Below are 124,206 nucleotides of genomic sequence, written 5' to 3'. Positions count from 1 at the left end.
ATGGTTTGGAGTTTTATATCTAGGTATATGATGCACCTCAAATTATTTGCATAGAATGAGTTTTATTTCAACATGGATATTCAGTTGTTGCAGCAACATTTGTTTAAAAATAATTTCCTGCATATCCCCCTGTGGCTCACTGGGTTCAGAGTGGCTGAAGAGGTGCAGGTTCAATCCTTAGCACAGTGAGTTATGGAATCCAGTGTTGCCACAGCTATGGCAGTCGATCCCTGGCCCGGGAACTTCCATATGCTGTGGGTGCAGTCATTTAAAAACCTGATTTTTTTGGAGTTCCCGTCATGGCTCAGTGGAAAAGAATCTGACTAGCATCCATGAGGACGCAGGTTCGATCCCTAGCCTTTCTCAGTAGGTTAAGGATCCAGTGTTGCTGTGAGCTGTGGGAACCCCTAACCTGGGAACCTCCATATGCTGTGGGTGCAGCTGTAAAAAGATAAAAAAATTTTTTCCTTCTCCCATTAGATTGACTTGGCATCTTGGTTGAAAATCATTTGACAGGAGTTCCCGTTGAGGCACAGTGGTTAACGAATCCGACTAGGAACCATGAGGTTGCGGGTTCGATCCCTGGCCTTGCTCAGTGGGTTAAGGATTTGGCGTTGCCGTGAGCTGTGGTATAGGTTGCAGGTGCATCTCGGATCTGGCATTGCTGTGGTGTAGGCTGGAGGCTACAGCTCCGATTAGCCCCCTAGCCTGGGAACCTCCATATGCTGAGGGAGTGGCCCTAGAAAAGGCAAAAAGACAAAAAACAAAAAAAAATCATTTGACAATATGTGTGTGTAATTTCCCCACAGAATACTCCATTCCCCACAATACTTAATTGTTATTGCTTTTAGTATTTTCCAACAATTCTTTGGTTTCATCTGGTATATCTGAAGAACTTTTAGCATTTCTTCAACTGCAGATTTTCAAGAGATGAATTCTCCCAGCTTTTATCGGTCAGATAATATTTTTATTTTCCTTTTTGAGAGATATTTTAGTTGCATATACAATTCTGTTTTAGAGTTCCTGCTTTGGTGCAGTGGGTTAAGGATCTTGCTGCAGCAGTGGCCCAGATTCAGTCTCTGGCCTGGGAACTTCCATATGTCACAGGTGTGGCCCTAAAAAAAAAAAAAAAAGAAGCAGAGGCAGGTGTTCCCTTGTGGCACAGTGGGTTAAGAATCCAACGTCACTGCAGGCTCCTGTTGCTGTTGTGGCACAGATTTGATCTCTGGCCTAGGAATTTCTGTATGCCATGGGTGTGGCCACAATAAATATATAAATATAAGGTAGCTTGCACTTTTGAAAGGCTCAACTTACCCCAAGGAAAAGAGGGATCTGTCTCAACTCCCCTATTATTCATACCCACTTTTGGTCTACTACCTACATGTACTTTTTTAGTTCTAAGAGGTAAGATTGGTAGGTGGGTGCAGGCTTTCTCTGGATTTGAGTCCTTTAGATTCTAATGTCATGCAAGCCTCAACGGAGCTGTGATATTTTTTAAGTTTCAACTTGCTTCTCTTATTTTCTCCTATGGTGGATTTCTCATGGGGAACATGAGCAGCCAGTTATCTCTTCTCTCTGTGAAGGACTTAGCACTTTATGGAGGTTGGTTCACTTAGGTTTCTTTTCTCTCTCTCTCTCTTTTTTTTTTTTTTTTGGCGGGGTGGGGTGGGGAGCACACCTGTGGCATATGGAAGTTCCCAGGCTAGGGGTCAAATTGGAGCTGTGGCCAAAGCCATGGCAACTTGGGATCAAACCTGTGTCCTCATGGCGACTAGTTAGGTTCGTTACCACTGAGCCACAATGGGAACTCCAAGGTTCACCTAGGTGTCTTTGTGTCCTCAGCTTTCTGGTGAGTTAAAAATATTTTTGGGAGTTCCTATCATGGCTCAGCAGTTAATGAACCCAACTAGCATCCATGAGGACAAGGGTTTGATCCCCGGTCTTGCTCAGTTGGCTAAGGATCCAGTGTTGCCATGAGCTGTGGTGTAGGTCACAGACGCTGCTCAGATCCAGCATTGCTGTGGCTCTGGTGCAGGCTAGCAGCTACAGCTCTGATTGGACCTCTAGCTTGGGAAACTCCATATACTGCGAGTGCAGCCCTAAAAAGACAAAAAGAACATAAAAAAATTCTTTTTTAAAATTTTCTAGCTAATCTGGCCTTTGTTTGCTAGACTGGGAAATACATTCTCTTGGGGTTTTCTACATGCAAATGAGAAGTGAATTCCAGAAAAGGAAGTTTTTAAAAAAAATGGTTTCATTTACATACTTTAAAATTTTATAGAATGGTAAGCAATGTCAAGTGAATTACTTTTCTATTATAGGTCTCCTAGACCTCTCTATTCCCTCTACAAATATCATTACCAGTTTCTTGTGATTATTTTTCAAAATTCTATTTACAAAACATGTACACATCTTCCCCCTTATTTTTAATTAATTTATTTATTTTTTTGTCTTTTTGCCTTTTTTTTTTTTTTTTTTTTTAGTGCCGCACCTGTGGCAGCATATGGAGGTTCCCAGGCTAGGGGTCAAATCAGAGCTGTAGCTGCCGGCCTTCACCAGAGCCACAGCAATGCGGGATCTGAGCCTCGTCTGCAACCTACACTACAGCTCATGGCAACGCTGGACCCTTAACCCACTGAGCAAGGCCAGGGATCGAACCTGCAACCTCATGGTTCCTAGTCAGGTTCATTATCCACTGAGCCACGACGGGAACTCTCCTCCCCCTTATTTTTTTAAACACAAATAGAACCATACTATTTGTACATTTTGCTTTTTTTTTTTTTTTTTGGTTGCATCCGTTGGCATGCAGATGTTCCCCCAGGCCAGGACTGGAACCTGAGCCACACAAGTGACAGTGCCAGATCCTTAACTGTTAGGCCACCAGGAACTCCCAAAAGTTTGCTTTTTTCATGTAACCATTTTGCCATCTTGAAGTCTTTTACAGGCTGCATAATATGTCTTAGAGTGGATATACTGTGGTTTATTTAAACAATCCCTGGCGATGGACATTTAGATTTTTTCCGGTATTTTTCCTCACAAATATTGCAGTATATATGCCCACATTTGTGGTTGAGTATACCTGTAGAATCAGGAATGGGCATATTTTTAAAATGCTTCGTGAATGCCCCTGGAGTTTTATATTATTTCAAAGTGTTTCCCAAGGTGATGGCTGGGCTCTCAGCAGTTGTTGGTATGGGTTTGGGGAAGAATGGATACTGCAAAAGAGGCATGAGGTGCTGGAAAGTTGCCTGGCTGGTGATGTCAGAACAATGCTGGCTATAGACCCTATCAGAGTAGGAATGACATATTAAAATATTTAAAATGTAGGAACTCAACTATAATCCCTTTATATGTATATTGGGTATATTAAAAAGTTACAGATGCTTAATTCCTTTCTTGCCTCCTCAGCCCCTTCCATGGGGAAAAAAGTATAAATGCCATTTTGTTTGGAATGTCTTAACCAGCTATATGACTTGAATGATACTGATAAACAAGATTACATCCAAGGAAGTTTTCTAAGGGAAATGAACACTTACGTGTTATACAAGAAACACTCTCTATGTGATTCTGGGATCTTCCTGTTAAGATGTTACATTTTTTTTGAGATTTTTCTAAGTACCTATCTAATTAGCACATTAAGTGTGGCCATTGACATTTGAGAAACCAACGTGCTTTCTCATGAAAACAGCTCTTGCACAGAAAGTGCTCTTTCTTCTAAGATCTTGGGGTTAAAGGACAAATTTTAAAACCTATAATAATGGCTTATACTTATTTAATATCCATAAAAAATGTCACTTACAGGAGTTTCCATCGTGGCTCAGTGGTTAATGAATCTGACTAACATCCATGAGGACGCAGGTTTGATCCCTGGCCTGGTTCAGTGGGTTAAGAATCTAGCGTTGGTGTAGGCCGGCAGCAACAGTTCCGATTGGACCCCTAACCTGGGAATCTCCATATGCCACTAGTGTGGCCCTAAAAAAAAAAAAACCAAAAAAAAAAACCCAAAAAAAAACAAATAACAAAAAAAGAGCAGCACAGCAGGCGAAAGGAACCGTCTGTGAGAGGGATGGAATTATTTAAAAAAAAAAAAAAGTCATTTACTTCTCATAGGACCCCTTCAGGGAGGTTTTATTAATTGAGAAGTACGCTTAGCTTTCCACCAACATCTTCTTCCCTAAGGCTCCCTAGCTCAGTAACTGACTGTACTATTCACTCAGCTGCTTTTAAATTTAGAAACATAGTAGTCTTCCTCTGACATCTATATCTGTTCCCCTCATTCCCCCACATCCAATTCTATACCATAGGAAATTTGTTTTACCTCCTAAAATTCTTGAGAATCCATTCACTTTTTGTCCATTTCTTTTCCCTTCACTCTAGTCCAAGGGAAGTGTTGTATCATCTCTTGTTTGCAGTATCCTTTAGTCACCCATAGATTATCAGTTCCTGTCTCCAATTCATTCGTTACTTCTTAGCCAACACGAACTCATTAAATGTCAATTCTGTGTCACTCCTTGTTCAAAACTCTCTAGTGCCTTCCCAATGCCCTTAGAATAAAACCCCTCACATGGTGTCTCTTGATCTGCACACTAGTCTCTCATACCTCTCCAACTATTGCAACCAACTCTTCCCTTTTCTCTTTCCAGCCAGGCTGGTTTTTCTGTGTGGCAATGTGGCCAAGCTTCTTCCATCCTCAGGGCCTTTGTACAAGCTTTTCCTTTGCCTTAGAATTCTTTCCCTGCCTGCCCACTTACCCCTTCCCCTTTCCCAAGCTAATGCCTTATCTTTTAGGCCTCACTTTATTTCTTTTTTGGCCACCTCGAGGGATATGGAGTTCCCAGTGCAAGGATTAGATTCCATGAAGCTGTGGGGATTGAACCTTCGTCTTGTTACTGCAGAGATGTCACCGATCCCATTGCTGGGACATCGGGAACTCCAGGTCTTATTTTAAACATATCTTACCCAGGGAAACGTCCTTGTCCAGTCAAGTCTAGATTGGATCTTTCTGTTACTCACTTTTACTACTCTGTATTGCTCCTTCAGCATTTACCACAATTCTATGGTTATGTTGTTCTTTTAATTAATTTTTCTCTTATCAGAATAAGTAATACATCCATTTCATGAAAAATTCAAATTGTAAACAGGGTATAAAGTCTCTTCCCTTCCCTTCCCTCTGCTACCCAGTTCTCCTTACAAGTAACTACTTTTAGTATTTTGAATATCCTTTCAGAGATATTTTGAGTATATAAGCAATTATGTACATATTATTCATCTTTATTTCTGCCTTCTCTTTTTAAAAATTAAAAAAAAAAAAATTGGCTGCAGCATGCAGAGGCTTGTGGGATCTCAGTTCCTTGACCAGGTCTTGAACTCTGATGGCAGAGGTGAAGGCACTAAGTCCTAACCACTAGACCACCAGGGAACTCCCTGCCTTCTCTTTTATTTGCACAGATCCCATGTACATTTTTCTGCACTTTGTTTTTATGTGTTAATAATATATCTTGGTGGAGTTCCTGCTGTGGTGCAGTGGGTTAAGAAACTGACTGCAGCAGTTTGGTCACTGTGGAGGTGTATGTTTGATCCCTGGCCTGGCTTAGAGTTAACAGATCTGGCATTGCTGCAGCTGCGGTGTAGGTCATAGCTGTGGCTTGGATTCATCCCCTGGCCCAGGAATTTCCATAAGCTACAGGTGGGGCATATATATATATATATATATATATATATAGAGAGAGAGAGAGAGAGAGAGAGAGAGAACGTGTGCACAATTCTACATAAAAATGTAAATAGTTCCTTTTTCATGTATCATGCAGTATGGGCTCATCACACTTTCTTTAACCTCAATTAGTGGGCATTAAGGTTGTTTTCAGACTTTGGTTGTTATAACAATGCTGCATCAAATAACTCTGTATTTAAAGTCCTCTCCCACATTTATACCCATAGAATATATTCCTAGAATTAGTATAATGAAATTAAAGGTTATGTTATGTGCATTTTTAATTTGGGTAGTTATTCCAAACTGCTGTCAATGGAGGCTGTACCAATTTACATCTCCACTAGCTACAGATGAAGAATATATGCATGTTTACTCACAACTTGGTGAAAATTTTTGTTCTCTGCCAATGTAAGAGGTGGAAAGTATCTTTTGGAAACTTTAATTTGCATGTTTTTTCTTCCTTACAAAGTTATATTTTCATATGTTTAAGAGCTATTTGTATTTGTTCTTTAGTGAACTATTTCTTCATAAACTTTGCTTATGTTATTATTCAATGTGTGATTTCCTCGCTATACTCTAAAGTCAGTGCTCCTGGTGTAGAGTTCCAATGTATTTTGTCACAGGGCTTCTGGTACTGAAATGAATGAAGCTCAAAGAAACGCCTGGCTCAAGTCATGCAGTAGTCAAATCCAGACTACTAAGTATTGACTCCAAAGCCCAAGTATTTCCACAATCACTCAGTGCAAAGACTAAGCATTTAATTCACCACACCAGGTCCCAGAAAGGAAATGTACGAAGGCTGAAATGTGTTGCAAAGTGAAGACTGTAGCAAAACAGGTGAACAAATGCCTATATACAGTAGCAGCAGTTTTCAGATTTTACCGCCATGCAGGAACCCAGGCACGTTGTGGCATCTTTATTCATTGAGGCTAGATTTTTGGGTTTCTTATGAAATCTTCTAATTCTTAAATATTTGCAGTCAAAACAAGGCTGCGTTTAAATACAGCCCACCAGCTGCTAATTTGCAAACCCTAGCGTAAACAAAAGTGGGAGGCCGACGGGGCAGATAATACCGTAGCCAAGAAACAAGGAATTTTTATCTAAGGCGAAAATGAAGTTCTGGGTCCTAGGGTTTGGGGTTGAGGGCCGGGGCTTCCGGAAGAAGGCTAGAAATAAACGCTGGGTGGCGTTAAAGCAGGGCAGGGCCAGATGGGGCTGGCCACTCCACCCAGTGCTGTGGGGGGGTTTCGCAAGCAGCGTCCACACGATGGCGTGGGGCGGTAAGCGCTGGCCGGGATGAAGGAGACCACTGGCTGCGTATTCCCTCACCGGCTCCTTTAAAGTCAAGTGGACTGCAGCAAAGTGCCCAGCTCTTGCCTCTTTTCTGGAATCCTGGGCCTCCCAGGCAAAGCCTTCCGCTCGGCGATCTACTTCTTACCCTGCTTCCAGGTCCCTCCCTACTCCCCCAGTCCTATGATTTCCGTTTGCCTGGTTGTCTGGGAAACCGCCGACTTCCGGCCTCGCATTGTGGGGGCGGAGCTAAGATGGCTGAGGAGAGACTCGCTACGGTGAGCGCTAAGTTTCTGTTTAGTATTCCGGCCGCCAGACAGGGTGGGGAAGGGGTAGGTCTGCCGGGGCCGGGCGGAGCGGCTCCGGAGCTGAACGGCCAGGCAGGCTGGTGGGCAGGCAGTGTCCCACGCCGCTGCTGCTGGGGAAATGTGGAGCTGAGGCGGGAGCGGTTAGTCTCCTGGGAACTGCTCGGCCAGGGGACAGGCTGAGTTCTCTGCAGTTCTGGGCCTGTGCTAGGGCTAGAGCCCCTCTTGAGGTGCTCTGGCCGGAAAGGGGAGATTTTCATCAGAAACGGCTCTTTTCCTAGCCTCATACTTTCTGTCTCATGAGGTTTGGAAAGGAAGCACTACACACTGTGCAAAACAGTTTCTGTTAATCCCCTGGATTAGACATTGACGGAAACGAATCCTGGAAGCTTTCTGCGTCACTACCTTCTGCCGGTGGGGCGGGACAGTTTTCTCAAGTTTAGGAAAAGACTGTTTTGGGATTCAGCTGGTCTGAATTAGGTGTTGTTGATTAAACCCCACGTACTGCTAATACAAAATAGCTCAGGTTAATTCAGGATGGCCCAGTAATAGTTACTTTTGAGGCGTAAATTCATAATTAGATCTAACTTCTGTAACGTTCCAAGTGTGAAACTGTCCACTTTTTTTTTTTTTTTTTCCTTTTTAGAGCTGAACCCATGGAGTACGGAAGTTCCCAGGCTAGGTGTCCAAGAGGAGCTTCATCCACAGCAACACCAGATCTAAGCCACCTCCCCAACCTATGCTGCACCTTGTGGCAAACTGAATTCTTAACCCACTGAGTGAGGCCAGGGATCTAACCCACATCGTCATGGATGCTAGTTGGTTTTGTAATCATCCGAGCCACAATGGGTATTCCAAAATCAAATTATTGTAGTGTAATCAGAAAACTCAGAATACAGACTGGGAGACCTAAAGCAAAGATTTTTGTTAATTAAAAAAAAAATGAAAAGCATTATTAGTTCTTCTAGATTTTAGACATTGAAAACATAATAAAATCCTTGACCTACATAAATGTTAGGTATAACGGTAATATGACATTGCTGGAAACATACCTTATTCTCTAGTTCTCATTGCTGGTACAGGTTGGTGTTGATGAACAGAATATGAATGTGATGGCAGAATTTTCCTGTACTTTTGAGTCTCTGATAGCATATTAAAGAGAATGACTTTCTTGTTTTGATATAACTTTAGGACTTCAGTCAAAAGTTAACTATTTTCAGTATTATCAAGCTTATTGTTCACAGTGTTAGTGTATGGTAATCTTATCTTGCAGGTTATCACTGCATGGAAACTTTTTTTCTTTAAATGATTTTTATTTTTTCTGTTATCGCTGGTGTACAGTGTTCTGTCAATTTTCTGCTGTACAGCAAAGTGACCCAGTCACACATACATATATATACTTTCTTTTTCTCACTTTATCCTCCATCATGCCCCATAAGTGACTAGATACAGTTCCCAGTGCTGTACAGCACGATCTCATACTGCATGGAAATGTGAACTTCTGTTTTTTGGAAGTGATAGGGCATCTTGTAATAGAACTAAAAGACTTAGTAGTGCCACTCCTAGACTATATCCCATTGAAATAAAAGCAAAACATAAGCACCTGGTCCATGGTACTCCTTATAGTACCGTTAATAGTGGCAAAAAGCTGGAAACAAATGCCCATTAGTAGAGAAATGGATGATTCCTGGTATATCTATACTGAGGAATATTAGCAACCATTAAAAAGAATGTTAGAAGTATGTATATTGATGTGGAAGGACTTCCATGGTGTGTATTTAAGTAAAAGTTGTGGAGTGGGGTATTAAAAAACAAAACTCAACTGAATACATTTTATTTTATTTTATTTATTTTTTGTCTTTTATCTTTTGTTTTTTTTTAGGGCTGCACCTGTGGCATATGGAAGTTCCCAGGCTAGGGGTCCAATCAGAGTTGTAGCTGCTGGCCTACGCTAGAGCCACAGCAACGCCAGATCCAAGCTATGTCTGCGACCTACACTATGGCTCACGGCAATACTGGATCCTTAACCCGCTGATTGAGGCCAGGGATCAAACCCACAACCTCATGGTTCCTAGTCAGATGCATTTCTGCTGTACCACCTCAGGGATTCCCCTCAACTGAGTACATTTTAAAGATCATATTGGCTTTATTCAGTGATTCGTGAATCAGCATCTAATCTAGCAGACAGAAAAGCGCTTTGAGGAACTGTACAAAATAAAAGACTTTTATAAGCAGAAGGGAGCAGGAACAAGGAAGTTATAGACAAAAAAATGGGTTGGTTATTGCAGGGTCACTTTCCTTTAGGTGATGGCAGAAGTATGTCAGGCAGATTACATAACTATTGCTGATCAGGTGATTCCTGATTGACTGGTTTAAGATTCCATTTCTGGGAAAATTAAAACTGTAATTAAGTCTTCGTTTGGTGACATGGGATTTAGCATACCTGACTCCATGTTGCCTTGTGATTTTTTAACAGGGGTATGTTGTGTTATCTTAATTTTGTGACAAAAGGAAAAACACGTGGATCTGTAGATACAGATATATTAGATGTGGAGGAGAGAAGACTAAAAAACTGAAAACTCACAGAGTTTTGAACAGAGCCATAAGTAAACTTCTAAGAATTCTGCACTAAAGGCCTTGAGGCTAGGAGGCATCCCAGCAAAATGGAGTAAAACTAATCCCGCGTGGGTCACACAGAAATTCTGATATGCTACCCAAACTACTCAGGGTTATTACCTGTTCCTTTGGAAAACTGGGGGCTGATATTTAGGTTTTATTTAAGCATATATAATAAATGGTTTAGAGATTTTTTTTTTAAATCAAATAGCTATGGTTTCCATGCTCTATACTTATAACATTTTTTACTCCATAATTCCTATTTTTGATGTATTTGTAAGGATACCCATCTTTTTTCCTGTAAATTAAAAGATTAATTCTTTCAGAACAGAAAGCAAAAATTACTGTTGCACTAGTTGATTTGGCTCAAGTATAGTGCCAAGCATATATCAAGTGTTACATGAATATTTGTTAGATGAATGAATAATCACAGAATTACTTAAAAATGAAGAAAGAACCAAGAAAAGTAGATAAGTTATTCTACATACATATATATATATATCTCCATCCCAGTTATAAGATTAAATGGGCTAATAGAATCTTTTGTATCTCAGAATTCCTAGAAGATCTTTTGAGAAAAAGACTCATCAAAAAAATTATAATTTATTTCTACTTTGTGCAGAAAGAGGCATTGCTGACTCATGAAATTGCTTTTTGACCTTTTTAGATTCATTACTTAATGTGTTCTCCAAAAGTAAAAAAAAAATCCCAGCTGGGAGTTCCCGTTGTGGCTCAGTGGAAACGAGTCTGACTAGCATCCATGAGAATGCAGATTCCATCCCAGGCCTCACTCAGTGGGTTAAGGATACGGCATTGCCCTGAGCTGTGGTGTAGGTTGCAGATGTGGCTTAGATCCGGAGTAGCTTTGGCCGTGGTGTAGGCCAGCTGCTACAGCTCTGATCTGACTCCTAGCCTGGGAATCTCCACATGCTGTGGGTGCAGCCCTAAAAAGATCCCTCCCCCCGCCCCCCCCAAAAAAATCCCAGTTGGATCAAAAAATAGTTGGGTTCTTTAGCCTCATAAAAACAGCTTTGTTGAGGTAGAATATACACATCATGGCATTTACCAGTTTGATCAGCTATAATAAATTTATATAGTTGCACGACTGTCCCCACAATCTACTTAGGTCCATCACTCCAGAAATTTCCCTTGTGTCCATTTACAGCCAGTCTCTACTCATAACCCCAGTCCATGGCTGATCTGCTTTTCTTTTTGCCTTTTCTATAGTTTCATATAGTAGAATCATTTAGCATGTGCTTTGAGGTTCATTCATATTGTTTTATGTACTTTTTATTTCTAAGTGGTATTCTACTGTATGAATATAGACATTTATTCACAAATTGATGGACATTTGGATTGTTCCTGTTTTTGGTTATTATGAATAATGTTACTCTGTTTATTAGTATATGGATCCTTGCATGCATGTGTCTTCATTTCTCTAGAAGTGTAATTGCTGGGTTATATGATAAGTTTATTTTATTTATATATTTATTTATTTAATTTTTAAATTTTCGTTGTCTTTTTAGGACCACACCTGCAGCATATGGAGGTTCCCAGGCTAGGGGTCTAATTGGAGCTGTAGCTGCTGGCCTTCACCACAGCCACAGCAACGCCAGACCTGAGCCACGTCTGCAACCTACACCACAGCTCATGGCAACACCAGATCCTTGACCCACTGAGTGAGGGCAGGGATTGAACCCTCAGCCTGCTGATTCCTAGTCGGATTCATTTCCACTGCGCCGTGATGGGCATTCCTGATAAGTTTATTTAAAAAAACAAAAAAACAAACCCCGAAACTTAGGAGTTCTCTTGTGATGCAGCGAGTTAAGGATCTGGCATTGTCACTGCAGTGGCTTAGGTTACTGCTGTGGCGTGGGTTCATTCCTTGGCCTGGGAACTTCTGCATGCTGTGGATGTGGCTGAAAAAAAACACCCCAAAATGAAAGACCTACTAACCTGTTTTCTAAAGTGGCTATACTATACCATTTTACATTCCCATGAGCACTGTGTGGGGAATTCAGTTTTTACACATCCATGTCAACACTTGGTACTATCAAGTTTGATTTTAGCCATTCTAATGAATTTGTATTAGCAGTTATGGTGTTTTAATTTGTGTTTCCCTAATGAATAATGATACTAATATCTTTTTATGTGCTTATCCATCCTTATCTCTTTGGTGAAGTGTTTCTATAAATCTTTTGCCCATTTTAAAATGGATTATTTATTAGGTTTTCTGTATTTGTTAAATCAAGATAAATAAAAGGATACAGACTGCATCTGTGGCATATGGAAGTCCCCAGGCTGGGGTTGAATCGGAGCTGTAGCCCCAGTTTACACCACAGCCACAGCAATGCTGCATCTGAGCCATGTCTGCCACCTCCCCCAACAGCTCACAGCAGTGCTGGACCCTTAACCCACTGAATGGTGCCAGGGATCCAGCCCGCATCCTCATGGATCCTAGTTTGGTTCGTTAGCACTGAGCCATAATGGGAACTCCTTGAAATATTTTTTAAAGGTTTTAAAATCTGCCTTTTCCATTTTAGTCTTCAATCTATTGTCTGTTTTCCTGATGAAGCTTTTTTTCTTGAAGTCTGTTTTGTCTAAATGTTAATATTTCTACTTTTTCTTTTTTGCTTCTAATTTCCTGGTATATCTTTTCCCGTCCTTTTACTTTGTTTTCCTTTGCCCTTATGTTTTAGACTTTTTTTTTTATACAACTAGCATATATCTGGATATTTAAAAAAATCCATTCTGATAATCTGTCTTTTTTATTTTTATCTTATTATACTTTTTTGCTTCCTAGGGCCGCACCTGCAGCATATGGAAGTTCCCAGGTTGGGGTTGAATCGGAGCCATAGCTGTCAGCCTACACCATAGCCAGAGCAACATGGGATCTGAGAGGCTTCTGCGACCTATACCACAGCTCATGGCAACCCACTGAGTAAAGCCAGGGATCGAACCCCAATCCTCATGGATACTAGTCGGATTCGTTTCTGCTGTACCACAGTGGGAACTCCTGATAATCTGTCTTTTAACTAGAGAATTTCATTTATTTCTTCTTATTTTCTTTAATCTTCCTTAAATGAGCAGCCAGATTTAAAAAATAATACGTATTTAACCTAAAGTTCAGACTTAAACCTTAATAATACAGGGATCATGGAATGATTTATTACCATTTACCTTCTGCCAATTCATGCCGTTATTCATTTTTATTGTTTTTGTGTTTCTCAATTCAACATTACAAATTATATTTCTTGTTTGTTTTATTCAGTAAGTAAATACTTATAGTATACTTCCATATTTTACCAATTCTTTGTTCTATTCCTCCCTTCTGGGGTAATTTTCCTTTTTCCTAATATATATCCATTAAAAGTTTATTTCTTAATGTGTGTCCATTAAAAGTTTATTTATTTAAAAATGTCTCAAATTTTATTTTTCTGAAAGCCTTTTAAAATTTGCCACTGTTCTTGAAAATTAGTTTTAACTGGTGTGAGAGTTCAGATAGAGGTTGGTAAACTGCTTTTTTTTTTTTTTGTCTTTTTGCCATTTCTTGGGCCACTCTAGCGGCATATGGAGGTTCCCAGGCTAGGGGTTGAATCGGAGCTGTAGCCACCGGCCTACACCACAGCCACAGCAACGCAGGATCCGAGCCACGTCTGCGACCTACACCACAGCTCACAGCAACGCCGGATCGTTAACCCACTGAGCAAGGGCAGGGATCGAACCCGAAACCTCATGGTTCCCAGTCGGATTTGTTAACCACTGCTCCACGACGGGAACTCCAGTAAACTGCTTTTTAATGGACCACTGGTAAATATTTTGAGTTTCATGGGCCGTATATTATCTGTCACAAGTAAAACAGCTATCCATTTGCAGGGCAAAAGCAGCCATAGATAATAGTGTGACTGTGTTCTGCTAAAATTTTGGTTGTAGATACTGAAGTTTGAATTTTATATAATTTTCATGTGTTAGAAAATATTTAAAAAATTTAACCATTAAAAATATAAAAATCATTCTTAGCTTATGGGCCATATAGACATAGACTGGATTTGACTTGCGAGCCATAGTTTAATGATCTTCTGTCTAGATTAACATTGATTTTACTCAGTACTCTTGGGGATAATTGTAACGTCGTATGGTATTATTTTCCACTTCCAGTGAGAAGTCAGCTGTCAATCTAATTGTCCTTTCTTTGCAGGTGATCTGGTGATAGAGTTTTTTTTCTTTGGTTGTTTTTAAGAACTTATTGTTCCTGATGCAGGTTCCTATGATATATCTACGTGTGGATTTATTTTCATTTAATCTGGTTAGAATTGTTTTAGCATCCAGAATCTAAAGATTAATGTCTCTTATTGCTTCTGGGCAATTTCAGTCATTATTTTTGCTTATAGCATACTTTATCATATATAACATGGAAGGTTGATATAAGAAAAGTTCATTTGGGAGTTCCCTGGTGGCCTAGGAGTTGAGGACCTGGCATTGTCACTGCTGTAGCTTGGGTCACTGCTGTGGCATGGCTTTAATTCTTGGCCTGGGAACTTGTGCATGCTATGGGTGTGGCCATGAGGTTTTGGGTTCGATCCCTTGCTTGCTCAGTGGGTTAAGGATCTGGCATTGCCGTGAGTTGTGGTGTAGGTCACAGACATGACTCGGATCTGGCATTGCTGTGGCTCTGGTGTAGGCCAGCAGCAACAGCTCTGATTAGACCCCTAGCCTGGGAACCTCCATATGCAGTGGGTGCAGCCCTAGAAAAGACAAAAAAAAAAGAACCTAGCACGTTTATTTGTGTACATTTTATCATGCATTATAATTCTACAAACTAAACGTTATAATTTATATATTATAAATATGCATTATGCATTATTAGTAGTTTGGAAAGCAAAAGTACGACATGATATTTTTTTTGGTCTTTTTGCTATTTCTTGGGCCGCTCCTGCGGCATATGGAGATTCCCAGGCTAGGGGTCGAATCGGAGCTGTAGCTGCTGACCTACGCCACAACCACAGCTACACGGGATCCGAGCCGTGTCTGCAACCTACACCACAGCTCACAGCAACACTGGATCCTTTAACCCACTGAGCAAGGCCAGGGATCGAACCCGCAACCTCATGGTTCCTACTTGGATTCGTTAACCACTGCACCACGACGGGAACTCCTTGTTTTTTAAACCACTACGGGAACTCCTTGTTTTTTAAACCGTATTCAAAATAATTCTTTGTACCTGTATGCACTTAATAGATTACTTGCATGATTGGAGAGTTATTGATGATTGTTATTTGAATACTTCTTTAAGTTAGCAAGATTTATGGTGGTACTTTAACATAGACTTCTTGCATTTCAGAGAACTCAATTTCTTGCATCTGCTGAATCTCAAAAACCTCAGCTGAAAAAAGGTCTGTATGTAATTTTATTGAATGTGATATTTGCATAAATTTGTCTGTCTTATTAATTCTTCTATATATACTGGAGCTTTTAAAACTGTAATTTTTGGGGAGTTCCCATCGTGGTGCAGTGGTTGGCGAATCCTACTAGGAACCATGAGGTTGCAGGTTTGATCCCTGGCCTTGCTCAGTGGGTTAACAATCCGGTGTTGCTGTGAGCTGTGGTGTAGGTCACAGACGTGGCTTGGATCCCGCGTTGCTGTGGCTCTGGCGTAGGCCGGTGGCTACAGCTCCGATTTGACCCCTAGCCTGGGAACCTCCAAATGCCGCTAGTTTGGCTCTAGAAAGGGCAAAAAGACCAAAAAAAAAAAAAATTGTCTATAGATAAATATCTCACTAAAAATGTACATATAAAAAGATTAGGAAGAAATATGGTAAAACAATAACCATGATTATCTGTAAGTGCCGTGAACATGGGAGATTTTAATTTGTTGCTTTGTTTCTTTGTTTTCAAAACTTCTGTAGTATTTATGTATTTTTCTAAGTTTAAATATTTAGATTTTTACCTTATTTTTAAGCTGCTTAAATGTTTTAAATACACAAGGCATATATGAATCTATTCTTATTGTGAAAAGTTTCAACAACTTCAGGAAAGCTAAAATACTCCTTAAGTCACCATCCAGTCTAAACTATCACTGTTACCAGTTAGTGTGCTTCATTTAGACTTTTATACCATGTGTATACATGTATATGTGTATAGCAATAGAAATAGTTGACTATTGTGTGAGTGTTTCACATAAATGGTGATGTTACTGAGTCCAGACTTGTTCTGTTCATTGCACAACAGGCTAGTAAATCGGGAGATGAGGTACTGGGACAAGGGATAAGACTTTATTTGGAAAAACACGAGTCCCAGAAGATGGTAGACTAAAGTCCTAGAGAACCCTCTTACCCAAGTCAGAATTCAGGCATCTTGGTGTTCTCTTATGGTCCACAGGATTAAGGCTTGGTGTTGTCATTGCTGTGGCTTGGGTTCCTGCTGTGGTATGGATTTCATCTCTGCCCCCAGAACTTTCACATACTGCTGGTTCAGAGAAAAAAAAAAAGAAAGAAAATTCAGGCCTCTTTTTTATTAAAAGAGGAAGGGATGTGGTTGGTTGTTGCAAACTTCTTGATGTTAGAATCCTTCGTTCTTGTAGCTGTCTGTATAGGTCAGGCCAAAAAAGACAAAAGTTACTGTCCATTCTGCAACTTTTTTGAGGGGCCACATCTATGGGCACATGGAAATTCCTGAGACTGGGGTCACATCTGTGCCATAGACGTGACCTGAGCCATAGCAGTGATAACACCAGATCCTTCACCTTCTAGGCCATATTTTATAACTTTTAATCTGTGTATGAATGGAAGAGTATACTCTTAAAAGTCAGCACCTTGGGAATGGGCTATCCTGTATATTTCGGGCTATAGGCAACATTCTTAACTAAAAGCAAAAGTAGTAGAATACAAAGGTTAAAGTAAAAGAAACAGATCCAATGTGGAGTCAGATTTACTCTCTGCTATTACAGTAACATATATTTAGCTAGTTGGTATTTCTTGCAGGGCTTTCCATGAATGTTCCATGGTATGGATATATTACAGTTTCTTTTCCTTTTGATAGCGTGTAAATTGTTCCTAATTTTTCACCATTGTTTGCTGTAATAGTCTTATACATGAGTCCTTGTACATTGTTGTGGGAAAATGCACACTTTAAATTTTAATAATTCTACCATGTTAGCACTGAGAACTGTGTCTGGTCACTTGTGATGGAACATGATAATGTGAGAAAAAGGAATGTATACATGTATGTGTGACTGGGTCACCTTGCTGTGCAGTAGAATATTGACAGAGCACTGTAAATCAGCTATAATGTAAAAAATAAAAATCATTATAAAAAACAGTTCTACCATGTTACTCTCCAGAGTGGCTGTTTATATTTTTCTGTTAATATGGAGTATTCACAGCATTTCTGTCTGTATTATTTTTTATGATGTTTACAATAAAGAAATCTAGACTACTGAATTTTATGGAGGAAATGTTCAGTGTTTTTAGACCTTGTTTTAGCTGAGTTGCTTTCAACAATAAGTAGCAGAAAATCCAACTCAAATTGGCTTAAACAATAAGGAAATTTATTGAATTAGGTAAGAGTCCAGAATTAGAGTGGGCTCCAGGGTTGGTCAAGCAGTTCATGGATACATGAGGGCCCAAGTTCTTTTTGCTTTTTCACTCTTTTGCCCAGTGCCTGCCTTTTCCTGAGTTACAGCTGCCAATGGCATTCAGGCTCCCCCGAATTTTTTTTTTAGGGCCGCACCTGCGGCATATGGAAGTTCCCAGGCTAGGGGTCGAATCGGAGCTGTAGCCACCGGCCTATGCCACAGCAACAGCAACACAGGATCCCAGCTGCATCTGTAGTCTACACCACAGCTCATGGCAATGCTGGACCCTTAACCCACTGAGCAAGGCCAGGGATCGAACCCACAACCTTATGGTTCCTAGTTGGATTTGTTTCCACTGTGCCACGATGGGAACTCCCAGGATCCATTTCTTTCTTCTTCTTTTTTTTTTTTTTTTGCTTCTTAGAGCTGAACCATTGGCATATGGAGATTCCCAGCCTAGGGGTTGAATTGGAGCTATAGCTGCCAGCCTGCACCACACCCATAGCAACGCAGATCTGAGCCACATCTTCGACCCACACCACAGCTCGCAGCAACGCCAGATCCTTAACCCACTGAGTGAGGCCAGAGATCGAACCCACAACTTCATGGTTCCTAGTCAGGTTTGTTTCTCCTGTGCCACAATGGGAATTCCCTCAGGTTCGATTTTTCCAAGGCCAGAAATATGGTCTAGCTTCCCAGATTTCTCTTTTAATAATAAGAAAGGTTTTATTTCCCTGGAATCTCCTAAGAATACCTTTTTATTGGGCTAAATTGATAAGCCTGCCAGTCATGGACAAGGGAGACAGTATTACCATTGATCAGTTTGATTTAATCAACTGATAAAAAAGTGAATTTTGAGAAGTTAAGGATAGTTATTATTGGTTGCAGAGCACAGTTAGTCATATAAGTAAGTGATATAAGTATTGGAAGGATACAGGTGTAAATGAGGATGCATAGGAAACGGTCAGACAATGCTCTCTCCCTCGCAGTGTTGTTTTAGAAATCAGTAGTCACTGTAGCTCGATTCTGTTTCCATCACCATATGCTCCATCTCTGTTTTATTTCTTTGTATTTATTCAGACTCTGCTTGTTGTGCTGCTACTGATTATTTCTCTTTTAATTCTCTCTGCCTTTTATGATAAAAATATTTTTGTTATTTAAGTAAATATTGGAATCACACATTTTATGTTGTACAGGTATATCACCTGTTTGAGAACAGGATATCAGAAAATAGTTTGTTTTGTATAAAACTTTGTTTACTATTACTCATGATTTCTTGAGCTTCCAGTTAAGATAATGTAGTAAGTTCATGTTTTGGTCACTCCTGCTCCAGATATATGAAACAATGATGGATGAAATGTTAGTAGAAAAGATAAAGACAAAGCCAGCCTGAAGGAAAATTGTTTTTAAGAAAAAAAGATGAGGAGTTCTCTTTGTGGCGCAATGGTTAACGAATCCAACTAGGAACCATGAGGTTGCGGGTTCGGTCCCTGCCCTTGCTCAGTGGGTTAAGGATCCGGCGTTGCCGTGAGCTGTGGTGTAGGTTGCAGACGCAGCTCGGATCCCAAGTTGCTGTGGCTCTGGCGTAGGCCCCTAGCCTGGGAACCTCCATATGCTGTGGGAGCGGCCCAAGAAATGGCAAAAAAAGACAAAAAAAAATTAAAAAAAAGATGATAGAAAAGGAAAGGCTAATGGTTTTTATTTTAAAATATAAGTATGATTTTCTGATGAAAAATTGATATAAGCTTTATTTAGAAAATATAGGGAAGTAAAAAGAAAGCAGGACAAATATTAGCCTTAAGTATTAATGAACTTTAATTGACAAATTAAAATTCAATGTAGTAGTTTTAACAAAGAGCTTCCACATTTCACTGTGGAATCCTTTGATGTCTTTTAAACTTCTAGTTCAGATTTGCTTAGCCTTGGCACTACTGACATTTTGGACAAGATAATTGTTTGTTATGGGAACTGTCCTGTGTATTGTAGGATGTTAACAGCATCCTTCACCTCTACCTGGTAGATGTCAGTAGCACTCACCTATGACAACCAGAAACGTCTCATATATCGCCACATGTCCCCTAGGTACAGAATTGTTCCAGGTTGAGAACCACTGCTCTGGTGAAATAGTATGATACTTGAAAGTAGAAGGTAGGAAGTTGGTGAGTTGAACATGAGTAATTCAAACAAAAGTTGGATTAGCAGGACGACTTTATTTGAAAAAGCAGCAGTCATGGCATTTTGACTGAAGTTCTGAGTCTGGATTTGGCAGTTGTCCCCCACCTCGTCACCTTCCCTCCTTTTCTGAGAGACCCACATCCTAGCTTGACTCTGGGCTTGAGGGTAGTGAGCATCAACTCTGGAAGGGATAAACAACTTTCTATTTGGGATTTTTGTCCAAATATATTAGGATTTTTCAAAAACAAGCAACTTATTTGGAATTGTTTATAAAAAACTACTTGATAGTTCTGAGAAAATAATACCCTTCGTGGGGCTACTTAAGTCCTCTTCATTTTTCCCCATGATGTGACCTCAGATGACTTTCTTCTTGCTTTTAGTTGAGGACCTTATCTGTCATTGAGAATAATTAATTGATTTACTTTAGGGGTATTTCTGTCCTTAAAGGAGTCTTCATTGAAGACCTTACTTATTTTGGGGTGGCTATATAGCCCAGGAGGAGTGTTAGTTATCTACAACCTGAGACAGTATATTTATTATGTGAGACACTTGATCTCAGCTTGTGCTTTGATTTGAGGGTTATTTATTTATTTATTTTTTTCGTTTTTGGCCACCCCTAGGCATATGGAGTTCCCAAGCCAAAGATCAGATTTATACCACAGCTGTTCTGGACCTTTTTTTTTTTTAAATGATTTGTATTTTTTCCATCATAGGCAATGCTGGATCCTTAACCCACTGTGCCAAGCTGGGGATCAAACCTGTGTCCTAGCGCTCCAGAGACACTTCATTGCATCAAGTGGACACTTCAGGGTATTTTTTATTTTATTTTATTTATTTTTGTCTTTTTAGAGCTGCACCCACGGCATATGGAGGTTCCCAGGCTAGGATCTGAGCCACATCTGTAACCTACACCATAGCTCATGGCAACGCTGTATCCTTAACCCACTGAGCAAGGCCGGAGATCAAACTTGGGTCTTCATGGATGCTAGTCAGATTCATTTCAACTGAGCCATGACGGTAACTCCAGGGTATTTTTGTTTGTTTGTTTGTTTTTTGTCATGTTAGGGCCACACTCTTGGCATATGGAGGTTCCCAGGCTAGGGTCTAATCGGGGCTGTAACTGCCGGCCTATGCCACAGCAACGCCAGATCCAAGCCACGTCTATGACCTATACCACAGCTCATGGCAATGCCGGATCCTTAACCCACTGAGCGAGGCCAAGGATTGAACCCGAAACCTCATGGTTCCTAGTCAGATTCGTTTCTGCTGAACCACAATGGGAACTCTGAAAGGTATTTTTAAAAAAATTCTGGAAAAATAGGAGTTCCTGCTGTGGCACAGTGGGTTAATGATCCAGCTTGTATCTGTGGAGGTGCCAGTTTGATCCCTGGCCTGGTACAGTGGGTTAGGGATCTGGTGTTGCCGCAGCTGTGGCATAGGTCCCAGCCATGGCTCTGATCTGATCCCTGGTCTGGGAGCTCCATATGCTGTGGGATGGCTAAAAAGAAAAAAAAAAGTGCAATTCAGTGGCATTAATTACATTCACTGTGTTGTGCAACCATCACCATCAACTATTTCCAAAACTTTTTCAGTACCCCTAGCAGAACTTCTGTACCCATTAAATAATAACTCCCCATTTCTCCTTCCCTCTAAGCTCTGGTAACCTCTAGTCTATTTTCTGTCTCTATGAATTCGCCCATTCTAGATATTACATATAGGCAGAATCATACAGAATCATATAATATTTATCCTTCTGTGTCTGACTTATTTCACCTAGCATGTTTTCAAGGTTTATCTGTGTTGTAGCATGTTGGACAGAATTTCATTTTTTTTAAGCATCAATATTCCATTGTATGTGGAGATCCCCATTTTGACTCAGTGGTAATGAACCCAACTAGTATCCATGAGAATGTGGGTTCCATCCTTGGCCTTACTCAGTGGGTTAAGGATCTGGGGTTGCTGTGAGCTGTGGTGTAGGTTGCAGACTCTGATTGGATCTGACGTTGCTGTGGCTGTAATGTAGTCCAGCAGCTGTAGCTCTGATGTGACTCCTAGGCTGGCAACTTCCATATGCCGTGGGTGCAGGCCTAAAAAGCAAAAAAAAAAAAAAAAAAAAAAGAGCAAAAAAAAAATATCCCATTGTATGTGTATATCACGATTTGTTCTACTTGTTGATGGACATTTGGGTTGGGTCCAAAGTATGTTTTTGTATCTGAGGTAATTCTTAAAGAATTTAAAGGTTCTAGAGATTGGGAATGTTACGGATATTCTGGAAATATGTCATTTACTATATATAATAACTTATTCTTCAAACTAATAACTAATAACAAATAATATACATTTGATTCTAATGATGGGTATATATGTATGTGTGTGTGTGTGTGTGTATGTATATATATATTTGACGTCATTAATATTTTTTCCTTTCCCTGTATTTTAATTCCTGTGTATGGAATTGCCACCATGAAGTATATGTTTTTTGGGATACATGTATATATATACCTAGGAGCAGGATTATGGGCTCACCAGGAAGGATATAGGTTCAGTAGACAAAAGCAAACATTTTGCAAATATGTTTAATATAATCCCCTTTGTTTACATGTTATATGTATATTTACCCATGTGCATATATATGCATAGAAATTCCTGAGAAAATACTCAAGAAACTATTAACTCTAGGGAGGAGAAGGAATGGAGAGGGTCTTTCACTTCATACACTCTGTGCTCTTTCAGTTTTGTTTTACTGTATATGTTTTACTTTACTTAACAAATAATTTATTATAGTCGATGTACCATGTTCTATTTTTACTGTATAGAAAAGTGACCCAGTTATACATATGTATACATTCTTTTTCCCCCATAGCAGTGTGGGATCTGAGCTGCATCTGCGACCTACACTGTGGCTCATGGCAACAATGCTGGATCCCCAACTCACTGAGCGAGGCCAGGGATCGAACTGACATCCTTGTGTATATTAGTTGGATTTGTTTCCGCTGTGCCACAGCGGGAACTCCCCAAACACTTAAAGTTTGAAATTGGGAAATCCTTTATAATTTGTGCAGAAACTTGGTGTAGTTTAATGAGTAATTTCGAAGTCTTGCCTCTTCCATTAATTAGATGTAGAATGTGGGCAAATCACTTTTAATCTCTGGAGTCTTAATTTCCCTCAGCTGTAATGTTGGAATAGTCCCTGAATTGCATGATTCTCTAGCCTCATAGGAACATTCAGTGGAATAATAGGGAAGAAAACACTTTGATATAGATAGATATCAAGGAATATATAGATATGTATCAAATCAAAGTTTTGATTTGAGGAAGATAAACTAATCTAGGACATGTAGTAAAACCATAATTGATCATGTGACTTTTTCCTTTCTTCCTCACCCCATTTTAAGCTCATGAGAAGCAAACAAGTTGGATAGCTAGCAAGTTGTTATTTTTTTAAACAGCCATCTTAGGGAATTCCCTTGTGGCATAGTGAGGTAAGGATCTGGCGTGGTCACTGTAGGGGTTTGAGTTGCTGCTATGGCAAGGGTTTGATCCAGGCCTGGGAACTTGTTGTGGGTGCGGCCAAAGAAATAAAAGCAGTCATTGAGCATGTGTCCTTGGGTGACTGCTGATTCAGTCCAGTTTCTTCTTCTTCCATCATCATGTTCCTGAGAAGAGTTGATGTTTTTGCTGATTGCGGGCCTGTTTGCCCTGAGATCCATTCCTCACCTTTCCCTTCTCTTCTGAGTATTGTGAGCAGCTGACCCTTATGGGCTTCTCTGCTTCCCAGGTTCTGTTTTAGCAGTTTCTGGCTGGATTAGCAAATGGGAGCAAGAAGTAGTCAGGGCTTTCCCCTTTTTCTCACTACATATGGAAGTTGGAGGAGTTGGGTAATTTCTGGAAGCATCTCTTCTATTGTTTTTGCCAGTCAGGCCATCTTGTTTTCAGCTTCTTCCAGCTAACTTCAGCCTTGGATACTGGTAGCAATACATTCCCTCCCTTTTGCCCTCAGACTAGAGATGATAGTGATTTCTTATTCCCATGCTAACCTCTGATTTGCATCACTGTTCCCTGTTGGGCTTCTCATTTCTTGGTTTGAAATGAGAATTGAAGTTCACTGAATTGAAGTCCCTGTTTTATTTTATTATTCTTTTTAATGATTTTTATTTTTTTCCATTATGGTTGATTTACAGTGTTCTGTCAATTTTTACTGTACAGCATAGTGATCCAGTCACATATACATAAATATACATTCTTTTTCTCACATTATCCTCCACCATGCTCCATCACAAGTGACTAGTTACAGTTCCCAGTGCTATACAGCAGGATCTCATTGCTTATCCACTCCAAATGCAATGATTTGCATCTGTTAACCCCAGATTCCTAGTCCATCCCACTCCTTCACCTCCCTCTGGGCAACCACAAATCTGTTGTCCAAGTTCATGAGTCTCTTTTCTGTGGAAAGGTTCATTTGTGACACACTCCAGATATGTGATATCATATGGTATTTGTCTTTCTATTTCTGACTTACTTCACTTAGTATGAGAGTCGCTAGTATGAGAGTCTCTAGTTCTATCTGTGTTGCTGCAACTGGCATTATTTTGTTCTTTTTTATGGCTGAGTAGTATTTCATTGTGTATATATATCACATCTTCTCAATCCATTCATCTGTTGATGGACATTAGGTTGTTTCCATGTCTTGGCTATTGTGAATAGTGCTACTCTGAACACAGATTTTTGAAAGAAAATTTTGTCCAGATGTAGACCCAGGAGTGGGTCATATGGTGGTTCTGAATTTAGTTTTTTGAGGTAACTCCATACTGTTTTCCCTAGTGATTTTACCAATTTGCATTCCCACCAAGAGTGTAGGAGGGTTCCCTTTTCTTCACATCCTTTCTTAGCATTTGTTATTTGTGGACTTATTAATGATGTTTATTCTGACAGGTGTGAGGTAGTACCTCATTGTAGTATTGATTTGCATTTCTCTAATAATTGGTAATGTTGAGCACTTTTTCCTGTGCTTGTTGGTCACATGTATAACTTGTTTAGAGAAATGTCTGTTTAGGTCTTTTGCCCATGTTTTCATTTGGGTTGTTTGTTTTTTTGCTGTTGAGTTGTATACGTTGTTTGTTTATTTTAGAGATTAAGCCCTTGTCAGTTGCATCATTGGAAACTATTTTCTCCCATTCTGTAGGTTGTCTTTTTTTTTTGTTTTTTAATGATTTTCTTTGCTGTGCAAAAGCCTGTCAGTTTCATTAGGTCCCATTGGTTTATTTTTGCTGTTATTCTGTTGCATTAGGAGACTAACCTAAGAAAATGTTTGCAAGGTTGATGTCAGAGAATGTTTTGCCTATATTCTCTTCTAGGAGTTTGATGGTGTCTTGTCTTACATTTAAGTCTGTAAGCCATTTTGAGTTTATTTTTGTGCATGGTTTGAGGGTGTGTTCTAGTTTCATTGATTTACATGCAGCTGTCCAGTTTTCCCAGTTCCACTTGCTGAAGAGACTTTTTCGCCTTTTATATTCTTGCCTCCTTTGTTGAAGATTAAGTGACGATAGTGTCTGGATTTATTTCTGGGTTCTCTATTATGTTCCATTGTTCTGTATGTCTGTTTTGGTACCAGTAACACACTGTCTTGATGACTGTGGCTTTGTAATATTGCCTGAAGTCTAGGAGACTTATGCCGCCTGCTTGGCTTTTATTCCTCAGGATTGCTTTGGCAATTCTGGGTCTTTTATGGTTCCATGTAAATTTTTGATTTTTTTTTTTTGTCTTTTTGCTATTTCTTTGGGCCGTTCCCACGGCACATGGAGGTTCCCAGGCTAGGGGTCCAATCGGAGCTGTAGCCACCGGCCTACACCAGAGCCACAGCAGTGCGGGATCCGAGCTGTGTCTGCAACCTACACCACAGCTCACAGCAACGCTGGATCGTTAACCCACTGAGCAAGGGCAGGGACCGAACCTGCAACCTCATGGTTCCTAGTCGGATTTGTTAACCACTGCGCCACAATGGGAACTCCCCCCTTTTTTTTTTCCATATAAATTTTTGAATTGTTTGTTGTTGTTCTTTGAAAAATGTCATGGGTAGTTTGATAGGGATTGCATTTGTATCTGCAGTCTGTTGATTGAGTCTGTAGATTGTTTTGGGTACCATGGCCATTTTTACCATATTAATTTTTCCAGCCAAGGAGCATGAAATATCTTTCCATTTATTTGCATCCTCTTTAATTTCCTTGATTAATGTTTTATAGTTCTCAGCATATAAGTCTTTCACCTCCTTGGTCAGGTTTATTCCTAGGTATTTAATTTTTGGGGGTGCAATTTTAAAAGGTATTGTATTTTTGTATTTCTTTTCTAATATTTCATTGTTGGTTGGTACACATACATGCAACTGATTTCTGAATATTTATCTTGTATCCTGCTACTTTGCTGGATTTGTTGTTGAGTTCAGGTAGTTTTTTTGTGGGAAGTCCTTTGGGTTTGCTGTATGTAGTATTATGTTATCTGCATGGAGTGACAGTTTTACCTCTTTTTTTCCAATTTGGATACCTTTTATTTCTTTTATTTGTCTGATTTCTGTGGCTAGGAGTTCCAGTACTATGTTGAATAAAAGTGGTGAGAGTAGGAATCCTTGTCTTGTTCCAGATTTTAGCAGGAAGGCTTTCGGCTTTTCTCCATTGAGTACTGTATTTTCTGTGGGATGGTCATAAGTGGCCTTTATTATGTTAAGGTATGTTCCCTCTGTACACACTTTGGTAAGAGTTTTTATCATGAATGCATGTTGGATTTTTCAAATTTTTTTTCTGCATCTCTCAAAATGATCATGTAGTTTTTGACTTTTGTTAATGTGGTGTATGGTGTTGATTGATTTGCGTATGTTGAGCCATCCTTGTGAACCTGGGAGGAATTCAATTGTGGAGTATGATCTTTTTTTAAAATAAATTTTTTTATGTATGTATGTATGTATGTATGTATGTATGTATGTATGTATGTCTGTCTTTTTAGGACCGCATCTGTGGCATATGGAGATTCCCAGGCTAGGGGTTGAATCGGAGCTGCACCTGCCGGCCTACGCCACAGCCACAGTAACTCAGGATCTTTCAGGTCTGCAACCTAAAACCACAGTTCACGGCAATGCTGGATCCTTAACCCACTGAGCGAGGCCAGGGGTCGAACCCGTGTCATCATGGATCCTAGTTGGGTTCTTTAACCACTGAGCCACGACGGGACTCCCTGATCTTTTTTGTATGTTGTTGGATTCAGTTAGCTAAAATTTTGTTGAGAATTTTTGCGTCTATATTCATCAGAGATATTGGCCTATAATTTTCTTTTTTGGTAGTATCTTTGTCTGGTTTTGGTATTAGGGTGATGGTGGCTTCATGGGATGTCTTTGGGAGTGTTCCTTCTTCAACCTTTTGGAAAAGTTTAAGAAGGATGAGTATAAGTTCCTCTTTGTATGTTTGGTAGAATTCACCTGTGAAACCATCTGGTCCTGGACTTTTGTTTGTAGGGAGTGTTTTTATTACATATTCAATTTAATTTCTAGTGATTGGTCTGTTCAGTTGATCTGCTTCTTCTTGATTCAGGTTTTGCAGTCTGCAAGACTCTAGAAAGTTGTCCATTTCTTCTAGGTTGTCAAATTTTTTGGCTTATAATTGTTCATAGTATTCTCTTACATTTTTTTCTATTTCGACAGTATCCGTTGAGATTTCTCTTTTTTTATTTCTTATTTTGTTTATTTGGGTTTTTCCTCTCCTTCTTGGTGAGTCTGGCCAGAGGTTTGTCAATTTTGTTTGCCTTTTTGAAAAACCAGCTCTTGGTTTTATTGATCTTTTTCCTTTTGTTTTTTTGAATCTCTGTTTTATTGGTTTCCTCTCTGATTTTTATGATTTCCTTCCTTCTGCTGACTTTAGGTTTTGTTTGTTCTTCTTTTTCTAATTCTTTTAGGTGAGGGTTAAGTTGTCAATTTAAGATTTTTATTCTTTTTTGAGGAACCCCTGTATTTGCTGTGAACATCCCTCTAAGCACTGCATTTGTGGCATCCCATAGATTTTGAATGATTGTGTTTTCAGTATTATTTGTTTTGAGATATTTTTTCATTTTTTCATTTTTTTTTGATTTCCCCATTGACCCATTGGTTTTTGGGGGTTTTTTAAAAATTTTTTTTTGTCTTTTTGTCTTTTCTAGGGCTGCACCTATGGCATTTGGAGTTTCCCAGGCTAGGGGTTGAATTGGAGCTGTAGCCACCAGCCTACGCCAGAGCCACAGCAACGCAGGATCCGAGCTGTCTCTGCGACCTACACCACAGCTCGTGGCAACACCAGATCCTTAACTCACTGAGAGAGGCCAGGGATTGAACCTGAAACCTCATGGTTCCTAGTCGGATTCATTAACCACTGAGCCACGACAGGAACTCCAGATCCATTAGTTTTTGAATAGCGCATTTTTTAGTCTCCATTTAGTCAGTATTTTCTCATTTCTTTTCTTGTGGTTGATTTCTAGTTTCATGCCATTGTGGTCAGAGAAGATACCTGTAATAATATCTGTACTCTTAAATTTGTTGAGATTAGTTCTGTGCCCCCAGTATGTGGTCAATCCTTGAGAATGTTCCATGTGCACTTGAAAAGAATGTATATTCTGATTTTTTTGGACGTAATGTCCTGAACATGTCAATTAAGTCTAAATTTTCTGTTGTGTCATTTAAGATCTCTGTTGACTTATTGATTTTCTGTCTAGATAATCTGTCCATGGATGTGAGTGGGGTGTTAAAATCTCTTACTGAGATTCTGTTCCCATCAGTTTCTCCCTTTATGTCTGTTTGTATTTGTTGTTTCTATCTGGGTGCTCCTATATTAAGGACATATATATGGTGGATTGTAATATCCTCCTCTTGAACAGATCCTTTCATCATTGAATAGTGTCATTCTTTGTCTTTCTTTATGGCCTTCACTTTAAAGTCTAATTTTTGTCTAATATGAGTATTGCAACTCCTCTTTTTTTTCCTGTCTTTTCCATTTACGTGTAATATCTTTTCCCATCCCCTCACTTTCAGTTTATATGTGTCCTTTGCCCTAAGGTGAGTCTCTTGTAGGCAGCATATTGTAGACTCTTGCTTTTTAATCCAGTGTGCCCACTCTGTGTCTTTTGATTGGAGCATTCAGTCCATTGACATTTAACATAATTATTGATAAGTATGTATTTATTGCCATATTAAACCTTGTTTTCCAGTTAATTCTGTGTTTCTCCTTTGTTCCTTTCTATTTTTGGTTGATGATTTCCATTTAGTTTATGCTGATGTACTTCTCTTTTTGTTTTTGTGAATGTAGTGTTTGGTTTTGATTTGTGGTTGCCCTGTTTTTTAAGTATGTTAAGCCTTTCCTATATCTGCTTGCTCTAGCTTGATAGTCATATAGACCCAAACATATTATTAAAAAAAAGTCTAGATTTTATTACTTTGCTTCCCAACATTCTGTGATTTTGAAGTCCTTCTTTTACATCATCATGTTTGTCCTTTTGCCTGTTCCTTGTGTTTATTGTCACTTTTACAGTACTTTTTTTTCTTTTATTTTTTAATTTTTAATTTTTATTTATTTATTTATTTTTGTCTTTTAGCCTTTTCTTGAGCCGCTCCTGCAGCATATGGAGGTTCCCAGGCTAGGGGTCGAATTGGAGCTGTAGCCACTGGCCTATGCCAGAGCCACAGCAACACGGGATCCGAGCTGCATCTGCAACCTACACCTCAGCTCACAGCAACGCCCGATCCTTAACCCACTGAGCAAGGCCAGGGATTGAACTCGAAACCTCATGGTTCCTAATCAGATTCATTAACCACTGAGCCATGACGGGAACTCCTTTTTTCCTTTTAGATCTGTTTACTCGCTTGAGTGATTGCTTTCCAGTTGTGATTTCCTCCATCCTATTTCTTCTTACTTCTTTTTTATTTAGAGGAGCCCTTTCAGTATCTCTTTTAGAATGGATTTAGTATTTTTGTTCTCTTTTAGCTTTGTTTATTAGAGAAATTCTTTATTTCTCCTTCTATTTTCAATGATATTCTTTCTGGGTGGAGTATTTTAGGGTACAGATTTTCCCATTTATTTATTTATTTTTATTTAAGGGCCACACCTGTGGCATGTGGAGGTTCCCAGGCTAGGGGTCGAATCGGAGCTATAGCTGCCAGCCTACACCATAGCCACAGCAACGTCAGATCCAAGTTGCCTCTGTGACCTACACCACAGCTTATGGCAATGCTGGATCCTTAACCCACTGAGTGAGGCCAGGGATTGAACCTGGGTCCTCATGGATGCTAGTCAGATTCGTTTTCACTGACCCATGATGGGAACTCAGTTTTTTCCCTTTTAGCACTTTGAGTATGTCTTGCCACTCTCTTCTGACCTGTAGTGTTTCTGTAGAAATTATTTGATAGCCTTATGGGGGTTCCCTTATAATTAATGCTTTCTGTTTGTCTTGTTGCCTTCAGAATCCTCTCTTTATCTTTCACTTTTTTTTTTTTTTGGTCTTTTTGCCATTTCTTGGGCTGCTCCTGCGGCATATGGAGGTTCCCAGGCTAGGGATCTAATTGGAGCTGTCGCTGCCAGCCTACGCCAGAGCCATAGCAATTCGGGTTCCGAGCCGCGTCTGCAACCTACACCACAGCTCATGGCAATGCTGGATCGTTAACCCACCGAGCAAGGGCAGGGACCGAACCCGCAACCTCATGGTTCCTAGTCAGATTCGTTAACCACTGTGCCACGACGGGAACTCCGTATCTTTCACTTTTGCCATTTTTATTATAATAGGTCTTGGTTTGGGCCTGTTTGGCTTCAACTTGTTTGAGGCCCTCTGTGCTTCCTGTATTTGATATCTATTTTCTTTGGATTTGGAAAGTTTTCAGCCATAATTTCTTGAAATACAATTTCAATCCCCTTTTCTTTTTATTTTCCTTCTCGAATTCCTATTATGCCTAGATTGGCCTGCTTTGTGTTATTCCCAGATCTCTTATATTGGCTTCCTATTTTCTTTTGTTTGGTGTTCTGTCTTCTGTCCTGATTGGGTTTTTCCGTTATTCTATCTTCCAAGTGACTAATTCGTTCCTCTGCATCATTCATTCTGCTCTTCAGTGCTGTTAGCTCAGTTCACGTCTCTGCAAATGAATTTTCTAATTTTTCTTGGTTCCTCTTTATATTTTCTAGTTCCTTCGTTTTGTTTTATTTTGGTTTTTTGTTAGGGCCACACTTGTGGCATATGGAAGTTACCATGCTAGGGGTCAGATCAGAGCTACAGCTTCTGATCTACACCACAGCCACAGGCCACAGCAATGCCAGATCCAAGCCACATCTGTTTCCTACACCACAGCTCACACCTTAGCCCACTGAGAGAGGTCATGGATTGAACCCACATCCTCACAGATACTGGGTTCATTAACCACTAAGCGATGATGGGAACTCCTCTAGTTCCTTTCTAAAGTAATCTGCATTACTATTTATATCCACTCTTAATTCCTTCATATTCACCCACTTCATATTGCTTCAGTATTTTCATTATCTCCATTTTGAACTCAGTGTCTATTAGACTGCAGAGGTCTGTTTCATTGTTTGCTGCTTCAGGTGAATTCTCCTGTTCTTTTAACTGGGAATTGTTCCTAAGCTTCTTCATTTTGCTTATATTTTTCTTTTTCTATGAATTTAGGGAAACTAAACTGTAGTTTTTTTTTTTTTTTGGTCTTTTTAGGGCTGCACCCATGGCACATGGAGGTTTCCAGGCTAGGGGGTCTAATAAGAGCTATAGCCGCCGGCCTACACCACAGCCACAGCAATGCCAGATCTGAGCCTCGTCTGTGACCTACACCACAGCTCACGGCAATGCCAGATCCTTAACCCACTGGATGAGGCCAGGGATCGAACCCACAACCTCATGGTTCCCAGTCAGATTTGTTTCTGCTGTGCCACGATGGGAATTCCACCAAACTGTAGTCTTGAAGGGCTATTTCTATGTAAGATTGCCCCTTTGTATTTTGTGGGTGGTTACTGTTTTTTTTGGCATGGGAATTTGGGTATTGGTTGTCTCTTTCTTCGGTATGAGCAGGCTATTATCCCCAGAGTGCTGAGTGTGTTTCTAGCGAGAAGGAGGCAATGGGTAGGACTAGTAGGGAGTGCTTGGTTGCTGTGCTCTTGATAGTAGCAAGGACCTGCAGGAAGGTGGCACAGGTGTAGTTGCAGGGCCCTGGGAAATGGTGATGAGCCTCAGGCAGATTTAGGCCATGCCCAGAGCATTTGGCAGTGGCAGTGGCAGTGGCAGGGTGTGTGAGTTCCCAGGGGAGTGAGAGCAACAACAGGTGGTGTTCATTGGCAGTGCCCTCCTCTGTGGTGTCCTCTGAGGTGATTGGGCCTGCAAGTGGTGCCTGTTCGCGGACCCTTAGTGGTTGCGGGCCATGCCTACCTCTGAAGTTAGAGATAACTGTGGTGGTTTGGCCCTGCCTCCTGTAGACAATGCAAGAAGCACCCTTTCCCACTTAGCCCACGCAGGAGGTGCTGCACAGGCTGCTCCTTGTTGTAGGGTTCTGGGAAGGGAATGTGATCAAGCATGTGTGGGTGCTGCCCAGAGTGTTTGGCAGTGGCAGCAGGGCGGGTGTGTTCCCAGGGGAGTAAGAGCAACAATGGGTGGTGCTCAGTTGGAGTGCCCTCTTTATTTGCTGACCTCTGAGATGACTGTGGCTGCAGATGGAGCCTGTTCATAGACCCCTAGTGGTGGCAGGCCATGCCTTCCTCTGGTTTTTGAGATGACCGCTGTGGTTTGTCCCCACTGCCTGTAGATCATGCAAGAGGCACTGCATCACGTTTAGACCCCCACTGCCCTTACCCCACACAAGAGTTGCTTGGCCATGTGTAGCCTGCACAGGAAGCACCTGATCTCCTGTAGCCTGAGCAATAGTCCTCTTGCCACCCATAGCCTGTGCCAGAGGCGCCCTACCCTCTGAGAGCCTGAGGATGTGCAGGGAGATTGCTATGGCAGTCTGCCCCTCCTCCTCTTGCCCTCTCCAACAATGGTGCCTTGCTTCTTCTGTGGGTCCAGACCTCTTCCTGAGTTCCCTTGGCTGTGGCATTCTGCTCCCCAGCCTGTGGCACACTGCTCCCTAGCCCTTCAGGCTGTCTCCATACAGCCAACCCTAGTCCTCTCCCCAGAACTGACCGCAGGAGCCTGAGTTGCAGCACCCAGCCCTCGCCTGAGCGTCTTAGGCTGTGGTGTTCAGGGCAACATTGCAGATGATCCCTGCCATTCTCATTCTGCTTTCCCCTCCTCATTCCAGCTGCTGCACTTTTCTAGGCAGCTTTGAGGTCCCTCCATCTCTGCTGATCTCTCTGTAGGTTAGTTGGCTTCCTAAGTTGTGAGTTCCTTTTCTCTTTCACAGCTCCCTCTCAGGAATGCTAGTCCTGTGCTGATTCCTTTTCTCTTTTTTTATTTTGTTCTATCCAGTTATGTGGAGGGTTTCTTGCCCTTTTTGGAAGTTTAAGTTCTTCTGCCAGTGTTCAGTACATGTTCTGTGTGAGTTGTTCCACATGTAGAGGTGTTTTTCTGGTGTGTTTGTGGGAGCAGGTGTGCGCGACGTCTTACTCCTCCTCCATCTTGATCCTTGAAGTCCTTATCTTATTTCTTCAAGTGGTTTCATTGTTTCCTTATTAGACTGTCTGATGCAAAGTTCAATTGATAGTAATAAAAATATCTTCCATTTACATTCTTTTCACATTTTGTTATGACTTTTGATGTCTTGGATAACGAGGTAGAAAAATGTTATAATTCTTGTCATAACATGAAGAAATGAACATCTATTGGAGTTCCTGTCATGGCACAGCTGAAACAAGTCTGACTAGGAACCATGAGGCTGCGGGTTTGATCCCTGGCCGCGCTCAGTGGGTTAAGGATCTGGCATTGCTGTGAGGTGTGGTATAGGTCACAAATGTGGCTCAGATCTGGGGTGGCTGTGGCTGTGGCTGGCAGCTGTAGCTCTGATTGGATCCCTAGCCTGGGAACCTCCATATGCCGTGGGTGCTGCCCTAGAAAAGACCAAAAAAAAAAAAAAATTAACATTTATTGTATCATTTTTGGATTTTCTGTAATTGTTCAGTGAAAATTTAAGGGGGGAAAATGAAGGCCCAAAGACATTAAATAACTTGCTCTAAATCCTACAGAAAGCTAGTATTGAGTCAAGATGGTAGAATTGCACATATAAAAATTCTGTGTGCTACATGTCTTCTGGTCCTGGAGGAAATCTTTTACTAAAGAAGTGTTCATTTATAACGAATGTACTTGGAAAAGCCTTAGTCATTTTAGTAAATTTTTCTTTTTTCTTTTTTTAATCTTATTTTTTTTTCATTTTAGTAAATTTTTCAATAAGAAATTAAAGCACAATAATTTTCTGCTCAGCATTCATATATCCAAGATGCTATTCACTAGCACTTACCAGTTTAACTTTACTTAATATAAAGTTTTGATTTTTGGTTCTTTTTATGAGAATTTAGCACCTAGGGCAAATTACAAGGAAGAAAAATTCTTCCGACCTCATGTATATTCAGTTATTGAATTAAGATATGTCTGATGCATCCTTATAGGGGGAAAGAAAGAGATGTCACAAAGGAGTAGAATGGGGACAGGAGAGGAGAAAGGCAAGGGAATATTGTTGCCAGGTTACTAGCTTTCTGCCCCGACTGCCTTGGTGATGGTGGCAGGTCAGGTGGGAGCTGGAAATGTGAATGCGGTATTTTTACAGCTGACTGAAAGACTTCACCTTGTCTTCATCAAAAACGGTGGGAAGGGGAGTTCCCTTTGTGGCTCAGTGGTAATGAATCTGGCTAGTATCCATGAGGATGCGGTTTTGATCCCTGGCCTCAGTGGGATAAGGATCTGACGTGGCTGTGGCATAGGTTGGCAGCTGCAGCTCTGATTAGACCCATAGCCTGGGATCTTCCATATGCTGCGGATGCAGCCCTTAAAAAAAAAAAAAAAATGGTGGGAAGGGCAGTGTCAGAGCTAGGTCTCTTTTACAACCAGCTGAAAGGCTTTAACTTGTCTCCATCTCATCAGCTGGCTTCCTGACCTCCATGGTGATATAGGTTCCTAAATTGTAACATCAGAGATGACCACTTTGCTCTACTGTAAAATAGAGGAGGCTCTACTTTGGATAGGCTCTTACATGCCTATCTTTTTTAGAGGATCTTTCAAATAGGTAATTCTCATAATACTTGTGAAAGCATTTAAGAACCCGTATCCCTGTGATACTGAACCCAAGTTTGCTCTGCTTGCTACATGATAGGCCAGTGAATTCGGAAACTAGTTGTTGGGGCAAGGAATAATGACTTTAATCGGAAAGCTAGCAGACTGAGAAGATGGCAGACCAATGTCTCAATCATTTTCCCTCAGTCAGAATTCAGGCTCCTTTTATTCAGAGAAAGGGGAGGGGGAGGGGCCAGTGGTCACTCACCAGCTCTTAGTTGCTTGGGGGGAAGGCTCACTACCATGCTGACCAGTGGCTGAGCAGGACCACTAAGGATTACTCTCTTACAATTGTTTGTAGGGAGAATGGACTGAGCAATGATTTGGAATACAAGAAATTCAGCTTATACATTTACAGGTAAAATTCTAACTGTAAATTCTGGATTCATAGACCCTAGGTATTTCCATGGTATCCAGAGTTTCCTGATCTTTGTTTTTTTTTGTTTTTGTTTTTGTTTTTTTGTCTTTTTGCCATTTCTTGGGCCACTCCCTCGGCATATGGAGGTTCCCAGGCTAGGGGTCGAATTGGAGCCATAGCTGCTGGCCTATGCCAGAGCCACAGCAACTCGGGATCTGAGCCACATCTGCAACCTACACCACAGCTCATGGATCCTTAACCGACTGAGCAAGGCCAGGGATCGACCCGCAACCTCATGGTTCCTAGTCGGATTCGTTAACCACTGCGCCACGATGGGAACTCCAGAATTTCCTGATCTTTGAAAATGACAGCAACAACAGTTACACTTTTTTAGGGCTTACTGTGTACCAGACAGGTTTTGAACCCCTGTATGTATTGTCATTCAGTACTTATAACTCTGTAAGATATTTTATCCCCTGACCCTCCTATTTAAATGTGAGAAAGATATCGCTAATAAAGATATGTAACATTTTATTACCATCTATCCCTTCTGTTCGCATTCTCCGACCAACCCCCCCAACCTTGCTCTGATTAAAGCTCCCTGAAATAATCAGTTTTGTTCACACTTTATTCTCTTTTTTTGGCCGTACCCATGGCATATGCAAGTTCCCAGACCAGGGATCCTACCCACACTACAGCTGAGACGCCTGCCACAGTGGAGCTTCTGAGTTTTGTGCACTTTTATATCCCCAGTGCCTAGAATAGTGCCAGGCACGTGGTTCTCAGTGAATATTTGTTGAATGAATGCGTCTGTTTTATAGATGAGAAAACTAAAATTTCCAAGATTCCACAGTAAGAGGACAATTAGGAGAAACTGAAATGATTTATTAAAGTCCAATGAACCTAAAGTTCTTTTGGCTTTTTGAAAGATTGCATCATCAGGAGTATGAAATGACTTCTAGGCACTTGGCTTTGGTGGTGCTTTCCCTTCTAATACCTAGTACTCCATTTCATGAGCCTCTGGGCCCTTGAGATACTTACAAGTTGAGTATTTTTTTCCTCTATTCTTCACCAAGAAAACACAAAAAATCACTCCTCTTTTATTATAAGATTTTAATAATCAGCACAACTCAAATTTGCATTTTGTAGATTTTATTTTAGGCCATAGAAGCAATGATAGTGATATTGTAAACTCAAAGGATTCAATAGTGTTCTTCCCTTTTACTTTTTCCTTTTAGAGCGTAGGTAATAGGTAAGCCATATGGTTGAGACTTGGTCCAAGGTTGTATGAGCACACATTCACATCCCTCTTTTTTTTTTCGCTGTGCCTGTGGCATGTGGAAGTTCCCTGGGCCAGGGCTTGAACCTCTGCCACAGCTGCAGCAACACTAGACACTTAACCTGCTGCACCACAAGGGAACTTCCTCACATCCAACTTTAAGCTTGCTGATTTGTAGTCTTCAGGAGGAAATTTTAATTCTGGAAGTGATTAGGCAGAACATGAATGGCTAAGATCTGATCATTGATGGGGCTTGAGAGAAGAGAAGGAAGAATCTCAAATAGGGAGTTCCCATTGTGGGTCAGTGGTAATGAACCTGGTAGTATCCATGAGGACCCTGGTTTGATCCCTGGCCCCGCTCAGTGGGCTAAAGATCCTGCGTTGCCATGAGCTGTGGTATAGGCCAGCAGCAGCAGCTCTGATTCAACCCCTAGCCTGGGAACTTACATATATGCAGCTCTGGCCCTAAAAACAAAAACAAAAACCCAAACCAAACCAAAACAAAAAAGAATCAAATAGGCCCTTGCTGACTAGAAGATGGGTACTCCCGCTCAATGAGTGCGAGTCAGATGTTTAACATTTTACCGTTTTTCTTTCTTCTGGGATGTAAAATCACATCCATAATTTCTGTTATAATTTCTCTTTACAGATTCCATTGCTATTCCCTATTCTTGGGAAAGAGTAAGCATTACTCCTTAATTTTTTTTTAGATTTTTATTTTTTATTATACTTGATTTACAATGTTCTACCAGTTTCTGCTGTACAGCAAAGTGACCCAGTCATACATATATATACTTTCTTTTTCTCATACCATCTTCCATCATGTTCCACCACAACTGACTAGATACAGTTCCCTGTGCTATACAGCAGGACCTCACTGTTTATCAATTCCAAATGCAGTAGTTTGCATCTACTAACCCCAAACTCCCAGTCCATCCCCCTCCCACCCCTCTCCCCCTTGGCAATCACAAGTCTGTTCTCCAAGTCCGTGAGTTTGCTTCTTTTCTGTAGATAGGTTCATTTGTGCCATATATTAGATTCCAGATAAGTGATATTATATGGTATTTGTCTTTCTCTTTGTGACTTAACTTCATTTAGTAAGAGAGTCTCTAGTTCCATCCACGTTGCTACAAATGGCATTATTTTGTTCTTTTTTATGGCCAAGTACTATTCCATTGCGTATATGTACCACATCTTCTTAATCCATTCATCTGTCGATGGACAGCTTAGGCTGTTTCCATGTCTTGGCTATTGTGCATAGTGCTGCAGTGAACACAAGGGTGCGTGTATCTTTTTCCATGAAAGTTTTATCCAGATATAAGCCCAGGAGTGGGATTTCTGGATCTTATGGTAGTTCTGCATTTAGTTTCTGAGGAACCTCCATACTCTTTTCCATAGTGGATGTACCAACTTACATTCCCACCAACAGTGAAGGAGGGTACACTTTTCTCCCCACCTTCTCCAACATTTGCTATTTGTTGAGCTGTTAATTATGACCATTCTGACAGGTATGAGGTGGTTTTGATTTGCATTTCTCTAATAATTAGTGATGTTGAGCAATTTTCATGTGCCTGCTGGCCACGTGTATGTCTTCCTTGGAGAAATGTTTATTTAAGGCTTCTGCCCACTTTTCAATTGGATTGTTTGGTTTTTTTGCTATTGAGTTGTATGAGTCTTCTGTATATTCTGGAGATTAAACCCTTGTCAGTTGCATCATTTGTAATTATTTTCTCCCATGCTGTAGGTTGTCTTTTTATTTTTTTAATGGTTTCCTTTGCTGTGCAAAAGCTTATAAGTTTGATTAGGTCCAACTGGTTTATTTTTGTTCTTATTCAGTTTTTGTGGTTTAAAAAGTCGGTTTCTCAACTGATAACTTGCTTGAGGAGAAAAACTGAATCATTCTTTGCTTCGTCTCCCCATCGCCCACCTCTCTCCCTGGTTTTAGAAGGTGAAAAGATGACTTTCTAAAGGATATTTCAGGAATGTTACTACCAAATATATATATATATATATATATATATATATATATATATATATACACACACATATATATATATATATACACATACACACACAAACACACATAACATAGTATCACATCTGATCAGAGGACCAAAGTAACTAAAGCACATCCTCAGCAGTAGCTCAAATGTGAAACATTGCACTGCTGCCCAAGAATGAGAAGTCAACAGTGATAAAAATATTTGAGCCACTGAAATGATTAAAAAGAAGGCTTCAAAGCAATAAAAAGAAGGCTTCAACTCTGTAATGATTTATCAAAAAAATTAAAAGCTCTAAGGTATACCTCACTAAGTGTTTTTATTTATTAAATCTGCCCTGTCAGTACATGGCTGGCTGTATTTCTTATGCATTTTACTACATGTTTGAGGTATTCCCTGATGTTTGAAAATCTAAAAGAAATGGTAAAGCAGGGGAAAAAGAGGAAAATGAATTGATTTGTAATCATTCTGTTGCAGAACCTTAGGAAATACATCAAAAGTTAACTTAATACTCATATATCCATGTAATAAGAAGGAAAAAAAGCTTACTGTGACACCAAATTAATGTTATCAGAAAACGAAAATCAAGGAGTACCCACTGTGAGCAACAGGATCAGTGGCATCTCTGCAGCACCAGGACGCAGGTTCAATTCCCAGCCGGGCACAATGGTATAGGTCAAAACTGTGGCTAGGATCTGATCCTGGGCCTGGGAACTCCAGATGCTTCAGGGTGGCCAAAAAAGGGGGAAAAAAAAAACAAGACACAAAAATTAAGGAGTGGAGTGGAGAAGGATCAAGATAGAAGAAGAGTAAGACGTGACACTTACCTTCTCCCACAAACACATTAAAAAAAAAACCACCTACATGTATAATGATTCGCACAGAACATCTACTGAATGCTGGCAGAAGAATTTAACCCTCCAAAAAGGGCAAGAAACCCTCCGCACAACTGGATAGAACAAAAGAGAAAAAAGAGAGAGAGAGAGAGAAAAGGAATCAGGAAGGAACTAGCACTCCTGAGAGGGAGCTGTTAAAGAGGAAAGGAACCCACACCCTGGGAAGCCATCTGATAAGGAGATCACCTGAGACGGAGGGACCTCAAAGTCTCAAAGAAAAACACAGCAGCTGGACTGAAGAGAGCAAAGCAGAGTGAGAGTGGCACAGACCATATGCACCACTGCCCCCGGAAACCACAGCCTGAGACACTCAGGCAGGGGCTGGGCACTGAGACTCAGGTTCTGGAGGTCAGTTCCGGGGAAAGGACAAGGGTTGGCTGCGTGGAGGCAGCCTGAGGGGCTACAGAGCAGTGCGCCACAAATAAGGGACCCGGGGAGGAGGTCTAGGCCCGCAGGAAAAGCAAGGCTCCACTGCTGGGAAGGGCAAGAGGGGGAGGGGCAGATTGCCACAGGAATATGGTTCCCTGCACAAACGCAGGCTCTCAGAGGGTAGGGCACCTCTGGCACAAGCTACAGGTGGCAAGGCACCACCTGTGCAGGCTACAGGTGGCTGGGCACCTCTTGTGTGGGCTAAGAGCATTGGGGGACTAAGCATGATGCAGCACCTCATGAGTGGTCTGTAGACCATGGGGGCTTGGGGGGAGCCAGAGCAGTCATCTCAGACACCAGAGATGGGTGTGGTCTGCCACCTAGGGATATGTGAAAAGGCACAACCTGCAGCCCCAGTCACCTAAGAGGTTGGCAAAGAGGAGGGTACTGCAACTTGGCACCACTCGTTGTTGTTCTCACTTCCCTGGGAACAGACACGCCTTGCTGCTGCCATTATCACTGTCAAGGGCCCAGCAATGAGGCACTAGCTGCCCACTGCCTCCATCTTCCTGAAAGCACACACAGCACCCCCAAAATAAAAAGCTCTCACAAAATACTGAGGGGTGCTCATGCATATAAATAGCCCTCCAAGACTACAGTAGTTGTTTTCCCTAAACTCACAGAATAAGAAAAATATAAGCAAAATCAAGAAACTCAGGAGCCATTTCCAGTTAAAAGAACAAGAGAATTCCCCTGAAGGAGCAAACAATGAGACAAACTTCTGCAGTCTAACAGACACCGAGTTCAAAAGGAAACAGTGAAAATACTGAAGGAATTAAGAGCAAACATGAAGGAATTAAAAGTGAATATGAACAGTAATGCGGATTATTTTATGCAGCAAAAAAGTATTAAAAGCATTACTTTATCTAGTAATGCAGTTCTAGAAAGAAACTAGAAAACATAATGAAGAGCCAAGAAGAATTAGAAAATTCATTTGCAGAGACACAAGCTGAGTTAAAAGCACTGAAGAGCAGAATGAATGATGCACAGGAATGAAGTAGTGACTTAGAAGATAAAATAACGGAAATCACCCAATCAGGACAGCAGACAGAAAACCAAATGAAAAAACAGGATATCTACGGGATAATAGAAAGTGGGCCGATCTACACATGCTAGGGATTCCAGAAGGAGAAGAAAAAGAAAGGGGATTGAAAATATATCTGAAAAAATTATGTCTGAGAACTTTCCTAATCTAAAGGAAACAGATACCAAGATACAAGAAGCACAGAGCACCCCAAAGAGGCCCATACCAAGACATATCGTAATACAAATGGCAAAAGTTAAAGAAAGGATTATAAAGGCAGCAAGAGAAAAACAAAGAGTTAAAAACAAAGGGAACACCCATAAGGTTATCAACTGATTTATCTACAGAAACACCATAAGCTAGAAGAGAGTGGCAAGATATACTCAAAGTACTAAAAGGGAAAAAGTGGCAGCCTACCAGCAAGGATATCATTTAAAATAGAAGGAAAAATAGGAGTTCCCATCGTGGCACAGTGGTTAACGAATCCGACTAGGAACCATGAGGTTGCGGGTTCGGTCCCTGCCCTTGCTCAGTGGGTTAATGACCCGGCGTTGCCGTGAGCTGTGGTGTAGGTTGCAGTCGTGGCTCGGATCCCGCGTTGCTGTGGCTCTGGCGTAGGCCAGTGGCTGCAGCTCCGATTAGACCCCTAGCTTGGGAACCTCCATATGCTGCAGGAGCGGCCCAAGAAATAGCAAAAAAATAATAATAATAATAAAATAAAATAAATAAAATAGAAGGAAAAGTAAAGAATTTCTCCAACAAACAAAAACTGAGAGTACTCAAAACTAAATCCATTCTAAAAGAAATGCTGAAAGGCCTCCTCTAAATTAAAAAAGAAGTAAGAAGAAATAGGATGGAGGAAATCACAATTAGAAAGCAATTACTTAAATAAGCAAGTATACAGATATAAAAGGAAAAAAAACCTACTGTAAAAGCAACAATAAACACAAGGAACAGCAAAAGGATACACACGAAGATGTTAAAAAAGAACTTCAAAATTATAAAATGTGGGGAAGAAAAGAAAGAAAATCTAGACTCTTTTTTAGAATGTGTTTGAGCCTATATGACTATCAGGCTAAGGCAAGCAGTTGTAGGAAGGGCTTAATTGAAAAACAGGGCAACCACAAGTCAAAACCACACATTACATTCACAAAAACTAAAAAGAAGATGACACAAGGATGAAATAAAAAGAAATCATCCACCCCACCAAAAAAAGAAAAGAACAAAGGAGAAACACAGAACCAACTGAAAAACAAGGTTTAAAATGGCAGTAAATACATATTCATCAATAATTACCTTAAATGTCAATGGACTGAACGCTCCAATCAAAAGACACAGAGTGGGCAGACTGGATGAAAAAGCAAGAGCCTACAATATGCTGCCTACAAGAGACTCACCTTAGGGCAAAGGACACATATAAACTGAAAGTGAGGGGATGGGAAAATATATTTCATGTGAATGGAAAAGACAGGAAATCATAATACTCGCAATATGAGAATTGCAATAATCATATCAGACAAAACAGACTTTAAAACAAAGGTCATAAAGACAAACAAGGACATTAATGGTAAAAGGATCCATTCAAGAGGAGAGTATTACAATTCACAATATATATGCCCTAATACAGGAGCACCCAGATACATACAACAAATACTAACAGACATAAAAGGAGAAATTAATGGGAATACAATCACAGTAGACAACTTTAAACATCCCACTCACATAAATGGACAGATCCTTTAGACAGAAAATCAATAAGGTAATAGAGATCCTAAATGACACAACAGAAAAGTTAGACTTAATTGACATTTTCAGGACATTACATCCAAAATAATCAGAATATACATTCTTTTCAAGTGCACATGGAACATTCTAAAAGACTGGCCACAATAAGGGGCACAAAACTGACCTCAACAAATTTAGGAGTCTAGAAATTATTATAAGTATCCTCTCTGACCACAATGGCAGGTAACTAGAAATCAACCACAGCAAAAGAAATGAGAAAAAACTGACTACATGGAAACTAAACAACATGCTATTAAAAAATCATTGGGTCAATGGGGAAATTCAAGAACACATCAAGAGAAAGGATAATGAAAACATAACCATTCAAAATCCATGGGATGCCACAAAAGCAGTGCTGAGAGGGAAGTTTAAGCAAGTACAGGCCTTTCTCAGAAAAGAGGAAAAATCTCAAATCAACAATTTAACCTATCACCTAAAAGAATTAGAAAAAGAAGTCAGCAGAAGGAATGAAATCATAAAGATCAGAGAGGAAATCAATAAAACAGAGATTCAAAAAACAATAGAAAAAAAATCAGTAACACCAAGAGCTGGTTCTTTGAAAGGGTAAACAAAATTGACAAATATCTGGCCAGATTCACCAAGAAGAGGAGAGAAAGAACTCAAATAAACAAAATGAGAAACGAAAAAAGGAGAAATCTCAACACATACTGCAGAAATACAAAAAAAAAAAAAAAAGAGAGAGAGAGAGAGATTACTATGAACAACTACATCCCAACAAATTTGACAACCTAGAAGAAATGGACAACTTTCTAGAGACTTAACTGCTCGCCAAAACTGAATCAAGAAGAAATAGACAAGGGAGTTCCCATCGTGGCTCAGCAGAAAGGAATCTGACTATTACCACTGAGGACAGAGGTTCGATCCCTGATCTCATTCAGTGGGTTTAGGATCTGGCTTTGCTGTGAGCTGTGGTATCAATTGCAGACATGGCTTGGATCTGGCATTGCTGTGGCTGTGGCAAAGGCCAGAGGCTACAACTCCAATTTCCCCTAGACTGGAAACCTCCATGTGCCATGGATTCAGCCCTAAAAAAAGAAAGAAAAAAAGAAATAGATTAATTGAACACACCAATCACTAGAAATAAAATTGAGTATGTAATAAAAACACTCCCTACAAACAAAAGTTCAGGACCAGAGGGCTTCAAAGGCGAATTCTTCCAAGCATACAAAGAAGAAATTAATACCCATCCTTCTTAAACTTTTCTAAAAGGTTGAAGAAGGAACATTCCCAAAGACATTCTATGATGCCACCATCACCCTAATACAAAAACCAAAGATAGTACCAAAAAGGAAAATTATAGGCCAACATCTTTGATTAACATAGATGCAAAAATTCTCAGCAAAAGTTTAGCTAACTGAATCCAGCAACACATGAAAGAGATCATACACCAAGAGTGAGTGGGATTTATCCCAACTTCAAAAGGATGGTTCAGGATACACAAATCAATCAACATCATATACTGCATTAAAAAAGCAAAGTCAAAAACCACATGATCATTTCAATATATGCATTGCTGTGAGCTGTGGTGTAGGTCACAGACACGGCTCAGATCCCGTGTTGCTACAGCTCTGATTGGACCCCTAGGCTGGGAACCTCTATATGCCACGAGTGCATACCTAAAAAAAAAAAAAAAATTATATAGAACCATGGAAGATCCCAAATTGCCAAAGCAATCCTGAGGAACAAAAACTGAGCAGGAGGCAGAACTCTCCCAGACTTCAGATACTACTACAAAGCTATAGTAATCAAGACAGTATGGCACTGATACAAAAACAGACATACAGACCAATGCAACAAAGTAGAGAACCCGGAAATAAACCCAGATACCTCTGGTCAATTAACCTTCAACAAAGGAGGCAAGAATATAAAATGGAAAAAAGACAGTCTCTTCAGCAAGTGGTGCTGGAAAAACTGGACAGCTGCATGTAAATCAATGAAACTAGAACACACCCTCAAACCATGCACAAAAATAAACTCAAAATGGCTTTCAGACTTAAATATAACACAAGACACCATAAAATTCCTAGAAGAGAACATAGGCAAAACATTCTGTGACATCAACCATACAGATGTTTTCTTAGGTCAGTCTCCCAAGACAACAGAAATAAAAGCAAAAATAAACCAATGGGACCTAATTAAAACTTACAAGCTCTTGCACAAAAAGCAACACCATAAGAAAAACAAAAAGACAACCTACAGCATGGGAGAAAATAGTTTCAAATGATGCAACTGACAAGGGTTTAATCTCCAGAATATACAAAGGATTTATACACTCAACAGCAAGAAAGCCAACAGCCGAATCGAAAAACGGGCAGAAGACTTGAACAGATATTTCTCTATAGAAGATATACAGATGGCCAACAGGCAACATGAAAAATTGCTCAACATCACTAATTATTAGAGAAATGCAAATCAAAACTACTGTGAGGTACCACCTCATACCTGTCAGAATGGTCATAATTAACAGCTCAACAAATAGCAAATGTTGGAGAAGGTGGGGAGAAAAGTGTACCCTCCTTCACTGTTGGTGGGAATGTAAGTTGGTACATCCACTATGGAAAAGAGTATGGAGGTTCCTCAGAAACTAAATGCAGAACTACCATAAGATCCAGAAATCCCACTCCTGGGCTTATATCTGGATAAAACTTTCATGGAAAAAGATACACGCACCCTTGTGTTCACTGCAGCACTATGCACAATAGCCAAGACATGGAAACAGCCTAAGCTGTCCATCAACAGATGAATGGATTAAGAAGATGTGGTACATATACACAATGGAATAGTACTTGGCCATAAAAAAGAACAAAATAATGCCATTTGTAGCAACGTGGATGGAACTAGAGACTCTCTTACTAAATGAAGTTAAGTCACAAAGAGAAAGACAAATACCATATAATATCACTTATCTGGAATCTAATATATGGCACAAATGAACCTATCTACAGAAAAGAAGCAAACTCACGGACTTGGAGAACAGACTTGTGATTGCCAAGGGGGAGAGGGGTGGGAGGGGGATGGACTGGGAGTTTGGGGTTAGTAGATGCAAACTACTGCATTTGGAATTGATAAACAGTGAGGTCCTGCTGTATAGCACAGGGAACTGTATCTAGTCAGTTGTGGTGGAACATGATGGAAGATGGTATGAGAAAAAGAAAGTATATATATGTATGACTGGGTCACTTTGCTATACAGCAGAAACTGGTAGAACATTGTAAATCAAGTATAATAAAAAATAAAAAACACCCCACTAAAACTGGACAGAAGTATATATATTCAAAGTACATACATTGAATTTGTAGGATAAGTATCTTAGTTTAATGACACGTACGTTTTTGATGCACTGTGTTCTTATGGTCAGCAGCAGGAAGAACTTAACATGATGTTTCAGTATGCTTATGGTTAGTTTAGACACGAGGCTGATGCTCAAGGAGAAAACTTACAATGTCTCTGTTATTTGTTTTGTCAAAATGTACTACCTAGCTCCAGAATTTCCTATTTTGGAGAAGCAGAACTGGCTGATACATCTCCACTATATCCGGAAGGATTATGAAGCATGCAAGGTGAGAGGCTGCAGTGATAGAGAACATGAGAGTTGGTTAGGCACCTAACAGTGTCTGTACCTCGGTTTGTAGCAGTTTATATTTCACTAATAATGTATGAATTCATGTTTCCCTATATTTTGTGTATTAGTTAGTTTTTGTTATGATAATGCTGCCTAACAAACAGCCTCAAAACGTCAGGCCTCCAACAGCAGACACATTATTACTCATGGGCCTTCATACTGGCTATAGATTGGCTGAGTTTGACCATAGGCTGTGGGTCAGGTTCAAGTATGTTACATGTGTCTTCTCATTTTAAGACCAGCCCCAAAGAGCAGCCACTCTCTGGGGCTTGGTCTCATGGAGGAGGTCAGGTATTCAACACAGAGTAAATGTTTTAAGTTTCTGGTGAGGTGAAAATTGTATTTCATTGCATTTTATTTTATAATTCTGTTCCTATTGTGAGCTCGGTCATTTGTATATTTTAAAACCATTTGTATATTTTAAAACCATTTGTATTTTCTTTTCTCTATAAACTGTGTCTTTTTTTTTAGGGCTGCACCCACATCTTTTGGAGGTACCCAGTCTAGGGGTCAAATTGGAGCTGTAGCCGCTGGCCTATACCACAGCCACAGCAACGCAGGATCCAAGCTGCATCTGTGACCTACACCACAGCTCCCGGCAATGCCAGATCCTTAACCCACTTAGTGAGGCCAGGGATGAAACCTGAATCCTCATGGATGCTAGTCAGATTGATTTCCACTGAGCCACAACATTAACTCCTCTAAACTGTATCTTTGTTTACATACTATATAAGTTATACACTTGCTGGTAAAGAATAGTATCAGGCAAAATATATCCTTGGTACTAGCCCTTTTGTTTTTTGGCATTCAGAGCTTCGTAATGCTTTTAAGGTTATGGTTTTTATTTTTATTTTATTTTTGGCCATGCCCATGGGATATGGAGTTTCCCAGGCCAGGGATCAAATCTACACCACAGCAGTAACCCAGGCTGCTGCAGTGACAATGCCAGATTCTTAACCCGCTGTGCCACAAAACCACTCCCAGGGTTGTGGTTTTTAATTTATTCCTGACATTTGTACCAAGGGTAATGCAGTGAACTAGCACTGTTTAGTTCCAGTATGAGTCTTGAAAGGTTTTTTCTTCTCTTATATTATTCTTTTCTTATTTCAATTTTCCTTTATTGACCAGTTTCTCTGTTTTGTTTTTGTTTTTGTTTTGACTCATCGTCCTTTGCTATTTCTTAAGAGTTGGGGCTCTTCCTAGGCTCTGTCCTTGACCCTTTTCTCTGCTCATTCCACATACTTCCTCCTGATCTCCAGACCAATCTCATTCATAGTGAATGTTTCCCAGAACCGTCAAATTCAGTTTTTCTATAGCTGAATTTGCTTCCTTCCAAACCTATTCCTTCTTCTGTTCCCTGTCTCAGGGATAGGTACCATCATTCACCCAGCCATCTGTGTCAGAATCCCCTGACCCACTTTCCCTAATATAACATAGAAATCATCAAGTTCTGAAAGTTCTTCTCTTACTGTCTCATAAAATTGTCTAATTTCCCCCCCTCCACACCTTAGGTAATGCCTATTTTTTAAAATTATTATTATAGTTGATTTACAATGTTCTGTCAATTTCTGCTGCACAACAAAGTGACCCATCCATCATTCTTACTTGAATTATCCACAAGAGTTCTTATATCAACCCTTAATCTTGCCCCCTTTCCATCTATTTTCAACAATATTCCAAAAATAGAGCAAATAGAATCAGGTTATTTCCTGCTCAAAACTTATCAACATTTTCCCCATTGCTCTCAACCTTCTTTAGCATGGCATTCAAAGCCCTTCTCTCTCTGACTTTCTGGGCCACTTCAACCCCTTGCTAACACAGGATTTGATCTGTTTTCCTTTGGAAAGTCTTCCTTGATTCTTCAAGTCAGAATCACTTACTTGTCTTCTGAGCTCTCTAGCTCCCTGGTCTTAGCCCATCATGGTACAAAGATAGAGCCTATATTTTGTTCATCACAGAGCCCATAGCATCTGTAATGGTGCTTGGAAATCTTTTCATATTTTTCTTAGCTTGCCTAGTTAGATTCTAGATAGTAGTTGGCAAACTTTTTCTGTAAAGGGACAGATGATAAATATCTTAGGCTTTGCAGGCCGCAGTCTCTGTCTCACATATTTAACCTTTCTCTCTCTCTTTTTTTATAACCCTTAGAAAATATAAAAACCTGGGGTTCCCATTGTGGCTCAGCAGTAACAGACCCAACTAGTATCCATGAGAATGCAGGTTCGATCTCTGTCCTCACTCAGTGGCTTAAGGATCCAGTGTTGCTGAGAGCTGTGGTATAGGTTGCAGACGTGGCTTGGATCTGGCATTTCTGTGGCTGTGGTGTAGGCCAGCAACTGCAGGTCTGATTCATCCCCCTAGCCTGGGAACTTCCATATGCCTCAGGTGCAGCCCTATAAAGACTAAATAAATAAATAAATAAATAAATAAAATTTCAAAAAAATATAAAAAGCCCTCTTAGCTTGAAGGCTGTACAAAAATAGGGCATGTTGGAGTTCCAGTTGTGGCGCAGCGGAAATGAATCCAACTAGGAACCATGAGGTTGTGGGTTCGATCCCTGGCCTTGCTTGGAGGGTTAAGGATCCGGTGTTGCTAAGAGCTGTGGTTCGGATCTGGTGTTGCTGTGGCTGTGGTGTAGGCCAGCAGCTGTAGCTCCTTTCGACCCCTAGCTTGGGTACCTCCCTATGTCATGAGTGTGGCCCTAACGAGCAAAAAAAGAAAAAAAAAGAAAAAGCTGTGTGGGTTGGATTTGGCCTATGGGCCATACTTTGCTGACTCTTGTTACGGAAGAAATAATCATAATAAGAGTTGAAATTTTAAAGATATCCTAATTAACTGCTTTATTAGTAATTGTTAGTATTGTAGATTTCTTACACATGCTCCTTGTCTGGTCTGCCTTAAAAATACTTGAAGACAATTTAACCACTACTCAACAGTATTGTTTCTTTGTCTTCCAGGCTATTATCAAAGAACAGCTTCAGGAGACTCAGGGGTTATGTGAATATGCTATCTATGTCCAAGGTAGGACATATATCTCTTCTATTCTTGCTAGAGAAATGCATATTCTGAAAAAAGGGCAAACAAGTCATGAAATACTTAAAATGTTGCACAAGTCTCTTATCCAATATTATTGTTTTTTTGTTTTTTTGAAATCAGAACCTAATTCTTGTGCTGGATTTGAACTCAGAAATGACTAATTCTGTTAAAAAATTTGCCACCATCCTTCACACCTTTTCTAGTTTATGGCTAGTGTTTTTCAGAATGGATGTAGTTTCAGATTCAGAAGAGGCTTTTAGAAGGGTTCCTTGCAGTCAAGCTAAAAGAGATGAGGAAATGCTTGAGGATTTTTTGTAAGGTGAATCAGGATGAAGCCTACAAGTATATAGGATAAAACAGAATTAGTGAAATTGATCAGAAATCAAATATGGAACCACTGACTGAAAGTTTACCCTGTAGTACCCAAAGTAAGCACCTTAGATTTTCCAGTAACTGTCTTTGACTCTTTGGTATAAATGAGTGGCTTTGTTTACCACACATTGCATTGACACATCTAGGATGTCATGGCTAAATAATGCTCTTTTATTCCCAGTGTCACAAGTTCCAGTCTTAAGAGTGCCTCACAGTACATAAGCATGTACATTCTTTTGAAAACCTAGGCCTAGGGAAAATGGTTGATTCTGATTGGTTGCTATGCAGAAAACCAAGTCTGAAATGTTACTGCATTCTTTGCCAGCATCTCCTTGTTGGTCTTGAGGTATTGATTGCACTTGCCCCATTTGGTGTACTCTCTGAAAACTATTAAGTGGAAGTCTGAATTATGATAAATAGAGCATGTGATGGGGAGCTATAAGAATGTTCTTATTGTGAATAGTTTGTGGGATAGTTTATAAGGCACCCTATTTTCTTTGTAATGGAAGCTGGGAGTGGAGGAACACGCAGGTTCATGATACCTTATTAGAAAAGATTGCTTATCAATTTTGCTACTTATTTCAATCCATTGGACATCATATCTGATTGTATCAAAGACACAGTTATCCAAAGGATTACTGTGATATGATTTCCTACCTCCCTCTTCTACAATTTTTCTGATACCAGCCTCCATTCTTCCTAGAACATGATTTTATTTTCTGTGTTTTCTATTTCTTGGCAGCATTGATATTTCGCCTGGAAGGAAACATCCAAGAATCCCTAGAACTCTTTCAGACTTGTGCTATTCTCAGCCCTCAGTGTGCTGATAACCTCAAGCAGGTGGCCAGATCTTTGTGAGTATTGGCAGCCTAGACGCCCTAGGGCACTGACAGAGAACAGTGTAAAGTGCATTCTCAGGCTGGGGCTGCTTCTGGCAGCCTGAGGGAGGGTTGCTTAACAGGAATAACAGATTCACTTTTTTTTTCTTTTGTCTATTTAGGGCCGCATCTATGGCATATGGAGATTCCCAGGCTAGGGGTCGAATCAGAGCTACTGCTGCCACCCTACGCCACAGCCACAGCAACTTGGGATCTGAGCCACGTCTGCGACCTACACCACAGCTCACAGCAATGCCAGATCCTTAACTCACTGTTCGAGGCCAGGGATTGAACCTGCATCCTCATGGATACTAGTCGGGTTTGTTAACTACTGAGCCACAACAGGAACTCCCAGATTCATTTTGAAGGGTGTGGATTAATTTTGAAATTTGAGAACATGCAATAAGTAGTATAATAAAGGATCCGAATATTTCAAATATGTATATTTTAGTTTTATGTGAGAACACTGATAGTGTTTCCCATTTAAATGGTGACATTTTGTACCTAAATTACCCTAATTGTATTGGCAACCCATGGAATTTTTCTCATTTACTTTTCCAACACTTGACATAATACTAGATGCACAGTAGGTTTTTAGTGTTTGTTGAGTGAATGCCCTGAGGGTTCTTGGATGCAAGAACCTCCAAAGTCTCTATAAGCTGTTAAGTACTGATAGCTTTAGTACTCTAGAGTAGGAGAGTGTTCCCTGGGGTTCCCATACTTACATTGACATTCAAACCTGCACTGTCTTTGCATGGAGGCTGGTTTTCCTCTGTGTTTCCAGAATTATGATCCAGTAACAAGGAAAGAGACTAATGTTGGGAGAGAAGAGATGCCCCTTTCTCTATCATGGATGATGATAATAAATTGTGGCAGTTCTTGTTTAACATGGTAATTAACTAGGCTCATTTCTTTTATGGTCTACATTTGTAATACGTTGTAGAAAATAAAGTACAAAAAACTTTCACTAAAATTGGGCTAAGGTCTTGGAACAGCTGCCAGTTCTGTCCCTACCAAGAGAGCTTCTGCTGATAGTATATAGTAGCCTCACTGGCTAAACCAGAACAACTAGCTGATAGGGAAGAGGCTTCTAGAATTTTCTGCTGGCTGGGACATGAATCAAATGTGGGACTAGGGGGGTTGGTCTTGTAAAAGCTTGGCATTAACAGTTATGGAAAATGTATTTTGGAATGCCCATTGTGGTACAGTGGAAATGAATCCGACTAGGAACCATGAGGTTGTGGGTTTGATCCCTGGCCTTGCTCAGTGGGTTAAGGATCCGATGTTGCCATGAGCTGTGGTGTAAATGGCAGATGTAGCTCGAATCTGGCGTTACTGTGGCTGTGGTGTAGGCCAGCAGCTATAGCTCTGATTCGACCCCTAGCCTGGGACCCTCCATCACAAGTGTGGCCCTAAAAACCAAAAAAAAAAAGTATATATATGTGTGTGTGTGTGTGTGTGTGTGTGTGTGTGTGTGTATATATATATATATTTCTTCCCCAGATTTCTTTTGGGAAAACATAAAGCTGCTACTGAAGTATATAATGAAGCAGCTAAACTTAACCAGAAAGATTGGGTAAGTAGAAAACTTTGTTCTTTGTTTATTAGTAATATGCTAATGGCTCCATTTATAATATGGCTGTCTTTTGTTATTACTGAATTCTTGCATTCCAAAACTATTTTTATTTTATCCCAACACTTGATGACTTGGCTAGGTATAAGATCAAAAGTCATGTTTCCTTATAACTTAGCTGATATTGCTGCCTAGTTTGTTGGCAGTCAGTGTTGTTGATGAGCAGACTCTTAGCAGTCTGATTCTTCTTGATAACCCTACTTCCTCTGTAGAAACTTTGAGGATTTTCTTTTTGCAGTTCTGAAATGTCAGTAATAGTTGTCTAGATGTGTTTCTTTCTTTTTTTTCCCTCGTTTGTGGATACTCAGTTGGCTCTTTCACTTTGAAGACCCTTGCCTTTCTTTGCATCAGGGAGGTTTTTTGTTTTGTTTTGTTTTGTTTTCTTTTCTTTTTGGCTGCGCCCGCAGCATGCAGAAGTTCCCAGGCCAGGGATCAAACCTGTGCCACAGCAGTGACAATGCCATGTCCTTAACCTGCTGAGGCACTGGGGCACTACAAGGTTTTGTGGTGTGTTTTTTGTTTGTTTGTTTTTTAATTTTTCCTCCTTTTTAGGGCCGCACCCACAGTATATGGAAGTTCCCAGGCCAGAGGTCAAATTGGAGCTGTAGCTGCTGGCCTAGACCACAGCCACAGGAACACTGGATCTGAGCCACATCTGCGACCTGCACCATAGCTCATGGCGATGCCGGATCCTTAACCCACTGATCAAGGCCAGGGATCGAACCTACATCCTCATGGATACTAGTCAGGTTCGTTACTGCTGAGCCACGACAGGAACGCCCTTAATGATAGATTGTTTTCTTTTTTGGCATTTTTGGTCACTGCTTATGGAGCTCCTGGGCCAGGAATCAGAGCCACAGTTTTGACCCAAGCCCCACCTGTGGCAATCCAATCCCCAATGGATCCCTAACCCATTTTGCCAGGCTGGGGATTGAACCTGCGTCCCAGTGACTCTCAAGATGCTGCTGATCCCATTGCACCATAGTAGGAGCTCCTTTGTGGGCTTTTTGGGTAGTTTCTTGATTAATTTTTTCCTTCCCATTGTCCTTTTGTATCAGATTGTGTGTAACTGCAACTAAAATTTTGGCAAAACATTGGCTTAACAAATTAGGAGTTTATTTTTTCTCATGAAACATGAAATCCAAGTTAGTAGTTGCTGACATTGATTCCAAAGCTGTCAGGCTGAGGCTTTTTCTTCATGGTTACAAGATGACCACTACAGCTCTAATAACATTCCATCATCATCCTAGGAAGCAACAAAGAGGAAGCTACAAAGAAAAAGACAACCTTTATCAAGAAAGTACAGCTTTTTCAGAAATCCTCAGCAGGCTTCCACTTAGGCATATTAACTACTCCTTGTGTAAGGAAGGTTGGGAAATAGTTTTAAAGTTGGACACATTGTCACTCTAAACAAAATTAGGGTTTTGTTAGTAAGGTAAACGGAGAGAGTGGATGTTAGGGAGATAACTAGCAGCATTTGCCAGACTGTTTTCTACTCTGTTAGATATGTTCTATACCTGTTCTCCTCGTCTCCTAACTTTCTTCTCATATTTTCTTCTGTATATTCAGAGACATTTCCTCAGTCTTATCTTCCAGATCATTTTTGTTTTTAGCTCTGTTCACATTATGCTATTTAGTCTACCCATTCAGTATTTATTTAGGTAATTATATATATATATATATATATATATATATATTTATTTATTTTGGACACACTTGGGGCACGTGGAAGTTCCTAGGCCAGGGATCGAACCTGTGCCATAGCAGTGATCCGAGTCACTGCAGTAACAATGCCAGATCCCTAACCTACTGTGCCACAGGAGAATTCCTCAGTAATTATATTTTTAATTTCCAAGAACTTTGTCTCTCCTCTTCTTGCAGTAGCCTCTCCATGTCTCTGATCCTGTGAAGTTCTGTTCTGCTTTCCACAATTATCTTTTTTCTCTTTATTCTAGTTCTTCTTTTTCATGCTGTTGGTTTTTTCAAAATATCTGAGGATTCTTGGAAAGACATATCTGAGTGAAGGATTAGATTGATTAGTATAAAGAGCTAGTTCTTATGGCACTATTTTTTGGCTGAGCCCAAGGCGTGTGGAAGTTCCCAGGCCAGAATCAAACCTGCACCACAGTAGTGCACCAGAACTGGAAAGCTGTCAGTAATCAAGGTAGCTTCTCGACATTTCTGCTTGATTCTTTTCTTTCTGTAGGTCAGAGATTGGCAACCTTTTTTTGGTAAAGGGCCAGCTAGTAAATGAAAGCTTTGTGGCTTTAAATAGTCACCATTGCAGCTACTTAACTCTGAAGTTTTAGTGTGAAAGAATCATAACAAGCGATTGTGGCTATGACCCAATACGACTTTATTTACAAAAAAAGGCACAGGATGCATTTGGTCCATGGGCTACAGTTTGCTGACCTTTGCTGCATATTTCTGCGGTTTGGCTCCTAGTGGCCTCCAGATGGTGCTGTTGGTTCCCAAGTCCATATCACCTAGTGAATTCCTATATTCCTAGGAAAGGGACTCTGCAATAGACACATACATATTTATGTATGTATCTTTGTAGGGCTGGAGAATGGGCTGTGGTAGTCTCTTCTAAGAAGGCACAAAGGGTTTATACAGTGGGCAGCTCTTAGAGAAAAAGGTATAGGAATGCACCCCAGGTGCTACATAGACCCAGGAAGATCACCTGTTTATCCTGCTTTTATCTCTTATAATCTGTAAAATAGTCAAGTAAAAAACTAACCCTAGTGCATGTTTTAAAGTTTAAATTTTGCCGAGCAACAATAACCTCTAGATGCCTGTTTTTCACTCTAATAGTTAGTGTGGAATTTACACTTAAGTTGTTTTCCTTTCTTTTGTATGTAGGAGATCTGTCATAACCTGGGAGTTTGCTACATTTATCTGAAACAGTTTGACAAGGTAATGTATAGAGATGTCAGTGGTGGTTGAGCATTTGGCTGGGCATTTCATGGAGGGTACACTGGTTACAGAGGTACCATTGCTTATTTTGTCTTATTCCTACTGCTTGCAGAGATTTTTAGAAGTAAAAAATCGAAAGCACCGTATACATTTATCGCCATTTTTATTCTCATTTCTTTTTTTTTTTTTTGTCTTTTTGCTATTTCTTTGGGCCGCTCCCGCAGCATATGGAGGTTCCCAGGCTAGGGGTCGAATCGGAGCTGTAGCCCCCGGCCTACGCCAGAGCCACAGCACGCGGGATCCGAGCCACGTCTGCGACCTACACCACAGCTCACAGCAACGCCGGATCGTTAACCCACTGAGCAAGGGCAGGGACCAAACCTGCAACCTCATGGTTCCTAGTCGGATTCGTCAACCACTGCGCCACGACGGGAACTCCTATTCTCATTTCTATTCACCCATTTTTTTTTTCTGCTTTTAACAAGAAAATGACAAATTCTAGAAATATTATGAAGGAATGGCAATGCAGTTGCTTTCCTCTTCTTATTTTCCACCCCTCCCCGCCCCCCCATTTAATTTTCCAGAATAGAAACACAAATGTTCAATAAAACTTAAGATATCAAAAAGTGGACCCAGGAGTTCCCGTCGTGGTGTAGTGGAAACAAATCCGACTAGGAACCATGAAGTTGCGGGTTCGCTCAGTGTTGGTTAAGGATCTGGTGTTGCCGTGAGCTGTGGTGTAGGTTGCAAACACAGCTCAGATTCTATGTTGCCGTGGCTGTGGTGTAGGCTGGCAGCTGCAGCTCCGATTGGATCCCTAGCCTGGGAACCTCCATGTGCTGCAGGTGTGGCCATAAAAAGCAAAAAGAAAAAAAAAAAGTTGACCCGTAAGTCTTAAAAGTGTCATTATGAACATGTGAGCAATCTTATGCTCCAGCTGCAACTGAGTTTAGTTTTTAAGGTCATTGGAAATGAATATTTAATTTTAAGTAGATTTGATTTCTGAGAATTTTCAGGGGGTTTTTTTGTTTGTTTTTTTTTAAGGTGATTTTCCATGTGGGATTTTTTTTTTTTTTTTGTCTTTTTAGGGCCAAATCCGCAGCATATTGAGGTTCCCAGGCTAGGGGTCGAATTGGAGCTGTAGCTGCTCTCCTACGCCACAGCCACAGCAATCCTGGATCCTTAACCCACTGAGTGAGGCCAGGAATCAAACCTGTGTCCTCATGAATGCTAGTCAGATTCGTTTCCGCTTTACCACGATGGGAACTCCTCCATGTGGGATTTTATATTTCATTGTGATTAGGCTAGTGCCTAAGGCTCTTGGATCAGATAAAATATTTGAGCTTACATTGGTACTCAAAGGGAAGAATGTGTATTAATTGTGGGATAGACCAGTTTACTGAGAGCTCTAAAAGGTCATGATGAGGGGGTTGGGTAGAATTTCCTCATAAAGCTCCTTCTGAGTGATTGGGAAGTTTTATTCTCCTTTCTCCAATGCTGACAGAATTGAAACTCTGAATTCGTTGATACCCATTTGACAATGTTTAATTTGTATCAGTTTGTAAACTGAGACAACCTAATTAATCTTTCAGGGGCATGAAAATAAAATCTGTACATCAGCAGCTGAGGAGTGAGAATAACTTTTTCTCCTGTGAGATATGTAAAAAAAATTAATGTCTATTATCTATATAAATAAGGAGTTCCCGTCGTGGCACAGTGGTTGACGAATCCGACTAGGAACCATGAGGTTGCAGGTTTGGTCCCTGCCCTTGCTCAGTGGGTTAACGATCCAGCGTTGCAGTGAGCTGTGGTGTAGGTCGCAGACGCGGCTCAGATCCCGCTTTGCTGTGGCTCTGGCGTAGGCCGGGGGCTACAGCTCCGATTCGACCCCTAGCCTGGGAACCTCCATATGCCGCGGGAGCGGCCCAAAGAAATAGCAAAAAGACAATAAAATAAAATTATATATTTAGTGTGTCCATTAGGTTTTTCTGGGCAGATCTAGATCTACAGTATTTTATACTTGTTTGAAAGCTTTTTCTCTTGAGAGGATATTTCAAGCAAGTACATATCTATTCACAGTATTGCTGTGAGCCAAGGGAGAGGTAGGATTGATTTTTGGTCAGGCCTGTACCAAAGAGAAAGAGAATTCTATTTAGATTTTACCGTAAAGCTAACAGGCTAAGCAAACACCATACGAGGCATTTATATAAATACTTGTTGATCAGTGAAGGACTAAATGAAGCCCTTTTCATCAACTACAAGGATGTAGGCTCTTCTAAAGCAAGGAGTTTGCTCTGTTAGTTCCAGTATATGTAGTACCTAGAACAACAGGCACTTGATGAATACATGTTGAGTGAATAAATGAGAATAATTCATTCATTCATTAAAATATTGCTGAGGAAAATGAGGTCCACCTTGGGACGAGGTGTGCCATTGGTCAGTGTGCAGCTGGAGCAGTATTCTCCATGTACCATGAATGAGTCAGGGGTATAAGTACAAGAAACAGAAAACAGTCAGAAAGGTTAATCATCTTGTACAAAACCCCGAAGTGGGAGTTCTCATTGTGGCTCAGTGGGTCAAGCATCGGGCGTTGCTGTGAGTTTTGGTGTAGGTCGCAGACACAGCTCAGATTTGGCGTTGTGTGGCTGTGGTATCAGCTGGCAGCTGCAGCTCTGATTCACCCCCCTAGCCTGGGAACAGCCATATGTTGCAGGTGTGGCCATTAAAACAAAACAAAACAAAATCCTAGAGGCGTACACACCATGTTGCCAGCTATTCTGTAAGCAAGTGCAACTTGAGGATGTTTTGGTTTTTTGGATAGTGGGGTATTTGCTGAAACATGATGTTCCTACATTAGTGCAGTAGGAGTTCTGTCTTTACATTAGCTGTACAATGTCACTGTCCTTCCAAGGTAGTGACTTGGTTCTCTTTACTCTGTCAATCTTGTTAGGCACAGGACCAGTTGCACAATGCCCTACATCTTAACAGGCATGATCTCACTTACATAATGCTGGGCAAGATCCACTTGCTGGAGGGAGACTTGGACAAGGCCATCGAAATCTACAAGAAAGCAGTAGAGTAAGTATATCTGTTTCCTTTAGAGCAACGAGAAACTAAAACAAAAATGGGAGCAGAATGAACTCCCAAGCTTAAGAGGGAACATGTGTGACTGATGACTAGTTGTATGAGTTAGAGTAAATGTTAACTAAGCTAAGGTTTAGGGCTCCCAGTGGCTTCAATAAGGAAGACTTCTGTTTATCATCTATCAGTGTGGTCTAGCTTAGCTGGGCAGCCCTGCTCCACAAGGTCAGTCAGGGAGCCAGGTTTCTTCCATGTTAATCCACCATTCCTTAGGTTGTTGTTTTCTCAGTTGAACTGAATAAGCTGTGTCTGGCCACCTCAGGCCTCCCCAAGCTGGAGCTTTGGCCCCTGTGGTTCTGGTCTCCCCGTAGGTAACCAGCGACCTACCTTGTTCCTTAGAAACAGGAGACATTGTTCCTCGCCTTTTGCCATTTTCACTTTTGAAATTATTGGATGATCCTGTAGTTAGATCATCTCAGCTCAGTGTCGTTTTCATTTTGTGACAAAGACAAAAGTCAGTGAGAAGTTGGAAAGGCAGATATCTTTTTGAGCTAGTGTTTACTCCCCAAAGCCAATGGCTAATTCTTTCCTAGAACTGGTATGTGTCTTCCTTCTTTAGTTTGGTTCCTGCGTATGGCTTTTTGTTAAATGTGGAGAACAGAGCATTAGGGGCCTTGGGATCCTAAATTACACGGGAAATTATATTGGCTGGCATTTTGAGTACAGTGGGAACAGGAAAAAAAAAAAAAATCTCACAAGAGGGAAGTGGCTAAAACTGTGTGTGTTCTAGACTGAGTTGGTTTATGAGGCATCATTCTTTAATTCTATTGGTGTCATCAAGACGGTGACACATAACATTCTGTAGGTTCCTTCTGAGGACTTTGGCACTAAGAAAATTTCCTGAGAAAGGATTCTGGGTTCTAAGTCCCATTTCTTTCTTGCCCAGCAACCCACCCTATAGCCAGGGTTGCGGTGACCTACTTTTGAAGGAAATTTCCAAATCCCTTCAAGGGTTCGCACAGGAAGTGGGAGGCGCAGTAGTGTCTCCGAGGGTGGTGAACAAGGGCAAGTTCCTATGCATGTATCTCGGTGTCGCCCATACATGTCTTGTTTCCCTCTGAGCCTCTGTGTTGATCTGTGTTCCAGGTTCTCTCCAGAAAATACAGAACTTCTTACAACTTTAGGATTACTCTATCTACAGGTGAGAATTCTTTACTCATCCATGCATTGATGTTAAAAGTGCTTTTGGGTTTGTGTGAGTTGTGGTTTTCCTTCATTTTTGGTTTACACAGTTTACTAAAGGTCCTATAAAGCACGTGAACTTTACAGTCCGCATTTGATAGTCTTTGTTAAAGGAATTAATTTTCAGCACTCGAATGAGAAACAAATAAATGTATTTGATCCTAGTGCAAATGTAATTTTTATCCAACCAAGGAAAGAACTTCATACATGAGAAATAACTATGTGGTCAGAGAGGCTGGCATTTTGTTGTGGGAGGAGAAACTGGTGCTACCAGGGCTTTGAGGCATAGGTCATTTCTGTTGTTCCTTCTTCCCAGCCAGGCCCTATAGAATAAAGTCTCCTCTCTCTCCACATTCCTGAGTGGGAGTGGGCTTCTTCTAGCTCCATCACTTTCTTTTATTGGCTCAAGGCCCTGGGACCCAGGGATCTCCCGGCCGCACCCCATTCACTGCCCATTTCTCTGCTCAGCTGATCTTGCCTCCAGATCTACCTCTGTGGTGGCCTTTTTGTCTGCTTCAGTTTTCTCTCAAAGGACCTTAACCCTGGGCCTTCCTGGGCTTTGGCTTGGGACATGGGCCCCATGGAAGATGTAGCTAATCAGTCTGTTTCCTGCCAACAGGCATTAGTGTGTTACAGCACTAGTGTGGCAGAGATGGTTCCTGGCAGGATAGCAACTTTGACCCTATTAGGGGACAGATCAAGATAGGAGGGAAAACACTCACGTGGGAGTCTTGGTTTTCTTTTTGAAAAATCTGGTATCTGTAGCTCTTTGTTTTGTCAGAAGAACTCAAAAAAGCAAGGTGTAGTCTGTGAGAGTGTGGTTGGCCAGTCTTCTTAACTGCTATCTCCCCTGAGGTAATTCTCTGGTTTGCTTTTTTCCAAGCTTGGCATTTACCAGAAGGCATTTGAACATCTTGGAAATGCACTGACTTATGACCCTACCAACTACAAGGTATTGCAGCCTTTACACAGATGGTCCCATTATTCTTAGAGGTGATCTGGCCCTAGAAGGCATTTTTAATACTTGAGAAAGTACCTTTTTCTTAGAAAACTTATAGAATATATATTTTATTTGAAAATATTGTGAAGTATTGGTGCTCTGCTGCTTATCTTCTAAAAGAACACAACTATAACTTAAACAGAAAGCACAACTATAGTGCTGGTAAAGTTGTTTGTGTAACTTAGGAAATTAGTGAAGCCTCTACTACTACTATCAAGAATAAACCTGGTAGAATGACTTCCAGATTCCTGATGAATCTGAGGTTACAGCTCTTGTCCAGATATAACTTTGGGGATGGGAAGATCATCATGTGGATGAGTATCACTGAAGGAGGTGCAGCAAACAGGGGTTTGCTAAGGGTACAGACTCAGTCTTGCTTGGAAGTCATTAGCCTGATGCAGCACCACACCTTGACCCCCCCCTCCTTAGAGACATGAAAAGCTGGACTGACGAAGCCTCAAGCTGACTCACCCTCTGTCCAGGGGCCAAAGACAGGTGCATCTGAGTTGTGTGGAGCACTTGGTGTAAGAAGGAGGGGCTACAGGGAACGGATTAAAGGCAGCTTTTACTTAAAGGGCCCCGATACTCTGAAGAGAGAGCTACAGTGTGGGGTGTCAGATCTCCTCATAAGCATTTGTCCCAGTAGCTTGGATATGAGGTTATATAGGTCTCTGGAAGCTTTTCAGTCCCACCAATGCTGAGTATCCAGACTCAGGAAGGCTGTTACTGTGATGGTCTTTTGGCAATGACTGAATTACCAATTTTCCACATCCCATGTTTTCAGGCTATCTTGGCGGCAGGCAGCATGATGCAGACCCATGGGGACTTTGAGGTTGCCCTCACCAAATACAGAGTTGTAGCTTGTGCTGTTCCAGAAAGTCCTCCCCTCTGGAATAACATCGGAATGTGTTTCTTTGGCAAGAAGAAATACGTGGCAGTGAGTGTCTCATTTTCCTGGTTTGTGTTGAGAGTTACTGGGCCTGCTGCGCTTGCCCCCACCAATCACCGAGTGCCCCCTCTCTCCTCCAGGCTATCAGCTGCCTGAAACGAGCCAACTACTTGGCACCCTTCGATTGGAAGATTCTGTATAATTTGGGCCTCGTACACTTGACTATGCAGCAGTATGCCTCAGCTTTCCATTTCCTCAGTGCAGCCATCAACTTCCAGCCAAAGATGGGGGAGCTGTACATGCTCTTGGCTGGTAAGAAAAATTTATATGGAGAACCCTCTGCAGTCTGTAGCGAGGGAAAAATGAATTAGAATCATAGGAGGCTGGTGGTTAAATGTCCCATAGAAGCCATCCCCTTGCAGACCCCTTAGGAGTTGGATTACTACCCTAGAGCTTGGAGAAACGTGAAAGAAAAAGATGACACAGTGCCTTTTTGCTTCTAACGTGAGGGAATTTCACTCAGAGATCAATAGGTTAAATCAGGTTCATCTCTAGTTCTTTTTTTTTGTCTTTTTAGGTCTCCACCCGTGGCATATGGAGGTTCCCAGGCTAGGGATCTAATCAGAGCTACAGCTGCTGGCCTACACCACAGCCACAGCAACTCCAGATCCTTAACCCACTGAGCAAGGCCAGGGAATGAACCCACAACCTCAGGGGTCCTAGTCAGATTCATTTCCACTGTGCCACAATGGGAACTCCCTCTAGCTCATCTTTTAACAGTGGTTTTCCCTTGGCTTGACAATTCATTCATATATACACACACACACACACAGGGAGAGAGAGAGAGAGCGTGAGTGAGAGGGAGGGAGAGACTAACCTCCAGTTATTATCAAGTATTAAGATCTTGGGCTCTAGGTAGTATCCTGCCTCAACTACTTACTAGCCTCTCATCATAGGGTTAATGAGAGGACTACATGATTAAATAATCAGTGAATGGTAACTGTTGGTTTTATTGTTATTATATAATCTATTATTAATGTTTTGTTGTAAAAGTGCTGACTAAATATTCTTTCTGGGGGATATTTCTTATTATACTAAACTTACTAAATGTATACCTAAAAGCAGTTTCCATGTTCTCATTGACAGTAGTCTGCAGGTGGGTTTCTTGGTTGTCTCTGGTGGTGGGGGGTGGGGGGCTTCTGATTTATAACATAAGTTGCAGTAGCAAATAGAGTGGTGGTCATTTGAGGGCTGCCTGAATACACAGGTAGCCCAGTTGTCGGGGGAGGTAGGAGATGGCTGTATTGTAGGGCATAAGGAGCACTTCTGACTTCTTGAAGTAGAGATGGTCCTCACACTGGGTTTTGAAGGAGAAGCTGGAATTCAGTAGCACAGAATGGCCGAGGAGCCCAAGTGAAGGCATCAGCCCTACACCTGCGGGTACCCAGCAGCTAGTGGGCAGCAGTGATGCAGAACGCAGTGGGGATGAGTCAGGAAAGGAGTCTGGGGTCAGTGTGGAGGAGGGCCTGAGTAGAGCACAGGGGCTGCAGACTTGATCTGAGAGGCTTTGTTTTCCCAAGTGTATTCCTAGCTCTCGTGTGTCTGGTAGAAGTAGATGTGTGGATGTTGGGGAGGTGGAGTGGGCAGGGCTTCCAGAGCAGCTGTTTTTGTTTTTATAGATCAGGCTTTGCAGAAAATATTGATAAAAGAAGGGAGAGTGTTCTGTTGCTAAAGAGAAGCTTAAAGATCATGGTAGTGGGTGGTGGAGAACAGTGAGGATTCTTGAGTAGAAAAGTGATGCTTCAGGTTTGTCTGGAAGTCAGTGAGATACCTGGCAGCACTGTGGCAAGTAGATGGAGGTGGGGGGGATGGTGCGCGTGGGGAACAAAATGGGAAGCTCGACATGACCAAACAAGGGCAGTGTCACCAAAGAAGCTATAAAAAATGGGATTCTTGGAACTTGGCACCTAATTAACTATGGAGGGGGCTGTTGAAGATGACACCAGGAATCCAAGCTGAATGGCTGTGCCAGGGGCTGAGAGGGCACAGGAGGGGTTGCGTGTGAGGGCTGAACGAACTGCAGTCTTGAGGCACTGCCTATTTCCTATGCCAGACTCTTCACCCACAGCACTCACTTTCTTTGTTGCAGTGGCTCTGACCAACCTGGAGGATCCAGAGAATGCCAAGAGAGCCTATGCAGAAGCAGTGCGCCTGGATAAGTAAGCTGCCCCATCGGGAATGTGTTGGGAGGGCTGGACTCTGCAGATCCACAAGGTGGCGCCATGGCCTGTGGGTTGCCCGGGTCAGCTGCCTGCTCTCCACGCCTTTGTACACAGCAGGCTTAAGGGTGGAAGGACGGTTCCTGAGCAGGCAGTGGCTCAACAGGACCTAACACCTTCTCTGAGAAAATGATTCCAGCCTTAAGTAGTAAGGAGGCCAGGGAAAGTGAGAGCTGGCAGTGGGCTTGCTGGAATAGCCTGTGGGACCCTCAGCTCAGTTTCAAATAAACTTGACTCTCCTGCAATTTATTCCAGTGGCATCTCTTAGGCAGCAAGGAAACCCTTTTGGTCTCTCCTGGGGACTGAGATGTCAGACTAAGTCCCAGTACTTACTTTGCTGGTGGGGCAGTTAATTCCTGGATTCTTTTTCACAGGTCCACACAACATGTGTGTTCCCCACCTTGCTGTGGAATGGAGCTATCTCCACTTAGCCAGTTTTGTTGTTTGTAATGAGACGAAGCTTTAAATGCCATCTGTCACAGAGCCCCAGCTCCATACTATCTGTCCGTTTGCACAGGTGTAACCCTTTAGTAAACCTCAACTATGCTGTGCTGCTGTACAACCAGGGCGAGAAGAGGGGTGCCCTGGCCCAGTATCAGGAGATGGAGAAGAAAGTCAACCTACTCAAGGACAGTAGCTCTTTGGAGTTTGATCCGGAGGTATGTCTTGTCTTAGCTCCTTGAAGTCGGAAGTAATCTGTCTGGAGACTTTTGAATCAAGCCCAAATAACCCAAAGATAAGGATTTGTAGGCTCATGCCTGATTTGGCTCTGATATTCCTAGTGGCATGAATTCTTCAGTTAAGAACACCTTGAGCAGTGGGTTCAGGAGCCGGCAATGGTACTGCAGCAGTGCTGTAGTGGTGGAGGTTTGATCCCTGGCCTGCTGCAGGTGTGGCCAAAAAAAAGAGGAAAAAGAACAGTTTGTGAGAAAAAACTTTACTGAAATAATTAATGAGAGGAAATTTAAGAGTTATCTGTCATTGTAATACAGTGCATTTGAGTTGAGGTCTGTGTCTTTTTGTAGCTTCTTCCCACTTCTCCTCAGATAGGACAGGCAAGAATTTAGCCCAGTAATGTGCCAAACTTGGATTGTTCGGTTTTGAGAGCCTTTAAGGAGTCCCTTCCCATCCACTCAGGGCAGTATGTTCTCTGTTGCTTGAAAATGATTTCTTTGTAATAAGTACTTCCTCCCTCAAATGCTAAATAGTACGGCAGACACCATGTCAGCTAACCCCCGCTGGCCTGAGGAAGCCTCGGCTGAGGCGTGTCATACTCGTGATTCTCTTCTTCCTTCCCATGTGGGCCTAAGATGGTGGAGATGGCCCAGAAGCTGGGAGCTGCTCTCCAGGCTGGCGAGGCACTGGTATGGACTAAACCAGTTAAAGATCCCAAGTCAAAGCACCGGACTCCTTCTACCAGCAAAACCACCAGTGTCCAGCAGCCTCTGGGCTCTAATCAGGCCCTAGGACAGGCAATGTCTTCAGCAGCCACATACAGGAAGCTCCCCTCAGGTAGGAAGCTACACTTATGAAGACCTCTGAGTACAACCCCCAGGTGCCTGCAGAGAGATTAACTTTGAGTGAGGCACGTGCTTTTCAGACTCAGAACACATCCTACGTCGTGCTGCCTAGAAGGGGGAAAAAGCCTGAGGGTGGCCAAATTGTCACTTGTTTCCCTAAGGCAGTTGGCATAAGAGGTAACAGCTATTGGCAGGCTTAGTTGGCTGGTCCATACACTGGGTCTTTACAATATTCAAGCTTAGAAATAACTGTACCTTTCATTACGTGGTCTTGCTTTGATTCTCACTGCCTGATCATAAGTCAGCATGGTGCAGGTAACCATGATATGGTCATTGAAGGCAAACTACTTGTTTTATTTAGTCATGGTCTTCCTTCAGAGCTGCAAAGCCACACCACAGCCCCATGAGCCCCAGAAAGGAACTTAACAGTGAGAATAATGATTTCTTCTGGAACCAGAGAACTGACAATTGACGCTTTTTGCTTTGTTCCTAGGTGCCGGAGGAGCACCCCAGCCCACAAAGCCACCATCTCTTCCTCTGGAGCCAGAGCCCACTGTGGAAGCACAGCCAACTGGAGCGTCAGCACAAATAAGAGAAAAACAGGTGTAGGATGACCCCAGAGTTGGGAGTTTCTTTAGCGAGGATGTACCAGGTTAGGTAGGGAAGGTCAGTGACACAGGCAGCGAGGAGGCCAGCATGTTCCCCGGGCACCACGAATTAGAACCCAGAACGTGTTATGACAACCATGAGGAGCCTGCACAGCCCCCACTGCTCCGTCAGCCAGGAAGGGGAGAGAAGAAAGCCCAGACAGGTTTTTTTAAGAATTGAGAACAAGGCTTATGGCTCTGTGTATGTAGTTCCCAGAGCCAGCCTAGGCACGGGATATTGTTTGCTTTGAAAAGGATTTAATTTCCTGGCTGAGAGGAAAGTGTGAGACAGACCTCTGCTCAGTAGTCCTGTCGTGACGAAGCCTTGGCTTAGCTGAGGTGACCCTAGGGCTGTAGGGTATACCAGCCACCCAGGCAAATACAAATCTTGGATTAATAATTCGGCTCCAATAGTCTAAATTTAAAAGAAAAAAATGATGAAAAAAAGCTCTTTCGATTAAAGTCCAGCCTATTGAGTGTCCCAGCTGCATTCACTCAAGGAATCCAAAACAATATCCCTATGTCTCGTTCTTGAGCAGGTTCACAAGTGCAGAGCCAGATCATGTCAGTATGATGAGAAGTAGAGACCAAGGGCTGATTGGGTGTCAGCACCAAAGATTAAAAAAAAAACCCCAAAACTTCTTAACTGAGTTATTTTTATTTAAGACAATCTGTGATACCACTGACCAGATGCTACCAGTACATTATATATCCTTTTCAGAATAAAGATCATGTTGTCATCCCCTTGGGGAAAGTTGTTATTCAGGTATAAACATAAGGAATCACAATAAAAGCTTTTTGAAAGAACCTATGACCACAGCCTTCCCTTACCTACTTCCAAGCCTAGTTTGAAACTGGAGGAGGAACCTCAAGGCCAACTTCCCACTTGGTGTGGGCACAGCCCCTGCTGCAGCCCTGAGGGATGGGAGGCCAGCAGCTTGCTGGAAGCTAGTTGCCATTTTGCACATAAAATGCCCTTTAATCACCATAACTCGAAAGGGGAGGACTAACCTACTGCCATACCAAACTGTGTTTGGAGTTCTTTATATTATGACTGGGTCTGTTTTGACACTGAAGCAGCAGCTAACTGGGCAGAAAACTCTTGAGGTCTCATATCTCAGAAATAAAGAGCAAGGTGTCAGAAGCAAGGTACTCTTGCCCATGCAGCTGGTATGTGGCAGAAGTGGAGCAACTGAGAAAGCTCACTTCCATATCAGTGTGGAGTCTACTGTGCCTGTGACTGAAAAGGCCTTGGCGAGAGAGGAGCAGAGGAGGGAGGTGGGAGAGAGATTTAGAGGTAAAATCGACAGAACCTGGGGACTGACTGGATGTGGCCGATAAGAACGGACCATTGGATGGGAACCTGTTGCTGGGAAAGGAACATAAGTGAGAGAAGAGGAACCCTGGGGGACTGGGGTCTAGTTGTAGACAGGTTTATCTTTGAGACATCCAAATGAGGCTATGCATTAGATGTGTAAATAGCTGGATTTAGAGATTCAGGAGTAATTTGGATCTGGGTGATAGCTGAAACCATAGATTTAAAAGTAGTCACCCAAGGAAAGCTAGGAAGAAGACAGGGAGCAAACCCAGAAAACCAGTATTTAATGGAAGAAGCAGGTAACAGGAGAGAAGAACCAGGAAGGCTGTGTTAGGGAAGGCCAAGGAGGAAAAGGCTTAGGAGGGCAGTGGTCAGTCCCATGGAACCCTGACAGCACAGGTACTATAACCCCCATTTTATAAAGGAAAAAAGCTGAGGTTGCAAGAAGCAAAATGAATTTTCCCAGATAAGTGGAAGGACCAGAGTTTGAACTTACGTCTGGATGCACAGCTCCTGCTTTTCACCACTAACTGACCGTGATGTACCCTTGATGAAGTAGTTGTCAAGAGACCCCAAGGCTTGAAGCCTGAAGAAGGAGAGCTTGGACTCTCTTACTTCAAGGTGGAGCGGGAGAGGTTTTAGAGGGTGAAACTAAACTCATTAGCCTACTCTGAGAAAATTTTAGCATTTGGAAAGAGAAGGGTAAAAAAAAGTCTTTTCAAGTGAAACTTGGGGGGAAACTGAGGAAATGCAAAGCAGGACAGTTTTTCCACCTTCCTCGGGCAAGAACATAATGGTTCCTTGCATCCCAGGGACAGCAGTCAAGAAGCAATGCTTTCCAAATTAATTTGCTTAGATTTTCTAAAAAATACATACAATATGAGGCTTGTGGATTTGCAGTTTCTCATTCACTCTCGTGAGAAAGGAGATCTAATTTCATATGGGATTTGCTCATGTCATCACAATTTTTAACAGAATTAGAAAAATAAGGCCAAGTCCATAAATCACAGATAGAGACATGGTTTTAGACGGCTTGAATTAGAGGCAAGAAAGTGGAAGTATGAACTAGCAAAGGGCAAAGTGCCCTTCTTACTGAATAATATTAGTACAAGACAAAAATTTTGGAGTGTTTGATTACAGTGACTTTGTTCTTAAGGAAAAATCACTATTGTCTGATAATGGAGGGTAGCTCATGATGGGCCTGTCCTCCCAGACAACAAATACAAACCCATGGGTAAATAAAAAATACTATTTTGCTTTAGTTTAAAAAAAATACATATAACTTCAAAATTAAAACGTATGTACACACACACATATATAGGACAAATGGGTATTGGAAGTTTATGGTTGAAAGGTTTTCATATTTTACATGATGTGGTATGAAACTACCCCTAAATAGTTTGTGAAAAGTTAAGAATATATATTGTAATCCCTAGAACAACCATTAAAAAAATGAAAAGCATAGCTAAAAAGAGAAACTAAAATGAAATTCTAAAAAATATTCACTTAGCGCCCACTTCTCCTAAAAAGGGTGCAGAAAAGGAAGAATGGGAACAAGAAACCCAGAGGGAACAAAGAAAATAAATAGCGAAATGATAAATGTAAACCCAGTCATGACAGTAATTACATTAAAATGTAATTAGATTTCAAAATGTAACTGGACTAAACATTTCAATTAAAAAGTGCAGAAAGGATAAGAAATTAAAGCTAGTGATCTGCCATTGAAAGTAAAAGGATGGAGAAAGATACTATGCAGACTACAGCCAAGAGCCATCTGGAGTACTGTGTTAATGTCAGACAAAGCAGACTTTGAAGCAAGGGGCATTTCATAATGATAAAAAGCCAATTCAGTAGGAAAAAAAATCATAAATATGTGTGCACCTAACATTACAATACATCAGGTAAAAATGGATAGAAGTAAATCTACAATCGTAGTTGGATGTTAGCACTCTTTCTTTCAGCAATTGATATGAGACAAAAAGTGTGAAAAAAGGACTTTTCAGCCACCTTGACCTAGTTGACATTTATGGAAACAACAAGCAGTAACTGCAGAGAATGCATTCTTTGCAAAGGCACATAGTACAGTTATCAAGACAGACCATTTACTGTACCATAAAATAAGTCTCAAGAGTCAACAGATTGAAATTAACAGCATGTATTCTCTGAACACAAATGATACTAGAAATTAATAATAAGATATATTTGGAAATTAAACACTTGTAATGACTCATAAACAAGAAATGAAAGGAGAAATTTTGAATAATGAAAACAAATCAAAATTTATAGGATTCAGCTAAGAGCTGTGCTTACAAGGAGACTTATAGCTGTAAATGCTGCCATTACAATGGATGAAAGGTAAAAATCAGTAAAAAAAAGGTTTCTACCTTAAGCTAAAAAAAAGAGCAAAGTAAGCCCAAAGGAAGTATAGATAAACATTAAAGAAAAAAATCTAAAAAGCCAAAATTCCTATGCAAATAAAACCACAGAAATTGACAAATCCTAAGGAAACTGATGAAGGGAAAGAGAGGGGACAAATTGCCAATACCAGTAAAGAATGAGGGGTCCTACAGACATGAAAAAAACAATGTTATGAACAATTCTATGACAACAGAATTGACAAGCTGGATGCAGCAAAAATCTTTGAGAACTGTAACATACCACAACTGAGGCAAGATTAAAGGTAAAACCTTAATAAGTCCTATCAAATTGAATCTGGAAGTCAAAAACTACTCCTTAAAGCAAACTCTTGGCTCGGATGATTTAACCAGTGACTTCTACTAAATCCAATCCTACAAAAATTTTTAGAAAACAGGAGCAAGAACTTCCCAAGTTGTTTGAGGACAGCATAACCCTGATGTCAAAACTGGACAATCACATTAGAAAACAAAACTACAGACCACTATTCTGCATGAACACAGGTACAGAAGTCCTTAGCAATGTATTGGCAAATCAAATCCAGCAGTATACGTAAAAGGTACTATGTACCATGACCAGACTGGGGTTATCCCAGGAACTTGGTTTAATATTTGAACATCTTAAGTGCTTCCATGTATTAACAAAAGAGAAAAGCCATGTGATTTTAGTAGATACAGAAAAAGTAGATTTTAAAAAGTCACCATAAAAATCCTCAGTGAACTAGGAATACAGGAGAACACCCATTGGGGAAAAAAATGCAATGCCTATCAATTTAGTGGTAAAATATTGAATACTTTGTCCCTAAGACCAGGATAAGGATGGCCACTCTTGCCACTTTTATTCAGCATTATACTATAGGTTCTAGCCAGTGCAATAAAGGCAAGAAATAGAAAGTCATAAATATTAGAAAGCAAGAAATAAAACTTTTTTTTTTGTCTTTTTTGTTGTTGTTGTTATTGTTGTTGTTGTTGTTGTTGCTATTTCTTGGGCCGCTCCCTCGGCATATGGAGGTTCCCAGGCTAGGAGTAGAATCGGAGCTGTAGCCACCGGCCTACGCCAGAGCCACAGCAACTCGGGATCCGAGCCGCGTCTGCAACCTACACCACAGCTCACGGCAACGCCGGATCGTTAACCCACTGAGCAAGGGCGGGGACTGAACCCTCAACCTCATGGTTTCTAGTCGGGTTCGTTAACCACTGCGCCACGACGGGAACTCCCTTGAAATAAAACTCTTAACAGAGGACATAGTTTTATGTAAAAGATCATAATCCTAAAAATTAAGTAAATAAATAAAGCTATCACAACTGATAAGTAGATCTGGCAAGGTCACTAGATAAGAAGTGTACAAAAACCAATTATATTTTTATATATCAGCAAGGAACAGTTTGAAATGAAATTTTTAAATAGTTTTTAATTTTGAAAAAATTAAAATTTAAAATAATACACTCAAATGTTACTGACACTAAATATTTAGGAATAAATTGAATGAAATACATGTGTGGCCTCTACTCTGAAAACTGCAAAGCATTGCTAAGAAAAAGACCCAAATAGGTATGCTGTGTTTATGCACTGGAAAAGTAAGTATTAAGATAAAAATTCTTCTGAAATTGATCTACAGATTTCCTATCATAATCCTAGCAGGTTTGGGGGTAGAAATTGACAGGCTGGTTCTAAAGTGCAAAGGCCTAGAACATCCAAGGCCATCTTGAAAAGAAGGAAGTTGGAGGACCTCACTTCAAGGCTTAATTACCCTAACAGGAATTATGTGGGACTGACACAGGGATAGAACGATAACAGGACAGAGTCCATGAACAGATCTCCACTTACACACTTTGTCACTTATCTGATAAGGACATCAAAGCAATGCAGTGGAATAAGGAAAGTCTTTTCAACAAAAGGTGCTGGAACAACCAGACAGCTGTGTGGAAAAACGGAACCAGACCCTCACCTAACACCAGATGCAAAAAGTAACTTAAAATGGATTACAGACCTAAATGTAATACCGAAAATTATAAAGTTCCTAGAAGAAAGTAGGAGACTATATACATGACACAGGAATAGTCCAACATTTCTTAGAACATAGAACCATTATGCCATAAAACGAATTATCTACAGATTGAGAATTTGTTCTAGAAGAAAATACTCTCAAATTATACCCAGAAAATGTTAAAAACTACAACTCAATAATAAACTAATAAACAACATACACAAACCGCCCAAGTGAAAAACACCCCAAATTTGGACACCTCACAAAGACACATGAATGGCCAATAAGCACGTGGAAAAGTGCTCATTGTTCATCATCAGGGAAATGCAAAATAAGGCCACAGTGAAATACTATGTTCTCATCAAAATGGCTAAAATTAAATACGACTCCAAATGCTGGTGAGAATGAAAAGCAACCAGAACTGTCATGTCATTGATCACAGAGTGTGAAATGGTCCATCCACTTTGGAGAAAGGTCTGTCACCTATCCCATGATATATATGCATTCCAGCAATTCTAGTCCTGCGGATATTTACCCAAGAGAAATGAAAATACCCACGCAAAGACTTGTTAACAGCAGTATCTGTAAAAGCTGTAAGTGCAAACACTGGTGACAGTGAGATACTCTAAGGAGCCACAAGCTACATGCAACAACACTATCTCAGAAACATCAGGATGAATGAAAGGAGCTTTATACAAAAGGTCTAAATACAGTATGGTTCCATTTCTATGAAGTTCCAGGCAGAACTCATTTATGCTGACAAAAATTATAATGGGTGCTTTCGGGGTTGGGATTGAGGGTGGGGCTGAGGATAACTTGGAAGCGGCCTGAGGGAACCGAGATGATGGAAACATTCTGCATCTAACAGGCATTTGGGTTAGTCAGAGGTACATGCGTTTCTCAAAACTTACCAAATGGACTTAAAATTTGTGCAGTTATGCTGCTTGGAAATTTTTACCTGAGAAAAGACCAAAAAATAAAATGTTAAATTATCATTGTGGTAGCTTTTCATTGATTTTCAATAGGTCTAAAGAGACCCAAGAAATTGCCTGTTCAGTTTAGGGGTAGTAACCGACAGTTACTAAACTTTGAAATATGTGCCACAAACTGTTGCTGAGCATTTTACTTGGCATTTCTCTTTAATCAAGAATCTGGAAGTTCCCCTTGTGGCTCAGTGGGTTATGAACCCGACTAGTATCCATGAGGATATGGGTTCGATCCCTGGCCTCGCTCAGTGGGTTAAACATCCAGTGTTACGTTGATCTGGGTTGGGTGTGGTCCTAAAAAGCAAAAAAACCAACAAAAACCAAACCAAAACAAAAAACCTTATGGGGGTAAAGACCATTACTAGCCCATTTCACAGGTGAGGAAAAACGAGGCTAAGGAGGGTAACTTGTGCAATATGATAATATAATACTTGCTATTTCAAACCCTGGATGGAGGCGTTCCCATTGTGGCTTAGCGGAAACAAGTCTGACTAGCACCCATGAGTTACACAGGTTCAATCCCTGACCTCACTCAGTGGGTTAAGGATCCAGCGCTGCTGCGGCTGTGGTGTAGGCCAGCGGCTACAGCTCTGATTCGGCCCCTAGCCTGGGAACCTCCATATGCGGTGGATGCAGCTCTAAAAAGCCAAACAAATCAAACCCTGGATGGAATTTGGACTCCTCCCACTGATGAATGACCTCTGGCCCACTCAAACTTGACAGAGTCAGAGAATAACATGCAAACAATCTGCACCTTAAAGATTACTGATTTTTGGCTGAATTCTCATCTCTTGACAGTTGTGTGGTGTGCTGCAGCTTTTCCCTGTGTGTTAAATCAGTTTTGGGAAATGCAAGAGTGCGTGTTAGAACATTTTTAGGAAAGGTCATTTTTCACCAGGTATTTTTCATCATTCCTACTCCAGGGGATTTTCAGGTTTTTCTTGTGTCAAATCATACATGGAAATCTTTGTAAAATATAGTTCAGAGCAAAGGGGCTTGAAGCCCTACCTAGTCAGTTTATCCTGTCCTTCCAACTCACTTTCTGCATGATCTGTCCTAGGCCATGCAGCCCACTGAATCTTACTTCCAGAGCTTAGCCTCCTTCTCTGAAAGGTGGGACGGTCACAGAGGGATTCGGATACATTCATTCCACATACACACATTCAAAGATATAATACTTACTATCCCTATAATGTATGATGCACTTTGGTACTTTTTTGTAACCACCAAGTTGATCTAGTGATGATTAATAGTTCAAGACTCACCTTTTGAAAAACCACTGCTTTTTGAGGTACGTGGTGCCCACATCTGAACTGGCTTTCCTTGACATCAGTGAAAATCGGAGACGTTGCTGAGCAGGACTGACTGTAAGAAAAGGGTCATGTGGAGAATACTGCTTCTCAGGTTCACACAAATGATGAGCTATTGTATTTTTTTTTTTTTTTTTGGAAAATAGAAATCCCTTCTCACTTAAGCCTTTCTAATCAAAATAAGCTAGGAGTTCCCACTGTGATGCAGTGGATAACCGTCTCTGTGGTGGTGCGAGTTTGATCCCTGGCCCTGTGCAGTGGGTTAAGTATCCAGCATTGCTGCAGATGTGGTGTAGGTTGCAGCAACAGCTCGGTTTCAGTCCCTAGCCTGGGAACGTCTATATGCCACAGGTGTGGCCAAAACAGAAAAAAAATAAGCTAGGAGGTTGGTGTGTAATTACTTTTAATTGAGCCTGGAGACAGACTGATGAGGTAGCAGTCAGAGATTGCCTTAATAAGCTACCTGCTTTGAATTTCAAGCTGCATAATTCTCTAGGCTTCAGCTATCTTTGAAGGAGTAATGAAGCCTTTCCTTCGCACCCAAAGTAGGGGGGAAAGTCACAAACGAAGAACTGGAGGTAGCGTTGATATTCCAGAAGCTGCTGCTGTGAACCCAGCGTCAATGAGATTACCCCTGACCCAAGGGGACCTGCCACCAGCTGCCACATTGTCTAGACTGCTCTTTGGATAAACTGGCAAAGTTTCAAACTACTGGTTCACATTGGCTTGGCTACTTGATACTAGTTATTTCTGTCACTTTAAACCACAGAGGATAGAACTATAGCGCAGCTTCTGTGCAAGAGGCCGCCTGACTCAGTGATGGGGAAGACAAGATAAACACTTCAAGAGCTAGAGGAACATGTTAAGTCACAAGTCAAGATCAAAATGATTTACATTTTGGAGTTCCTGCTGTGGCACAGCAGGTTAAGGATCCAGCGTTGTCTCTGTGGTAGCACAAGTTTGATTCCTGGCCTGGTCCAGTGGGTTAAGGATCTGGCTTTGCTGCAGCTCAGATTTGACTCTGGGCCTGGGGGGCTTCCATACACTGCAGGTGCAGCTGGGGGTGGGAGGGGGAGGTTTATACTTTATCTGGCTCCAGAGTCATGGTAGAAATAAATCACAAACAAACTTTGGCCTCCTGAAATGTAAATTTTTAATATATTTAAAAGCACACGAAGTCTCCTTGATTTATAAAAAAAATAAATACGTAACATGACACATTTATTCATGATCCTGGGGCTCTTATGAGCTCAAACTCTTTAATGGATGTGATGTGTTAATTAAAACATACATGATCTGTTACACACACAGAGACATATTCCAGTTATAAAAGTAAATTCCTTCAAGGGTCAGAATGAGCACAGATCAGTCTTCTATTTCAGAGAGCACGTCCAGAGCTGGGCAGCGAGGTTGGGCCAGTGGCTCTGACCAGCCGGCCTACAGTTATGGAGCCAGGGCAGAAAGGTGCAGGCCGCCAGGCCTCTAAACTGCAGTGACTGGCTCCAGCCTCTGCCGTATTGCTGAAGCACAGGAGGGCCTGTTTTGTTCTCACTTGAGGTCCTGTCCTACGTTTGACAGCAGAAGACTGAGAAGGTGTGCTCGTTAAATATTTCCATTATAACACTGAATGGGAATTGTGATCCTGCCGTGGGCGCGGAGCTGAGAACAGAGAACCCACGCCGGGCTCTACCAGCCCCGCCAGGGGAGCGGTGTGTGAGCGAGCGCCTCTCAGGTGGGTTGGGAGGAAGGGAAGAGCTTTCTCCAGCAGACATGCTCGCGAGCACAAAGACGGAGGCCCGAAAATACCTGAAGAGGGGATCTGGGAATCAAGTTTTTAGCCCTGTATGCACAACATACAAAACAAAAACAAAAATCCAGTCTTGTTAGTAGATAAATTTTGATTAAAAACCTGAAACGTTTTTGTGTAATCGTCAGCAGGCTGGAATGTATCTGGCACAGTTGAATCTGCTGTTGTTTCTTTGGCTGTCTTTCAGGTGGATCCAGAAACCATTTTGACACCCCCTGTGATTTTCTAAACCACTTCACTCCTGTTGTTCTTGGGTGGCTAGTTCTCCTGCAGAAAAAGGACCCATGACGACCTTCCTAGTGGTGAGGGTGCACTTCTGAGTAGAAGAGGCCTTCGGCTGAAATGGCGTCCCCGAGGCCCACGGTTCGCACGGGGTCTTTACACACCAGCACTGGCGAGAAGTGGAAGGACACCCCCTCCCTGTGCCACTCGACCACGGGCTCGTTCGGGTTTAACACGATCCTGGAGCCAGCCTCCGAACGGGAGGTCACGAACTCGAGGGGCGCCCTCAGAGACACTCGATGGGTGTCTATGGTTGCTGTCGCGCAGGCCTGTGTCCCCGCCACGCGGGCTCCTGCAGCCACGGCCGCCAGCTGGTTGGCCCAGTGTCCGTCCACGGTGGCCAGGATGTGGTAGGCCAGTGTGTGGAAATGGATCCTGGTGAGGTCTGAGGCTCTGCTCTCGCTCCTCCCATGTTCCTTCAAGATCCAAAAGAGGATGTCGCTGACCATGCCCACGTCAGGCACACCGGTCCAGGCAGAGAGGGAAGAGTGCGGTCCAGAAGCCGACTGGCTGAGAAATAACAGCTCCTGTTCATTCAGCCCAAGGGAAGTCACGGCGGGAAAGACCTGCTAACAAAACCAGAATGGGGGTCTCTTTGTGATGGACATCCAGCTCCTAGGCTGTCCTAGGACACAGCCAATGGCTAAAGGCAGGGAAGGAAGGCAGGGTGGCGTATTTCTTCCTTAAGACTCCCTGCCCCTGGAGTCGGGGGTGGGGGACACACTGTGTATTTCTTTCCAGGGTGCCCGGCTTTTGCCTCCACACACACAGCAGAGCCTCCCACCACTGATGGGCCCTGATTCTCAGTTCCTGAGTGTCAGCGGGTGTTACACCAGCGCAGTGGAGAAGCCCACAGCCAAGGCTGCAAGGGTTTTGTGCAGACACAAAGGAAAAGGAAAGGGTTGGGAAGACTGTATTCCACAGTAACACTGTATGGAAAAGGGCACCGAACAGGAGCTGTGGTTTTCTAACTTGAGGGGAACCACCAGGTCCACTGCACTCTCTTACTCAGCATGTCCTTCCTTAGAGCTGGGGACATGCAAAGGACCTGCACCCCTGTGGTGCCGTGGGTTAGGATCTGGTGTTGTCACTGCAATGGCTTGGGTCGCTTCTGTGGGGCAGGTTTGATCCCTGGCCCAGGAACTTCTGCAGGCCACGGGTGAGGCCTCAGTCAAGGGCCTGCCCCTTTGCTGAAGTAACAGCACTCTGTTCACTGCACGTTCTTTACCGGGCTCTGAGCTAAGGGCTCTGGTTCATTCACTGCTTACTGTAGATGCTCCGCAGCTAAGGGCTGTCTCCATCTTACAGATAAAGGGACCGAGGCCTGGCAAGGTTGGGTCCCAACAGTTACACAGAAAATGAAAGAAAAATGGCTTTTTAAGAAAGTGGGAAAAAAAAGAAGACCTCAGAAAAACTGTGCAAATAAGAACACCAGGAGTGAAGCCCAGTGTAAACTCTGGACTTTGCATGATGGTGACATGTCAGTGCAGCTTCAGTGACTGACACACGTCCCATTCTGGGACAGGGGATGTTGGCAGGAAGGCTGTGGGTGTGGATAAGTGTGGGCTACATGGCAGCTCACATTCTGCTCACTTTTGCTGTGAGTCTAAAACTGCCCTAAAAAGGCTGTTAAAAAAAAATTCTGAAATATCACTTTTTACCTGTCAGGTCGGTAAGAAAGCATGTTTTAAATCACATTCCAGAGGCAAGGACATGAGGAAACAAGAACTTGTAAAGAATTCTAGCGGAAGTAAATGGGTCAAGTTATCATGGACGGTAAGTTTGCAAACTTAGAAGGGCTTTTTGTGCCGCAGTCTAGCAACTCTCCTTCCGAGAATTTATTATACATGTAGACCTGCTCCGGGGCCAGATAAACTCATGAACAAAGTTACTTGCTGCAGTGCCGTACGGGATGACGAAGGGCAGTGTGCCGATCACCAGCAAGAAGGCACTGCTTAAAGAAACTGGAGGCACCACATGCTTCTTCTAACCTCGTGGCAGCGAAGACTGAGGACGTGCTCCATGTGATGACGGAGAAGAGCCCTCCAAGATACATCCAGTGGGAAAAAGCAAAGTGTACAACAGTGTATTCAGTATGCTATGCTATCTTTTTGGGTAAAAAGGGATGAAAAAATAAGGCTATATTCTCATATTTGCTTATATGTGTACAGTAAACCTGGAGGAATCAGATGAAACTAACTAGTAACAGTGGCAGGAGGGAGACTTCACTTTTTAATACGTTTTGGGTTTTGAACCATATGAACATACTACCTACGAAAGAGGTAAAGTAACAATAAAATGGAAGGTTAAGTAATCCTGCCTAGGGTGGCAAAGCTGGTATTCCAACCCTGGTTGCTGAAGTCTGTGCTCTTAAGCATCATACTCCAGGGTTTATCTGATTATCGCTGCTGCCGCAGGCTCACCACCTCAGGCCTGACGGTGGGGAAGGGAGCTTCCCCCAAATTTCCTTTCTCTGAGTTTCCTGAAGTTCAGTAGAGAACATCCAAGCTGGGCTTTCAATTTTCTTCTTGAAATCTACCACAGAAGGCATTCACTTCCAGCTTCCCCATTCCAGGAGAAACGGGCCCCACACACCCATGAGTGACTGGGCTTTGCTTCTAACCAACAGGAGCTGCTCTTCCAGAACAGTTCTGGCTCCTGGCTTGGATCTCAGGACCCAGGTGTGAGTGACTCAACACCCACGCTGCAGTGAGGTTACCTGATGCACGATGCTGCCCATGAGCTCTCTGTTGGTCATGCTGGCCAGCTCCAGGTGCACTGGGATGCCGGTGGGGATGTCGGAAATGGAGGCCACGACCTGCAGAGACAAGAGGAGAGCGCCACTGCCGTCAGAACCACAAGGCAAGCAGCCAAGGGGTAAGGGGCAGGTCCGCAGAGGCAGTGCGTCCTCCTTGTCCTCCTCGTGCAAGCTCCCTGCCACGTGGGTGGTCCCGGCCTCTGCAGAGGAGGGAGGCTTTTGCCAGCAGGGAATCCTAGGCTCTGCAGAGGGGCTGTGGTTAAGGACTCAGCACGAGGAGCCGCCCCTCCACAGTCACACCCCTTCCTGGGGACCTGAACCAGACGGCTGGCTCCAACGGCCACGTGACTCTGCAGCACGGCCCGATGTGAATGAGATGATATGGAAAACACAAAAGGACACAAACTATAAACACTGCAGCTCGCAGCCACGTTCAGTTTAGCACAGGAAGCAGAGGCTCAGGCAAGAAGAGGTTCTGACCTGTCTGACTCAAGCTGCTGCCTGTGCCTCAAAGAGCACCGCGAGGTGCCTCGCTGGAGTGGGAGGCAGGCTTTGCAGCCCGCTTCTGCGACGCGTCCCCAGAGGCTGGGCTGAGGGCAAGGCAGCACAAGCTGCAGGGGCTGAGAGGCGGGAGTCTGAAGGAGAAACTAGCTGCGGTCCGTGAAATGCCGTAACGGTGCTATTACCTCCAAGAGTCTCTTCCTCTGGAACTCCTTGCTTTGTCCCTCCATCATGTGCAATCCCGAGAGGACCACCAGGTCTGGCTGAAACTCCTCCAGGCTAGACACAAACACCTCCAGCATATTCATGGCCCCGTTGGAGAGGTCGTGGGAGAAGATGAATCGGTTGGCGTGGGGAGCTTTTAACTGGCCCCACTCCTCCCCTAGAAAAGCCCAGTCAACACAATGGGAAGAAAAGGAAGAGGCTTTAAGTCTCCTACTGTGTGGGGGTTGGCGGGGACCTGGTAGGCTGGCTTCTGGCTGAGTGGGCCCGGCTGCCTGGGCCTGAGGGAGGCGTGGCGCTGCGGCCAGAATGGTGGTCAGAAGGACACCAACCCCCCCCCCAAACCGTGACCCCAAACACAGAAACATGGGGTGGGGGTGCTATACGCCTTTGTCAGGGGCTGGAAAGTGGCTTTCCTTGAGCTCTGGGAAAGCTCTCCTGTCCCCTGAGCTCTCAAACACAGAACGCCTGTGTCCCTGCCAGTCACAGAGCGTCATTTCCAAGTAGTAGTACTTGGCATGTGCCACGCACGTCCCTGAACGCAGCAACATGCGGCCTGCCCCAAAGGATGCGCCCCCTTGCAGTAGTGCCCTGAGCACCTGTCATTTAGTTTGCACCTGCAGAGGCTGGAATTCCAAGAGTCAGGCTGACCACACCAGTGGTTTCTGGGCACTTGTTCCGGAAGCTAAGAGTATGTGGCTGCTCTAGGCTCCTCTGTGCAAGCTGCTCTGGAGCAAAGACTAAGACCAAGTCCAAGCGTTCACCTTCCCTGAACGGCGCAGTGAGGTTACCTGATGCACGATGCTGCCCATGCTCAACCTGGGGTGTGCTCACACCACTCTGAGGAGCCACAGACTTTGCTTTACATGCTTTGCTGATTCATCATTTTGCTTTTCCTTCTCTCTTCTATTTGGAGCCAGTATTCAAAGCTATACTATTACTTGACTTTCAAATCACTGCTCTTCAAAGGGTACACGGTATGTCTGTGACTCCCCTAGCCCTGTCGCAGTCCCCTGCATGGGGTGCCCACTCAGCTAATCTGATCCAAGCAGAGGGAGGCCTTGGGCGGGGCCCTGGGTGGGGGTTGGGCACCTCTCAGCTCTCAGAATCTGGGGGTTGGGAGAGGGATCCTAGTTTCTGTGGTGCAGCCAGGTGGGGAGCCGCCAAGCCTTGAGAGGAGCTCGATGCTGCTAAGGGTGGGCGGGGGGGGGGGGGGAGGCACTGGGGGTGGACAGGCCCCTCCCAGCTCACTCTGTGGATCTCACATTCTTCTCCTTAAAGACTTGAAAATCCTGACACTCAGTCAGCCTAAGGGCTGCCTAGGCTATGCTGCTGCTGAGGGCAAGTCCCTAGAGGCCATGTCCCCTGAGCCCTGGGAGGAGTAGGCACCCCAGCATGGCTGGGGTGCTGCCAGAGACTGAGAGGCAGGATTTGTCATCTAGGTTTACACAGCTTTCCCTCCACGGAAAGGATCTGTCCCATTTATAAAATTAAAGTCTGTATGATGCTGAAACCTAGTTTTTCATCAGTTTCTATCACATTCACTTTTTTTTGGCTTTTTTTTTTTACATCTGCGGCACATGGAAATTGCCAGGCTGGGGGTCAAATTGGAGCTGCAGCTGCCAGCCTACACCACAGCCACAGCAATGCCAGATCCTTAACCCAATGATCGGGGCCAGGGATTGAACACAGGTCCTCAAGGATACTAGTTGGGTTCGTTTCCACTGAGCCACAATGAGAACTTCTCACTGGCTATTCTTTAGAAGTTTTTCTCCAAGGCAGACAAACCCCAGCAGAGGATTTCCTCAGGCTGCAGGCTGACCTGCCCACTGCGGTCAGTGCCCTGCTTCTGGCTTCCTCCTGGGCCTCTGTGAATAGAAACCCGCCTCCGTGGGGAACATGTGCTCATGTGTGAGGGAGGGGGGCTTACTCCAGAGCAGGTGTCAAGGCTGGGAAAACCCATCCATCCTTTGCTTTGAGTTCAGCTTCACTGAATCTATTCCTCTGAAAAAACACTATAAGTGGCTCACTTGTATAAAAATCTATCAAAGCAGGAAAGAAGACATCATCACCTATTTACTAAAACCTGATGCAATGGATATTATTTGTCAAACACCACAGTCCTTTCTTAGCTCCTGGCCCATGTGTTATTATTTTTCCGAAGAAAATACCCAATGGCATCCGCAGGGCTGCCTGCAGCATTCCAACTCTGCTTCATCTCTGAACGCGGGCACGGACTCCCCGGGAAGACTTTCCCAGCTCTGCCGCCCCCAAGCAGGCTCAATTACAGGGCCTCCTTCCCTGGGCCGCTGCTGGGCCCTATGACAGGGCTTGGCACATCATCTTACAATTATTTGTTCAAGAGTCCATCTCCTGCAGTGAACTGTGGGCTGAGGGCAGGGCCCGTGTCTTCTTCTATCATCTTTCTACTGCCTCACACTGTGCCTGGCATAGAGCCACGTGATCAAATCAGCGAAAGAATAAGGGAGGAAGAGAACAGAAATGACTGATGATTCAAATGCCCATGATGCAGGAAATGTGGGTATGGATTCTAAAGCAACGCTTCCCCAACTGACAAGACTCTGCACAATGGGAAAAACACGACATGGGTATTCGCCACAGGACAAGACCTGGAACTGACACTAGGAGGGAAGCTGCTAAGAAGCACTGCCTCACTTAACCGAGGAGAGAAGAGCCACAGGGCATTCAAAACAAATTAGCTTCCTCAGAAAAAAAAGTGAGAGAGGCAAAGACAAGGAGGGACATGGAGACGGATGGAGCATTTCCACAGTTTCCACAGGATGAGGGACTGATGGAGTGGCCAGAGAAACGGCATGACTGAAACACGGACAGGGTGAGCCCATAATAACAGTCAACATCCTTCTTTTCTCACAAAGCTCTGGGTTTATTTAAGCGATTCCTTCTCTCAGTTTATGATCTTGCCCTTCAGCCAGTAAATCAGCAAAACCTATGCAGTGACTCACTGGATCTCCAGCCCAAAGCCTGAAAATACGCTTCTCCGGGGAAGTCTGGTAGGAGAGGAGGAAAAAAAGTTGACAAATCCCTCTGGGAATTTATTCATCTAGGTTAGAGAGAAGCTGGGGATGGATTTAATTTAAGAGAGCTGGCCTAAGCTGCTGCCACCTGGCTAGGTTTCCTCCAGGGGCCGATGAAAATGTAATTTCACATGAAGTTGAGTCGAAGGCCACTGCTTTGTACTAAGAAAATAAGGCGCAGAAAAAAGCAACTGAAGTGGGAAGCTTGTAACCCCAAGGATGGAGATAATCTTTCAAGATAAGCTGTGTTGTCTTCTTAGCCACATGGATGGCACAGCCGTCAAATACAACAGCAAAGTCTTGGTGAAGAACCTAGTATCTTCACTCTGTAGTCACCAGGAAGGCCCCAAGTTCACGCAGTCAGCACCGTCATCGTGGCCGTGAGATGAATCTGGAGCTGGCAGCAGCAGCGGGAGAACCTCAACAGCACACCTTCCACTATTCTAGACCCTTCCAATCCACAGACTTGCTCAGGCCTCTCATTTAAGCAGCTCACTGTGTTTATACACACTGACCCCTTAATCTTTACCACCATCTTCGGGCAGTAAGAATTATCACTCTGATTTCCCACGAAAACTGAGAGAAACTCAAAAATTACGCATCCTTAAACTCATGAGGACTAGACAAAGTCTAACCTTTTGTCTCTAATTTTCAGACCCTGCCCTTCCTAACTTCCTCATTCTAGCAAGCACCCCAAAGAGGACCATGAATGAAACAATTCCTTTTTCGCACATGGAGGAAGGCATAATTTTTCAGATGCACTATGTTGCATCACGTTACACTCAAGTCAATTACTCTAGTAGGTGAGGTTCTCCTAATCTTCTGACTTGGAAGCAGTTCACTGACATGTATTATGTATTAAGTAAGTCCTGCATTAAGGTACCAATTAGTCTGTTTAGATGCTTGAGTCTTTTAACTTGAATTAATAATGTGTTGACTTAGGAGTTCCCGTCATGGCTCAGTGGCTTAAGGATCTGGCGTTGCCGTGAGCTGTGGTGTAGGTCGAAGACGCGGCTCAGACCCCATGTTGCTGTGGTTGTGGTGTAGGCCAGCAGCTGTAGCTCTGATTGGACCCCTAGCCTGGGAACCTCCATATGCCACAGGTGCAGCCCTAAAAGACAAAAAAACAAAAACAAAAACAAAAACTAATGATGTGTTGAATGAGAAATTCAGGAGTCAGTGCTGAGCAGGGGAAAGATACAACAGCAAATATACAGAATCAAATACACAGAACTGAAGTATGTTCAGGTATTTAGGATTCTCTCGGAAATCCAATCTGCAGTCAGTATAACAAATAAATGGGGTGGATTTATTTGGGAAAAAATATAAGCGTTGTTAAATATAAAACACTTCCACTTCCACACCCCAGGGAAAATGCAATGCTTCAAAGGAAGTCTCCCAGAGGCCTGGAATCAGTCCCAAGCAGCTTGGAACAGTTGGCCAGAAAAGCCCAGGGCAGAAGCCAGCACAGAGCTCAACAGATGTTACCTGCCTTTCTCTTCTCTTAGCAGTAAAGACAAACCTGATATGTGTGTTTTAACACATTCTCACTTTTATTCAAGACGCCTGCTTTCCTCTAGCCTGGTTTCTCTTGGGTTCAGATCAATTACGTTTGCAGCCCTGGGCATCTTCTTCAATGTCATAACATTGTGTATCACTCTCCCTTGAGACAATGGCCAGTATCAGCTCAGTAGAACCAGAGGCCAGGACACCTTTGGGAAGGCAAGAGCAGGATCCTGACACGTTACAAAGACGAATTTCTAGCATCATCACACCCCCATCTGACAACACCTTGACCAGTCTTCCGCCATTACTTACTCATTTGCTTCTTACCTGCTTGATACTCTAAAATGAGGTGGAACTCATCCATTTCCTGCAATGACTCTGGTGGAACAAATACATTGTCATCAAGAAGTTCATGCAGCTTTGGACCAACTGGGCCACAAAGAAGAACCTGGAGACAAGCAAGACGAAGTCCATCAGGAGGTCTGTTGTCCCTCTTCTCATGGAATCTGTGCAGCAAGGTACACCAGGCACTTTCATTCATTTCAACCAATGAATAAAAAAGTATGGATATGACGTACCCAGAAATGAGAGAAAGGCTGACAAAAGGCCCCAGCACACATGGTACACAGGCACCTAGGCTGCTGCCCGAATGCCACACACCATTAGGGACTGAATGTTTGTGCTCAGCATGTTCCTATGTTGAAGCCTTATTGCCAATGTAATGTCAGGGCTTTCCAGAAGCAAGTGAGGGCATATGAGTGGGTTCCTAATCTAATAGGATTGGTGGCCTTATTAGAAAAGGGGGAGAGGGAGAGGGAGGGCAGGGGAGAGAGACAGCATGAGCACGAGCTCTCTTTCTCCACTCCATCCATTAAAGAAAGTCCACGTGAAGACACACAAGTAGGCGGCTGTCTGCAAGCCAGGAAGAGAGCTTCATCATAAATCAAACCCTGCTGGACCTGTGAGCTTGGCTTCCCAGACTCTAGAACTGTGAGAAAATACATTTCTGTTGTTTAATAAGCCGGTCTAAGGCATCTGGTTATCAGGGCAGCCTGAGCCGACTAAGACACACTGTACCTCACTTTCTTTTTTTACCGACTCACTTCCCATGTAGGCAAACAGATAGGGGATCCTGTCTGTTCAGAGTTGCCAGATGAAAACAATTGTTTGAATTTTACACAGTATTAAAAAGAGCCTCAGAATCACAGTACTCTAATCAACCTGGTGACCTGATCTGTGGGATCAGACTCCCTGCTCTCCTTAGCTGCTATGTGGACAGGGCAGCCTTCCAAATATGAGAAGCAGAGAGCACCTCGATTCAGAAAGTCTGGGACATACACCATAGTTTACGGTGACTCCAGATCTTTAACCCACTAAGTGAGGCCAGGGATCAAACCCAAAACTTCATGGTTCCTAGTTGGGTTGTTTCTGCTACACCATGATGGGAACTCTCAATTTTTTTTCTTTTCTCTAATTCTTGGTGAGAACTTCAGCCTCCAAGATGAGATAACTAAGACCAGACTTACTCTCCTGCCTGACAATAATAACAAAAAACATATATATGAAACAATGGTTTTCAAAACATTTGGATACTGGGCAACAAAGGACAGTGATCCTTAACAAACACAAAAAAACTGAGTAAGCCCTGCAAATCCCTCCACAAATTAGCCTAAAACAGTTTCCAGGTACACAAAATCTGCAAAAATTAATCACCAGCAGATTTATAAGAAATATTAAAGGATATCCTTTAGGCAGATGGAAATATTGATCTAAACAAAGGAATGAAGAATGCCAACAATGGTAACTCTGCATAAGTACTTTTTCCAATGTCTTTAAAAGACTACTAACTATTTGAAGAAAAATATTGACAGCACAGTGTGAGATTTATAACCCATCTAGAAGTAAGTTTATGGCAATAACAGTATAAAGACTAAAGGGGAGAAATGGAAGAACACTACTGTAAAGTTCTTACATTCTATCTAGTAGTTTAACAGTATCACTTGAAAGCAGACTGTGATAAGCTAAAAACATGTATTAGAAACCCTAGAGCAACCACTAAAGAAAACAAGTAGCAAGGTGTCAGACTTAAACCTGACATAGCAACAATCGGATTAAATGTAAAGGGTCTAAATGCCCCCAATTAAAAGACCAAGAATGTCAAATTGTATTAAAAAGCAAGCCCCAACTCTATGTTGCCCACAAACAATTTTATTTTATTTTTGCTTTTTAGGGCCTTTCCTATCGCATGTGGAAGTTTCCAGGCTCAGGGTCGAACTGGAGATACAGCTGCTGGCCTACGCCACAGCCACAGTAACGTGGGATCTGAGATGCATCTGCAACCTACACCACAGCTCATGGCAACGCCAGATCCTTAACCCACTGAGTGAGGCCAGGGGTCAAACCCGAATCCTCATTGTTTCTAGTTGGGTTCATTAACCACTAAGCCACAGAGGGAATGCCAACAATTTTAAATATAAAGACACAAATGGGTTAAAAGCAGAAGGATGGAAAAAAATATATATCAAAATAACACTAATTAAAAGAAAGTTGAGGAGTTCCTGTCATGGTTCAGGGGTTAATGAACCTGACTAGTATCCATGAGGAGGCAGGTTCGGTCCCTGGCCTCACTCAGTGGGTTAAGCATCTGGCGTTGCCGTGGGCTATGGTGTAGGCCAGCAGCTACAGCTCTGATTTGACCCCTAGCCTGGGAACCTCCTATGCCACAGGTGTGGCCCTAAAAAGATTAAAAAAAAAGAGAGAGAGAGAGAGAGAGAGTTGAAATGGCCATTTTAATCAAAACGGATAACACAGCAAATAATATTACGAAATTATTTTCTTTTTTTTTTTCTTTTTGCTATTTCTTGGGCCGCTCCCACGGCATATGGAGGTTCCCAGGCTAGGGGTTGAATCGGAGCTGTAGCCACCGGCCTACGCCAGAGCCACAGCAACGCGGGATGCGAGCCTCGTCTGCAACCTACACCACAGCTCATGGCAACGCCGGATCGTTAACCCACTGAGCAAGGCCAGGGACCGAACCCGCAACCTCATGGTTCCTAGTCGGATTCGTTAACCACTGCGCCACGACGGGAACTCCCTGAAATTATTTTCTTTATCCCTGGTATGATAAAAGGATTGAGTCACCAGTGGTATGTAACAATCCTACCTATACAGATATGCATCTAATAACAGAGCTTAAAAATACATGAAACAAAAAGTTACAGAACTGCAAGGGAAACAGACAAGTCCATAATTACAGTTGAAGGTGTCAATATTACTCTCGATAGTTGATAAATCAAGTAGACTGAAAATGAGTAAGAATACAGAAGATTTGAACAACATTGACCAAATTGGCTTGACATTTATAAAAGTCTACCCTAAACAACAAAATCATACATACTTTTCAAGTATACACTGAACTTCACCAAAATGGACCATATTCTAGACAATAAAAAAGTCTTAATACAACAGGAATCTGAGAAGCATATTGGACCACAATGGAATTACTGTAGACATCAATAACAGATAACAGAAAGATATCTGGAAACCCTTTGAATTTTTAGAAACCAAGTTACTTTTAAGTAATCCAAAGATGGGCTATTAAATAGCTCATCTTAAGGAATCAAAGGGGGAGGCAGGATCAACACGGTGAAGGAGTAAGACATGGTGCTCACATTTTCCCACAAACACATAAAAAAAATTTCCATGTAGAACGATTCACACAGAACATCTACTGAACGCTGGCAAAAGACCTTAAACCTTCGAAAAGGGCATGTTAACTCTCCACACAACTAGGTAGAACAAAAGGAAGAATGAGAGAGAGAGAGCGAGAGAGAGGGAGAAAAGGAATCAGGACAGAACTAGCACTCCTGAGAGGGAGCTGTGAAAAAGGAAAGGAACCCACATTGTGGGAAGCCACCTAACTGATGGGGAGATCAGCCGAGATGGAGGAACCTCAAAGCCTTGGAGAAAAGCACAGCAGCTGGACTGAGGAGGGCAAAGCTGAGGGAGCACCACACAAACCATCAGTACCACTTCCTGGGACATCATGGACTGAGACACTCAGAAGGGGGCTGGATGCTAAGACTCAGGTTCTGAGGGTCACTTCTTGGGAGAGGACTAGGGTTGGCTGTGTGGACACAGCCTGAGGGGTTAGGGAGCTCTGTGCTACAGGCTGGGGAATGGAACACCACAGCCAAGGGAACCTGGGAAGAAGTCTGGGCCTGCAGAAGAGCAAGGCGCCATTGCTGGGGAAGCAAGAGGAGGAGGGCCGGTCTGCCATAGGGAATATCTTTCTCTGCACACCCGCAGAGTCGCAGAAAGTGGGGTGTTTCTGGGGGAGGCTATGGGCAACGGTGCGACTCTTCCATGGGCTATAGGTGAATAGGCACTTTTTGTGAAGAGTAAGGGCAGTGAGGTACTTTCTGTGCAGGTTAAGCATGATGCAGTGCCTCTTGCATAATTTACAGGTGGCAAGGGCAAAACACAGCAGTTATCTCAGACTCGAGGTGGGTGTGGCCCACCACTATGAGGGATCCACGAATAGGCATCACCTGTGGCCCCAGTCACCTCAGAGATCAGCAAAGAGGAGGGCACTGTAACTGAGCACCATCTGTTGTTGCTCCCACTCCCCTGGGAATGCACATGCCTTGCTGCTGCCATTACCAAGTGCCCTGGGTGCCACTTACACCTGCCTGAAGTTCACTGCCACTTCCCAGGGCCCTGCAACTAGGGGTGGCCTGCACCACGTACCCATGGGTCCTTGCCACTGTCAGGGGCCCAGCAACCAGGCACTGGCAAATAGCCCTGCCCATTGCCTCCATCTCCCTATCAAGGGGATAAAGCCTGCACACATTGCAGAGAGAGCAAGCATTCAAACCAAACCAAAGCAGCCCTCGCACCAAAAATAAATAGTAAGCCCTCACAAAATACCCAGGGGTGCTCTTGCGTATAAACAGCTCTTCACAACAACAGTAGTTGTTTTCCCTAAATTCACAGAATAAGAAAATATAAGCAAAATGACAAAGCTCAGGAACCATCCCCAGTTAAAAGAACAGGAGAATTCACCTGAAGGAGCAACAAAGAGACAGACCTCTGCAGTCCAGCAGACACCAAGTTCAAAGGGGAGACAGCAAAAATACTGAAGGAATGAAGAGCAAATATGAAGGAATTTAGAGTGGATATGAACAGTAATACAGATTACTTTAGAAAGGAGCTAGAAAATATAAGGAGGAGCCAAGAAAAATAAAAAATTTCATTTGCAGAGACACAAGCTGAGTTAAAGGCACTGCAGAGCAGAATGAATAACAATTCATTAGGAACGATTAGGGACTTGGAAGACAGAATAATGGAAATCACCCAATCGGGACAGCAGACAGAAAACCAAATGAAAAAACAGGAAAGCAGTATAAGATCTATGGGATTATACAAAGTGGGCCAATATACACACAATAGGGATTCCAGAAGAAGAAGAAGAAAAAAAAAAGGGGGGGATTGAAAATATACTTGTAGTAATTACATCTGAAAACTTTCCTAATCAAAAGGAAACAGATATCAAGATACAGGAAGCACAGAGGGCCCCAAACGAGTTGAACCCAAACAGACCCACACCAAGAAGTATTATTAAAAAAAAAAAAAAAGGTAAAAGTTAAAGAGAGGATTCTAAAGGCAGCAAGAGAAAAACTAAGTGTTAAAAAAAGGGGCAACCCCCATAAGGCTATCAGCTGATTTCTCTACAGAAACACTACAGGCCAGAATAGAGTGGCAAGATATAATCAAAGTGCCAAAAGGGAAAAACTGGAAGTCTAGAATACTCTACCCAGCAAGGATATCATTTAAAATAGGAGAAATAAAGAATTTCTCCAATGAACAAAAACCAAAAGAGTACAGCAATAGTAAACCAATTCTAAAAGAAACATGGAGGAATGAAATAGGATGGAAGAAATCACAATTCAAAGCAATCACTTGAATAAGCCAGTGTACAGATCTAAAAGAGAAAAAAAAACATATTGTAAAAGCAAAAATAAACACAAGGAAAAGCAAAGACAAACATGAAGAACGTTAAAAAATGACATCAAAATCATAGAATGTTGGGAAGGAAAGTAAGAAAATCTAGTCTTTTTTTTTTTTTTTGTCTTTTTGCCTTTTCTTGAGCCGCTCCCGCGGCATGTGGAGGTTCCCAGGCTAGGGGTCGAACCAGAGCTGTAGCCACTGGCCTACACCAGAGCCACAGCAACACGAAATCCAAGCCACATCTGCAACCTACACCACAGCTCACAGCAACACCGGATCCTTAATCCACTGAGCAAGGCCAGGGATCGAACCCGCAACCTCATGGATCCTAGTCAGATTTGCTAACCACTGTGCCACGATGGGAACTCCATCATTTTTTTTTTTTTTTTGGTAGAATGTGTTTGAGCCTATATGACTATCAGGCTAAAGCAAACAGGAAGCTGTTAACATACTTGAAAAACAGGGCAACCACAAATCAAAGCCAAACATTACTTTCACAAACACTAAAAGAAGAGGACACAAGCATAAAATAAAAGGAAATCATCCAACCAGAAAAAGAAAGGAACGAAGGAGAAACATAGAATCAACTGGAAAACAAGGTTTAAAATGGCAATAAATACATATTTATCAATAATTACCTTAAGAGTCAATGGACTGAATGCTCCAATCAAAAGAAACAGAGTGGTAGACTGGATAAAAAAACAAGAGCTATACAATATGTTGCCTACAAGAGAACCACCTTAGGGCAAAGGACACATAAAAATTGAAAGTGAGGGGATGGAAAAAGATATTTCATGCCGATGGAAAAGACAGGAAAGTAGGAGCTGCAATACTCATATCAGACAAAATAAACTCTTAAAACAAAGGCTATAAAGAAAGACAAATAAGGACACTATTTAATGATAAAAGGATCCATTCAAGAAGAGGATATTACAATTGACAATATATATGCCCCAATACAGGAGCACCCAGATACATACAACGAATACTAACAGACATAAAAGGAGAAACTGATGGGAATACAATCATAATAGAGGACTTTAACACCCCACTCACATCAATGGACAGATCCTTTAGACAGAAATCAACAAGGTAACAGAGATCCTAAATGACACAATAGAAAAGTAAGACTTAACTGACAATTTCAGGATATTACATCCAAAAAAATCAGAATATACATTCTTTTCAAGTGCACATGGAACATTCTCAAGAATTGACCACATACTGGGGCACAAAACTAACCTCAACAACTTTAAGAGTATAGAAATGATATTTCAAGTATCTTCTCTGACCACAATGCATGAAATCAAGAATCAACCACAGGAAAAAAAAAATGAGAAAACCTGACCACATGGAGACTAAACAATATGCTACTCAAAAGCCAATGGGTCAGTGAGGAACTCAAAAGGGCAATTAGGAGTTCCCGTCATGGTGCAGTAGAAATGAATCTGACTAGGAACCATGAGGTTGCAGGTTCAATCTCTGGCCTTGCTCAGTGGATTAAGGATCCGGTGTTGCCATGAGCTGTGGTGTAGGTTGCACACATGGCTTGGATACCGTGTTGCTGTGGCTCTGGTGTAGGCTGGCGGCTACAGCTCTGATTTGACCCCTAGCCTGGGAACCTCCATATGTTGTGGGTTCAGCCCTAAGAAAGCAAAAAAAAAAAAAAAAAAATTATAGGCCAATATCTTTGATGAATATAGACACAAAAGTTTAGCCACCAAATCCAACAACATATAAAAAAGATCATGCACTACAACCAAGTGGGATTCATCCTGAATTCACAAGAATGGTTCAACACATGCAAATCAATCAACATCATATACCACATTAACAAAAGCAAAGTTAAAAACCTCATCTCAATAGATGCAGAAAAAATACTTGACAAAATCCAACATCCATTCATGATAAAAACTCTTACCAAAATGTGTATAGAGGGAACATATCTTAACATAATAAAAGCCATTTATGACAAACCCACTGCAAATATAATACTCAATGGAGAAAAGCTGAAAGCCTTTGGGCTAAAATCTGGAACAAGGCAAGGACGCCCATTCTCACCACTTTTATTCAACATAGTACTGGAAGTCCTAGCCACAGCAATCAGACAAACAAAAGAAATGGAAGGCATCCAAATTGGAAGAGAAGAGGTAAAACTGTCACTCTATGCAAATAACATGATACTATATATAGAAAACCCTAAGGACTCCATACAAAAACTACTCCAAACTTATCAATGAATTCAGCAAAGTAGCAGGATATAAGATTAATATTCAGAAATCAGCTGCATTTCTGTATACTAAAAACAAAATATCAGAAAAGGAATATAAAAATACAATATCTTTTAAAATCCCACCCCCCAAAATTAAATACCTAGGAATAAACCTGACCAAGGAGGTGAAATACTTATACGCTAAGAACTACAAAACACTAATCAAGGACATTTAAGAAGATTCAAAGAAATGGAAAGATATTCCATGTTCCTGGATTAGAAGAAGAATTAGTATGGTTAAAATGGCCATACTACCCAGAGGAATCTACAGAGTTAATGTTACTCCTATCAAATTATCCATTACATTTTCCCCAGAACTAGAACAAACAATCCAAAAATTTATATGGAACCATAAAAAATCCAGAATACCAAAGCAAACCTGAGGAACAAAAACCAAGCAAGAGGCAGAACTCTCCCAGACTTCAGACAGTATTACAATGCTACAGTCATCAAGATACTGTGGTACTGATACCAAAACAGACATACAGACCAGTGGAACAGAGTAGAGAACCCATAAATAAACCCAGACACCTACGGTCAATCAATCTTCAACAAAGGAGGCAAGAATACAAAATGGGGAAAAGATAGTCTCTTCAGCAAGAGGTGCTGGGAAAAATGGACAGCTACATGTAAATCAAAGAAACTAGAACATACCCTCATACCCTGCACCAAAATAAACTCAAATGGATTAATGACTTAAACATTAGACAAGATACCATAAAACTCCTAGAAGAGAACAGGCAAAAGATTCTCTGACATCAATCGCACAAATGTTTTCTTGGATCAGTTTCCCAAGGCAATAGAAATAAAAACAAAAATAAACCAATGGGACCTAATCAAACTGACAAGCTTTTGCACAGCAAAGGAAACCATAAAGAAACCAAAAAGACAAACTACGGCATGGGAGAAAATAGTTTCAAACAATGCAACGGAGAGGGCATAATCTTCAAAACATACCAACAACACATACAACTCAATATCACCCCCCCCCAAACAAACAAACAAAAATATGAAAAATGGGTAGAAGACCTGAATAGACACTTCTCCAAAGAAGCTACTACAGATGGCCAACAGGCACATGAAACAAAGGCTCAACATCACCAATTCTTAAGAGAAATGCAAATCAAAACTACAAGGTACCACCTCACACTGGTCAGAATGGCCATCATTAACAAGTCAACAAATAACAAATGCTGGAGGAGGTGTGGAGAAAAGCTTACCCTCCTTCACTGTTCGTGGGAATGTAAATTGGTACAACCACTATGGAAAACAGTATGGAGATACCTCAGAAAACTAAATATAGAACCACCATATGATCCAGCAATCCCACTCCTAGGCATGCATACAGACAAAACTTTCATTTGAAAAGTTATATGCACCCCTATGTTCACTGCAGCACTATTCACAACTATAAATGGGTCACTTTGTTGTACAGCAGAAATTGACAGAACATTGTAAATCAACTATTACCAAAAAAAAAAAAAAGAAAAAAGAAGAAAGAAAAAATAAAGAAATCAAAGGAAAAACAGAATTTGAACTGAATGAAAATAAGAATACAAATCTCAAAATCTGTGGGATACACCTAGAAGTACTGAAAGGGAAATTTATAGCACTAAATACTATTTACCAGAAAACAAAAGTCTGGAGCTACCTCCTTAAGAAGCTAGAAAAAGAAGAGAAAGTTAAATTCAAAGCAAACAGAAACCAAGGAAATAGAAAAGAGAAAAACATAGCAGTTCCCGTCATGGCTCAGTGGAAACAAATCTGACTTAGCATCCATGAGGACTCGGGCTCGATTCCTGGCCTCGCTCAGTGGTTTAAAGGATCTGGCATTGCTGTGAGTTGCGGTGTAGGCTGCAGACTCGGATGTGATTCCCCCACTGCTATGGCTGTGGTATAGGCTGGCAGCTGTAGCTCTAATTCAACCCTGACCCTGTGAACTTTCATATGCCATGGGTGAGGCCCTAAAAAGCAAAAAAAAAAAAAAAAGAGAAAAATATAGAAAAAAAAATCACTGCAATTGAAAGCTCATTATTTATTGAAAAAATCAGTAAAACTGATAAACCTATAGCCAAACTGATAAAGGAAAAGAAAAAAGACATAAATTGCCAGTATCAGCAAAGACAAAGTGGACATCACTACAGATTCTATAGACCTTAAGGGATAAGGGAACAAACATTATGACTAACTTTATGCCAATAAATTCAACAACTTAGGTGAAATGGACAAATTCTTTGAAGATAAAACCAACAAAGCTCACTCAAGAAATAGAACATCTGAATTGCTCTACAACTATTAACTCAAAGTTGTTAAAAACATTCACACATCTAGCCTTCAGGCCCAGAGGGCTTCACTGGTGAACTCTATAAACATGTAGGAAGGTGTGATACCAATTCTACACAAACTTTTTTTTAAACTGAAATACTCCTTCAATAAGGTCAGTATTACCCTGATACTAAAATCAGACAGACATACAAGAAATGACAAATACAGATCAATATCTCTCAGAGAAATTGATGTAAAAAATTTTAAGCAAAATTTCAGTTAATTTAATCCGATATATAAAACAGGTAATATATCAGAAGCAAGCGAGGTTTATCCCAAGGGTACAAGGTTGGTTTAACATTTGAGAATCAGGAGTTCCCGTCGTGGCGCAGTGGTTAACGAATCCGACTAGGAACCATGAGGTTGCGGGTTCGGTCCCTGCCCTTGCTCAGTGGGTTAACGATCCAGCGTTGCCGTGAGCTGTGGTGTAGGTTGCAGACGCGGCTCGGATCCCGCGTTGCTGTGGCTCTGGCGTAGGCCGGTGGCTACAGCTCTGATTCAACCCCTAGCCTGGGAACCTCCATATGCCGAGGGAGCGGCCCAAGAAATAGCAACAGCAACAACAACAAAAAAGACAAAAAAAAGAGAAAAGACAAAAAAAAAATTTGAGAATCAATGCAGTTACCATATACCAAACTAAAAAACAAAAACCACATAATCATCTCAATAGACACATAAACAGTATTTTGACAAGATCCAACATCATCTACTAATTCTTGCTAAATTGCAAAATATATTTCATAAAGGCACTGCTTTTTTTTTTTTTTGTCTTTTTGCCATTTCTTGGGCCACTCCCTCGGCACACGGAGGTTCCCAGGCTAGGGGTCAAATTGGAGCTGTAGCTGCCGGCCCTCGCCACAGCCACAGCAATGCCAGATCTGAGGTGCATCTGCAACCTACACCACAGCTCACGGCAACGCTGGGTCCTTAACCCACTGAGAGATGCCAGGGATTGAACCCGCAACCTCATGGTTCCTAGTCAGATTCGTTAACTACTGAGCCACAACAGGAACTCTCTGAAAACTTTAATTCTTATTAATATGTGAATGGTCACACTTTAATATGCTCTCCACATCTAAGCACATCTCTCCCTTGGTGTACAGTGTGGCCCCATATGAATTTTCCCCTCTTGAACTGTTGATCATTTAGCTGTATTTCTGGACCCATCTCTGGGGCTTTCGGTTCTGTGCCCTGCCCCTATTTCTAGTTTCAGTCTGCTTGCCCCAAACTAGAGGCCTATCTGTGGTTCCCTTTCTCTATGGTTAGTAGCCACATCTACTCTGCACTTCCCACGTTCATTTACTCTGGAATCAACTTTGTTAAACCTATCTTTTTTGTCCTTATTTATGGTCTAGCACCAAGTGATTCCACTTTAGTAGGCTTTAGATAGATGTTTCTCTTCTTCCAGCGGCTCTGATCCAAACCGCAATCATTTTACAGCAGGACAACAGCAATAACCTCCTTGCTGGATTTTCCCCTCATACATATCCCACTGGGAGCAAAAGAACTTCTTAGATGTTATTTTGAACATAACAAAATAACAGGTATTATTTTGAACTCAGATGTGATTAAGAACCATTGTCTTAAACGGTGATTTAAGACTTGAAGACTTGTCTCTACTGACCCTCATCGAGATACCTTTGTATTTTAATGCTCTGGATCCAGGTTCACAGAACAGTGACTAAGTTTTCTCTTATCACTATATAATCCCCAGCCGCAGGCAATGACTCCTTAGCCCACAGGTTCTTAACCATTATGTGATAAGATACTCAAGCACGTGGACTCTGGGGTCCTAGGTTAGAACTGTTCAGAGTTCCTGTCATGGCTCAGTGGTAACAAACCTGACTAGTGTCCATGAGGATATAGGTTTGATCCCTGGCCTTGCTCAGTGAGTTAAGGATCCAGCATTGACTGAGCTGTGGTGTAGGTCACAGGTGCAGCTCGGACCCCGTGTGGCTGTGGCTGTGGCTGGTGGCTGCAGTTCCGATTCAACCCCTAGCCCGGAAACTTCCATATACTATGGATATGGCCCTAGAAAGACAAAAAAAAAAAAATTGTTCTATTTCTTATTAGCTGTGACCCTCTCCATGCCTCAAACTTCATGGGGAAAGTAAAACAGGACCAACTACCACGTAGCCTTCTGTGCTGCTGCAGGGATTAAATGAGGTAATCTTCGCAAAGCACTAGCAACATCAGGCATAGAGTAAGCCCTCAGAAAGCATCAGCTACTCCTCTCTCCCACCATTACAATATTCCTAACAAGAGCCCAAGGGGCTGGCACATAGTAGGTTGTATTCCTAATAAGAGCCCAAGGGGCTGGCACATAGTAGGTAGTAAGTAGAATCAAGGAACAGATACTCATTCTTGCTCCTAAAATTACTGAAACACTAGTCAAGGGCGCAGGTTTTAATCTGGGAATTTGACCTACCTTTAAATCTGAGTTGGCTGCAAATTTCTGTCCAATTAAAGCTGCATTTCCTCCTACATAGTGCTGCAAGACAATTCAAGGTTATTAGTTAGTATTTTAGTAACTATGTTACCAAAGCTTAATAATGTTTTAGCTTATTGAATTAATTTACAATTTTCTTTTTTCCAAAAATAATTCGAGGAGACTTTACGACAGGGACACACAGATGAGGCTGATAAATACATTACCCCCAACAGGTCAGTAGACAATGAGTTATAGGGAAAGATGAAAAAAACCAAGTTGCTACCCTTGAAAATAAGTAAAATTGCCTTAACTGTAGATCAAATCTGGCCTTGAGCTCTCAGGCAGCCAGAACAGATAAAGGAAACAAAAGGAAATATGACAAGTATGGACAGACCTTATCTTCTGCAAGACAAGATAATCTTTCTAAAATGAGTATATGACTACATCACTTTTCTCCTGAAAATCATTCAATAGATACTATAATGAACTAAAATCCCACTCTTCTTTTAATTTTTAAATAGAAGGAGTTTCTGTTGTGGCTCAGTGGTAACAAACCCGACTAGTATCCCTTCGCTCCCTGGCCTCACTCAGTGGGTTAATGATCCATGAGCTGTGGTGTAGGTCACAGATGTGGCTCAGATCCCATGTTACTGTGGCTGTGGTGTAGGATGGCAGCTACAGTTTTGATTCAACCCCTACCCTGTCAACTTCCATATGCTGCAAGTGGAGCCCCAAAAAGCAAAAAAAAAAAAATTTTTTTAAAATCGAAGTATAGTTGATAAATAACATTATATAAATTACAGGTGTACAACATAGTAATTCACAATTTTTAGAGGTTATAGCCCATTTATAGTTATAATATTTTGTATAATTCCCACGTTATACGATATATCCCTATAGCTTGCTTTATACCTAACAGTTTGTACCTCCTAATTCCCCTACCCCTGTATTGCTCTTCCCCCCTTCCCTCACTCCACTGGTAACCACTATTCGGTTCTCTGTAACTGTGAGTCTGCTTCTTTTTTGTTATATTCAGTAGTTTGTTGTATTTTTTTTAAGATTCCACATATAAGTGTGGAATCTTAAATCCAGTATTTTTCTCTGACTTATTTCACTTAGCATAATGCCCTCCTAGTCCATCCATGTTGCTGCAAATGGAAAATTTTCAAATTTTTTTTCATTTTTAAAAAACGTATTTATTAAATTTTCAATTTTTTTAAATGGCTGAGTAAAATTCCATTGTGTGTACACACACACACACACACACACACACACACACACACACACACACTTTCTTTACCTATTCAGCTATGGATAAGATTGCTTTCATATCTTGGCACTGTAAACAGTGCTGCTAGGAACACTGGGGTGCATGTACCCTTTTGAATTAGTTTTAAAATCCAACTCTTAACTGAGGCACACAGGCCTTTCTTATCTGTCCCTTGCTTTCTTTTCTACCTCCAACTCTGGCCCTCCCTTCCCCACCAGCCTATAGCTCTCCAACTCTGCCATCCTCTGGCTCCATGCCTTTGGCACTGCTGCTTCTTTTGACTAGGATGTCTCCCCTTTCTCACTCATTGGTAAGTCCCTGCTCGCTTCTCACACATCAGCAGCTGTGTCACCTCTCCTGCAACACACCCTGTCTCCCTTTTCCTAGGGCCACCTTCCCACCTCAACCCACCTCCCAGAGAGGATTACAGATCCTTTGCTACTCACCACCCCTATACTCAGAACAAACCCACGACAGCCTGGTCTGCCTGAGCTAGTGTCACCTGGGGGGATGACGTCTAGCTCCTTCAGGGCAGGAACTACCTTCTTAGAAGTGCTCAGTAAATGTTTGCTGCTGAATTTTGAGCAAGGAAGAAACACACTGATGCATCAGGAAATATAAAAGCTTTCCTGGGAGTAAGTTCTAAAAGCACTGGGCTCTAATAGAGGACAAGGTTTTCTTCTAAACATCTCATCCCTCAAGTGAGGACCTAGAGCAGGAGAACAGACAATTCAAGGCTAGCATTCCTTGTTGCTAAGGATGGATTCACGTGCTTTGGAAACTTGAAAAGTGACAAATAAGGCTGATGCTCTATGATGACAGGTGAGAAACGTCAGCAGCAGCAGCAGACTTGCCTGGACGGAACACAACCATCTTATCTCCCTCGTCCTCAGCCCCAGACAGACACGCAGACTAAATAATTCAATCTCAGATGCTAGACATCACTTTCAGCCCAACCAGGGTTTGTGCTGACCAATTGCTGGATTCAGGTGGTACAGTAATGACTTTCTATAGATAAATTTAAAACTTTCTGTGATATACAGGCTGAAATTTGGCCTTCTAATACATCAACCTTAATTTTTTATTTAACTTTGATGGCTAGAAAAATTTACTAAAAATTTTGGGGGAAACATTAAGATTCTATGAAATGGATTATAGAGTTTTCATATAACTGTTATTATTAACTGCTGTGTATCAGTCAATCTGTCTTATAATTTAAGGCAGTTTGACAAGGCACCAAATGAAGTGGAAGATAAATACCACATTTTAAGTTTTACAATATTAAGAAATAATGTGGGTGATGTAAAAGTTACGTTAAATTTCTGCAGGAAAAAAACTGTTTACATTATGGAACAAAAAGCAGGATCAAGGCAGAAGAGAAGAGAAAGCAAACTGATGGTTTAAATACCACAATCATAAAGACTTTTAAGCAGCAGACTTGTCATCATGTTAGAACTACCAATATTCTTTTATAAAAGATCAGAATCTTACTGCTGAGCTCAGCTGTCAAAGTGATTGTAAGTGAAATTTTTTTTTTTTTTTTTGTCTTTTTGCTATTTCTTTGGGCCGTTCCCACGGCACATGGAGGTTCCCAGGCTAGGGGTCAAATCGGAGCTGTAGCCCCCGGCCTACGCCAGAGCCACAGCAACTCGGGATCCAAGCCGCGTCTGCAACCTACACCACAGCTCACGGCAACGCCGGATCGTTAACCCACTGAGCAAGGGCAGGGACCGAACCCGCAACCTCATGGTTCCTAGTCGGATTCGTTAACCACTGCGCCACGACGGGAACTCCTTTTTTTTTTGTCTTTTTGCCTTTTCTAGGGCCGCTTCCTGCAACATATGGAGGTTCCCAGGCTAGGGGTCCAATCAGAGCTATAGCCGCCGACCTATGCCAGAGCCACAGCAACGCGGGATCCGAGCCGCGTCTGCAACCTACACCACAGCTCACGGCAACGCTGGGTCCTTAACCCACTGAGCAAGGTCAGGGATCGAACCTGCAACCTCATGGTTCCTAGTCGGATTCGTTAACCACTGAGCCACGACAAGAACTCCTGTAAGTGAAATTTTAACAGCCTGCTGTCTCCTCTAGAAACTCAGCTGGGTAATGCCTGTGCCCATTTTTAATGTTCAAACGGGCAACTTCAAAGGGAAAAAGAAAAAATTTTAAAGCTTAATAGTTATCACAATAAACGGTCACAAAGAATGGTCTGTTGAAGGTACCTTGAGCTTACTCAGAGAGAAGCATACCTAAACTGGGGTGACTGGAACCAGAGCCTTGGTACCAGCAGAGGCCCCTTGTGCCCATCTGCCTCTTCAGGGAGTCCAGACGAATTTGGCTGAGCCCCTTCCAGTTCTCAGATCTCCAGTATTGATCAATGACACTGAGTTTTATTTGGTGGATGTGTAACAGGCGGAAGATACTGGTTGGGGGTTGGGGTGCTGGTTGAAAGATACCTGGGAATAACCCCTCAGTGGAGATGCTGGGGGTAGGGAGGACTCAATTGAAAGATGCTGGGGGTTTGCTCAGTTGAAAGAGATTGAATGGTCTGGATTGAGTTAGGTAAGAGGCTTATATGACACTTTTCCTCAAGGCAGTTGCCTTAAGAGAGTTTGTCAGGATAGAGTGAAAGAATTACATCAGAGTGTTTGCCTTGAAGAAAAGGCACAAAGACTCCTCCCAGGTGGCTACAGCTTTCTCAGGTGACTGAGAAATTTATGGGAGTGGTGGAAGCCAAGTCCTCACACCGTCTAGTGGGCCCATAGGGAAACCCACTCATTAACTGAAAGCCAGCTCAACCGGGGACTTGAATGAGAACTGGCCATTTGGCGATCTGAGCACCTGTGTCCTAGAGGCCACTGGGAGAACCTGAGACACCTAAGAGGGGGTTGAAGCAACTCTGGGTAAAAATCTAGAGAAGTTAAGGTCTCAGGCAGCACACTGGCCCACCACACAATGTCATCAGTAAACTTTATCCCTGACAAATTCAACTTTAAAATGGGAAACAGAGTCTCTCAAATAGAGAAATGAGGGGTGTCAGGAAGCCAGCTTCCAACTAATACCTCAGCCAGGTTTATGTATGAACAAAACTTTAACTTGCAAGTATCTACTAAATTGGGTATTAAAGGAAATGTTCTGCCCTAAAAATAGCCAAAATGGGCTCTTTTATTGCATGTGCAGTTGTTAGAAAAAGACTGCTTAGGAAAAAAAAAAAATCTTTCCAGAATTCTGACTCTGAGGGAACAAGTCCTATGGGACAACTTGCTTCCTCTCCCTGTGCCTTGAGGCCAGAGCTCTCAGGAACACTTATCTAGACCATCTCTAATTCCTCAGACTGAAAAAAAAGGGGGATGGGGGAAGAAGTCTCTTTAAAACTTATTCAACTGTAATTTATACACTAGTGAGTTTTATATTGTGATATCTGACTCAAGACTAAGCTTAGAAAATGAATCTATGAGATCTCTGGTTGTGTCTGCCTATGTGTGTGCACTATATGTCTTAATCTTTGGATGGTATTATCACAATTAACTTGTAAATAAGCTCTACTTAATTGGCTTAAAGGAAATAAGTGCCTAAATAAATTCTCAAAAATACAGAAGTTAACTAGCCAGAATTAATTTTAGGTTTATGTGAACTAGGAAATATCTAGCATCAAACTAATGTCGGTATTAAAGTTTGTTGATACAATTAATATAGACAGATCTTTAGAGTCGTCAACATTAAGCACAATATCTTTATTGAACCTAGGTTTAATAGGAATTAAATACGATCTTATCACTATTGCAAAATTGCCAGCAAGAAAGATAACTTGGTATGATGAAATTTTTATAAGTAAATTAAATGCAAGTGAGATAAGAGCTTTTTTTTTCCCTTTCTTTTAAGGGCTGCACCTGAGGCATATGGAAGTTCCTAGGCTAGGGATTGAATGGAAGCTACAGCTGCTGGCCTACACCACAGCCACAGCAACATAGCATCCAAGCCACGTCTCATGGCACAGCTACATGGCAAAGCCAGATCCTTAGTGAGGCCAGGGATCAGACCCGCAGACTCCCAGATACTAGTCGGGTTCTTAACCTGCTGAGCCACAACTAGAACTCCCAAGATAGGAGCTTTTGGATGAACTCTTTAGGAATAATTGTTTTAGGAATATCTACTTAATAACGAGCTCTCCAGATATTGGTAACATGAAAATTTAGAGTTGTGCTAAATTTAAATTAAGTTACATGATGGAAGTTTATTCCCAAATAAAATAAGATACTGAGACATCAATTACTAAAGAGAGAAACCAAAGGTATTTAGGTATGTTTGGTGCTACCCTGAGATGCTCTCTGTAAGAAAACACATTTTTAGAAATTACTGGTACTTATGTTTACCAATCTACAGACTGCTTATATTAGAAGACTGTCCATAGTTACTTAAAGAAAGTTGGATTTGTGTTTTCAGTAAAGAAGGTATAAGGAATGGAATTGCATTTTATTAAGGGAAAAGAAAGTATGTCCCTCTTATAGCATTGTTTTGGATGGAAAAATAGGGACAGAAAGTGATGGAAGGTTTGTGGGAAGTGAACACTGAGAAAAGAGTTTTGTGCATGGTCAGGACTGACTTAAGTTTAGGATAAATTAAATTAAGTTAATTTTAAAAGTAAGCTGGTGCAAAACTTGAATTTGGCTTTTTTCTCTTAGAAGAAAACAAGGTTTTCTCGAAACGCTACTTCCGATAACAGATTATGTGAAGTCCTTTGCCTTTAAGTGATCTGTATTTGCTTTTGAGATCTCTTTGGTAACTTTGATTAAGGGAAAAGTACCACCCACAGTGACCTATGATTCTACATAACCAAGTATTTTTTAAACTCTGATATTTTTGATGGACTTTCTATCAAATTCTAATTAAAGTTCTTTGACTTGATAACTCTGGATGCCCCTGAGGCATCTCAGAGGGAAAAAGCAAGGTTAAATTAACTAGGATTATTTGGTATGTTAAAATACATGGAGAACATTATCAAAATGAGTGATAAGCCTCCTCAGATTATACAGATGAATAAATGATATTAATATAGACATTCTAGGGATTATATAGTTTCTGAAATGTGGATATGTCCTGGTATTATAATTGCAGTTATCATCTTAAAATGCTGTATGTCACAGCAGTAACAAGGTTTCTTTGTCAACTGCATTGTAATCTGATTTTATTTTTTTATTTTTTTGTCTTTCATCTTTTTAGGGCCGCCCCTGTAGCATATGTAGGTTCCCAGGCTAGGGGTCTAATCTGAGCTGTAGCTGCCAGCCTACACCACAGCCACGCCAGATCCGAGCCACGTCTGCAACCTACACCACAGCTCACAGCAACACTGGGTCCTTAACCCACTGAGCAAGGCCAGGGATCGAACCTGCAACCTCATGGTTCCTAGTCAGATTCGTTTCTGCTGCACCACGATGGGAACTCCGTAATCTGATTTTAAACATGCCTTCTTAAGTCTTTTGTCGTTACAGACAGTTAATGGTTTTACTCTGATGCCTTTGCAAAAACTGTTTCTCCATCAAGAGCTATAGAAAGGATTTTTTTCCCATTTATTCTTTTTTTCTTTATTTTTAAGGTGGCACCTGTGACATATGGAAGTTCCTACGCTAGGGGTCGAATCAGAGCTGCAGCTGCTGGCCTATGCCACAAACAGCCACAGCAATGCACGATCCAAGCTGCATTTTCAACCTATCATCACACCTCACAGCAACGCCAGATCCTTAACCCACTGAGTGAGGCCAGGGATCGAACCCCCATCCTCAGAGACACCATATTGAGTTCTTAACCTGCTGAGCCACAATGGGAACTCCTAAAAAGGACTTTTTGAAAAATACAAGTTTCTGACTTTCAGACCAGCTGGGTAAGAAATTAATTCTAACAGGAAATCGGATAGCTTCATAAACTGTTAACAAAATGGATTAGTTACACTGGACTGAGAGAACGGATGAGTATGATTATAATTTTTTTGGTTTCTATCATAACTAGTATTGGTTTTTTAATCTGTGTTTTCCAGGTATAAAGCTAATTATGACTCATAGCAATTTGGTAAATTATACTTTTGTAAACAGAACGGAAACATTTCTTTTTTCTTTCTACCCGGTCCCTCCAGAGACTGGAAACTCAGGTTCCCAGCAGTAGATAAATTAGGAAGGCCACTTCGCATGTGGATTACAGGAATCTCAAGGTATTTTGGAGATTTTGAAAAGGGAGGAATTCACCTTAATCTGTAAAGCAAAATCTCTGCCAAGCCCTTGGAATGACTTTCCTAGCCCTGAGAGGCCTTTAAAACTCAGTCTGAGATTCCTTATAAAAGTTCTAGCAAAGCACCCCCCCACCCTTTTTTTAAAGAAAGCCTATATGATCAATTGTGTTTATATAAATCATCAGGTCAAGTTTGTTGAGATGAGACTTTGTTTGCAAACAAATTAGTCTTAGTTTGGCTATATTCAATAAAAATGAGAGTAATTGTAGAGAGAAAGAGATGTTTCAATGGACATCTGTTAATCTCATTCTGTTAACTGAGGTCTGTATTCACTAAGATTCACTTCCCAGATAGTTCTCAGCTATTATGTTATACTGCTGCAAAGTTTAACTGAGCTTCTAAAAGGACATTCTAAGCTTATTTCTAAAGCTTATCACAGTCATCTATTTTTGGATGAAGATCAGATGCACCAGGACCTGCAACCAGGCGACTATGCATACTGGAAAAGACAGCATTTAAAGGACTACTGCCAAGCTGGATGGATAGGCCCTTGCTCAGTACAATTAGCTAGTTCATGAGCAGCAAAACTAAAGGGAATCGACTCTTGGATTCACAGAAAAGGTCCCCCCCCCGGGAGGTGGGGGTCTACAGGGAGGACTATAAAATCGTCTTAAAACAATGCTCACATGGAGAAGATGATGACATCAGCAGACAGCTGGCTCAAGATGCAGGACCTGACTCTATGATGACTTATAGTGCTTTCATGACTTCTGAGACTTTTTTTTTTTTGTCTTTTTGCTATTTCTTTGGGCCGCTCCTGCGGCATGTGGAGGTTCCCAGGCTAGGGATCGAATCGGAGCTGTAGCCACTGGCCTACGCCAGAGCCACAGCAACGTGGGATCTGAGCCGCGTCTGCAACCTACACTATAGCTCAAGGCAACGCCAGATCCTTAACCCACTGAGCAAGGGCAGGGACCAAACCCGAAACCTCATGGTTCCTAGTCGGATTTGTTAACCACTGCGCCACGATGGGAACTCCCACTTCTGCGACTTTTGCATACAAATCAAACGTTTTTTTGAATCAGAGGCATGATCCTATGCTAATTTAAAAAACTAATCCAACTGTTGGGTTTGTCGTCAACTACCTGTATTTAGTAGAAATACCTTGGTAGATTTCTCCCTTTCAAGGGTCTGACTGGATAGGACTCAGGAAATTATTTTATTACTAGGTGGGATTTTTCCCACTTGACCAATTAATAATACCTGCTCTGACCGTGACCATAAATAAGAATTTTCTTTTGGGGTCGTTCCAACTCAGTCTGAACAATGAGTTAAGTCTCAGTCGAAACTGTAACCTGTTTATTAGAAAAGGAACCCCCCACGAGTGTGGGATGGATTTATGTGGTTAATATCAGGCTATGGTCATTTTTTTTTTTTTTTGGTCTATTTGCTATTTCTTTGGGGCCGCTCCCACGGCATATGGAGGTTCCCAGGCTAGGGGTCGAATCGGAGCTGTAGCCACCGGCCTACACCAGAGCCACAGCAACACGGGATCCGAGCCGCGTCTGCAACCTACACCACAGCTCATGGCAACGCCGGATCGTTAACCCACTGAGCAAGGGCAGGGACCGAACCCGCAACCTCATGGTTCCTAGTCGGATTCGTTAACCACTGCGCCACGACGGGAACTCCAGGCTATGGTCATTTAAGTTTATAAACGCTCCCCTGCATTGGGAACAATTAAATCATACTAGGGATGACCAGTCTAGTAACATCAGGAAATCAGACCGGGTGCCTTATGAACAATGCCTATATATTACTACCCTTAGAGACAGTGGCTGGTATGGAACAGACTGGGTCAGATAACCAGAGATTCACTGGGTCACACCGTAATGGAACTCAGAGGATTTGTGGTACTAATTTATGGCTTTGGCTTCCCTTGGACTCAAGGCCATATACGTTAACAACTTAAAGATGACCCCAGCCAATCTACCATTGGTATGAGCCCGGTGGGTCAAGAGATTTGTATTCCACTGGTGTGACCATTTAGCAGCTATTTTTCTGCCTTCAGGAGGATTGGAGAGTGTAATCAGCCACAGCAAAGCCTTAACAAAATTCACTCAACAGATTTTAAATGACAGTATCCAGGTTATTAGCCAAGTGAACTCTGAGGTCTCTAGGCTGCTTTAAGTGACCCACTCCCTAGTCTTGACAACATCTTTAAAAACTGGTTTGGCATAGGACGCTCTTGGCTTAAATATTTACTTATAACTCTATTAATGGTATTAGCTATATTGTTTGTATTTTGCCTGTTTTAGGATATTATTGTTTCGTATACTATCAAATCTATGACTGAGCCTACAACAAAAATAATGATGACTAGGCGACTTGAAGCAGTTCATCAATATACAGTTCTTTACCAGATCAATGATTGTAACAGCGTAACTTTAGATATGGGAAGATGCAACAAGAGGGAGTATTTTCCTGGACCATAACAGACTAATAAAAACAAGTGGTCCAGTTAATACGGCCAGTCCAGTAATAGCACATTGAGAGGCCTATCAATGAAATCTTTGCCAGACGTGGGAATGAGCATTCCTAACACTGTGGGATGAAATGGTTTTAAAATGCTTCCCAAAACTATGGTCGAATTTATGGCCATGGGGGAGCCCTGTGAACTGGAGATCGGAACTTGTCATCTGCCTCTACATGGATTGAATGATGAGCCACTGCAGCTGCTGACCCTCAACAGCCCCTTCAAGGAGCTCAGGGTGGAGATCAGGAGGCAGGCACTCTGTGCTCTGGGAAAACTGGCAGAACAGGTCTTCAGACAGATATTTTCAGAAGACTTGATGAGCCCAATTCTTGCATCTCCTCATATCTAGAAAAGCACTAAACTCTTTCATGCACTAAAATACTCATTGTGACTAGTAGTAACCTTCTTGAGACTAGCAGCAAACTTCTGTAAAAATGTGTGCTTGGTTGCATGTGTCTCCCCTTTCACCTTTATCCCACATATATTGACATTTTCCTCCTACTGCTCTGGAGCGGTATTTCAGAGCTATCTAAAATGCTGCCTCCTGGGCTGTAGTTCTCATTTTGCCCCAAATAAAACCGATCTCTCAACTTTTAGGTTATCTCGTCTTTTAGGTTGTGCATGTTTTTTATGTTGACACCATACAAACAAGGTGTCTTTCCCCACCCTATCGTAATTTACCACTAGTGAACAGACCTGGGCTCCCGGGAACTCGGATGCAATCTGGGCGATGTCATGGAAACTCTCCTTATCACTGAAGAAGCGTTCAGCAGCTGCTCCCTTCCCCATGAAGTGAATGAAAGCTTCTTCCAGATCATTCCTTGAATGCAGCTCGGTGTGATCTTTCCCAGTCCCCGGATTCAAGCCAAGTGCCTGCAAGAGCTTCACTCCTGACAGCACTACATCCACACACGCATTGACTCTGGAAGGAAGGAAGAGACAGTGTGAAAGAAACAGGAGCACTGGGGCAGCTACTTGGCATTTAACAACAACAGGGAAAGGTTTCAGAGGCCTCCTGTGTTCAAAGAGAAAAACAGATGAAATGGATCTGAAACCTGAACTGGAAAGTAAATAGCATATGGCAGGAGGATTACTTTATCTGGGTGTATGTCTAAGGATCAGAATACAAGACTGTGCAACAGTTTGGCAAATTTTTATGCTAGTGACAAAGAAAGAAGAGAGGTGCTTATTAGCATTTCAGAATGAAGCCATCCTGGTAACACAAACATAGCACTTCTGAGAAAACACTGGCAGTGCCAAACTGTCAGGATTTATTCTGGCTGTGTTTCTTGGGCAAGTCACTTTTCTTTCACTTTGTCTCAGTTTCCTCATCTATAAAATGGTATTAACAGGAGTATTTAACTCATAGAGCTGCTGTGAAAACAAAACAAGTTAACACGTGCTTATTAGGAACACTGCTTGCTCTAGAGATAGCAAAATAAAATTTTGGCCAAGGGCCATCTTCCCTCCGAAGACACATAACAATAGTGGTAAATTACACTAACCCTTAAATGTCTAAAAACTCCCAGCTGAAACTCTTAGAGCTGAGTAAGCCCTTAAAGACTTGGATGCACCTGCAGCCTTGTAACAACTCATCACTTGGCAGGTATTCACTGGATGGATCCATGAACTGCAAAGGCTGGTAAGAGGCTGGTGGGTGCTACACACTAAGGCTGTCTGGCATGGCCTTTCCCACATGCACATGGACAAGTTCTGGCTTACATTTTCAGTGTTTCTTTGCTAAAAGCCATCCCTTAGGGGAGAAGTTCTGAATACTTTGGGTAGCTAGATGAGGTCTTCCTGCCTCCCCATGGGCACCTTTATTCCTGCCTCTGCCTATTGGGGATGTCATCCTTGCCAGTGGGGCTGGATGACCAACTGAAACAGCTTCTGGTGACAGGGTGGCTGGGCTTCCAGGTTAATTCCGAGCAGCTGTGAAACCAGAAAGTAGATTCATCAATAGAGAAGGCACAATGGATTGGATTTAAGAATATAATATTATAGCTATGATGCTTCCCTTCTAGTCTCCTTAAAAAAAATCTTTTTTTTTTTTGTCTTTTGTCTTTTGTCCTTTTTTAGGGCTGCACCCATGGCATATGGAGGTTCCCAGGCTAGGGGTCTAACTGGAGCTGGAGCTGCCGGCCTACACCACAGCCACAGCAATACCAGATCTAAGATCCATCGGCAACCTACACCACAGCTCACGGCAATGCTGGATCCTTAACTCACTGAGCAAGACCAGGGATCGAACCCAGAACCTCATCGTTCCTAGTCGGATTTGTTTCTGCTGCGCCACAACAGAACTCCTTAAAAAAATCTCTTGATCACCAAATCATTAATGGTGGTGAACTCCAAAATGAGGACTGAGACTGGGGTAAGGGAGAGGAATTTTATTTTCATTAGATGTATTTCTAACTTTCACAAGTATGCATTACTTTTAGCTTAACAAATAACAGTGTTTAAAAGGTTCTCATGTGGGCTAGATGTTACGTACATCATTCAAGGAAGGTATACAAGGGTAAGGAAGAGACATTCCTCCTTGTAACCCAAACTGACTGCATTCTCACCATAAGGATTCTTTTATTAATTCCCAAGGTTTTGAATAGGTTTTTGCCTACCACGCAACATTTAAATACTGCAATGTCCTTATTCTTTTTTTTTTTTTCTCTTTTTAGGGCTGCACCTGTGGAGGTTCCCAGGCTAGGGGTCAAATCAGAGCCTCAGCTGCTGGCCTACACCACAGCCACAGCAATCAAGGATCTGAGCCTCATCTGCAACCTACACCACAATTCACAGCAACGCCGGATTCTTTAACCCACTGAGTGAGGCCAGGGATCGAACCTGCAACCTCATGGTTCCTAGTCGGATTTATTTCTGCTGAGCCACGACGGGAACTCTGTATTCTTTTAAAAATCGAACACACAGGAGTTTCCACCGTGGCTCAGCAGGTTAAGGACCTGATGTTTTCTCTCTGAGGGTGCAGGTTCGATCTCTGGCCTCACTCAGTGGGTTACGGGTCCCACATTGCTGTGGCTGTGGTGTAGGCTGGCAGCTGTGGCTCCTATTGTTTTTGGCCTGGGAACTTCCATATGCTGCAGGTGAAGCTCTATAAAACAAACCAAAAAAAAAAAAACCCAAAAAAACCCCATGTATAATTACTCTAGTCAACTGGAAAAGCATAATCTAAGAGGGAGTATGACTTTCAGCATACAAAACCCATAGACGTGCAGGTAGCGGGTGCTCAACAATGTTTCAAACACATTCCTTTCACAGTCTTACATGATAAGGAAGCAAACATATCTTGTAAACAGGTCTCAATTCAACCTCGCGCAGACTGCCCTTTTTTCTTCTGGATGCAACACTGGATGTCTGAAGGGTAGAATCCTAACAGGAATCTGGGGATCTCTGGCTCTCAGACTCCAGCAGGCTCCTGAGGTTCATACAGTGAGAGTTTGGACTCTCAATATTGAGGGACACTATTCCCACCAAGCAGCGCTAACTAGAAAATGTATCCAAACGGATTTGGGTCCTGAGTGTGGACAACAGATACTTAGATACTGAGGGATACACCTACGTTTGGAAATAATGGCTTCAAAAATGACTTCAATAAACACATCACCTCTGTATCTAGTTGTGCTGAGATCTTAAAAAGAGTCTGGTTCTTTAAAGATGAGACTGGAGGAAGTTGAACTTGCAAAACTTACAAGACATTGCTGAAAGGAACAATATTTTGCAGCATATTTTGCAACACACCACAAATCCCAACAGAACTAATTTTGAGTTAAAACAATGTAACTACCATAGGAACATTTTGCATCCCTAACCTAATCATGTCATGAATATTAAAGGAAAAAAATTTTATTTGATAGCGTTTTATAATAAAAAAGATCACTGAACATCTACCATGTGCCAGATACCAAAGTTCTTTTACGTGTGCTTTTTGGTTATATTTTATAATACTTCAACCAGAACAAGAATCTTTCTCTGCACTTACCTCAATTCAACAGCATATTTAAATGTAAACAAACACACTACCTAAGGTGTTTTATTATCAGGGAAAATAAAGGGAAGGAGGACATAAATGAACCAGAAGACAAAATTATGCTCATTTGACACTTAGGCAGAATTTTCGCAGTTCAGTAAGAAGTGGATACAACATTACAATGTGAGTTTTGAGAAATCACAGACACAGATGAAACAACTGGAAAATAAAGCAAGGCAACAAATGCTGAATGCCCAAACAAGTGGCTATGCTAGCAGAGAGGGCTCTGGGAGCTGGGGCTACAAGGCAGATTATTGAAGACTTGTCAGAGGTGGGTTGGGGACAGGGGACAGTCTCCCCTTCTAGATCATAAATTCCACAAAGGCAAGGATGGTGGTTGTTATCACCTCTCTTCTGTTTCATCATCTGTAAAACATTTCCTAAAGTTCTTTCTAGGTTTCATACTGTACCTGAGGCATGGTGAGAGCTAATCACAATCACTCTAAGATACAGAACCATAGAGAAAAATCCAAGAGGGCTGGAGCAGCAGTCTTAGGTGGTACCCTGGACAGTGCTCTGAACAGAGAAAGAAGGCAGGCATTTTCAGAGAGACCACAGCACTCTGCAAAACGTTTAAGGTAGGGAAGCAGTCATCACCGCTTTCTGCTGAGAAAAGTGAGGCGAGGGGTTAACTAACATTCCAAAGGTCATGACTGGAGGAGCCTAATTTCAAAAATATCAGATTTATCTGATACTGAAAGCCACACAGGGAGTGCACACAAGCAAAGATGTGGACGAAGGGATTAACATTGTGTCTGGACCCAACAGGAATGCTGATCCAGTTAGAAGAGACGCTGAACAGGGGAGAAGAACAAGGCAGGTATCAAAGATCAGAGTGAAGCCAGGTATGGGGGAACGAACACTAGGATGAGGGGTTCATCATTCACCCAGTAAGCCTTAGGACCAGAGTCTGATTCTGAGGCAGGGGAGGCAGTACACGTTTTAGAAAGATGTGGCAGTGGGCTGGCCACTGACCATCCTCCTGAAACCTCTCCTACCCTTTATTTCTCTGGTCCTTTCCCACCAGCCCCTTACCTCCCAAATTCCACCTTTGCCATTTACCTTTCCTTATTGTTCACCTCCTAAGGGATGCTGTCCAGTCTCTGGCTTCAATCCAAGGGCTGCCAACCCTGCTCAATGTGCTTCTTAACACCAGCCTCTTGGTATCAGCAGCTGATGGCTCAGCTTCCACTAAAATCCCACAGGAATGGACATTTCCCCTCCTCTGAAACCAAACTGATTACCTTCCACCACAAACGTGTTCCTTTTTCTTAATCTTTCTTCATGGCAACAGCGTGACAGGAACATGGAGCCAGCAATAGGTTCAAGCTGCACCTCTGACACTTGACAGCTGTGTTATCTTGGGTAAATCAATATTTTGAAGCTCCAGTTTACTGTCTGTGAAAACTGGATGACAATATCTGTACCTGCCTACATAAGGTTGTTACAAACCACTTTATTATTTGTTTTAATGGCTGCACCTGCAGCATATGGAAGTTCTCAGGCCACGGGCTGAATTGGAGCTGTAGCCACTGGCCTACGCTACAGCCACACTGGATCTGAGCCACATCTGTGACCAAGCTGCAGCTTGTGGCAGTGTTGGATCTTTAACCCACTGAGAGAGGCTAGAGATCAAACCGGCATCCTCAGAGAGACAACACTGGGTCCTTAACCTGCTGTGCCACAAAAGGAACTCCAACCTGTCATTTTTAAATGCCTCTATTTACTACATCCAACCTGTTATCAAATCTCACCTGTTTAGCACCATTGCCAAAAAAGAAAAATATCTACAGCCTCTTTAAAAAAAAAAAAAAATGCATTGGCGTATAGTTGATTACAACACTGCATTAGTTTCAGGTTTACAGCAAAGCAAAGCAGTTATACATATATCCTCTATGGCCTCTTTAGTCAAGACTTTCCTCTTTGTGAATCACATTCAATTATGTGTTTTGAGGGAGTGTGTGAAAGACAGGGTGACTATACGAATTTTCCTGAAAGGTCAAACTATACCACGCCCGTCTCCACCCTACCCCCCACCCCCAAATGATATTCTGGTAGAAGTACCGCACCCACCTATTCCTTGCACATTTCCTTTTGGGTAATGAGATGTTGGTAACAACACATGTCTGTTACCCACAAAAATAATGAGAAGCAGTCAAACAGGTTAAAACCAGTGCTCAAATTTCACATTCCGCCAGTTACTCTCTGCGAAGAACTTAACATTATCTACCTGCTTATAAACCTTTACGGCTTTCCCATCACCTACTCTGACACAAAAGGCTCCTTTCAGCACCAGTTCTTTCCATCTGTCATGTGGCCAACCTGCTATTCCCAAACAAGCCATATACTTTTTCACATCTGGTTCTCTCCGCCCAGGTGGGCTTATTTCCCCATAGTTTTGTGGGGAAATTCTATTTCTACTCCAGGGCCTGTCCCACGCAAGTCACTGTGGCAGAATGTACTTTCCAAGATGGCCACAAGATGTCCCATCCCACATGTTCTTTGTATAATGTGATGCTGCCATTCCTCCCAATCAGGTTCTACATCCCTTCCCCTTAAAATCATTTGTACCTGAGATTGTGGTAGAAGAGACACCATGTGTGTTTAAGTTTAGCTCATAAAAGGTATTAATGTTTCTGCTTGGTCTTCCTGGGGGCATTCTTTTTCCAAACCCTGTCATCGATCTGTAGGAAAGCTAAACAGCTACATAGAGAAACCAGGTGTAGGTGTTCAGGTGAAACCACAGCTGAGGTTGAAACTGACAACCACAATCAACCCTTAAGATGATTCCAGTCCCGGCCATCATCTGCTTGAGAATGCACAAAACCCCAAGTGAGAACTGCTCAGCTGAGCCCAACTGAACCTCCGAATCATGAAAATAAAATGACCGTTGTTTTAGGTTACTAGGTTTTGGGGCGATTTGTGACACAGCAATAGCAAATGGAATGTCACCTTCTCAGATGGAGCTTTTCCTGAAAACTCATCTTGGGAAGAATTAGTCATTCTTCTTTGGGACACAGGCTACCTGGCTTCTACCACTAGTTCAGCAAAGCACTTTTTTTTAATTGTTATGGACAGCACTGTGCCCATCCCCATTGAAGCCCGACCCACAAATGCGACAGTGTTTGCAGATAGGGACTATTTATGGAGGTAATTAAGGTTAAATGAGGCCATTATCCAATATGACTAGCGTCCATTTAAGAAGAGGAAGAGGCATCAGAAGTGCTCACCAACAGAGGAAAGGCAAGCACGTGGTGAGAAGACAGCCATCTGCAAGTCTGGAAGAGAGAACCTGCTCTTGACTACCTGCTTCTAGAACTGTGAGAAAATAAATGCCTGTTGTTTAAACCATGCAGTCTGGGGTGTCCTGTTGTGGTAGCCTGAGTAGACTAAGAATGAATATATTTGTTTCCAACAAATGAGGCTGGGACCTCCCTTCATCCATCCCTGTATCCTGAGAACCTAGCACAAACCTGACACACACCATGTAGCTGACGATTATTTGTCGAAGGAATGCGCACAAAGCCATTCAATTAAGGAAATTAAGGATCAATTAAGAGCAATTAAGCTGATAAGGTTGTAGATCAAAGAGCCTGAACTTGAAAGAAGAGGTAAAAGATATTATCTGATGAAATAGCAAATGTGCTGATATAAAAAAAAATACTAGCTAACATTTGGTGTCTGCTCTTTAAAGCAGACACATGCTAGATAACATGAATTATTTCATTTAATTTTCAGGATAGCCTGCACTATCCTTCCTGGCCCCAATACTCATAGGAACTAGTAGAGTCTGGGTAGAAGGCTTGCTCTTTGATTGGTGCTTTTGAGGTGATGGCAAGATAGTCAACTCAGACTGAGACAAGAAATTAGTGTAAAGGGAAAAATTACTTACATGCAGGAGGGGAATACAAAGAAAGGAGGCACTGTGATTTGGAAGAACCCTAAATATGCAATGTCACTGAAGTCAGGGGAAAAGAGTTTCAAGAAGGGCGTGCTTAACGCGTGGAAGGCTGCAGAGAGTCCACACTGAAGACTAAAAAAGGCAGCTGAATATGAGAAGCAACAAGTCAGCCGTAAGCTTTGAGAGAGAAGTTTCAGCAGAATAGTGTTCTCCAGACTCCGGCATCAAAGGACTACGCCATTACGGAGGGGGAAGCAAGACAGCTAAAGGCAGCGACCACTCCTTTAAGTAGTTCAGCAGCAAGGGGAAGAACGCTGCCAGAGTAGTAAAATGAAGCATCTCTGACTGCAAAAGAGCGGTCGCCAGAGGAGCAGGTATTGGAATAAAAGAGGCTCGAACTTTAAGCAGTCAGGCTGAGCGGGATTTGCAAGAGTCGATTAGGCTGGTCCTACAGAGACAAGAAGGGCGCAGAGCCAGCCTAGAGGAAAAAGCAGTCTGTTGAGTCCCTGCAGCGGTGACGAATGGGGCTAGTCCCAAAAGTCCAACGCTTCTCGCCAAGGAGGCAGCGTGGACACTAGCGCCGAGGGGCCTCCAGCTGACCTCTGGGAACCTGTTTCTGCGCCGGCTCTACTTTCCAGCTCCCAAGCCGCCTGACGTCTGCCAAGGAGGCCCTCGGAGGCCAGGAGCGCCCGCGCCTCCTGGAGAGGCCCACAGAGGCAGACCTCGCAGGCACTCACCCCACGGCCACACGGCGCCAGCTCCGGGCCGGCCGCACGATGAGCGCGTCCCAGGCGGCTGCCAACCGGCCCTCAGGGGAGCCAGGTCCCAGGGGCGAGGGTACAGGCCCCAGCTGCAACGAGTTCCACAGCGAGCGCAGCGCCGACCCTGGCAGTTGCGGCTCCAGCAGAAAGACACAGCCCACCGCCAGCGCGAAGAAGCCGGCATACACTGAGCCGCGCCACAGCGCCATGGGAACGGAGGCGCTGGAGCAGCGATGTTAAGCTCCCTTCCCGGCCCGCGCCTCTTCCGGGCTCTGCGTGCGCCGACGTCAACACGCGCGTCACGTCACGCCGGCGCGCCGAAGTCCTTTGGAGGGGCGGGGTGAGGGCGGGGGGATGGGCGTGGCAGAGGAGCGGAGAACTGTCTTTCTCGGTCCAAATCCTGGCACATGGGGGCGCTGTTCGGCGGCTCTGGGGGAGGTTGGACAAAGGCAGCAGTGCAGGTCTGAGCGCTGTACCCCTTTCCAGAACTCCTCCAGTACCCCCAAAATAGAGGAACAAGGATACGTTTGTTTTCCCAGTAAGATGAAACAGATGGATTTTTTAAAATTACTCAAATGAATTTATCGCATCTGAAACAGATGGATTTTGAAGTCGCGGGTAAATCTCATGTTACTCTTTGAGCCAGTCTGCGTCCCCAGTTGAGCTACGCCTGAAGTTCCTCAGAGGGTGCACAAATCACACTCTCCTCGCGCCCTCCCCCTCCATTTTAATCTGTTCCTAAGCCGGTCTGTCTATCATCCATTGTTTACAAAACTCATGCTTTTTCAGGCCGGGGGCTTGGCGCTCTCCGAAGGAATCAGATGGCATCAGCGCTGCTGCGAGCCCTTGGGGCGCGCATGGCGTGGGGGCGGGGGGGATGATCTTTTGTCCCTTTGGAGGGTGGCCGACCACCCTCTGTACCGGGTCTGTACAGAGTCTGAGTAGATCCTGCAGTGACGGTCCTCGCTGGATGATCAGATTCAAACCTTAAAGTAATCCTTTTGGGGGCGCTGTTCCCTTTAACAATTTCAGAAAATGCGCAAATGCACACAATCTTGTGTACCACATAAGCGGAGTTCGGACCTGGGTTATCTCCTCTTTTCTTTGGGTTAATATGACCTAAACCCAACAGGCCCTGTCTTCATCGTGACTCTTCTATGTGTGAGCCTAGGTTGGGAGCCAGTGAAGCTAGCCTTGCTGCCAGCTCGTTCTCAGCAGCCATCACAACCGGCCTGGTCTTGTTCCCTGGCCTGTTTCCATTTTTCCAGTTCTGCTGGCTCCTGACCATCCTGACCTGGCTCTGTGTCCGATTTTCCACTCTGCCCCAACCTTTGGACTTGGCAGTGGATCTTTATTTCTCTAACTTTGATCTTGAGCATTAGGCTTCATTTCCCCCAGCCCGGTATCACCAGCATTTCCCTATCCTGGTCATCTCCCCTCCCCTGGCTCACCCCACCCAGCTCACCTGACCACAGCAGCTGCTTCAAAAGAGGTGTTCACACAGGATGAGATTTGGGCTCCATAGAAAAGAAAGAAGCCAAGGAGCCTGTGAGATCTGTGTGATGCTGTCTTCCCTAGAGTTGCCTGTCCCTTCTCTCTCTTCAAGGAGACAAGTCAATTAGTTACCAGAAAAACCCCTCCCCCAGGTGACCCCAGGTGGGCAGGTTTTCCTACCACCCCAGGGTTGACTGAACCAGCACTTAACTTAAAAGTAGTGAATCCACTGGCTGGCAAGAGATCATTTCTCTTTTCTGAGAATTCGACCCAAGAGTCAAAGAGCCTGTAACTAGTTGGTGCTGGTTGTGGACCTGCAAAGTCACATAAGATTGATGATCAGATAGCACCAATTAAATATATTTCCAAGGTGAAGTTGTGGGGGGAGCAGAGACAGCTGTATTGTGGGAAGACCAGGGAGTCGACAGGATTAGGAGAGCAGGGATGTGCTCTACACCAAAGAGATGTGAAGAGGAGTTCCCGTCGTGGCGCAGTGGTTAACGAATCCGACTAGGAACCTTGAGGTTGGGGGTTCGGTCCCTGCCCTTGCTCAGTGGGTTAAGGATCTGGCGTTGCTGTGAGCTGTGGTGTAGGTTGCAGGCGCAGCTTGGATCCAGCATTGTTGTGGCTCTGGCGTAGGCCATTGGCTACAGCTCCGATTTGACCCCTAGCCTGGGAACCTCCATATGCCTCGGGAGCGGCCCAATAAATAGCAAACAAACAAACAAAAAACCCCAAAAAACCCCCAAAGAGATGTGAAGAGAAAGCCACCTGGGGCCTTCCCTTCTGGCTCCTAGGAGACCTGCTGAACTGCTAGCACTTTGCGCTAAGTTCTTCTGCCTCTTTCTAGGCGTGCCAGAACTTTCCCCCTCCTCCAGTTTCACTGAGCTATAATTGACATTTAATATTGTAAGTTTAAGGTGTACAATATGTTTTTATACATATGTATTCTGTGTGATGGTTACCACAATAAGTATAGTGAACATCTATCATCTATATGGTTACTAATTTTTTTTTTCTTGTGATAAGGACTTTTAATATCTATTCTCCCAGCAACTTGAAAATTTACAATACTAGAACTTTGGGTTTACCCACAGAGATAAAGCAACAGCAGCTTGAACGAAATGGAAGTTTATTTCTCATGTAAAAGTCCAAACAAGGGGCTGGACCTATGGGCTACAACAGGAAGTGTGCCCCACCTGGTCATTATGGAGATGCTCTGGGGGTTCCTGTTTGTTGGTCTCTCAGTGTGGTGCCTGGGGCCAACCTCAACTCTAACAGAGCATTAGAGGCAGGAGCTGCAGGAATTGAAGAACGTGAGTGACAGTTGCCAATCATGGTGGAGCCTGACGTGGCTTCACACACACAATCACAGGGGCCTGGACTCCTATTCCTCACCAAGGGCTCACGAGCAGGCTTTCATCTCTCTTGGTACCACGGTCTGTCTTGAAAGATTCCTTAGTGAACAAGAGTCATTTCAGATTCTGATCTTCTGTTTAATGAGTCTGAAATGCTTTGCAAACCAATTGTTTTTCTAGAAGTTAGGAATTCCTGTTGTGGCTCAGTAGGTTAAGAATCTGATGCATTCTCTGCGAGGATGCAGGTTCGATCCCTGGCCTCGCTCAGTGGGTTAAGGATCCAGTGTTGCCACAAGCTGAGGTGTAGGTTGAAGATGTGGCTCAGATCCAGTGTGGCTGTGGCTGTGACGAAGGGGCTCAGCAGCAGCTCCGATTCAACCCCTAGCCCGAGAACTTCCATATGCCATAGGTGCAGCCATAAAAAGAAACAACAGCAACAAAAACCCAAAGCTAGGAGTTAGATTTCTAGGGGAAATTATGCAAAAGAGTCTTGAGTGGGCAGCTATGGTTCCATTGCGCAGTCTGAACAAAGACAAAAGGGCTGGATGGGCCTCAAGACACCCCTCCCCCAACTCCGTGCTCTGGACATGGTCTTCGTTATTTGTTCTCTCTCCTAGGACCTTAATTGAGAGAAAAAATAATTCTACACCAGAGAATTCAGAGGCAAACGAAGGCTCTGGGTGTCCCACCCAAACCCTGACCTGGAAGGGCAAGGAACAGATCCCATATTTGTATAAGGAATTAGCAGAGTCCTGTCCATTCCCAAATTAGCTTAAGGCTTTAGCTTCGACAGGAATGCCAATCAACACAACCCATGTGATCTGAAGGGTTTTAAGGAGCAAGTTTGTTCTCACATTGGAACAGAAACTAAAGTAGGACCAAACGCTCCTTGTGAAAGCTGGGCTAACCCACTTTTCCCACAGTTCCAAGCCTCTGGGGTTTTATCCAAGTTGTTCTCTGAGGTCTGCACTGTGTCAAGGCCTTTGCTGTTGCCAGCAACACTGCCCACCATAGGTAACACCCAAAGGCCAGAGTCAGAGTACAGCTTTCAAGGTTATAAAAAACTCCAAGGAGACTAAGGAGAAGGAATGTTAGGATCCCAGGATCCAAAAAGAGAAGGTGTTGTGTCTACAGCCACAGATCTAGGCAATGAGACAGCCTCCCCCTAACCTGCCATCGGTAGGGCACGTGCAGAGGTAGGAGGATGGATTGCTGGATGGGGAAAGCCATGGGTGATGAAGGCATGGGGGCCTGGTGACAAGACCGGGAGCAGCAAAGCAGTGAGGAGGGCACGATAGTTCCTTGACAGTGACAGGACTCCCTACACAGATTGGGAGCAGAGACCCTCTTAGTTTGTAGGTGGGTAACAGCATGGCGGCCCTGGATTTCCACTTCAGGATGAACTGCCTTGGACTCAGAGGCCCTGCTGAGCAGGGGAAAGTGGGAGGTGCAGAGCTGTCTGAGCTTCTATCCAGCAGGGACCTAAGAGCCTTACAGGGCAAAGGAGTCAGGGGGCAGGGTGAAGCAGGGGCTGGTCCCATGGTGCTCTTGTGGACAGCTCAGGCTCCCTGGACCACTCTTATCACACTGCCTGTGTAGCCTTCTCCACTCCCAGGGTGCCCTGCTTGGCATCCCTCTGCCGTCTCTGTCAACTAGTCCTGTCGTACATTGTAGTCTTCTGATTTGGGTTCTGTAATCCCCGCAATGTACATTTGATAGGGATGAAGTAGGCACAGTAGTCATAGAAATCCTGATAAAGGGCCATAGTTAAAGAGGGAAACTTAGTGGACATTGGGAGATCACTGTAAGTTAATAACTGCTCAAGAAAGCCATCAGCACAAGGCTTGCCTGACTAGTGGAAGTGTGAGAATTGCCTCAGGTTGGTTGGATGGGGGATGGGAAGAGGCCTGCATTCAGATACCCCGACTGAGGGCAGGAGTTTGAGGACAGCCCTTCTGCTGCTTTGAATACACACCTTACTGGATACCTAGGAGGAACCTCTATTTCCAGTATTCCCAGAAAGGAAGAGGCGGTCTTTTCCGACCCCCACTCCCCTTGGATGATAAAACCAGAGCCCACCGGATTCTCGGGGCAGAGCTTCCTTACCTGCCCACTTGCATCACTCACAAGCGTCCTATCCTAATAAATCCATTTCTTGCCTATCACCTTGTCTCTCGCTGAATTCCTTCTGCGTGGAGGCATAAAGAACCTGAACCTCAGTTAAGTCCAGACACAAGGTGAGTGATTCTAATTTAAAACCAAGGACTCAAGTCCTAGTCTGGGTTTAGGCCGGGTTCAAGTCCCAGCATGTGGGTTCAAGTCTCAGTTTGTGTTCTGGCTAGGATCAGGCCATTAGTGCTGTCAGTTTCACACTTGGAAGGAAATGGAAAGTGTGCCTTCTAACTGCATATATATTTTTAAGGGCCACCCCTGTGGCCTACAGAAATTCCCAGGCTAGGGGTTGAATCAGAGACAGCAACACGGGATCCAAGCCGCATCTTCAACCTATGCTGCAACTCACATCAAGGCTGGATCCCCAACCCACTGGGTGAGGCCAGGGATTGAATCCACATCCTCACAGAGACGTGGGGTCCTTAACCTACTGATGCACAATGGGAACTCCTGCATTTCCTTCTTGATTCAAGAACCTTAACAGTTGTAGAACCACTTAGCCTAAGAGCTGTTTTCCAAACTAAAGAAAAAAATTAATGAAAGGGAGCAAAAAAAATCTACCTGGTAAGGCAAGACGCCGCTGCTCTCCAGTCATCAGGCCTCAGGCTTCTTCTATCTTCTGCGCTACCATCCCAAGGGGGATGGCACAGACAGGGCAGGGGAGGGTACTTCATGCAAAAATCAGGGTTCTGAAAGAAAGGAGAGGTGGTGAATTTTTGTTGCCAGGCAAGCGACACTTTCTGCTCCAATGGAGAGAATGTGGGGTGTAATGCTTGGATTTAAAACTCCACTTCTGCCACCTGTGTGACCTCAGGCAAGTCATTTAACCTATTCTGTTCCTCAGTTTCCTTAAGAGCACACAGAGAATTCCTACTTTGCTGAATGGTTGTGGGTGGAAGGTAGAGATTTCTTTTTTTTTTTTTTTTCTGGCTGTGCCCATGGCATGCAGAAGTTCCTGGGCCAGGAATTGAACCTGTGCCATGGCAGTAACCAGCACCACAGCAGTGACAGCCGAATCTTAACTGCTAGGCTGCCAGGGAACTCCAGAGCTATCTTAAAAGAGTCTAGCACAGTGTTTATTACATGCGGACGCATGCTAAAACTCTCCCTGCCACTGCTATGGTTGGCTCCTGAGAACTTTCATTAACTTTCTTCTCAGCCCTCCCGGTCTGTCACTTTCTCACTCTAAGAAGCACAGGCATGACTGCATAGGTTACTGTGCAGTGACTTTTCCTAATTTTTAGCTGCTCAATATCTATATAATATTCCATCAAATTAAAACACTGAAATTTATTTATCCTTACTGTATATAGAACATTTGGAATTTTCCCAATGTTTTACTGTTAATAAGTATAACATTGATCTGCACATACTACCCATGTACTTGTATAGAAGTTCTTTCAGGGTATCAACTAAGTGAAATTTCTGGATCAAATGATTCTCCTTGTCCTCCTCAGTGTTTCTAGATAATATCAGACATCTTTCCAAGTGGTGCATCAGTTTCCCCTCCCACTGGAAGCATATGAGGTTTTCTGTTGCTTCACACACACACCAACAGATTCTTAAAATTTTGCCAATACGTATAGGATGTGTATTGGTGTCTCCCTGTAGTTTTGACAGGTTTTTATCTGTTAGTTTTGAATATCTTGTTCTTCACTCCGTCACTTGTCTTCTCTGTATAATATCTTTAGTGAATAAAGGTCTTAATTTTAATGTAGTTAATAGTGTCTTCCTTTTTATTACTGTCGTTTTCTTTATTGTTGGTGCTTTTTGTTGGATGTTTTAAAAAATATTTCTCTACTTGAGGTCATGAAGCTATTCCCCTCTATCACCATTCAGAGCTGTATGGTTTTATGTTTCATGTTTGGAGTTGGTTTTTGTGTATTGTGGGAGGAATTTTTATAGGTATCCAGTTGACCCAGTGCCTTTTATTGGTCCCTTCTTAATGATCCTGCATTCCCACCTCTGTCCAATATAAAGTGTCTATAGATGCAGATCTGTTTTTGGGCTCTTTGTTCTGTCCCATTGGTCTATTTTTTTATCCTCATACCAGAACCTTACTATTTTGATATGATAATGAAAATTCTTTTACCTTATTTTTCGAGAACATTTGGTTATCCTTGGCCTTTTTAAATTTCCGTATACATTTTCTTCTTTCTTTCTTTCCTCCTTCCTTCCTTCCTTCCTTCTGTCTGTCTGTCTTTTTAGGGCTACACCCTAAAACCCTGTGGAGGTTTCCAGGCTGGGGGTCAATTCAGAGCTCTAGTCACTGCCCTACGCCACAGCCACAGTAACTCTGGTCCAAGCTGTGTCTGTGACCTACACCACAGTTCACAGCAATGCCAAATCCTTAACCCACTGAGCGAGGCCAGAGATCGAACCTGCAGTCTCATGGATGCTAGTGGGGTTCGCTAATTGCTGAGCCACGATGGGAACTCCATCATTCCCATGTATATTTGCAAATTGACTTGACAAAAAAAAAAAAGAACAGTTAGGATTTTGATCAACTTCAGTTTGAGAAGGATTGACATCTTTTAAATATTGAGTTGTACCATCTAAGACTACAAGAGGTCCATGTATTTATTTAGGTACACCTAAATGTCTTACATTAACGTATTAGATTTTCATGTGTAGAAGCTTTGCATATCTTTAGCAAGCTCACTCTTTCTTTCTTTTTTTTTTTGTCTTTTTGCCTTTTCTACGGCCGCTCCCACAGCATGTGGAGGTTCCCAGGCTAGGGGTCAAATCGGAGCTGTAGCCATCGGCCTACGCCAGAGCCACAGCAACTCGAAATCTGTGCTGAGTCTGCAACCTACACCACAGCTCATGGCAACACCAGATCCTCAACCCACTGAGCAAGGCCAGGGATCAAACCCGAAACCTCATGGTTCCTAGTCGGATTCGTTAACAACTGAGCCACGACGGGAACTCCCTTTCTTTCTTTCTTTATTCCCTCCCTTTCCTTTTTTCTTTCTCCCTCCCTCCATCCCTCCTTCCTTTCTTTCTCTCTTCCTCTCTTTCTTTCTTTCAGCTGTTCCCAGGCCAGGTATTAAACCTGAGCCACGGCAGCAATGCAAGCCGCTGCAGTGACAATGCCAGATCTTTAACCAGCTGCGCCACAAGGGAACCCCCTAGCATGATTTATTTCTATGTATTTAATGTTTTGTATTACCTTTTTATTGAGATGAAATTAATCTACAATAAACTTCACAATAGAGTATACAAATTAATAAGCTTACCATATATATATATATATATATATATAATCCTGAAACCAGCACTACAATCCAGATGGTAAGCGTATCCATCACCCTACGAGACGCCTCATGTCCCTGTGTTGTCCTTCCCTCCCACCTCTTCCTGCTCAAACTCCCTGCTTCCTGTTCCATACTCAGGCGATTGTTGCTATACTTTCTGTTGCTCTGGATCAGTTTACACT

General features: G+C 42.4%; 2 protein-coding genes across 8 annotated transcripts; one reads left to right on the top strand and one right to left on the bottom strand.

Annotated features, from left to right (window-relative positions):
• Nucleotides 1–7,196: 7,196 nt before the first annotated feature.
• BBS4 (Bardet-Biedl syndrome 4) lies at nucleotides 7,197–66,635 on the top strand. Of its 5 annotated transcripts, XM_047797302.1 has the most exons (18): nucleotides 7,243–7,278; nucleotides 15,263–15,314; nucleotides 20,383–20,479; nucleotides 35,223–35,279; nucleotides 46,194–46,273; nucleotides 49,293–49,356; nucleotides 50,486–50,597; nucleotides 52,125–52,197; nucleotides 55,117–55,170; nucleotides 58,121–58,248; nucleotides 59,398–59,452; nucleotides 60,377–60,445; nucleotides 61,278–61,430; nucleotides 61,523–61,694; nucleotides 63,532–63,601; nucleotides 64,179–64,320; nucleotides 64,972–65,173; nucleotides 65,675–66,635. In XM_047797302.1, exons 4-18 carry the CDS (start codon nucleotides 35,240–35,242, stop codon nucleotides 65,788–65,790), a joined length of 1,530 nt encoding a protein of 509 aa, XP_047653258.1. In that variant the 5' UTR covers nucleotides 7,243–7,278; nucleotides 15,263–15,314; nucleotides 20,383–20,479; nucleotides 35,223–35,239; the 3' UTR covers nucleotides 65,791–66,635. The 5 variants fall into 5 exon arrangements, with proteins under 5 accessions (XP_047653260.1, XP_047653257.1, XP_047653258.1 ...); XM_047797303.1 differs by lacking the exon at nucleotides 20,383–20,479 and having other exon boundaries at nucleotides 7,248–7,278; XM_047797301.1 differs by lacking the exons at nucleotides 20,383–20,479; nucleotides 35,223–35,279 and having other exon boundaries at nucleotides 7,198–7,278.
• Nucleotides 66,636–75,089: 8,454 nt separating this feature from the next.
• Nucleotides 75,090–116,024, bottom strand: ADPGK (ADP dependent glucokinase). Of its 3 annotated transcripts, none has more exons than XM_047797298.1 (7): nucleotides 115,720–116,024; nucleotides 107,736–107,961; nucleotides 97,011–97,073; nucleotides 84,304–84,424; nucleotides 79,378–79,574; nucleotides 78,653–78,751; nucleotides 75,090–76,502 (listed from the first exon to the last, which is right to left on the bottom strand). In XM_047797298.1, exons 1-7 carry the CDS (start codon nucleotides 115,950–115,952, stop codon nucleotides 75,948–75,950), a joined length of 1,494 nt encoding a protein of 497 aa, XP_047653254.1. In that variant the 5' UTR covers nucleotides 115,953–116,024; the 3' UTR covers nucleotides 75,090–75,947. The 3 variants fall into 3 exon arrangements, with proteins under 3 accessions (XP_047653254.1, XP_047653255.1, XP_047653256.1); XM_047797299.1 differs by having other exon boundaries at nucleotides 75,090–76,499; XM_047797300.1 differs by lacking the exon at nucleotides 115,720–116,024 and adding an exon at nucleotides 112,144–112,576.
• Nucleotides 116,025–124,206: the final 8,182 nt, after the last annotated feature.

This window comes from Phacochoerus africanus, chromosome 9, assembly GCF_016906955.1.
Source record: "Phacochoerus africanus isolate WHEZ1 chromosome 9, ROS_Pafr_v1, whole genome shotgun sequence".
Lineage (NCBI taxonomy): Eukaryota > Metazoa > Chordata > Mammalia > Artiodactyla > Suidae > Phacochoerus > Phacochoerus africanus.
Note: the sequence above shows the minus strand (reverse complement) of the source record. Positions and strands in the feature narration are given on the sequence as shown.

What these genes read in the sequence shown, in the direction of transcription:
- BBS4 (XM_047797301.1), top strand. Translation starts at nt 7,255, where the DNA reads ATGGCTGAGGAGAGACTCGCTACG. An exon ending in ATATGCTATCTATGTCCAAG is followed by an intron (nt 49,357 to 50,485) that starts GTAGGACATATA and finishes ATTTCTTGGCAG; the next exon opens with CATTGATATTTCGCCTGGAA. An exon ending in CTTTGGAGTTTGATCCGGAG is followed by an intron (nt 64,321 to 64,971) that starts GTATGTCTTGTC and finishes TGTGGGCCTAAG; the next exon opens with ATGGTGGAGATGGCCCAGAA.
- ADPGK (XM_047797298.1), bottom strand. Translation starts at nt 115,952, where the DNA reads ATGGCGCTGTGGCGCGGCTCAGTGTATGCCGGCTTCTTCGCGCTGGCG. An exon ending in TGGCGCCGTGTGGCCGTGGG is followed by an intron (nt 107,962 to 115,719) that starts GTGAGTGCCTGC and finishes CCTTCCTTCCAG; the next exon opens with AGTCAATGCGTGTGTGGATG. An exon ending in CATTTTAGAGTATCAAGCAG is followed by an intron (nt 79,575 to 84,303) that starts GTAAGAAGCAAA and finishes GGGCTTTTCTAG; the next exon opens with GGGAGGAGTGGGGCCAGTTA.